General features: G+C 34.7%; 4 protein-coding genes and 1 long non-coding RNA gene across 19 annotated transcripts; 2 read left to right on the top strand and 3 right to left on the bottom strand.

The window, feature by feature from the left end:
• Positions 1-35,746: 35,746 nt before the first annotated feature.
• Positions 35,747-40,353, bottom strand: LOC105214741 (serine palmitoyltransferase 2). The gene is made up of 4 exons (XM_011188324.3): positions 40,106-40,353; positions 37,208-38,308; positions 36,868-37,130; positions 35,747-36,793 (listed from the first exon to the last, which is right to left on the bottom strand). Exons 1-4 carry the CDS (start codon positions 40,313-40,315, stop codon positions 36,577-36,579), a joined length of 1,791 nt encoding a protein of 596 aa, XP_011186626.2. The 5' UTR covers positions 40,316-40,353; the 3' UTR covers positions 35,747-36,576.
• A 594-nt stretch (positions 40,354-40,947) lies between these two features.
• On the top strand, positions 40,948-74,324 carry LOC105214743 (reticulon-1-A). Of its 12 annotated transcripts, none has more exons than XM_011188325.3 (6): positions 40,948-42,941; positions 48,367-48,402; positions 73,061-73,268; positions 73,681-73,889; positions 73,958-74,063; positions 74,136-74,324. In XM_011188325.3, exons 1-6 carry the CDS (start codon positions 41,648-41,650, stop codon positions 74,197-74,199), a joined length of 1,917 nt encoding a protein of 638 aa, XP_011186627.2. In that variant the 5' UTR covers positions 40,948-41,647; the 3' UTR covers positions 74,200-74,324. The 12 variants fall into 12 exon arrangements, with proteins under 12 accessions (XP_011186627.2, XP_011186629.2, XP_011186630.1 ...); XM_011188328.3 differs by lacking the exon at positions 40,948-42,941 and adding an exon at positions 47,070-47,585; XM_011188333.3 differs by lacking the exons at positions 40,948-42,941; positions 48,367-48,402 and adding exons at positions 58,503-58,652; positions 59,867-60,040.
• LOC128920273 (uncharacterized) lies at positions 68,897-71,767 on the bottom strand. The gene is made up of 2 exons (XR_008470375.1): positions 70,929-71,767; positions 68,897-70,846 (listed from the first exon to the last, which is right to left on the bottom strand). It is a non-coding gene; the product is annotated as an uncharacterized LOC128920273 (long non-coding RNA).
• A 3,568-nt stretch (positions 74,325-77,892) lies between the features above and the next one.
• Positions 77,893-93,291, top strand: LOC105214744 (glycogen phosphorylase). Of its 2 annotated transcripts, XM_054227296.1 has the most exons (5): positions 77,894-78,041; positions 78,104-78,399; positions 90,237-90,765; positions 90,829-92,435; positions 92,505-93,291. In XM_054227296.1, exons 2-5 carry the CDS (start codon positions 78,157-78,159, stop codon positions 92,661-92,663), a joined length of 2,538 nt encoding a protein of 845 aa, XP_054083271.1. In that variant the 5' UTR covers positions 77,894-78,041; positions 78,104-78,156; the 3' UTR covers positions 92,664-93,291. The 2 variants fall into 2 exon arrangements, with proteins under 2 accessions (XP_011186637.1, XP_054083271.1); XM_011188335.3 differs by having other exon boundaries at positions 77,893-78,399.
• A 5,518-nt stretch (positions 93,292-98,809) lies between these two features.
• On the bottom strand, positions 98,810-140,642 carry LOC105214746 (serine-rich adhesin for platelets). 3 transcript variants are annotated; one of them, XR_003752516.2, is made up of 4 exons: positions 139,418-140,642; positions 104,827-111,817; positions 104,652-104,773; positions 98,810-99,519 (listed from the first exon to the last, which is right to left on the bottom strand). XR_003752516.2 is itself a non-coding variant. In XM_011188340.3 (3 exons), the coding sequence occupies exons 2-3, from the start codon at positions 111,742-111,744 to the stop codon at positions 104,759-104,761; spliced, it is 6,933 nt and encodes a 2,310-aa protein (XP_011186642.1). In that variant the 5' UTR covers positions 111,745-111,817; positions 139,418-140,642; the 3' UTR covers positions 103,929-104,758. The 3 variants fall into 3 exon arrangements, 1 of the variants encoding a protein (XP_011186642.1); XR_003752514.2 differs by lacking the exon at positions 98,810-99,519 and adding an exon at positions 103,929-104,006; XM_011188340.3 differs by lacking the exon at positions 98,810-99,519 and having other exon boundaries at positions 103,929-104,773.
• Positions 140,643-144,179: the final 3,537 nt, after the last annotated feature.

The following is a 144,179-nucleotide window of genomic DNA, read 5'->3' as shown; positions in this document are numbered from 1 at the left end:
AACGCCTCCGACGCCTCGAGCGTGGCATCAAACACCGCCAACGACGAGCTACCCGAAATTTCAGGACAACTCGTTGCTTGAATTTATTGCATTGTCAGCGAGTGCCGTCAAGCGCATCACTGAGACGACATACTCGCTACATGAGCGCGGCTTTGCCAATGCGAAGTGCCAGCAATGACTGCAAGAATGAATGTGTGCCATAAAAAAGGATTTCAACGCTTCTTTTGGGCCAAGAAATTTGCTCAAATAATTCGCCAAACAATTGTCGAATGTCCTTTGATTCTATTCCTTTACTTCTATTTCGGACACAAACTCACGAAATTTAGTGTATTTGGTGTGTCAAAGTGCCATACACTCACCTCCTACGGCAGCGCTTATATCACATCTACATGTGAAACTATGCACGGAGAGGCAAGAAGTCAGTTTACTCCTAGATGTATGTAGGTACAGTGTTAGCTTTTAGATAGATCTTAAGGGAAACTATTCAGAAAGAAAGTGAGATCTATATCTTGCATTCTCTCTGTATTATACGTGTTTTAGGAAAGTTTTCTTACAAGTACTCGTAACGGAGCTATAAGCATGACATTTCCAGGGCAGCCCGATAGCTTTATTTTTGAATGAAATTTCTGACATTAGAACTCTCCCTCTTATTAGTAGAAATTTAAGAAACTGGATCGAAAATCCAATAAATATGTTCCAAATTATACTTAATTTTTGATATAAATTTCTTTAAATTAGACCATGGTAACCTTTTCGGTTTCTGTCAAAAGTTCCTTTTTATGTTTTCATAGTTCATTGTTTATGAATTGTTTGTAATGTGGCAGTGTAACTATATGGCTATATTCCTGGACACTCCGAAATCATCGAATGCATTGACTCTATTCTGATACTAATGGGCTCTCCAGTGCCCTCATACCTCCGATGTAGAGGATTCTAAAGAGTGATCTATTTCGAGATAGCTTACCTTTTTAAAGAAAAAACACAGAAAATTGAAATTTAGTGGGGAATGTTCATTATCATTCGAAAGAACATTCCTTGGCATAAATTTTTAACGATTTCGGTGACTCGTTCGAGCATTTCGACTGATAACTTGCGAATGACATGCTTCATGTTTTGCTTCAAGGTCTGAATCGAAGTCGGATTGTCTTTAGACTTTCAATATACCTACCGGAAAAAGACTAACGGTGCGATCGTGGGATAGATCTTGGTTGCCAATCGACCGGCCTAAAATGTGAAATTAAATCCATCCGAAGTGTTCTCTCAATATCTTTTCTTCACTGCGTGCTGGACGTGGTCTACTCGGTAGAATACTATCCAATAATGAATGCTGGGTCTCAAGATTGGTGACGTACTCTACTTGGATGACCCGTTGGCTCGTCATCGACTCTAATTTCATAAATTGTCACTGGCTACTAGTAAAGTCAATGAGCTTAAAGTGTTAGTGAGTGAGACCGTATGGACAGAATTTAAAGAAGTCGGAGATCCACTCTCGTCTTGTGATTTACTATTGGATGGAATTTGGTCACGTACTCTCCACGAGCGTTAGTTAACATTGTGCAGTTCCAAGCTCTCTGTTATAGTAAATATGGAAGAAAAATATTGTACTCGGTAGTGTCTACATATAATAACAATCATAAGCTCTAATATTAATATTTGGCTCTACCAAATATCGTGCGGCCTTATTTCTTATTCGCTTCTTCCTTGATACCCTACCGAGCAATAACGAACTCGGTAGAACGGTTTCTGCTTAGTGATGAACATGCCATATATTCATGTTCACATACATCTACATCGAGCTTTCATGCCTCACGTGCTGGGACCGTAACGATACTCCTTTTAATGCCAGAAATTGAATAATTAATTTTGTGCCTTTTCATTGTGCTCTCACAGCTTCAAAATTATACCCCAAGGCTGCCACTTCAACCGGCGGTCATTATCTTGAAAAATAAGTAAGAAGAATACGAAAATCGGAGGACCCGTTTATTTTATTGCATTTTAATTGTCATTTAATTTGAGTGTTTCACACTGTTGGTATTTTAAATTTATGCGCACACACACACATGTAGGTAAGTTTGTGCGAAAATGTTGGATGTGTAGATATGTACACACTTTGAATTTCTCAGCCCAAAATAAAAATAAACTGTGAAGACAACGGCAAAGTTGAAGTTGAGTTTGGAGTCGAGCGCATTTTTTGGCAACGAAAATTGTGGATGCTGCACAAAAATGTCAGACAGTAAATGCCTCGTTGGCGCTATTTTATGGCATAATTAAATGCTGAATTTATGCATGGAATAAAATACGATTCTCGCTCGAGAGAGGAGTAAACGGTCAGCGCTGACGATTGCCACATATCAATGTCAAAAGCAGCGTGTAGATATGTAAATGTGTCTTACTAGCGGCACTTGAGACCGTGTGGCAAGTGCGGCTGTAGATGGCGATAACGCCGAAATGGGCAATAACGAATTTATGGCCAATAGCAGTAGGATTAAAATGTACAGCAGTCATGTCGTAGATGAGTAAGCGCCGAAAGAACTACTCATTCGAGCCTGTTTTTATATCCCAATTAGGCATATATCGTTTCTCTTAATTACTTTTCAAATATTTACATAGCAATCCTTTTAATTATTCAAAATCTTCTCGTTCGTTTGCCATTATACCATTTCGCATGCTTTAAGCCTCGGCCATTATACGCTCACAGCTAAGCTGAATTGCTAGTATTTATTGCAAAAATGTTTACGTTTTTCATAACAAATTTTCAATTGCCATTTATGTATTTACTTTTTGTGCTGCAAATGCATGTAAAAAAAAAACAAAAATATTTATGAATGAATGCATAGCGAGCATAATGGGTGGTCAGTAAATTACGATCACTAAAAAGTACTACTTGAAAAATATTGCTTGATAATGATGAAAGTAATTTATCACTTTTTTACTTCTTCATCTAACGTCTAACGGAGGTATTGGATAGACTATTATACAAAAATAAGGTTATTGCAGATATGTTAGACTCAGCAACTAACAGAAGAGAAAGTTTGAAAAGCCTACATTTTTATACAGAAAGGAAAACAATATAGTAATTATATAAAAATGTATTGAATAAATACAAAAGGGCACAAAGGGAACCACATGATTGTCAACGGTAAGATCTCTACAATACACAATTATTCTGCGCAAAATACTGCAATAATTTCTCAATAGTCAATTTCTAAGATATAGGAATTCGAAGTCAAGCTATCCAAAATACCTCTGAACACCTTATTAAATTCTCAGACCACAAAAAGTGGAGGAGATCTCACGTGATGCCGCAAACTCCTCAAAATGGTTGCCCGGCACCCACACGTGACGACAAAGCGCTTAGAGGATTTTACGAATTTTGTTGAGGCAACTAATTTGTATTTGGGACAGTTCAACTTGTCTTGGGGTTTTAGGTAAAAAGACAATGTTCCATTATTTTATTTACAAATTGAAGTCTAATCTTCTTATATTTTGGGGCATAACATTTTAAATCTCTTCATGCGTCACGTTTATATCTCTATGGATACTCAAGAGAGTCATTCCGTTCAGGCGCGTTTCTCCAGTTTTATTTCTTAAATATGGTTTAAGCCTGCGAAGTGAGGAAAATGAGCGTTCACTTGAAGCGACAGATATAGGGATTGTTGCTCCAATCTTTAAAAAACGATGCACTGTTTTGAAAATTTTCATTTGAAAAACAAATAATAAGTAAAGTTGTGTATCTAATTCAAACCAGTTTTTTCTGGTTGTTTTTATTAAAAATATAGACATTTTAGTTAAGGCAATCAAGTATTTTTTTGCAATTAGCACAATTTTTTTTAATTTAAATTTATTTCACAACAGTTTGCTCATGGAACGAAAACTGAAAGTCATAATAAATGAGTTTTTATTTTTCCTGTATTATGATTAACAATAAACTCTAAAAAAAATAATAGAAACCTTATTGGTGACTTTTCAGTTCAGAACTAATTTTCAAAAGAAGTCCATTTTCGACACACAATTCCCCTTAAATCTAAAAAAATCCAGTTCAGCAGCCACAGAGTTATAAGGCAAACTCATTACTTTGAAGCAAATTAAAAAAATGTTTCTGTCCAGTTTATATTTTTCTGGGTTTTTTAATTGGCCTACATTCCCACAACTTTTTAATACTATCCAGATACAATAGGTTTGTTTTTAGTTTAACATTTTCATAGTTTCAAAAAATTAAATTCTATCAGCAGAAAAGTATCAAAATAGGCCGTTTGTGAACAAAAAAATTATCAAATCACAAAATTTAGAAAAAAAAGTATCAAAAAAGATACAAATCAAATCAAATGTATCAAAACGACAACGCTGTTAGTAACTAATGTATTCATTTATTTTACATATTCATACATCGTCGGCAGAAAGATTGCTTTGAAAACAACAAATTACAATTTTTCAAATGACTATGTAGAATTAAATTCTATTATTTAAAAATTCAATTTCTTTGGGGGGGGGGGGGGGTTTAACACCCCTGTCCTGTCAAGATGTTTTAGCCACAATTTAGCGAAAGCTGGTCAATGAAGGAAAAAGTGTCTCGATATCTCAATTTTAACTTCTGCTATGCAACTTTGCTACTTTACACGAGAGTATATTTAGGCTCGCGGCATGTGCCCCCGTCGAACAGTGCCATAGCTCAATAGATCTCCTGCGATGAATGATCTCGTAATCGCACAGTTCTTGTAGTCTACAGTTCGTTGTCCAACGCCTACCATTCGCTCATTCGACGACTACTGAAACGACGACGCGAACGCGAATATGCAGGAAAATAGTGGTACACCAAAAGATAAGTACCAATGATATTCCCGTGATCAAATGTTCCGAATAGCATTGTTGTTATCTGTGATTTTTTTATGAGATTTCTTTACATCTCACTTATGTTGCTTCCAAGGGTACTGATAAACAACCAAAGATGTCCAGATTTTATTACATGCGGGCCAAATTAATATCCCAACAATACACTTTTTCTCAAGATCATTTAGCAGGGATAACGCTTTGGAAAATAAAGAATCTTTTTAATGAATATTGTTAACAAATTATATACATTAATGATATATCGACCTGCAATTCAAGACATTGGTCTACTACGCGAGCTTTCCCTATCAGTAAAGAATACTGGATAGTGACGATGCTGTTAAATTGGAACTAAAAATCTTTACAAGCATTTTAAAAATAATAATGTCTAAAGGATATTTAACTTCAACAATTTTCATATCGATGTTGTTAACGGATCAGACGTTTAAAGGATCAGGGAATAAAATCTGAAATGTTTCCGATTTGCACAGTACACAGAATACCAACAATCCTATGTGTTTCATTAGGCGTGGAGGTACTCAGTTGTTTTTTCCGACCAGTTTACCTTAAGAAGCTACCAGGCTATCCAATGAGTTGTTATATTTCAAGTGCAAATATTAGATGATTTGTCTATAGCTTTAAGTTTAAAAAACACTGGCTCTTTATTTGACAACAACAAAATATTTACCGCCAAACCAAATAACTCTATTTTCATTTCTAAGTAGACAGCAGAGAACTTCCTCAACATGAATTTTTCTAAAAAAGATATGCAAAATCTTTCATGACAGCGGTGAAAATAGTAATAACTTAAACTAAAGACATTTAGGCATAATAAATTACACAAGTCTTGAGCATGTTCTATCAAATAGTTACGATTCTCCTGCAAAAAAGTGTATAAGAGACTCTAGACAGAGTGTCCAAGGCTATCACCAAAAAACCAAGTGAAACCTAAGTCTGAGAATTTTTAGTTAAATATAGTTGAATGGCTTCAGTGTAATCAAAAGATTGTCACATTTAATTACTCATAATTTTAAAACAAATATAAGCAAACCTTGTGCAAAACCCTATATAAAAATAGCATAATATAATCAAATGTGAAATTCAAAAGCGACATTTGCAATCTGAGTGCCGCCCGAGGCCAATGTATTATATCAGCTATTGATGCTGGACTCCAATGGCTGCCAATTTGCTGATTTAAATATTTTGTTTTTACAAGCACACACACAAACACACATACATATGTATATACTCGTACATAGATTACTAAATACTTACTTGTATTCGAACATATATTTTCTATTGCTGGCAAATATAATTCTTTATACTCGTGTAAAAACATAGTGCATTTATCAACATTATGTGTGTGTGTTGTTTTTAATATCTTTATTTTGCTTTAAAAACAAAATGAATATCAAGCAAAACAAATGCAAACACAAATAGCATTATTTTAACTAAATGCTGAACAAAACTACTCAGCAGAATAAAGCGAGTTAAATAAATTTTCCATTGAGGTGAAGCGAATGGCGTATAAAATTGATTTAAATTCCGAATAAAAATAAGAAATTATTTTAGCAAAATGCGGTCATGCTTATTGCACGTATACAAATTTACAAGTTGTCAAACATACATAATTACAAATGTAAATATGTTGACAGGCTGTGACGGGCATTTTATTTTGGCGCTCTCTCATTCCGTGCGGTATGTAATGGTTTCGACTCCGATCGATTACTTTCCTTGACGGATTCAATAGAAGGTTTAGTGGTACAGAAAATTTAAATTCTTGAGTCTGCTGTCCTAACGAACTTAACTAGCATTTGTGAGGAAACTAGCTCACTTAGACTCCATCGCTCATCTTAGATATCGATCTATAAAATCCTTATAAAACATGCTTGCATATTTATGACAAAACCACAATGATTAAGTTGTTGCCATCAATCTTCACAGCCTCAGAATTATGGATGAATCATGGCAAGTTTCAAGCAGAGAAAATAAATAAAAGAAGGAGTTTACAGTGGGTTAAAAATCAATAGTTGAAATAAGCTGAATTATCTTTTCTTCAGATGTGGTCTAAATCACAAATTTATTAGGTCTACAACTTTGATTCCGCCGTTTTCCAATAGATGTCTCTAGGGTCAGGCACTGGTCGATTAAATCGATTTTTTTTATATCGATCTTGGACATTTGTGTTAACCGAATTCTCGACATTTGCGGGAAATTTTGCTTTTCTTTTTTAATTCCAAGAAAAGTGCGGCTGAGGCTCATCGATATTTGTCACCGTTTTTATACAAAAAAAAAACTTAAATTAAAAAAAAAAAAGTTGTAGACCTAATACCTCGTTAAAAGTTCAGTAAAATTTCCAAAAGTAGTATAACTGTAGCTCATCATTCAAAATAATCAGCCTTTATATATATTTAGGGAGTTAATTAAACAATTATCCACTTTACAGTTGAGATTTTACTCTTCTAGTTGACCTAAAATACCAATTTAACAATTTTATATACTCGAGTATCACATAAGTCTAATTGAAAACATTTCCACAATCCTGGGTTCAATCATTGTCATTCAATTTAAATCTCCCATATGTGTGGATTTGTGTTTACAAATTTACAAAAAATCGTTGAAAGTGCACTTTTGTGGCCATTTGATGACAACACATAACAAATATATGTATGTTCATGTATCACAAATCCTATTAGCAAATAAATAAAAGGCATTTATTCGGAAAAATTTAGAAAGGTGTACGTCATCACCATCCCAGCTGAAAATTGCGTTAGATGCAATCGATAATTTGATATAAAGGGAAATAGATTTTGCTTGGAAGAGAGACTGTGGGTCAAATAGCTAGGAACGTTTCGAGAGAAATGCCATATCAGAATTTACTAAATTGTGCTTAGGGTAGTTTTTGGTACATCTTTTAAGCTAACTCAACGATCTAAAATGTTTTTTTAATGAGTATGAAAGTGTCGAGAATTCGAAGTGGCGGAGGAGGAAGTTTTTTAAAAATATTTAAGACGAATCAAACAACGTTTTAAGACTGCGATCAACTTAGGGCTTATTAGTTAACACATGTCTCTTTCGAATATTGTGGAAATAAATATCGGTGAAACCATGGAAAATTTAGCCTCCATGATGACTTCGCCGGGGCCCGAAATATGGTCGTCTGTAGTACTAGCTTCCAACATAAGAAAATACTACTTACTTGGCTGTCCCCAGATCGAATCACGCGCAACCACATCGATCATGTTGTGATAGATGGACGACATGTCTCCAGTGTTTTTGATGTGCGTACGCCCCGTGATCCTAACATCGACTCGGACCACTATCTTGTAGCAGCCAAGATACGCACCCGCCTCTGTGCAGCAAAGGGTGCACGTCCACAAACACATCCAGAAGCTGCAATCACATCCGACTGCCGAACGATTTTCAATTCGATTTTCTTGCACTCCTGCTCTCTAAGAGCACTCATCAGCAACTCGGTATAAGGGACATGCCTGACGATTGGAATCTCAGTGTACTCTGCCCAATACACAAAAAGGGAGACCCCACAATTTGCGCCAATTACCGTGGGATAAGCCTCCTCAACATCGCGTATAAGGTTCTGTCGAGCGTATTGTGTGAAAGACTAAAGCCCACCGTCAACAAACTGATTGGACCTTACAGTGTGGCTTTAGACCTGGAAAATCCACAACCGACCAGATATTCACCATGCGCCAAATCTTGGAAAAGACCCGTGAAAAGAGGATCGAAACACACCATCTTTTTAAAGCTGCCTTCGACAGCACGAAAAGGAGTTGCCTCTATGCCGCGATGTCCGAATTTGGTATCCCTATAAAACCTACGTTGAGCAATACCCCTCAGAATCGGGAAGGACCTCTCCGAGCCCTTCGTTACTAAACGAGGATAAGGTGACTCACTATGGTGTGACTTCTTTAACCTGATTCTGGAATAAATAATACGAAATAGAGAAGGTACAATCTTCGACAAGAGTGTACAGCTGCTGGCGTATGCGGCTGATATCGATATCATTGGAAACAACATCCTCATAGTTCAGCGAATAAAAAGACAGCAGTTACGGTGGCTATGCCATGTTGTGCGAATGGACGAAAGTGTTCGATGCAGTACCCGCTGATGGAAGCCGAGGAAGAGGAAGACCTCCACTCCTTTGGCCGTCCAAAGGTGGAGAAGGACCTGACTTCACTTGGTATTGGCGCCAAACTGCGCGAGTGGCGCGCTGTTGTGGACTCGGCAATAACCGCGTTAGTGCTGCCTACAAAAGGTCTCCTTAAAGGTTTCCAGACTTGACAAATACAAATATTCGTACAAACATTGATCGTTTGGAAAGGAGCTTTATATCAGAAAACAATGTTGTTCTCCATCTCGCTGATAGCTTGACGACGAACGGTGATGATATCAGATTCAAGAGAGTTACTAAATGATGATGATGCTGAAAGACAATGGTCCTAAACACAAAATAAGATAAGCTCAATGCCAAAGAAAGTGAAATATTGACCGGTAGTCAATTGAGCTAGAGTTTACTAAACTCAGTATAAATTCTGAACGAACATTCTCTAGTACATTATTTGAGTGGTAAGACTTTTCATAATGATTTCCTCAAAAAACTTTTAAAATTCAATATGAAATAGAGTTTCTTTGTTGAAAGAAAGCTTCCTTTAAATAATATTGAAGCGCAACGGCATCCTGCCATTTTAAATTTAATTATTTTCATATTTCCTTAAATTTCAACAAATCTTCAAGTTTGCTTTCAAATAATAGCAAAAAACATAGAAAATAATAATGAAATGTCCGACTGCGAAAAAAAACCGCTCGGCCTAAAAAAGGGTCTTACAACAACAAATCTGTACATACACAGCGATCATCTTATTGTTTTTGCTGATTATCTTGACTGTTGTTGTAGTTGTGCGCATCAAAAAGGATTTATGCGAATCAAAAAGGAATAGACGCAAAAGAAAGAAATCAAATATGCTCATATTCCAACACACAACGCTTCTTATAGCATTTATCCTTTCTTAAGTATTTTATGCTTTTTTTGTCGCAGCACTAGCTGTAGGTGTTTTTAATGCTAACTGGTGCTGGCTAGAATGCGGAGTATACTTGTAGAGCAAAGCATTGGTGGCAAACTTTTGCTTTGATTACCAAAACGAAGAGGAAGTGGAAAAAATTAATGTGGAAAATGGTGTTGGAAGGACAACAAGTTGCAATGCGATGATAAGATAAAATGAAAACCTAAAATGCGACACCACAAGGACATCCATAACAGGAATTCCGCTAGTATAACAAGAGGATAACAATTATTTTTACAGAATCCACTTTCCAACATTGCTGATACCTACCAACCGCCCACCAACGTCGGGCGCATTGTCTTTTCTTCACGGCTACTTGGCACACACAGTTTTTTTTTCTGATTTGCTTTAATTTTTCTATATTTTTTTTGTTTTTATTTTTCTCATTTTTGTGATTTTGCCATTTCATTTTTCACATTTTTTCGCCTTCTTCCCGTCCACTTCTCCATAACTTTTTTCTCGCACGTCATCGCCGGCGCCCAAGCAAGCTGTGGCAAAAATATTCGTAATTTCGTATAATCATCTTCGTTTGCGATGACAGTGAGAAAATGTTCAAATGCGAAAGTGACAGCCTGAATTAGGATGTTGCAATGCGAAAGTATGTGCAGCAAAAACAACAAATAAGCGAAATAATTAAAAATCCCATTCAACAACTCATTACTTAACTCATTATTTATATGCAGTCGCTTTGGAGGTTGTGTGTGTCTGCATTTGGTTCATTTAATTTTCCATTTGCCGCTTAACTGTTGCATTGACACGCGTGTGGCAACTCTCCCGCTCATGCTCAAATGTATTTATACAAATTATAGTGTGATTATCCACTGCTCCAACGTTTAATTACGATTGCCAGGTGCCTAACAGCAAGTACACGCAGCCATGAGGCAAGTAAATTGTCGTAAGTGTATTTAAAATTTGTGTCATTTCGGTAATTTTATCTGCAATTCAAGTTTAGCCATGTTTTTCGTATTCTTTTCACATCTTTCTTTACTTTTACTTGGGAATTATTTTTTTCTGCAGTTTGCCTTCAAAGAACGCGCACTAATTTCGTGAAAGTCTCTAATTTTTCGTTTTATTTCTGAACTTTTCGGTAGATCCCCAACTCGTAATTACACCCTGCAGCGCTTCCGCTACACTTTAATTTCACACATTTCCTTGTTCTCAACTCTTTCGCTTATTCTTTTATAGTATCGTTTTTGTCAAAAGAAAATATATACTTATTTATAAAGTTTTGGCTGCGAAAAGTCAGAGTTTTATACCAGAGAGCAATATTTTGAGTGTGTGTTCTTCAGCTGTGCTAAAATAATGGTTTCTCATAAGAGCGGAAAGAAATCGAATTATTTAGGCTGTGAAGTTAATCGAATTTCTCCGAATGTTCAGAAATTTAAAGAATTTTACCCTTTACGAAATAACAAATTTTAGTCCTCACACTAACATGAAAGTTGAGAATGCCAAAGGTCAGTCTATTCGTTGTGAAATTATTTATTTTTATAAGATAACAATTCACTTTTATGCCCTAGTTTGGAAACAATTCAGTGAACTACAGCCAAATTTATGTCTAATTTTAACCCTCATTCCAGAACATTTGTCATATCTGATTCGCTTCACAATTTTGATAGAACGAAATCAGATGTCTAAAATTATAGGTTTCAAAATCATCTCTTGATTACTTTAAACCACTTATTTATCTATTAAACTGTCATAAATAAGCATAAAATATTCGATTGCTCTCGAATCAAAGTTTCCTTACATGTTTTAAAGATATTCCAATTTTTTGCTATTTCATATTTCACTTTCATTAATGTTGAGCTTCGTTTCTTCCGTTCTTTTCATCTTTTCATTCTGAATTTGAGGTCATTAACTTTAATCATCGAAATTTGCTGCTTCTTAGATTTTTCTTTTTGTACAGTAAGTACAATATCGTTGATTTTAAGACTTTAATATAGATATAATAGTATAGCATCGGTGATCTTTAAGGAATGGTATTTCGGTGTAATACTGAACATAATTTATCTCCTTTGTAACCGATATAACTTCTAAACTCTTCGAATTTACTATCTATTATTTAAACTTCTGATCTATAAAATAACTCTATCGGAAGAAACATCGAGTACTGTAATAAAATTTCTCACAAGATATTTCTTTGGCTAGAAGAAATAAAGCTGATTAGTCTCAATCAGTTATATTTTAAAACGAAACCAATAATTACTAGGATATGACCTACAGTAAGAACGACGAATCGAAGATCACATGAATTATATCCTGGGTATAAAAAAGCTATCGACGCGATGGAAGTCGACTCTTTTTAGCTTCCACTAGTTCTAGTAGACTCAATGTAATGAGATTCGATCGTTGGATTGACTTCATACCGCACAAATCGACCACTTAAGGACGTGCAACTAAAAAGTAAAATCCTCCACTTCTCTGGAAAGACCAGTGGGGGAAGGACCTGGTTACACTTGGTATCACAAATTGGCGCCAAACAGCGAAAAGATAAAACGATAACTTGGATATAAATCGTATATCGGAAAAAAAACAAATTCTCAGAAACAAAAAATGAAAAGGTTATTGATAATGAGACTAATAGTAAATAAAATGCCAGCTGAAACGGCTCAATTTACAATCGCACATATGTATTTTCCCTTGCGCGCATTCACATATAGATCTTAATCCAACGACCACTTCATGCTCACAGTCACAATGCCACGCAATGCGATTTATGTTAATTAGGTTAAGAGTTATTACGCTCGATTTGGCCACCATTGCCGGCAAATATATGTGCGACAAGTACATCAACATGCGAGTTTACGAGATATTTGCGCATACATGTGCGCTGTAACTCTTCCTGCTGCTCACTGGTGTGTAATTGTTGGCAGCAATGACAAGTTGGCGAACACACTAGCAGCTCAATTACTCCACTCTCTGCCTGCCGCTACAGAGATCACCACCGCCAGCAGTCGTGCTGAAATTGCCTAGTATACTAGGCAACTGCATGTACGACTGTTCGGCAATGGGAAAGATGCACATAAATTACCAATAATTACTCCCGTTGGATAATTCGGTCCATTGCAGTAATTTGCATATGAAAGGTGCTGGCAGCACAAACCTTCTTCTTGCGCTGTGGGGGCCGAAGTATTACGCCCACCGTCGCAACTCCCCCGAAACAAGCAATGAATGGTCGAAAGTACACTAAATTTTCGCTTCCTATCAGACCCCTTTCGCTGTTGTTGTGGTCGACGACGTCGTCGTCATCGTCATCGCCGTTGTTGAAATTTATTCATTCACCCATATAACCATTCATAAATCGTTGTCGGCAGTTTGGACTTAATGTCAGGTTGCCCAGTAAGCAGAGGTTGAGTGTTTAAGTTCCAATGAACCACAATTGTGGATTTCGAAGAGGTTATCACTTCAGTAGATCTACATTTAAGTCGACTTGGTACTCTTCAAAGTACCAGCTAGCCCTGAAGTGTGATATCACTGATGTAATTTAAAATAATATCAATTCATTTTCGGGTAGGTAAGATAATCCAGAAGTAAGGATCGATTTCAATCCACATAACTAACAATTTGTTAATCTCTCATTATCACTGTACAAACAAAATGTTTTGAAGTGAAAACGATGTCAGATTCTATGTGGGGATCCGTTCTCAAGATAGTCGAGTCTACTTAAACGAAACGGAATTTTATTTTTATTCGACCAAAAACTGCTTACTCGGCAGTACTTCTCGAAATTAAGTTTTTACGGTTACGTTCTCACCGGCATCATTTTTGAAGAAATATCGACCGATGATTCCACTACAAACCACACCAAACTGTTGTTTTTTCTGGATGAAATGTCGAATATTATCCAGTAATGAATACTAGGTCTCAAGATGGGTGATGCTGTTGCAAATAGTACACTCAGTAGGCCGATTATGTTGACCAAAAGTTGAGCGAAGCGCGCGAAACATATTCTTAACAGAATGTGAGTTTACGTTGTTCAGGCGTAAATATTTCCATGACGAAATGTCAAGGCCATGTAGGGCCCATAGACGTCCATAAAAGTCTTTTGAATAGTTCACACGGTGAACTTACTACCAATAAAGACTTAATTACCGAGACTGAGATCTAATTTGGTTGAAAAGTTGGAAAATCGATATAATAGGTGTGTCCTCCTCGATGGAAAACTGAATATTGTGAAAATTTTTTTTCAAAATTCAGATTATAGTTTTTCTACATATCAACACAAATCGCTCACTGGGTACTCAAGCTAGTATTTTAAATGGCTTGAATGATAAATGTGACTGAGCTTTTGTAGACAGTCCGCCGTTGATTGAGACTTCGGCAATTGTGGAGCGAGTTACCGCTTGGTCCTCCCTGAAAATACTCGCCATTATGGAGCGCTCGCCATAATAAGCTCTTCAACTGTCACAGTTAGCCACAAACAAGGCCACATAAAGTAGATTGGAGAATGACGAGCTGCTGTTAAATCTGAGAAATATAAAATTTCTTTATGAGTGAGTAGTAAATATCGAATGTGCTCAATTGTGGTCGTCAAGCAGTAGATATGAGTGCGAGTTAGTGCCATAAAACGGATTTCAACTGTCTATTCTAATAGAGCAAAGCCGTTTAACTTTTATCAATGCAATTGCGATAAATCGAATTTACGCTGGTCACACGCATGCTGGAATGGCACATCATTTGTGCGCTGCGTTTTTTCGCTATTGAATAGCGTTTTGGTGAATCTTTTCGAATGGGGTTTATCAAGATGTACTTAAGAAATTAACCCAACGTCAGCGGCAGTAAACGATGTGCACAGCAAATGCAATCAAGCGCAGAAGGACAAGCAGCGTTCAGCTACAGGCCAACCCTGCGAGCAAGCGTCCAACCAACCCAAACGCCCAAAAGAGCGCCACAATGCACTGCCACATTATAGTTGGTTGGTTTTTACGCCCGCAAGCTAACGTGACACGGCGACCTCGCATTACTAAAGCTTGTGCTTGTGCTTGTGAAGGGTTCAAAGCGATTTTTTACAACAATAAAAACAGAGCAGCACACAGTCCATTAAGATTTGTCGTACCTGACTGTGTAGATAATTGAGCTAGCATACCGCAACGTGCTGTGGCGCCACAAACACACACCCACACATACTCACCCACATATACAGTATATATACAGTTATAGTTTCCGCAGCATTTACAGCTACATTTATTGCTGGATACTTGTTTCTATTTGTATAAGCGCATTCTTCACATTGTGGTGCGCATTTACCGTTTAACCGCGATAGCATCCTTGCAATTTGTAATAAAATAGTCGACGACCGCGTGGTCAGCCGGCAACTGGCAGCAGGCATGCATGCACGGCCACACACACACATCCATCCATAATAAAATGCTTAAAACTGCCAAACCGCTTGTTCTTCTGCTTCGCTCGTTCATCGTTCGATTTTTTCTCACTTCCAATTTTCAATGGTTTTAAGTTTTCACTTCTTGTTTCCTTTCTTTCTTCAGCATGCTTCCGCCGGTTGTTTGTACGGTTAGACGGAAGTATCGCAATTTGATGACTCTTCGTAATCTCTGGCTGAGCTTCGAGCAATGCTAACGGTGCAGTCGTCGTGAATCTATTGAGTTGCCAGTTGAAGTTGAAAAAATGATTTACGCTTGAAACATACGGTCCAAGGTCAAAACGACCACTTTCAAAATAATTTCGTGATTTAAGGTTAGGAAAGTTGTTTCTGTTATAGTGGCAGTAAACACTACGCCAATAATTTAATGGAAAGTTGGCGATCAAACCCTATCCGATGACTGTCTTAAATACCATATCTAGGAAGACAAATTAGTCATCTATATGTTAATTATGTAAACAGTAAATATCAATTATAAAAGGAATTTCCTGAACAAGCAAGCTATTTGAAAACATTTCACCTCCAAACCCATCGAATGCGTCATATGATTCCTTTTAGCAGGTCTACATCTTCTTCTTCTTAACTGGCGTAGAAACCGCTTACGCGGTTATAGCCGAGTCCACAACAGTGCGCAACGCATCTCTCCTTTTGGCGGTTTGGCGCCAATTGGTAATACCAAGTGAAGACAGGTCCTTCTCCACCTGATCCTTCCACCGGAGTGGAGGTCTCCCTCTTCCTCGGCTTCCACCAGCGGGTACTGCATCGAAAACTTTCAGAGCTGGGGCACTTTCATCCATTCGAACAACATGACCCAGCCAGCGTAGCCGCTGTCTTTTTATTCGCTGGACTATGTCTATGTCGTCGAACAACACATACAGCTCATCATTCCATCTTCTGCGGTATTCGCCGTTGCCAATGTTTAAGGGACCGTAAATCTTCCGCAAAACCTTTCTCTCGAAAACTCCTAGTGCCGTCTCATCGGATGTTGACACCGTCCACGCTTCTGCACCATAAAGTAGGACGGGAATGATGAGGGACTTGTAGAGTTTAGTTTTTGTTCGTCGAGAGAGGACTTTACTTTTCAATTGCCTACTCAGTCCATAGTAGCACCTGTTGGCAAGAGTGATTCTGCGTTGGATTTCAAGGCTGACATTATTATCGGTGTTAATGTTGGTTCCTAGGTATACGAAATTATCTACAACTTCAAAGTTATGACTGTCAACAGTGACGTGGGAGCCAAGACGCGAATGCGCTGACTGTTTGTTTGATGACAGGAGATATTTCGTCTTGTCCTCGTTCACCACCAAACCCATTCGCTTCGCTTCCTTATCCAGGCGGGAAAAAGCAGACCTAACGGCGCGGGTGTTGTTTCCGATGATATCAATATCATCGGCGTACGCCAGGAGCTGTACACTCTTGTAGAAGATTGTACCTTCTCTATTTAGCTCTGCAGCTCTTATAATTTTCTCCAGCATCAAGTTAAAGAAGTCGCACGATAGCGAGTCACCTTGCCTGAAACCTCGTTTGGTATCGAACGGCTCGGAGAGGTCCTTCCCGATCCTGACGGAGCTTTTGGTGTTGCTCAACGTCAACTTACACAGCCGTATTAGTTTTGCGGGGATACCAAATTCAGACATCGCGGCATAAAGGCAGCTCCTTTTCGTGCTGTCGAAAGCAGCTTTAAAGTCGACAAATAGATGGTGTGTGTCGATCCTTTTTTCACGGGTCTTCTCCAAGATTTGGCGCATAGTGAATATCTGGTCAGTTGTTGATTTTCCAGGTCTAAAGCCACACTGATAAGGTCCAATCAGTTTGTTGACGGTGGGCTTTAGTCTTTCACACAGTACGCTCGATAGAACCTTATAAGCGATGTTAAGGAGGCTTATCCCACGATAGTTGGCGCAGATTGTGGGGTCTCCCTTTTTGTGGATTGGGCAGAGTACACTGAGATTCCAATCGTCGGGCATGCTTTCTTCCGACCATATTTCGCAAAGAAGCTGATGCATGCACCTTATCAGCTCTTCGCCGCCGTATTTGAATAGCTCGGCCGGCAATCCATCGGCCCCCGCCGCCTTGTTGTTCTTCAAGCGGGTAATTGCTATTCTAATTTCTTCACGGTCGGGCAATGGAACATCTGTTCCATCGTCGTCGATTGGGGAATCGGGTTCGCCATCTCCTGGTGTTGTACTTTCACTGCCATTCAGCAGGCTGGAGAAGTGTTCCCTCCACAAACACAGTATACTCTGGTCATCAACCACTAGATCACCGCTGGGGGTCCTACAGGAGTGTGCTCCGGTCTTGAAACCTTCAGTTAGTCGCCGGATCTTTTCGTAAAATTTTCGAGCATTACCCCTGTCGGCCAGCTTGTCAAGCTCTTCATACTCACGCATTTCTGCCTCTTTCTTTCTTTTTCTGCAAATGCGTCTCGCTTCCCTCTTCAGCTCTCGGTATCTTTCCCATCCCGCTCGTGTTGCGGTCGATCGCAACATTGCGAGGTAGGCAGTCTGTTTTCTCTCCACTGCGAGACGACAATCCTCATCATACCAGCTGTTTTTTTGGCTTTTCCGAAAGCCAATGGTTTCGGTTGCAGCTGTACGTAAGGAGTTTGATATGCCGTCCCACAGCTCCCTTATACCGAGATGCTGATGAGTGCTCTCAGAGAGCAGGAGTGCAAGTCGAGTAGAAAATCGTTCGGCTGTCGGTTGTGATTGCAGCTTCTCGATGTCGAACCTTCCTTGTGTTTGTTGACGTGTGCGCTTTTCTACACAGAGGCGGGTGCGTATCTTAGCTGCTACAAGATAGTCGTCTGAGTCGATGTTGGGACCACGAAGCGTACGCACATCAAAAACACTGGAGACATGTCGTCCATCTATCACAACATGATCGATCTGGTTGCGAGTGATTCGATCCGGGGACAGCCAAGTAGCTTGATGGATTTTCTTATGCTGGAATCTAGTACTACAGACGACCATATTTCGGGCCCCGGCGAAGTCGATCAGCCTCAGACCGTGTGGTGATGTTTCGTCATGGAGGCTGAATTTTCCGACTGTTGTGCCAAAGACACCTTCTTTACCCACCCTAGCGTTGAAATCGCCAAGCACGATTTTGACATCGTGGCGGGGGCAGCGCTCATAGGTACGTTCTAGGCGCTCATAGAAGGTATCTTTGATCACTTCGTCCTTCTCTTCCGTCGGGGCGTGGGCGCAAATCAGCGATATGTTGAAGAACCTCGCTTTGATGCGGATTGTGGCTAGACGTTCATCCACCGGAGTGAATGCCAGGACTCGACGACGGAGTCTCTCTCCCACCACGAATCCCACACCGAATTTGCGCTCCTTTATATGGCCGCTGTAGTAGATGTCACAAGGACCCACCTTCTTCCGTCCTTGTCCCGTCCATCGCATTTCTTGGATTGCGGTGATGTCAGCCTTTACTCTTACGAGGACATCAACCAGCTGGGCAGAGGCACCTTCCCAATTAAGGGTCCGGACATTCCAGGTGCATGCCCTTAAATCATAGTCCTTTATACGTTTGCCGTGGTCGTCATCAAAAGGGGGGTTTCTCATCCGAGGCCTGTGTTTCTTATTCACTGGTTATTCGTTTTTATGTGGTGGGTCCCAAGCCCTACGCACAACCGCATAAGCGGGATTCGCCTTCTCACTTTAGCTCGCTTCCAGACGGATGTCTGTTGGCTACCCAGAGGATACTTGGTCTAAGACCGGAAGTTGTGAGCTGCTTGAGCCACATGTAAAAGAATCGTTCCTGGCCACTCCCAAGTGAATGGCAGTCAGAAACTTTCCTCACTTACGTGAACTTCTACATATGACTCCATCCTCCTAGCAGGTCTACATAAGTTGTGGTATATACATGTACATGCTCATTGATGCCATTGTAGTCTGTGAAGGTATAACGAGTAACAAAGTAGTTTTGAATGCTGAATACCAGAATGAGCAAAACTCGATTGCGAAAAGCGATAAGGGACATATCTGCGTCCACAATTGTAGTTATTTGGTCACTTCACATTTGGTCACTTCACAATTAATTGGACAGTATCGGATAAATATTTGATTCTTATTTTCACCTTTTAAAGCACAGTTTGATTCACGTTTGACTAAACTAATCATGACTCAAGATAATGATAATCATCTAAAGTCTAAAGATGTTATTATTGTTGTTCGGAGAAACTCCTTCCAAAGTAGAACGAACTAGTTGTTTAAGTAATTTTAAGTAAATTTATATTTACATATGTGCCACACTCTGTGGTGAAAAACTGTTCCAAATCATTATTAATAATTGTTATCTGGTCTTTCTAATTTACTCGCATTAATACCTAAGCTTAACGACACTTATTATTGCACTTTATCATTACCCTTTGTCCTTTATTCGTTAACAAATACAGACATATCGACATTGAGCTCTAGCTTAGTTTTAAGCACATTTTTTAACATTCGCGACCTGCAGACGTACCAGATCGCAAATAAATCACCAGCCACGCCGGCGTAACTTTCAATTCGTTGTCTATACTAATATTATAAAGATTATTTTTTGTTTGTTTTATTATCTATAATTAATCCTTTCATGCCCAATGTTGCCTTGCAACAATGTACTTTCCGGCTTCTAATTTTAGTTATTTACATTTTTTAACCAGCGATTTTTTCAATTCAATTTCAATGTTGTGCAAGTTTTCAGTTACATTTTCTGTTATGAGCTGTGCACGTGTTCATTCAGTAGGCGTTCTCCGCAGGGTGGAATTGGCAAAATTCGTTTCGCGAAAAAAGTTATATAAAAGTTGTTATATAAAAAGTGTTCAAAAACATTAAAATAATTGTTTTATTTTAAAACAAAGTGAACTATATAAATACATAAAGGTAGGATAGTTATTTAAAAAATAATAATCACGAGAAAACAAATAATCAAGACGGTATGGTCATATGGTGCGCAACTATGGGGATGTTATACAACGTTTTCAAAACAAGGTGCTAAGAGGCATTGTAAATGCTCCTTGGTATTGCAGAAATGCTGATATTCATCGAGACCTAAGGCGAGGGTTAATAATAAATAACGATTCAGGCAGAAGCCCACTACAAAAGGCTTAATGAAAATGTGAACCAGGAGGCGAGAAATCTCCTCTTAGATGTGAGCCTTTCTACTCGATTATGTCGAAAAAAAACCATATAATTTTGTTGGAAGCTAAAATAAAAGGAATTAATTACATAATTATTAATTTCCATGTAATTTGTTTGTAAGATACTCAAATCAAACTGCTCGTTAGTTTTAAAACTAGTTGTAGTGATATCAAGCGTTGTTATAGTTTAAAAAATGTTTGTAATAAGTTTAGTTTATTTATAATAATTTAATTTGTGCCTATAAGCAACATCCTATAACTAATGAACCAGGATACATAGGACTTTGAAATTTTTATCACTTCATATTTGAGTTAAGATAATATATATCTGTTCTCAAAAAAATGTTAACTCTTCCCACTTTAATTCGGGCATGGAAGGTATACTAAATAATTATTTAATATATTCGTTATTTTAATTTTCGCGATTTATAGCTATCAAAAAAACTTGGTAGCTCAACAGTTGCATTAAATTGAAGGTTTTATAGCTAGAAAATCTAATTTAGAATGATTTAATTAATGTCAAATATGCATAGTTTTATTCATCAATTTGAACAAGATATTGAAGATAATTTCATAATGATACTCTTATAGAAACCATCGTTGCTCTCAGCAAAGTGGGACAGTCGTTTTTTATACTCTCGCAACAAAAGTTGCTAAGAGAGTATTATAGTAGTATAGAGTTATACATAAATAATATATCAAAATGATCAGGACGAGATGAGATCCGGATGTCTGTCTGTCCGTCTATCTTGACAAAACTTGGTACACATGTTCCTCGCAATAGGCAGGGGCATATTTGGATGTAATTTTGTTGGGAAAGTGGGCGTGGCTCCGCCTCCAAATAAGTTTTTTGTATAATTCTCGCGAGTCATTAAAGCTTTATAAACCAAACTTTCCATTACGTACCCCACCACACACCATGGAAATAGTTGAAATCTGATAATAACCACGCCCACCTCACATACCAAGGTTTTATTGAAAATTACTAAAAGTGCATAAACTCACTAACGAAAAACATTAGAAAGACTCAATTTTACAGAAAAATTATCAAAAGGAAACTGCACTCAGACTTTTTGACATAATATAAAATGGGCGTGGCACTCACTTATGGCAACCACTTAAGGCCAACCTCAGGAACTACTCGACGGATTTCAATGAAATTCGGTATAAAATAATGGGCGAAATCGTTTCAAAACCACGACTACTTCCCATACAACTCAATTTTGAATTCCATCTTATTCCTTCTCTTTATAATATATACATTAGGAAGCAATGAGCATTGCGGAATAAAACTTTGCACAAATATCTATAAATATTATAAATTCCTAAAGTATTCAACACTACAAACTTGTATTTTATTTTTTATATTGAGCCCATCAGTCTGAAGTTTTGGCATTAGCTTTTTGAATAAAACATTTTTCTGACTGAACATTTCAAAAAAATATATAAATTTTATAAATATAAAACGTCGACAAATGTAACATTTTTTAAATGACGGATATTTGAGAGGTTTTGAAAGTTCAGTAGCTAATAGCTACTAGCTATGTATTATCAGAGACCAAATGTCGTTAACTTCCTTAAGTTAAGTTTTAAGTTTTTTGGTCCACCATTTTACCAGAGATTTATAAAAGTTTTGTTCACCTAATGGTTGTTTATTACACCTAAGACTAAACGAATTAGACATAGAGCTGATACACCAAAATGTTCAGAATGACGAGGCGAAATAAAACTATACACAAACATGTAAGTTCGGGTGCAACCGAACATTTTATACTCTCGCAATTTTTTGAATGACGAAAATCGTCATATATAGCTATGAGGGCTAGAGACTATACGCTTAATTCTGATAAGATATCTCACATATTAACCAATACATATATGCGTAATAAACACCACCGTATTTTTGAAAAACATATAATTAGGTATATGGAGCTGTTATGACCCGATTTTAATAATTTTTGGAACAGAGACACACTATTAGAAGAAACCAATTTCCTCATATTTTTTCGGTTAAAATTTACCCTTAGGCGCTGAGTTCAACTTGTTCGATATCTGGGACCTTGAAAAGTTATAGTCCGTTTTCGACAATTTTTTCACAAGTGAAGCCAGAGATGATATGTACCATTTGTGTAAAGCTTGGAAGATATTATTACCCGAATTTCATTGAAATTGGTCGAGTAGTTTAGGAGATATAGTTTTTGACCCATAAGTGGGCTATGTACAAAAAACTTATTAGAGGGCGGGGCCACGCCCACTTCCCCCAAAAAATTACATCCACATATGCCGCTTCATATTGCGATCCTTCATACCAAATTTTACTTCAATAGCTTATTTTATATGTTTTCGGTTATTGCCATTTTGTGGGCGTGACAGTGGTCAGGTTACGGCCATCTTCGAACTTAACCTTCTTATGGTGCCAAGAAATATGTCTTCCACGTTTCATCAAGATATCTCAATTTTTACTCAAGTTACAGCTTGCACACAAGGACAGACAGACATCCGGATTTGAACTTTACTCGTCACCCTGTTCATTTTGATATATATAACCCTATATCTAACTCGTTTAGTTTTAGGACTTACAACCAATATGTTATGTGAACAAAACTATAATACTCTCTTAGCAACTTTTGTTGCGAGAGTATAAAAATTGCTCTATACATCTACATAAATATTGAAAACAATAAGGAGTTGTGATATTTTAATTAGATGTTACAGAATATCTAAAATCATGATTAGTTTATGGAACCTGTGGTTTATCGACACACAAGCTTACACCGGTATTTAATGATGTGTTGAGTTATAACCCGATTTCAATGTAAATTATAATATCTGGCATATGTAATTTTCCTCTCCGTCTCTGCTTAATGCTTTAAAGTTTTCACATCTTTATTTGACTGGTGTCTCGTAAAAACGTATTAAACATAAATTTAAATTTCTCTTCAAAAAACACATACAAACACATTAACATTTTTGAAATATGTCGCCAGTTGAACTATTCAACTTTTGATTATTTGACTGGTGAATACATAATTAAGCGCCACCACGTCGTCATATATACCGTTATATCTACATAAATGTGTTTGTATGTACAATGTATATAAGGCACAAGGGAAAGATTCCGCAAACTTCTGCAGCTCTAAGTGTTACAGTGAGAATTCATCATTTTGCGCTTACCTTTTTATGCTTGACTCTGTAAATTTCAATTAAAAATTTATGTTATTTAATTTGGTAGGACACGTCCGAAAATTCAAAGTGGGATGTTATAAATTGTGAAACTGCGCCTTGGCATTTCGGCCATTGGAGGTGACACGGAGATTGGCTATGAATTATTAATGCAGACAAAACGACTCGGAAAATTGATTTAGTACAGCAGAGGAGTGCCTCACTAAATTACCAAGTAAGATAAATAGCGCGAGCACTGCGCTTCCCCACTTTTCACCTCTCTGCCACCGCTGCTGCTGCTGCCGAAGAGAGCGGTTCGTTTTAATTGCAACACTAAGCTGTGAAGTCTTACAACCAACGTATAATTGTTGTATGTATTTAAGTGGTTGTTGGTATGTGTATATGTGTGTGCGTTTGTGTATTTGCAATATTTATGAGCAGTGCAATACGTTGGCATTTTCATGGCATGCGATGAGAGCACAGGAAGCGGCGATTGCCATCTGCATTGCATGCCGACAAATTTATTAATCAAGATTTTGGAAATCACAGTTGTTATTCATTTATAATTCAATTATATCTCCTATAAGGATCAAAAATCATTTGTGCATTAAATTGAAGTTAGTGAAAGAGATAATTGAATTATAATCATCGCTGTGAGAGTATATTTACCTTAAGCATAACTTATTATAATGTGTTGCTTAAATATGAATGTTTATTTAGTAAATATAAATATATGTATGATTGTAGCAAATGGCATAACCTCACTTAAAAATTAAATCATTTAAATAACAACACACTTCGGCTTTTATAAATTTCTTAATCCATCAGTTTGATAAAATGTATATAAATATTTGTATGAATTAAAATATTTCGTGTCAATATGTAAGAATGGGCTTAGTTCAGATGTAACTGAATTTTTTTATTAATATATAATTCAAAAAGTAATGATTTTATTTTAACTGTTTTTGCCACCAATTCACATTTTTATCAGTTCTCCAAATTTCAATAAAAAATCTCACAGATTGAGCGATATGTTCTGTAGTTGGTGTCTTGAGAAACTACAGTTCTTTTTCGACTATTTTGGGACGTACTATATCTTGGTTGAGAGAGTATTATAGTTTTGTTCACATAACGGTTATTTGAGGCACCCAGAAATAAAGGAGTTAGATATGGGGTTACATATGTATATATAAATGATCAGAATGACGAGTGGAGTCTGTCAGTCTGTCAGTCCATCTGTCCGTGCAAGCGATAACTTGAGTAAAAATTGAGATACGAAACTTGGAACCTTGCACCCTGAGGAGGTTGCTTTCGAAAATGGGCAAAATCGGACCATTGCCACGCCCACAAAATGGCGAAAAGGATCGCACTAGGAAGAAACAAACAGATTTCAATGAAATTCGGTACATAATATTCTCTTAATTTCTTGACAATTTTCTTGATAAAAACGACGACTACTTTCCTTATAATTCAAGTTTGAATTCCATAAGATTCCTTCACTTTATAATGTATACATAAGGAATTAACGAAGATAGCGGATATGATATGTTATGAAAATAGTCCAAATCGGTTTACAATCACACCTACTTCCTATATACCAGAACTTTGTAGTCGATCTGAATCGTTTCCTTTACAATATATAATGTAAGCACTAGTGAAGATATCGGAACAGAACTTTGCCAAAATACTGTATTTAAAGAGTGGCATCGCCCTTCTAAAAAAAAGATCCTATATATCGAATAAGAGGACCTCAGTGCTTCTCACATATTTTTTACCGAAAATATAGGTAAGCCTCTCAGATAGTTTTAAGAAATTCAGAGGGAATTTGTTTTTTTTTTTTTCAAGTAATATGTGTCCATGCCAAACATGAGTGAAATCGGGACATAACTTCCCATATACTTAATATTAGGGTTTCCAACTTTCAATGGACCATATATATGCCGAATATGTGAGTCAAATTGTTTGTTATATTAATAAAATTAAAAAAAAAATTGCGAGAGTATAAAATGTTCGATGACACCCGCCTTTACTTGTTATAATTTAATATGTAAGGGAGCGGACTCACTTCGTTTTCCGCCAGGTGTTTTGGTGGTATTTATGTATGTACGCTCTCTGTTTTGCTCTCTCTCTATCGTTTTGTTCCTTGTTGCTTGTTGTGTGTCCCACTTATTATGGTTTTTGTAACTTTTAGTCTCTTTTATAGGTTATAACAGGTTATTTTTTCAATGTTATAAACGCGGATAGTACTTTAGAATTGTGTAACGATTGGTAGCGAGCGTTCTGGTTCACGAATGGAATCGAATGAGACAGATCCCGTTGGGATCTATCCCTTTTAATGATTTTGGTGGTGAATACCGGACTCGACTCGTTGATCGTTGATGTGGTTGTTGTGTTGTACGATGAGCGGTGTTAGATCCTGTGTATGATGCTTGCGTGTGTAGTGGTGTGGGTTGTGACCTGTTGTATTGAGTTGTGTCGTGATGAAATGTGATGTGATGAGGTGTGGTGTGTGATGTCGAATGTGAGATGTTGTTGCATGTTAATAAGTCATGTAAACACTATCCCCAACTGAATCAGATATTGATGTTTGATTGATATGGAAAACATTTTTCACATAATTTTGAAGATTTTTGAAAAACTTGCCGTATAAAAATTGGGTTTCATTCTGATAACGTGGACACCGACTGTCATGACAGTGGATTGTGATTTCGTGATAACGCTTCAACTCAAAGAACTTTCACGGCGATGGGTAAATATAATCGATTTTCTAGCACCAAATATTGGAAAGATTTAGAAAATATTATAAAAAACATTTCTGTACTATGTACTCTATACTATTTATATAACTATAAAATCATAAAACGACAATAATAAGTTCAACCAACTGTCATATAAACCCTTTCAGAGCGAAACTATATTTTCGATGTGTCACTTATTCAATCTCTGCGAATTTTCACGAGCCATCAACAAATGCATAAACAAATGTGCTTATTTTTACATAACGCAGTATTTTCACATATGGCAGATTTACAGATTTCTATAAAATTAGAAATGTTTCCGAATTCCCACTCCCACCGCCATTTTTACCGCTAAATGTTGAAAGCTATTTAAGGCTTCTAAAATCCAAATTTGTCAACGTCAAGTTGGAAAATTTATGTTTATAGCTTTTCACTGTGCGTCTTATTTGTGTACAAAAACAAAAATAACAAACTTGGCGCGAAGTTAGGAGAGATGCAAAAGACCCGCTAAAGTAGTAAAAATGACAAATTATTATGAGAGACATAAAAATGTTGCCACAAAAAGCAGATCAACATGTGTGTAAACGCAGCCGATGTGCATATTTATTTACATACATTCATGCATATATACTAGTGTGTTTCGGCGTGCTGGCGTAGAAACTCGCAGTTTTTGTGAATTTACGTTAAATTCATTTTCATATGGAAAATGCGTGAAATGTGAGCACCATGAGTGTGTGTGTGTGTGTGTGTGTGTGTTTATAAATACACATGTGTGTGATTGGCTTCAAAATTTGACTGACTGCTTCTGTCTTACGCATACGCGGGAAGCTATGCATTTATAAAGTCATAATACAATTTTACGATATCCACTTTGTAGCATACTTTTCGGCGTTACTTAAGCTTAGAAGTGCGCTCGCAAAGCAATTTGCATACATTTTCCCTGCCATGAACACATACATATATATATATATATATTTATCTATTTTGCTACCACTTTTCCAACTGGTTTTTACAACAACACCACTGTCGACTCATTTCGATAGCTGCTCAGCACTGCTGGGGCGTATGAGTAATATTCATATCGCACGCATATGGGCAAATCGTATGGCATATATGTATATAATATCTTAAAGCGCTGCCGCAGTTTTTATAATATTTTGAATACAAATTGAAAATTTCGCGCTTGCTGCCTGCCACACATACATATTATACATACACATATAATCGCTGTATGTATGTGTGTGTGTTGAAAGCTATGGCATAAGCGCTGTCATCACAGTCATCACCAATTGCTTTTATGGCAATGCCTTTGTGGTTTTTCATATTAGGCGGACAATAAAATGGCAATAAAAGATTATGTTAGCGGAAATTGATATTTTCAAATGGCACATTAAGTGTAGTTTGTCATTTTGTATACCAAGAAGTCGGTTTGCCAACCAGTTACAGCTGAATGTTTGAGAGGATTGAGGGGAGGGAGGCATCAATTTTAAGTCATTTTTGAAGTGTCGTAAAAAAGCAATCAATATTTTTCTATAACTTATTAATTAACATTAACATACCCACGATTCCAACCCTCTAACAATCTGAACCAACAAAAAATATTATTCTAGAGCAATGTCGCTTTGGTTGGAACTACGGCTAACAAAAAAATGACAACTGCCACTGAACACCTTTTTTGAGATTTTCGAATGTTATTCTTATCCTTAATAAAATCTTTATTATAGACATAAGACAATTTCTTGATAGTAATAACTTTGCATTCTCAAAAAGTTAAATACTGTCTACGTAACCGGAACATACCCAGATTAATTTTCGGCCGAGAACTGTCATCTCGAAGACGTTCCCGAGAATTATTTATTTTACCTCTACCACAACGGCTTTGCTGTAAACAAAATCTATCTGCAACTATAAAACCAAGAATATTGCTAATAAGCTACTGCTGTGTGGTTTTTGCTTTGTGTGCTGGAGCAGAATCTTGCTGGAAGATCCAATGCTCTCCATCGAAGAGAGTATCGCTTAACTGCCTTACCACGTCTTCAAAAATATAATTTTTTTCAATGCTACTTTATTTTTAAGCCTAACAATAAGTTATAAAATCTTAAATCTATTTAAAAACAAGTAAGGGAGGGCTCAGTTCGGTTGTGACCGAACATTTTATACTCTCGCAATTTATTTATTTAATTTTATTAATATTATATAATACACAATTTGACCCACATATTCGTCATATATATGGTATAACGTCCTTTGAAAGTTGGAAACTCTTATATTAGGTTAGAAGCATCGAAGTCCTCATGTACGATATATGTCCTCATGTACGACAGATCGACTTCAAAGTTCTGGTATATTGTAAGTAGGCGTGGTTGTGAACCGATTTGGACTATTTTCACAACATATCATTGGAATCATTGGCAAGGGAAATATTACAACCCAAATTTCATTGATATTGGTCGAGTAGTTTCGGAGATATGGTTTTTGACCCATAAGAGGGCGGGGCCACACCTCTTAAAAATGTTGTATACCAATTTGGTTTAGCCCTCCAGGAAATTTCCTTTCCTTTCATACCAAATTTTATTTTCATATTTATGGCTTAGTTATGGCTTAGTTATGGCACATTATGTGTTTTTGGTTTTCGCCATTTTGTGGGCGTGGCAGTGGTCTGATTTTGCCCATCTTCGAAAGCAACCTTCCAATGGTTCCAAGAAACAAGTGTGACAAGTCATCAAGATATCTTAATTTTTATTCAAGTTACAGCTTGCACAGACGGACGGAGAGACAGACATCCTGATTAAAACTCCACTCTTCACCCTGATAACTTTGGTATAACTCTATAACTCGTTTAGTTTTATGACTTACAAACCACCGTTATGTGAACAAAACTATAATGCTCTCTTAACAACTTTGTTGCGAGAGTATAACTAGACAAGCTGAAACAAGTGATAGAGCTGTTTTGGTGAAACGTTACTCTTTAGTAGAAGGCATATATCTTCTTTTTAGACGTGTTTGATAGCAGGAATGTACTAAAGCATTAGCCAATGTATTTGGGTGATCACGGAGTTCAGATCCAAGACCTTAATGGGTATTTTCATTACGTGAGCGTGGTGAGCACATGATTGTTCCAAGCATTTTTGATTGGAGCCTTTGTATTATATCAATATTAGTTGCACAAGTCATCATAGCTGAACAGTACTCTCTGTGCTCAAATGCTTTTCTTATTTCGTGTTATTCTATTTACTTGCTCCATCGTGCTATGTTTTGCACGAAACCCGGCTGGTATTACATTATTTTCGTGGAGGAAAAGAGACAAATATTTTAGAAAGGCAGGGTAGAAGATTGATGGGACTCATTTGCTGTGTTAGGTAAGATTGACAACTTAAAATTGTTCTTTGGGCAATTAGATTGAAATACCTTTTCTAGGTGATTTGCAAACCAATTAGCCTTTTCCTCATAATTTTGAGCCCAATTTCCACCCAAGTCTCGTAAAGTCATGTTGGATTCGACTTGTGGCTTCATGGACTTTTGGGCTAATTTACGTACAGCAGATTTCAATTGAAGCTAAGGGAAAAGGGAGCGACTTAGGTACGTAGAGGTAGCTCTTCAAATACTTTTTCAGACCAACGTTTCCTCAAATATCTCCGGTTCCCAACCGCTTAAAGTATTTAATGCCAAATAAGACATATTTAGTGGCAACTCTATTTAAATAATGTTTTTATTATTAGTACTTGATAATCACCCAAACTTTCAGCAATTACTATATAAAATATGGTCTTCCGAATCATACACCCAAATTTAAAATTCAGCTTCCTCAACTACAATTTAGCTGGAATGCCATGTAGATATACATACATATATTCACAGAATAACATCCTCATTTAATTACGTTTAAGCCTTTTTATTTCGCAAGCAATCGAAAGTCTGCCGTTGCAAAGTATATGAAGTACATATATTTCACTTTAATAAGAGAAGAAACCGAAAATAATGGCCTCTTTTTCTCAATACTTGAATGAAGGACTTAAAATGTACTCACCTACACTGATACACTGAAAACGTGGAAATGTGAAGACGGATAGCAAACAAGTTAATTACCGTGAGAAGATAAAACAACTATTCGAGGAAAAAGGCAAGCTGTTTTCTGGCTGCTAAAGACCACAGAAACGTAAACAAGCCGCAGGACAATTCACGTCAAAAGGTGCACAGTGGGTCCATTGTGCATAACTATTTATAAAATTTAATTATAAAAAAATGTATTTATAAAAATAAAACTGGACTGAAGGGAGATATTTTTCTATTAGTTTCTTCACTAATTGATTTCAATTTATTGTTATTATACAATTATAAAATGAAACAATTAACTAATTGCCCAATTAGTATTTAATAAACAATAATTTACGCAAAAAAGGGTTGTAGCCTGTGAAAAGTTAGGCAATTAGAGGAATAAAGAAAACAACAATTTTGTGAGAATTTTTAGGGTTTCGATTGACCTTAGAATAAAGATTATCAGAATATCAGTTATTTAGTCCGATAAGTTACATTATGTTCAAAAACATCTGTATTAGAACAGATTCGACTAGGTTAAATCTTTCCCCGCCCACAAGTTTTTAAAACTTTTAAATTTTCCATCACTTTAAAATAATAGAGCTATACTTCTGAATAAAACTTCAAAATAGATCGATGTGTGGATCGTTTAAGGTTATAGATTTTATTTCTCTTATCATAGAATAAGTTTATAATTATACAAATAATATCCTCAACTATATTATATTATTCATATGTCTGGACTCCCTTCGAGAGTAGGGTATGACCGAGCTCCATTCATCGAGTAAAAAGTTGGTAATAATTTACGCCATTCTTACATAGAAGCGAAACACAGTGCATAAACCGGGCGTTAAGGCCAAATGCCAAGTGCCCGAAAAGGACACTCAGAAGAGCACTGTAAAGGATGGTCTGCGGAATGTGGTCGATACAGCAAAAGGGTAGCAATATGTCCTTGTAACAGTTTTTGTCAGGTTTACTTGTTTCTTGTGTTTATTTTCTCACAGTGAATTTTGTTTCATTTTTCACGTTCACATTCATTGAAGAAGATTTCGTAAAAATAGCAACAAGAAGCTGAAGTTGTTCAAGAAAAAGGTAACGAGCAGAAGGAAACTTTAATGCCAATCGCTGTGAGCATTGTTGTTATTTTCGTACACTTTTGCACTTGTTATTTATTCTTCAACAAACTGACACCGCTATACCATTCCTCACTTCGACCGCACTCAGCTCTCGAAGGTTCTCTGACCATTGTGTGCTGTATTTTTGCACGAGAATAACAAGTTGCTTTGGGTATTACACTTTTGTTGAATTTGATTTGATTTTGCCTCTTTTATCTCTCCCTCCGTCTGTCTAGAGATTCTTACGCTTAGGTATAAATTAAGATGTGTTAATAAAACTTGGTTCAAATAGTTACAGAGGATTATGGAACCAATCAACAAGTGTCTTGAAAAGTATATCGATATTCGCCAATTGGAAGTTTTGGTTAATTGGGGGTTTGGGATCGAATTCCAGTGATAAAAATCGCGGGACACGACTTGGATCACTTCCAAAGCTCCTAAGATCATTGGAGCATTTTTGATTGGAGCCTTTGTATTATATCAATATTAGTTGCACAGGTCATCATAGCTGAACAGTACTCTCTGTGCTCAAATGCTTTTCTTATTTCGTGTTATTCTATTTACTTGATCCATGCTATGTTTTGCACGAAACCCGAATATGTGGGCTGGTATTACATTATTTTCGTGTAGGAAAAGAGACAAATATTTTAGAAAGGCAGGGTAGAAGATTGATTGGACTCATTTACTGTGTCAGGTAAGATTGACAACTTAAAATTGTTCTTTGAGCAATTAGATTGAAATACCTTTTCTAGGTGATTTGCAAACCAATTAGCCTTTTCCTCATAATTTCGAGCCCATTGGAGTGGGCTTATATTGATTTCGATTAGTTCCACCGATTCACTGAAGATATAATATTCAGGATAGGTAAGCCTTAGTCTAGAGGAAGCTGAGTAGTGTAGGATAAAATCTACAAATGTTTGTCTCTCACCTTTCTCCAAACAACGTTAACAATTGCCATGGGTACGGTCTTCAGTTAAAACATCTAATCCAAAAAGATCTTACAAAGAGAACAGCAAAACTTCGAGTATTTCAAGTCTATTGATATTAGGACGAGTACATCCTTTAATTAATTATAACGCTACATACTCCTTGGCTAGTTTTGAGCTTAGAATTCTCCTAACCAACATCCTTTCTTAATTTTTCTCGTCAATATCGAAAATTAAGTGCGACAAAGCTAAATCAAACCAGATATGTAAGTTGTCCTTAGTGTAAGAGCCTTACATTTGTCTGAATAAAAACGAATATTTTTGCTGGATCTTGAAAATGACAGTTCCGTTTGATTAGTCGATGTTTAACTCATAGCTTTCAGATAATAAGATTAGTGACGATATGATACACTTAGAAGTAGGGTTCAACCGAAGCCTGAGCTTCCTTATTTTTTACACTTTTGATTCGTAAAAGTTTTCTATTTCTTTTCTAGTTTCCCCGAGATAATTTTAAAGTGTGTTAGATTTGGTGAACTGCACAAAAGTATCTGTAGAATAGCATCTAATTCGAATAGAAGCATTTGTAGAGTGCTCTTGAAAAACAAAATCAGATGAGGTGCAAGTGTAGAAATATTTTTGCGCTCAGGGTTTTTTTCGCATCCATTGCATTGTATCTTATTTTATTTATTACGCTTGTTATCTATTTGGGTAGGATTTTTGAGGCAGCTTTATTGCTTTCTAAGCCTATTATGACGACAATGGGCGGTCGCACCGCTTGACGCTAGGTTGGTTTGCGATTCCAACGCTCCGTTGCTGTAGCTCCGTAGTAGTAGCTGCTGTAATTTAAACCAAAACAATGGCATCGGTTGTGGCGTGAAATTGAGAAACAATGCGGAAAAGGAAAAAGGCGCGTCCTTAACAACTACTTTAGTACACGAAGGGAACAAGGTAAAAAGGGCTACAAGTTTACTTACAAGCACTCGTAGGGCTCTCCGTAGCCGCGCTGTTGTTGTTTTGGTATTAAGTAAGTAAATGTTTGATTTTGTCCTTATTTTTAATGTCCCGCTTGAAATTTAATTACGTAATTTGTTTGTGCGGAAAATTAACGCTTCAAGCAATGGCGGACACACTAAAAAAATGTCCATATTTACGCGAATTTGAAGCATTTTAGTTAAAATAGTATTAGTTTGAATGCCTTTTGTCTTGTATATATGTTTTTTTATCACAAACAAAAATTAAAACCGAATCGTTTTTTTTTTTTAAGGAATAGGCTACTTTGGTTGATTATAGTCCAATTTTGTTTTTTTTTTTTGAGTTTAATGCTAGATCACCTTTTGGCACTGGTCCTCCTACACGATGAGTGATAGACGAGTCTGCATTGTAAAGGTCGGACCCTGGGAGGTTTTCCTAAATTCCACTCTCCTTAATTTTTTTTTGCGCTCTAAAATCGGTTCCAAGGTCTGTTAAACACGAGATATGAAGTGTGAGATTCTTGTGCTCATCACGGTATGCAGGTCTGACTGGGCTTGCTATATTAGTTCCATGTGCTAAGGCAAAAACAATGCAACTTAACTATCATAGTGGTCATAACATTGTAAAATCATCTTAGCATTTCTTTCTCTACGTTTCCGGTTTTGGGAGATAAAGCTTAGAGTACCTTGGTTCTCACTTTTTAGTAATGCAATTCTAAAGAACTGGTATAGGATTAAATCGACGGATGAGTTCAAGTCAATGTATTAGAACTTACTTTCTGCTGTTAAGGATTTTTGGAGATCATAAAATACACTAACAATCCACATACAATTTCCGAACAGAAAGCAAAACCTTCAAACCTAGCACCAAACTTATCTCGAAAGTGAAGCTCAAGTTTATTTTGGTCTTTAAAAACACTAAAAAGTTAGATAACAAGACAGATATGAAGCTATATTTCGATTTTTTCAACTTCAAATAGACATTTCATCCATATGATGTGTATCTCTGTCGTGGTGGAGGAATGTTTTTCTGGTAAAGCTTTGTAAGCATTTAAGATACAATTATTTTAGGTAGCTGTCAGTTTTACTCGAGGTACCAGAGCTTTTTTTCAACATAATCAAAAAAATCCAAATCCACAAATCTGACCTCTAAACACATCGCCTTTCTACATATGTATCTACTAAAAGTTTCCAATGCATGGACAATTATTAGTTTTACATATAAACTTTCAAACATTGGTACGAGAAACTGGCTACGATATTTTATAATTTCGGACGTTCGGGTGACTCATCAACGGATTTTCTACAAAATAGCAAAAAAAAAGATCAAGCCTGCAATAGAAATTCCCGAAACGACTCGAGCTCTGTGTCTGCAATGGTTGGTTAATTGATTCCTATTATCTTAGACGCATTCAGTGAAGTAGTTAATAGCTCCTCTATGAATGGCGTCCAATGCTTGTCTAAAGTGAGTCCTGTCCGAAATCTGGTCGATATAGTACTGAAGGTCGACGACATAGTTCAGGAATATACTCTTGATGTCTTTAAGAGGTGGCGCGGCTTTCAGCCAATCATATTTCCTTTTGCTCCTAGACAGGAAGCTTTCAGACCTCAATATGTTAGTGTTCTACCGGTGGTATTCTGCATGTCAGAAGCTTCTTCATCCGCTGCCTTCAAAATCCTGGGGGCATAGTAGAAGTTGCATAATCTGGTACGATAATCAAGATCAATTATTTATTATTTTACACTATGTTAATTTCAAAACGCTTCCTCACAGTGGGTAGGATTATTTTTGAGAACTGAGTGTAGTCTCACATTAAAACTTCTAAAGATAAAAGCCAAATCGACACTCCACGTCAGGATGGAACAAAAAGATCACAGGAAATTTTACAAGAGCCAATAACATATTAATGATTTTCAGATCTCACAAACTACTTGTCAATTTAATCCAAATTTTGCTTGTGTAGTTGTATTTTACTCGCAAAGATGATTTGTTCTTTTTGGTTCGTAAAGGGACCTTTTAAACTATATTCAATTGCTCTAATATCAAGGTATGATTCGATTTTCTCGAGTAACTAAATACAAACATTTTCCAATGCTACAAAAAATTTAACATTTTCCAAAATTATCTAAATTTTTCGCCTATAAAATGGAGAGAAGAAATGACAGGCGGAAACCCATACAATACAAAGACCATACTACTACATCAATTATCTGCTTAGTTGACTTTTTAGAGTTTATAAAACACTAAGAAACGGGAGTAAACTTTGTTGAAATATTAACGACGAATCCATCTTTACAGGTCTGTATTTGAGGCAATTCGGCAATTTGTATTTAAACCAATAGAAACTCAATTGTTAGGCACATTATTGATACATATGTACGTATATTATTTCAGTTGAGGAAATTTTGTTGATTGTTCGACTTTATTATAATTATCTCATTATAAGTAGTTTAATTAAGAGTAAACTAAAAATACAAATGAAATAAAATACATCAATAATCATGCAATACTATACACATAACGGCATTAGTTGATAAAAATAGCACAAAATACTTGCAATATAAAATGGCAATAATAAACTTTGCCACTGTAGCATTACTAATAGCGTGGTTCAATGTATTTATTGTAATGTTGGCGACAGCAACAGCAACAGCAGTGGACTGGACCAGAATTTGTACGCGTAAATAAATATTTATTGTTAAACATAAATAAATAAATGCTAACGTTACAGTGTTATCAAGTAACCATACATAAATAGAAGAGTTTTAGCGAAAAAGTTTCATACTCCACAATCCAATCACCAAACACAAACGTTGCCACCCAATTTGTTTATTTAGCATTTCCACTTTTGAACCGGATCGGCAGTACATCATACGAACAAAATTCGTTCGTATTTGCGCATTCAGTATTTAAACAGTGATCAATTGCAATTAACTGTAAAACTGTTAACTGTGATTTATTTTCTATTTATATTACGAGTAATGCAATGTTTGCATGTTGAAAATGTTTTTATGTAAATTTAACATTTAGTGCAGATATTCAGCTTGTAGGCAGCAAAAGCTACTAAACACAACTACATATACTTTTTAGCTTAACTGTTAGGGAAAACTCAAAGTGGTTGCATTATTATTGACACATTATTTAATTTAAATGTCAAAACACACACACACATGCACTAAGTTTGCGAGTTTCTTTTAGCGGGGGGTTGTGCTTATTCAATACTCAATTGGATTGGGTTCGCGAGGTTTCCGCGAGTACTTTAAGCCTAGTGTATCACTGATCTCGTCGATGACATCTAGTGCATAGTCTAATTGTTCTTTGGTATGTGCTGCCGATAGGCAGTAACGTATACGCCCCTCCATAATGGGCGTCGCCGGGAAACCAACACCCACAACAGCGATGTGGCGTGTTGTCAATGTGCGCACAACGGCACTGTAATCACAAAAATCACAAATTATAATTAATTATAGTAATGCACACGCACGCAAAATGTCGCAGAAACTCACCCGATTTTAGAAAACAAGTACACCAACATGGGCACTACCGGCGAGTCCTCATGTCCGTAGGTGATTACGCCCATTTGTGCTAAGCGTCGACGGAAATAGCGTGTATTACGCGCCAGCTGATTGATCTTCTGACGACCGGTTTCGGTGCCATCCTCTCCCATTATCATGCTCATCGAAGTGTAGATCTGCTGTGCTATAGGCGGCGACATGCTACTAGCATAGCAATGTGCATGACTGTTTGTGCGCAAAAAGTCGATTAAACGCTGTAAAAACAATAACGCAAACAACGCGAGCTTAGCAAACACGTAACACTTTGAATGGCACACACAGGTGTGCTTACCTTAGAACCGGCAATATAGCCACCAGCACTACCGAAACTCTTCGTGAAGGTACCCATCAGTATGTCGACATCTTTGGGATCTACGCCAAAATAATCCACGGCACCACCACCATTCGGACCCATGGCGCCAATGCTGTGCGCTTCATCCAAATACAAGTAAGCCTTGTACTTTTTCTTTAAAGCAATAATCTCAGGTAAACGCACAATGGAGCCCTCCATACTGAAGACACCCTCCACCAGAATCATGATCTTCTTCCATGGTTTACCACCGGCTTTCGGATTGCCATTTACCACATTGTAGCGCAAGACACGTTCCAAATCGCGCATATTGTTATGCTTAAATACTTTTGTGGTAGCGCCCGACAGCCGTAGACCTAAAATAATCGATGCGTGATTCTTTTCATCGCTCAACACAAGACAACCCGGCGAAATGAGTGATGGTAAATTGAGCGCATTCGTTGCGAAACCCATGCCAAATACGATCGCGTCTTCTACACCCAAATAGCGTGCGGTCAAACGTTCCAAATCCAAATGCAGTTGTGTTGTGCCCAACTCTACACGTGTCGAAGTCATAGCCAGACCCATTTCGCGAGCGGTCTGTTCCGATTGCTCTGCACAGGGTCCTTTGGCATCGGCAAAACCCAAATAGTTATATGAACCCAAATTCAAACAACGTGTCTCAGTGCCAGTAAACTGAAAACTCCAGCCATAATCATTAGTTACGCGATCCTTGAGTGTGACCTCCTCACCAGGTACACTGCAAATAGGTCGATTCCAACAATCGCGCACACGTCGATACACATAACGCGAGTAGAAACTCTCAAAGGCATCATAGAGTGTTACATAGCCATCACGGTTCTCCTCTTTTGCAACTTTCGGCACGAAAAGCAACTGGTTTATATAGCCGAGTATCATAAGCAAGTAGAAGCCTAGATATGTGAGGCAGGCAGTATGGAGTGGTACTTCCTCGAATGACGTCTTTCTGGTATGCTCCGCAGCCCAATCTTTGAGTTTTTTCGCTGGCGTAAGCAGCGCTTGACGGCTGTTTGGGCATACTTTGCCTTTCGCTTGATGACAGGTCGTGGAGTTAGTGGAACAATTCTGTAAAGCATGAGAAATAAGTTGTGATTATTTTGCTGGAAAATAGTTTGTCAATATTTTCTCTATGTAATGTTCAATATCACAAACTAAAAATCAGGTTATCTACATAATTAACATTGATATCTAGACTTAATAAGGTCATAAATAATGTTGAACATTTCTGTGGGAATGTGTATGGGAATATGCATGTTTGTATGCACATATATTCAGGCAAATTGTATTTATCGATTTCGATAATTTGTGCGATAATATCACAATGAAACTATAACAGCAGCAAATAATGATTACATGCAATCATTCGTTCATATATAGAAGAAAAATGTAAATTACTATTTTATGCGTATGGTCTTGTTACAAAGCTATCCAAAATGTTTAGTGCAGTCTATATTCTAGTCTATTATTTAGTTGAGATTTTTTTCCGGCAAAGTTCCAAGGTAGTATTGCCATTTTTTATCAACTATTATTCTGCTTATTAGTGCAGAAATAACCGTCATATTTTAATGTATCAATAACACCAGCGAAATATGAGTAGCATGTCCAATAACTATTGTGTGTATTTGTCCGTGAGCAATTTATTAAATTAATGTGGTTCACAAGGTGATAGTAGTACAATAAGTTTTGTGGTTATTTCTGTTAAAAAAAAAGCATTACTATACTTAAGAACTCTATAACGTCCGTGTGTGTCTACGACATACATAAATTTGAATATGAGCCCTTGGCTATTTAATATTTAGATACAACAAAAATTATATTTAAATGAATCAAATTATAGTTTCACCGTATAAAAAAACGGTAAAATCGCCGGCATTTGTGGTATGTTTTCTGGCGCTAAAAAACAATGTTGAGAACATAAAAGCTAAAAATAAAATATAAAAAAAAAAACCCCAATCACGTTGCAGCTACTAATTGCATGAGTCATGGTAGTCAAATCCCAAGTAAAAAAGAGAATTGATTACTCAACAACTTTAATTATCGCGAAAACGCCAATCTACTGATAACAGCACAATTCAAAGATAAACACTACAAAATGTAAAAGTATAAAATTTCTTATCTCTAATCAAGCCGTTTAAAATGATATGCGATGTTTCAGACCGGTTTCTATAATATGCAAACGATTTTAAAACAACAAGCACATTTCAAAATATTCAAAATATTGCTATTTCCTTTTCAAGCAGCAAATAAAAAGCAAGACAAAACGACAAATGGAAAATGTCAAAACATATGCATTCCGTTTCCACTGGAAAGCGGCAAACAACAAAAAAACAATAAGGCAAAAAATCGTGCATTTTTTGAATTCATAAAAAAACTGTTTGTACAAAATTCACAAAAACACATTTTTAACATAAATTACGATGTTTAATTAACACTTTTAATTATTTTTATCACTACTATGCCTCTCACATTTTTGACTTCACAGTTGCAACGAAGGGCGTGACATACAAACAGCGGTATGTGCAAACATACAAGGCAACCTCACGTCATTATTCCAGCACATGCAAAAGCGCGCATATTCACACATAATTTTTGACCAACAAAATTCCAGCTATATCCAAAGCATTATTTTATCGCTACGCAAATGGTCATAGAAATCAACGCGTTGTATATAGCACATCACACAATCACACACTTAAATAAATTACTGCTCACATGGACGTTATAATCTGCACTAATACTTTAACTCAATGTATGAATTTTACTTTTTCCGATTTCTACGATATCAATGCCATAATAAGCCCAATTATGAATTGAAATCTAGTTTTAAATTTGTATAAAAACACATTTACTTTTGTACTCTACCTTTAAGCAACCATTAGCAGGTGCGGCCTCCGTCTCATTAGCCTTGAATCCATTTTTACGTGCACGTAAATCTCCTGTGGATGTGCCACTACCACAGTTAGGCGTATCCGCCACTAATGTTGCTTGCATTTTATTGCAATATTTATCGAAATCAGTATTTTGCTGGTGTTCTTGATCAACTCCACCGTTGTCACCGTATAAGTTACCCATTCTGCCTTCTGCTTAACACTAATTCTAATTTATTCCAATAATTTACTGTCTACTTTCCATTATTGCATCTCCGCATTTTCGTTTCGCATACAAAGGAAGCAACGATTCTGGCAATGAGTGGGAATGCGAAAACTATATGCACAAAAACATCACGCCATCAGTGCTGCCAAATCTGAAATTATAGGGAGGAGCATTTGAAGGGAGCACGACATGAATTTAATACACATCATTTCGATTCAAGTAAAGCTATGAAACCTTTAAGATTTACAACCACAAAAATTAGAAAACTTAAAAAAGAACGGATAATATAGTTTTAAAAGCGATCAACCCCAAGAAAAATGTTTTGAAATTTCAAATAGAATTGTGGATATAATTTTTGAAGGCTAGGATATAAAGTTTATTTAGATGCATTACGTCTTAATTAATAAGATCTTATTTGTCAAGGTCTTCAATTAGGGCTTTTCTGTTTGAATTTAAAGATTGAGATTGCTAGTGCACCATTGGAATTAGAACACTTTCAACCAGAAACACATTTTACAACACTGATTTCCAAACAGCTGAGCACAACTATTTCCATGAATTTGGGAAACATAAAAGAAACGCAAGAAAAAAGCTTTTGGTCTCACAAAAAAGTTTTGGAAATGTTTAAAATATTTTGCAAACGAGCATTAGCAGTTTTGTTTAAATAAACAATATTTAACATTTAAGAAGCATAGAGTTCCAAACTTGAGCGCTTTATACTTCACCTGCATAGAAGGTAAATATACTATTTTCAGTATTGAAAATACAAATTCATTCCAATTGACCGACTGAGCTACTGGAGAGGAAGACGCAAACTCTTTGGATACACGAGTTAAAGCGAGAAGGCAACAGAGAGTGTCATCGCAAGTGGGCAGTAAAGAGCACCCCGGTTGCAAGAAATCTTATGTACTTCCTCTACACTTGCGTTTCATTTGCAGTTTGTTCTTGAAATTGCAACAACGTTGGGGCGAGTGAGCTGGAGAAAAATTTATGCCGTGAGTTGAGAAAAAATTAAAAATTGATTTGCAGTGAAAATATAAAAAACTGATTAAAGTGGCACGCATAGAATTGTCTCAGAGTGTCAAAAACAAAACAAATGAAGTAAAATTGTGATAACTACGAACAATTCTGGAACGCAAAAGTCTGACTAATACGAAGGTAAAAAACTTTCCATTGCGGAAAAGTCGAATATCTACGTAGCGAATTAAACGATTTGAGATTAAAATTGAATTGACTATTTAAAATCAAATAGTTAACGACAAGCAGTTAGTGTTTTAAATTGAAATCAGTCCAAATTTTATTGAAAACAAAATGGATTTTAATTTTGCCGATTTGAAGAAGGAAGCAGCTGCTACTGCAGAGGATGTGTTCTCTCACACCGCAGATGCAGCTAAGCAAGCAACAAATGCAACATATGATTTATTAAGTGGAGGTGGGGGCCGTGCTTCGACGGGAGCACAAGATGACAACTCACACACAGAGCATTACTTCGCCAACGAGCAAAAGGACATTGATTTTGAACATGTTGACCCACAAGCATTCGTGCAGCGTATGTCTGCCGGTGCAAAGGAGGCGCAAGAAGAATTGGACGCCAAGTTCGCACAACGCACAAATGATTTCGATGATTTTTTGACCAATGCATCCAAGGACTTACACTCCTTTGGATCACAAATTCAGCATGATGCCAAGCAGGGCGTTCATGATTTTATGAACGCTGAACGTGGCATATTTAGTGGCGCCGGTGATATCAACAAACAAGCCGACGTATCAGCACCCACAGCTGTGCCGGTTGCACCTAACAAACCTGCTGAACCCGCTGTTAAAGAGGCCGATTTGCTAAATTTCAGTGTTGGGGATGTAGCTGAAAAACATGCGCCATTGCAACCATTCGAAGAAGATTTTGGCACACACTTTGCACCAACTGCACCTGCAGCTCCGGCAGCTCCGGCAGCTCCTGCAACCACAACAACTACGCTATATGATGATGACCTTGTGCTTGGCAAAGCTTCAAATTCTGCATCAGCCTCCAACAAAAATTCCGACACTGATTCTCCATCTTTGTCATGTAATCCATCGCCGGCAAAGAAGAATCCAGTAACTGCTGCATTGAAAGAACAGGATAATGACAAATTTATATCGTCTGAAGATTTGCTTGGCGATTTCAAAGATGAGCGCACTTCAACACCTGATTTCCAAGCTAAACCAGAAGTCACTAAACCGACTGCTGAAGCTAAACCGGCACCGGTATCAGTGCCCGTCACTGATTTAGATGCCGAAGAGGAAGCTTCTTCTCTATTCTCACAAACGAAACCCTCACAAATCGAAGAAGTTAAAGATGCTGATAACTCTAATAAGACAACGTCATCAGTAACTTTGCCGGTAGCCAGTGCTACAGCTGCAGCTGCACCTAAGCCAGCCGCAGTTAGTGAGCCCATCGCTGCTAAGCCACTCCCACCCACTACAACAAACAACAAAGATACAACTGAAGTTGTCAAACCTAAAACTGCGCCGCCAGTCCCTCCAAAGGAAAGCAAACCAGCTCACCAACAGTTGGATCAACCAAAGATTGTCTCCGTCGAAGAAATATTCTACAAATACGGATTGGGTGAGTAATAATAGTAATACATTTCTTATTAGAAAGTTTGTTTAGTTTGTGTTCCTAAATGGAGACTTAAATTTATTTCGTTCTTTTAATAACAATTTTGTGAATCACTCATTTTTAATGATTGCGTACGCAAAAGTATTTCTGTGAAGTGATTTGTTTTTTATACACATGTGTACCAATATTCCCGTGTCAATTCATACATATTTGTTTGTTAAATTAACTTAAAATTAGTTGGTTATTTTGCGTTGATTTTGTACGGTTAAGTGTACGCAGTTTCAGCCACGTTTGCCACAACACACACACACATTCTATTCATCCTATCTAGCGTGCGTAGTGTTAACTCATTTGCGAAAATGATGTCATATGTTTCTAACCAGTTGTATGCGCACTTATCCCACCGGTATTAACAAATACCATTATGGAAGAACCAGATAAGCAAAGAAATTGCAATTTCTTTTGCCAACATTTTCTTTGCATTGACATACTTTTCTGCACACATACGTTGCAGCAAGGTTAAAGTCATGTGCCGACCGGCAAACGCGGAAAAATAAAACATTAATTGCATTTGGCACTGTGCATGTGTGTATGCATTAATTATATATTTTTTACATATTATATTATTTTATCACCCACTCTATGCCGCATGCTAGTCATTGTACAAGTTTGATTGTCATTTGCATAGCAATGCCAATACAACAAAACGCTCGCCGGCATATGACTCACTTATTATTTTATATTTTATTTTAATTTTTTTTTTCGTTTTATTATATGTTCGTTTGTTTTTTTCTTTCATTTTTTATCGCTTATTACGTTGCTTTGCTCAGTCAGTTGGCTGGCAGTGCCTTTCACAAGCAATCGTGAGCGGGCTTAAAGGCAGCCGGCTAAATGTGGGCTGTCTGCACGGCAACACGCACAAGCATGCCATTCATGCGGTCCAGTTGGTTTCACTGCGAGATTTTCATATTACAATGTTTTCTGCACCTACATACATACATACATATATATATGTTAGTAACTAATCAGTGGATATTCATTGAATTCATCATGCTATTTAATATCAGACAAGTGCATTTTTTTCTACAAAAGTGTAACTGCATATAAATCCTTCTATTCATTGCCAGCAAATGATTGTGTGTAAGATGTACGCAGCTAAAAGCTATAGATGAATCAGTTAAGTGAAATATATGTAGGTGCTTATATGTGCACTGAATATATACATATACGTATGGAAGCCAAAGCATATTAGCAATACAGTTGGACGCACCTAAGTGTGCTTGCACGTTCGTATCGCTGGGTATGGGTTAGATCTAGAACTCGTTGCTAACTAGTGCTGTATGAAAAATTAGAAGAGTAGTTCGGCCTAAACCTGCAGAGCGCTTGTTACATAGCATACTTATATACATATACATATGTACAGGTGCCTCTAATTGTAGTTTGCATTGCTGTCTATTATACTAGAAATGATGTTACACAAAATATGGTATACAATCAAAATTTATATTCTACGTGTGTTATAATCATGCTTTTATGCCAGCTACGCTTACTGCCCATGGAATATATGTACGTAGATTTTGTAGTATAGCGCACAAAAGGTACATCATAACCGTATATAGACAACAACGTGTCTATATAGTTAGTGGTGTACTCATATTTTAGAATTTCATACATTCCGGCAATGCGACGACGATGACTTGGGGGGAAACTTGTTAGTTATTATGTGTTATATGCGCACTATGTATTAACCGATGTGTTGCTTTCCTTTCAATTGTCTGACTAATGAATATATTTCTGTTGTACGAGTATACTATAACCGAAAAGTCAGCGGTAAACGTTTAAGTTTGCGAAATTTTAGTGGCCAACAAAATGTTTAAAAGGTAGAAGGGAAATTGCAAAGCGCTGAAAAATCATTTGTTTCGCTTTTTTCTTCTTTCGTGTATTTCGCCGGCACAAAGTTTATTGGTCTTTTATATTTGCTAATGATGATTCTAAGTTGTATACAGGGTGTGTTTGCTGAAGTTATTCCTTATTCACCAAGCATGTTACCAAGCAACTGTGTTTCATTATAGACATGCCTGAGTATGATGGTATACATGTATTAAAAATTAAAAAAAAAAAAATTGAAAACTAACTCATAATTACAGATGTTTATAGTTCGAAGAATATCTTCATAATTCTTAAGGTATTAGTAAAATGAATTATCTTGAACTTGATATAGCTTCCTTATAACCAAAGTCTCGACATTGTTAGCCATCACTTGAGTTCTTAAAATAAACCGCAGCGTCAGTCTGAAGAATGTATGTGTCTTTTCTCGTTTTTTTTTATTTTTTTGTATATGGTATTATTTTTAAAGTACGGGAATTTTCTTTGTCTGCCAGAAAATGCATTTAGTTCGTTGCCACTTGGTATGTAAAAGATCGCGTTGGGCTCGCAATCGATTTTTGGTCAAACACTTTGGGCGGAAATTGGAAAGAAATATTCCCTGACTAAAATTAGCTTTACCACAAAGCAGCGCAAGGTCAATGTAATGCATGCTATGTTGACAATGTTGAGAAAAATATTGAATTAAATGAAAGTGATTTATTAAACTAAAGGAAAACTTAATATTTAAAATGATATTCATAAGTAAAAGTTGAAAATGTTTAAAAAATTAAAATAATGAAATTAAATTAACAAGCAAATTAACTACAATAAAAAATATGAAAAAGAATAAAAAAGAATAAAAAATTAATAAATAAAATTACATAAAATAAAATAAAAATGAAAATAAAAAAATAAAAGAAAATAAATAGTTAAATAAAAAAATTATAATTTTAATAAGAAAAAATATTAAATAAAACAGCTTTATATATAAATATAAATATATATATATATAAATAAGCTAAATAAATAAATAATTAGAATAAAAAACTTGATAAAGTTAAAAATTCATAATTCATAAAATAAAAAAGTATTAAATAAGAACATATTTGTAATACAGCATCAAAATAAAAAATATTTACTGAAAAAAAAAGAATTTAACAAAAACAAAATATCTACTTAAAACAAATATGCTGCTATTTATAGTTAAAAATATTTAAGAAAAACGATTTTTTTTTGGATTTTTGTCGAATTTACTGTCAAAAATTGTCAAGTTAAAATTATTTAATACTAAATATCTAGTACCAAATTTTCTATATAAAATTTAAAAATTATTTGCATTATGTTTTCATCATGCTAATGCTAAATAAATATATTACTGTCAAATTTTTATGAAGTAGGCTGTCGCCAGGCCACAATATACATAGTTGGCACGGTTGCTGACTAGTCATTTGTAGTTGGGGAATATTCGATGAGGGTGTGGCGCCGGAAATTTTCTGTACTAAGAAATCCTATAAATACTTAATTTAGTCATGCATATACTCGAAGTAAACTCAACCAACACGATAATCCAGAAAACACTATTCTGGCTCAATGAATGAATAAATATACATATTTTCCATTAAACTCCGGTTTTTATTACTACACGAATTTTGCTATTTTCCAAACACTGAGCATGTGCCAAATATCGCACACTATGCGCATAATCCACCTCATGAGCAGCGCCAACAACTGTTCACCACACTGCACAGCACTGAGCAAATCATATTTGTGAGCTTGTAACCATCATAACAGAAATGCACTTGCAGAAAAGCAATAAGAGCGTAAACTCTACATACCCTTGTTGAAAATCGATAATGTAGACAAAACAGAGGCAAATCGTCTGTCTGTCATAAACTGTACGAGCAGCCAATCAAGCGAACTAAAATACAACAAAACAACTAATGAACCGGAAGCTTTTTCACATCCCTGCTGTCTACTTTTTATGAGTTCAAGTACCCTGTCTTTTAGTGGTTAGTCGTGGTATTAACTGAAGCAGACACCGGGTCTTGAAATAGAATTGCAAGAAAATAGTAAAAATTCGCCGTGAACTGGAAAGTCTCCACAGCAAATGGCATACGTTATTGACGCACAGGCAATGCGCAGGCCTTTCCTGGGCCCATTGTTGTTGTTGTTCTAAGTAGCAGGTAGTGGTAACATTTTGGCAGGACAAAGGCGACGACAAATTCAGTTACTTGAGTGCTGGCAGCTCAGCTCAGAGTGAGGTAGTTTGCAAGACGATTTGGTGCAGCGAAAACAAATTGCGGATATTTTGTTATTTTTTTTCGATGACGTTCGAAAATCAGCTCAGAAAAAAGTAGTAGCAAAAATACAACCAAAAAGTGCATAATTCCAATATTTATCACTTGGAAATTTGACAAAGTCAAAATTTATGTAAATCAAAAGTAGAAGAAACACGTCGAAAAAAATTCGAAAACGCAGACGTAATACGATTTTGTTTTGCTATTATTGACAGTCGTCGTGGAAATTTTCTACTTTTTATTCGTGCCTGTACAAATGCGTTTTTGTACTACTTTTTAGCGTGTTCATGTTTTTTTATATAATTGTGTAATACAAATTCTATTTTAATATAAAAATAACCCAAAAAAAACAGATACACGTAACTCAATAGTTTAAACTGTCGAAATTGTAATAAACGCGTCGGCTGAAAAATGGATTCGAATGGAGAAATTGCACAGAACGGCGTTTACAAGCAACGTCCATTGATTTGCTCGCTTTTAGATCCCAGTAAGTGAAAATATGCATACAAAACTACATACACACATACACTTAGATTAATACATATCTAAAATACCTGTACATTATATGCTTGGCGTACGGTTGTGCTCTTTCACACGCCGCGGCGCTGTACTTCCATAACTACTTATATACATATATACGCTTGTACATACATACATACATACATTCAGTGATATATATGTGCCCACCTTTCCCTGTACCTAACCTACATTAAATAGTATGGTCTGTGGTGTAACAACAATTAGTGCACATACTAATGCCTACTTTAGCGAGTAATGCTAGAGGTTTTTTCCTTCATTTTTATTGTTAACCCATTCTTCATTTATTATTCTTTATGTTTCTACCGTCCACTTGGTGAAAGGTCTATAACTGTGTGCTTCCCAGCGTAATTTCTATTTAATTTTAAATCTCAATTGCAACAACAATAATTGGAGTCTATAAATTTAAGCAGCTTAAGCAACTACAGACTTTTCCCAGAAAATTAGTTTAAAAATTAAATGAAATTACGCTGTTGTAAAGTGTAGCATTTATTAATAAATATGATGCTGCAATTTGATTGTAAATATATATATAATGTACATATCTACATACTATATATAAACGCATTTCTTTATTACTTTTGTTGTTTAGTTCTACTTTCTTTTTACCTTTTTTATTACTTATTATCTTGCGCTTAATGACTTAAATTAATTGTTTCCAATACACACACATACTTACCTACTAACTTTAGTCAGTATAAGTAAAACAAAAATCAATATATATATTTCAGATGCCTGGTTCAAGCCGGAACGCTTACATCCACGTGGTAAGTATTTTTTTGCGGCATAAGAAAAGTGCGGTGACTAAGCAACAAATCGAAGAGAATTTTATACAAATTTCGAAATATTATATGTGTCTCCTTCTATTGCAATATAAATATCTTATATGCAGCTAGCTTCTGTATGAGCTGCTAGTGAGAGTACATATAAATTTACTATATCGAATTGTTAATGTTTTTGTTGCGGCAGAAAGCAATCTGGAAATAATTTTCAGAATTGCCGAGTTACAGTCCTTAGACAGATAGATAAACGGTTCCATTCCGGTTACGTACGAGCCTTTGGGTATTTTTAGCCAAACACTGATTAAAAAATCTATTATTTTTTTGCTAACAAATCGCTTTAGGATCTTTTTAATAATGTTCAATTCGGTCTCAAAAATATAATTCCAAAAATTGGACCCCTAGACGTAATTTTATTTCAAAATCTTTATATATAATATATAAAATTCTTCTGTACGTGTGCATGTCACTGAACTTGTTGTTGTTGTTATATCGATTATCTATCCCTGCCGGAAGCATAAATCTAGTTGTCGTCGAGGTCATCTAACGGGAGGACCAGGAAACATGCTGTTTCGACGGGGTCGAACCAAAGGGAAAGGGGTGTTAGATGAGTAGGGTTCGTTGGGCATGCAAAAAGATGGTTAGTGTCATTCGGGCACTCGTTGCATGCAAGACATGTATTTTGTATGTCGGGGTTCAGTCTGGATAAGTAGCAGTTTAACCTGCTAAAATATCCAGATCGAAGTAGCGCAAGGGTCACTCTGGTTTCACACGGCAACTCGAGCTCTTCGTCTGCTAAAGGTGGTGGTTTGGTTACAAGGACGCCATTCACTGGAAGGGAGTCAAGGAAGGTGTTAATAGCTCCACTGTAAATGGCGTTTAGAGCGTGTCTGAAACTGTTTGCGTCTGCAGTCTGGTCGGTTTATTGTTCAAGATCGAACTCCTAAACGGCTGGACCGATTTCAATGAAATTTTTTGTGTGTCTTAAGCTGTATTCGAGAATGGTTTGTATTTCGGTCCAATTTAAATAGTGCATTTAATAAATTTTAAATTTGTAAATTTTTTGGATGTTTTATATTGGCTAAAAATAGATGCCGCACTTGCTACTGTATAGAAACCGCGTAAATGTACATATATAAAATTGTTTTGGAAAATGTTTTACAATTGGAGTTCGCTGCTATCGGTGTACCAAATCTTCAATCCAATTGTATATTAATTTCAGTTTGTCCCAACAACAAATATCCTAATATCCTTTCCTTAATATCCTAATAGCTTTAAATATCATGCAAGACAACATCTGTCGCGTCCGTTAGTGTCAATATACATCTAACACATGCACCCTAAAACATATTAAATAAAGCCCGAAAGACAAAAATTCTTTTATTTTTTCTCAATTGTTTTTTGAGTGATCGAGATTGGCCTAACCCTGAAAATTAAGATTTGTGTGACTCAGCGATACATTTAAACCACTAAGTTTGTACATATATGTATGTAAATATTTTTGTAATGAAATTTAATTTCCTGGGAATCTCATATTTTCTAATACCAATTTTCAATTCCTCCTTTATCCTTCTTGGCTCTTTGGACTAAGACTCTTTACTACCTGCAATTCAAATGTTTAAAATAGTTTCATAACCCCGCTTATTGGTAAACGCCTAAAAGTAGATATGTCTATACTGCTTTGTCTATCAAACTCATTGAATTTCGCAACCAATTTTGCCTATTTCGTTAGGTTTGTTGTATATTTATGTAAAAAGTAATGGTTATATATAAGTATATAGTGCTTAACTATGTATTCACATAGAGAAGATTTGCTGAAACTAATTCATATATACAAACAAAGAAGGGCTTTCTCTTGCTCTTGCAAAATCCTTGCAGTGGCTGCAAAAATAAAAAATCCACCTATTGAGTTCTTTCAACCTACAACGTATGGAGGGCTTCTATTTTTTATTTTTATATTTTTGATTCTTTATTTAAATTTTTTTTATTATTCAGCTACACTTTCGGATATCCATTGGTTGAGTGCTTGTTAGGCGCTTGTCGTATATTGCTATTTGCAGTTAGTGTAGCGCAGGCAATGAGGCTTTTTGCAAGCTCATCCTTTTCGTATTTTCAATTGGCACTTTAAAGAGCACAATCGTTTTGAATTGCTTAGGTCATTCGATGACTATCATTGTAATGTGGTACTTGCTTTCTATTTAGCCTGGTTGCTTCAAGGTGATATGTATTAAGCTAACAGAAGATTAAAAATAGTGAAATAGCTTTTTTTAGCTTTTTTCCATTTTTAATTTTACGTTTTATTTAATTTAATTTTTTTTTTAAGAATTTTATTTTTTTTTTTTTTAATATTTTCATTTCGTTATCTCTATTATTTTTCAACGCATTGTAAACTTTAATGAAGCTAATATATATCAACAATAACTATATAAATTTACATACATCTGTATATTGGGTTCAATGAACCGCAATTGCAACCACGAAACCGCCAGGCTTGTCCTTTTACTAAGTCTATTTGTTATTTTGCATGTAAATCGCTTCCGTTGGCGCCACCTTAGCTAAAAGGCGGTGGTGCTATCCTGCCTACAGGAATGTATGAATCTTTTATTAAGCTTTAAATTTCTACCGCCATCTAAATGGGGTCGTAGCGTATTCGATGTCTGTCCAAACAAAAATAACATGAAGGAAGTGCTTTATTACTAGACAACGTCCATTGGCTTTGTATATAGTAAACTAACTCTTTTACATACGAATGAATTTACATAAAGATTAACAACTAAAACTTTAAGTTGAAGCCTATAACAACAGGGTGATTCATTGTTGTTGTAATGATAACATATTCCCCCTCAAATTTATAGAAGTTTTTTCGAAGTGACAGTGCTTGGTCGAATACGATTAGGATTCAGTGGCAAAGCCTACAAAATATTTTTATAAAATAATTTGTATTGAAGAATTTCCTAAAATTCTATAGAACCAGAATTTCAGTAAAGTCACCCTGTATATTCGAATATCCTCTACACTTTGTTATAATTAGTAAAATGCCTGTAAACATATTTTTATTACACTTCTTGTTTTAATTACTGAGTACTATAACAACAGGGTGATTCATTGTTGTTGTAATGATAATATATTCCCCCTCAAATTTATAGAAGTTTTTTCGAAGTGACAGTGCTTATTCGAATACGATTACTATTCCGTGGCAAAGCCTACAAAATATTTTTATAAAATAATTTGTATTGAAGAATTTCCTAAAATTCTATAGAACCAGAATTTCAGTAAAGTCACCCTGTATATTCGAATATCCTCTACACTTTGTTATAATTAGTAAAATGCATGTAAACATATTTTTATTACACTTCTTGTTTTAATTACTGAGTAAACAGCGGAACGAAATGTCCATAAACTTACAGACATATATTTATATAGATTAGTATACTAGAAGAGCTATTTCTCATCAATTTGCTGGTAAATAGCGCAGCTCCAACGTTTGACAAGACCAACATAGCCCAGTGGTAGGGCTATGGGGATATATTGTGAAATAGTCATCTCTATTTTATAGCTTACTAGAGTACATATGTACTTAATATATGTAAATATATATACATCTATTTTATAAGGTAAACTGCATTGCCTCGTTATGCCTGTAAACTACTCGTCGTATACCTTTATTTATTTAATTTTACAATTATACCTTTATGCCAACGACTGGCTTTCTAGCGTTGCACAAACATTTACTTTTTTGCTCGCTCAATTGTCTCATTTTCGCTTTTGTCCAATTCGCGGCCGATGACGTCGGTTGCATCTTAGAATGGCGGTGTAAATGCAGAGTAGTTACACGCTTGAGATTTTAGTATTTATTTTACGAAAGTTATCCATATGGAACTTGTGAACTGCTCTTAATATTACATACAGACAGAATGAAATTAAGCTGATTAAATTTAATGCGAAAATTTTTAATTTATTATTCATAAATATTATTTTTAGAGCCAATTGGCGAATATACATCTTGAGTCACTATCTCTACTCTAGTTGACTACTTTACAAAAGACTCTAAATTTCAAAACTATTGCTTTTTAACCGCAAGTGTATGTTAATCTGCATACACCTTCTTCCAACAAGCTTTCCACCCAAACACATCTCCCTGTCTCTGAATGTCTGAATTTATTCTTTCTTTATTGGAAGCTGACACGAATAGACAGTTATGTAGATTCCTATATATTTCGAAACCCATTTATGGGCATCGCATAATTTGAGTTGTTCACCCATTGAGCACACAAGTGCTTTTATTTATGCTTGAATGATTTGTTCTTCAACAATCTGTCCTATATTGTAACAGGTTATTATTTTGTTTCTGCTACCCACGCCAAATACCACAAGTGTACCAACCAAGTGGAGATCAAATAATGATGGAAAATATTAGTAGATAATATAAAAAAATCATGATTTGTTTTAAAATCTCTCTTCAGTATAAATTAAAGATTATAAAAATTGTGCTTTTTTGGTTTAATTAGAAACTAATCTAACTAGTTCTTTAACCATTTTATTTTCAAATGCCTTATCTTATATTTTCTTATGTTCAGACTCGCTCCATGTGTACAACAACAAAACTATGTTATTACAAGTTCAATTTGAAGACAAAGCGCCATGACTCAATTATCAATTATTCTACATCACTCATAGTTGGGTGGGGCATAACTGGTTAACATTTGGTTTTTTGAATAAAAAGGTGTTGCTCCTCCTTTATAGATTACGTCAATCAAAGTTGATGCTTCTTTGAAATTAAGTGAAATTATGATCCCATCTCCAATGCGATATTTTCCTAGAATATAACACCAATAACTTAAATCATTCAATTTAATTTATTAAGCAAGATACAGAGGCCTCTACATGTGTGGAGTAAGTCAGCAGTAAGTCTTAAATTCATCTTGACACAACTCTCGCGTGATCTGTCAAAAGAAGGATATTGAAAAAAGTAACTGTACTTGGATCACCATATACGACAATAAAATATATACAAATTTTTAAAGTTAGGTTAATCGGTTTTCAATTGTATCTTAATTTGTATCGGATTCAATTCGGCGGATTCAATTTGTATCTTATCTATATTGGTCAATATGTGAGTTCTCTTTATAAAGTTAGTGCCAAAAAAGTATTGTGTATCGTTTCATACTTCCCTTAGCCCCAATATAAGGTATTCAATGTACGAATGCTCCCTCCGGAACTTAACCCTTCCTTAATTGTTTAAATTTTGTTTCGAATTTAAACTATTTTTGGTCTTATCACTTATAAACATGGATATACATTTCTCCAGCGGTTAATTTACCACAACTCTAGTTGGCATACACGATCACCAATCGTATGTAGTGTATAACCCTTTAATAATTTGTATTAATTTTGCACCTTTTCTTTATTATTTTTTTGCGAAAATATTCTAATTAACATATAATTAAATTCTCATACGTATGTATTAAAATTCTGAGACGCAAAAATATTCCCAATCAAACTATGCACCTTCACAGGCACAAATCGAGTCACTGGCGGGATGAGATCATTTTTTGTTTGCCGAGTTTGTATGTAATTGAATTAATTTGCACTTATTTACGAGAACGGCAGCGGAGAATATTAACGAATTTGTTTACTGTACCATTTTTGTGCATGAGTATGAGTACAGCGATAAAAAGTGAAAAGCAGTAAAAATACATTTGCGGGAATGAGGGATTTAGATAAGCGAAAATGTTAAAAATAAATATCGATATGCACTTTCTCACCCACCACAGGCGGCTCTTATCGTTTATTTGTGGCGTTTTGGCATACAAATTAATTGTGTTTCAGTTATGCATGTATCCGAAAGAGCGCTTTTAAAATCATCTAGAATATAATGTATTACTAATACTAATGTATTAAATTGTGCACCATTTTGCGTTCAATTTAAAGCATTTATCGTTATGTAAACAAAACCAAAGTTCAAAACTTATAATTATTGACGTATATTTGCAGAGCAATGCATAATAGATAAGGCAATTGAAGTACACAAATCGTTAATACTAATTGAGTTGTGATAAGTTACAAAACAACCTCTTTCATATATATATAAATGAGAATTATAACTCACTAAGGAAAAATAGTAATTAGTGATAACTTGAGTAAAAATTAAGATATCTTAATGGAACTTGGAACACATATTCCTTGGCACTCTGAGGAGGTTGCTTTCGAAAATGGGCAAAATCGGTCCATTGCCACGCCCACAAAATGGCGAAAACTTATGACCTATACAGTGTCATAACTAAGCCATAAATAAAGTTATGAAAATAAAATTTGGAACATAGGATCGCATTAGGGAAGGGCACATTTGGATGTAATTTTTTTTTTTTAACCACCTCCCATACAAAGGTTAGGTTGAAAATTACTAAAAGTACGTTAACTCACTAACGACAAACGTCAGAAACACTAAATTTTACAGAAGAAATATCAGAAAGAAACTGCACTCAGATTTTTTTTACAAAATGGAAAATGGGCGTGGTGTTGCTCACTTATGGGTCAAACACCATATCTCAAGAACTACTCGATCGATTTCGGAAATTCGGTATATAACACTTTCTTGACACCCTGATGAATATGGGCGAAATCGGTTCACAACCACGACTACTTCCCATATAACGCAATTTTGAATTTTTCTGATTCGTTCACTTTATAATACATACATTAAGAACCAATGAATATAGGGAAATAATACTTTACACAAATACTGTATTTGAGCTGTGACATCACTTCAAATCGATTGAAATCGGTTCAGGAATTACCTCAGTCCCCATATACTATTTATGATGATTTTCGTTATTCTATTGAATTTTATACAGAATATATGGGTCGAATTGTGTTATCTTTATAAATTTACATCAATAAATTGCACCCGAACTTAGCCTTTCCTTACTTGTTATTATTATATTTATATTAATCTCCGAAATTAGAAAAAATTAGTTTACCCAATTAATGATCAATTTTATCAATTCAAAAAAAAAATATCTAAATGAGCCTGATCTAATGAATATGAGATACGATTTTTTGTCCGTTTTAAATGAAGGGACAGACTCACAATAACCAACTCATCTTTCTGATATCAACTTTACATAAGACTTTATTAGCACTCCTATCAACTTACAAGAACGGATTCTCTCTTCAAATATTTAAGAAAAATATATTCTATCGAATTTCAAAATATACTATACTGATCAATACTTTACCAACGTAATTAATCCAAAAACAATCTGGCATCACTGCCATCGAACCTTTTAGCGCTCAGAACTTGTTCGTTGCTGCATTTCAGATCTAACAAGTTACCTGCGAGCAATTTCTCATAAATAAATGAGCTCTATCAAAATTTTCAAAACTCTTTGTTTAGTTTTCTAGAGAGGTGACTCTCATTTCTTAATTCATTCATTAAATGTTGCTTGGCTCTCTTATTCTACCATAGTTTGTTCTTAAACATTTTCATATAAATTCTATTTGTTTAATTTGCTAAAATACAGCGCCGCAGTCAGGTACACACACTGGCATTATATTTTAGTTTGTATGTTAATTTTTAGCCATTTTGCTTCTACGTACTTTCGTCTAATTATAGCATTTCAGGCATTTTCGTTTTTTCGCACGCGGTCCAATCGGTCTAACAAGCGTGACATTTAGTTTTTCTATTTTGTTTTGCGAAATACCGAATCCCAGTAGCTTTTTGCTCATTAAGGCACCTGGTGTATAAATCATACATGCATACGTTTTTTGTGACGGAAAGGGTGATTATATGGGCAGTGGTTAGAATTAAGCGGAACATGAATGCTCAGTGACATTGTAACGACTGTGACAGGATTTCACTTTATTTGATACGTACACATGTAAAGTGTTTTTTAGAGTTACAGAAATATTTTTTTTTATTTCAAATAAAATTAATGAAATTGTCAATAATATGGATTTTTTATGTAATTTATGGTCTATACTGTGTCGTAGAAAGATTCCTTCTAATTTAAATTGAAATTTCCATAATTTTTTTGTCAAAACGACCATTGATTTGAAAAAAAAATATCCTAACTTTTAATGTTCCAGTGGGAGTCTTTGTACGGTAATTGGGTTTGACAGCTATCCTTCTAGGCCTTTCAATATCTCTAAAAATACCAATTTATTATTTCATCAATTGATTCATGGCTATAATTTATTATAACTAAATATAGGATAGGGTGGAAGTTTTCTATGATCAATTTAAATAAATCATGCGTGCATTTTCATTACACTTACGTATATTTCTAAATTCGAACTCATTCTTAGTTTTGACAATAATAAAGAATCATTTGATTAATTTTCAACAGTTTCAAAAGCTAAGATTTTCACCGAGGTATTTTATGATTATCACCGAATTAATCCCGATACCACAAATTAAGTTGTGTTTTGACTGTTTTCAGCGTTAATTTCTATCAAAAGAGTAATGATCCTCTTCGTTATCTTTTTTTGTAAAAAAACTGAGAAATTGCTGTCTGACAACTGTCAGTACGAGTTATAGAATATTAACATTAAAGCATTTGATTTATTTACTTAAGACAAGGAACTAGTGCGCGTAATTAACTGTGAAGGGTGATAATGACCATAGTATTATGGGATCTCAAAGAATCCTGAGAAACTATATTATGTTATAAATATTCACTGACTCTTATAGTGATTCATATTGGTAAAAATGTAATGATGTCGAAAATATAAAATCTAGCATACCGAGAATCAGAATTTAGTTCATCTTCTCTCTAAAAAAAAGTAGAAAGATTACATACAACTTCTTGTAAAGAATCTATACATTCTCATATATCTACTGTCGTTGCAATATTTATTATTATATCGTTTGTAAATTTGAATATTATCTTTTAAGTTATGCCCTTCAAAGAAAAAATATTAAAATTTCACACTCTCATTATTGCTTTTAATAATTCTGGTTATATATGTAAACAGATAACTAAAAGTGGAAAAATTCCAGCCAAAAACACAAGGGACTATCAGAAAAAACAACAGCTGTTGATAAGATGGCGATAATATTTGGACTTTTGTCTAATACTCGTCCCAAATGTTTCTAATTTTCTTTTACTAATCATCTTTGCATACCTGCTATTTAAGAATTATTGGGAAGAAGGATGAGTAGTCAAAAGAGTTCGTGTAAATTACGATATTCGAAGGAACCCAACACATTCCATTGGCAATTATTGACTACCTGTGCTCGAAACTCACAGAATATCTACATTTTTCCTATCGTAGGGTGTGCTGTGTATGTGTAATGCCGAATGCATTTGCATTTGTTGTTGTATCCCTACGAATGCATTTATGATATTGCAACTCTGCTTACCCAGCTAGCTGACTTTTCGCTGTCGCTTTTCAGACGCAGTGAGCGAGTGAGTGCTCTCTGATTTTTGTTGTGACTCTTGGCGCTCAGCGATGCCACAGTCAGCTGCTGCACATGTGTTTCTCCACTGTGCTGTTGTTGCGCTCCCTACAAATGTGCATAGATACGTGAGTGAAAACCGGCCTGCACGGTTGGCTTCCCTCTGGTTATCTTGTCTGTATGATTGACTGCCTGCCTGCCTGCCTAACATCGTTGCATATACATTTTAACATGCTTACTTACTTACTTCTAAGTAAATGCATCGGTAGTGTTTACATTTGCCATTACAACTAACCTCTTTATTTACACAAGGGTACCCATATATTAGAAAAAAAATAGTACAACAATGGCGTAGTTTTGTTGCTATTACTGTGCTGTGAGTTAAATGGCGATCTTTTATAGTAGTGATCGTGCACGGTTTGAATATATTATATTGCTTTATGCCCTTATATTCAACTTACTTGACTTTGCTCACACTGTCGCCTGCTGATCATTATTTGGTACACTAACACATTCGGAAAAAATATTTTAAATCAATTCTGTAGTGCCGAACAGAATTACAATTCGTGGCGTACGCCCAAAAGTTGTCATCACATCGCTCAGCGGCGCGGCATGTACGTAGTGCACCTACCTCCCTGTACTAGGCACACCGTGCCGTTGTCGTATTGCAGTCATTGTTGTTGTTGTTTTTTGCTTTTCAAGCAGCTCCTCAATTCTGTAACCAACCCCTGTCGAGTATATTTGTTGTTTGCTTTGTTGTTGCACACGAGTTGCTAGTGTGTGTCGATCGTTGTCTGGCTAAGGTTCGTGTTCTAGTCGTCAGCTGTGCGTGCTTCATGTAAGATTAATTTTTCGTATCTCCGAAATTTAAAGCAATTGTGATTTCAATGATTTCCAGTGATTAGATGAAATTATTTTGGAAGAATTATTGATTAAAAACATAAACAAATAATTTTCTTGAAAATTGTGAGGAATAATGTGTGTAGTGTTTCAAAGTGGGTTGGACGTTGAGCGATATGTATGAGGCGTATATTGCGGAAAGAAAATAATGAGCTGTAATTAAAAAAAAATCTTTTTTCCTTAAAAACGTCTCGTGAAAGATTACAATGAGTTGCAATTTTTTTTTTTAATTTCGTTTTCCATTAATTTTTTATTTTTTTTTTTTTAAATACACCGAAAAGCCAGCATTTTTGACGTGTTTCTACGCTGACATTTTGTCAAAATTCGCTTGAGTCTATTTTAGAAAAACACGCATTTGTTGTTGGCATAATTTATGCGATTCCCTCTGCGTATTGTACATTTCATATTACGCTTGTAGTATTGTTTGCCTCATGAGCGGAAAATTCTGTGTGCGAGCTGTTTTTAATATAGATCGAGCCAAGCGCATCCGCTCGCAGCCCTTCAGTCTGCCACAAAACGAAACGAAGGTGTACGCACACACATAATTCGCGCGACAAATCCCGTGCTACGGAAACGAATATTTAAGTAAAAACGAATTTTATTAATTTTTTTTTATTAAATATCGCACTCGGAATTTGTAATTTATTTCATAATTAATTTTGTCTATTTGTAATCAAATTTTTTCCACATCACTGTAGTTCAGTTTTGCTCACGCATTTCGTTGAGAGTCAGCCCTTCCGCGCTCCTTAAATTATGCCTCACTATTAATTATATAATACGCGTGCATTTCTGGCCGTCCAACCCAACTGTAAATCATAGGCGATCGTTTGAAACCCCGCCTGTGACGTCTGTTGGCGTCACTTGTGTAAAACTGATAACCTTTGTTTTTGTAACAAATAGCATTGCCATTGTGTTTGTTGTCTACAATCCAGACATCGTCGGTCTTTATCTTTCCGCCCAAATGGATAGTTGATAATGATATGCGTTCGGGTAGCTGTCGTAGCCGTCGCGTGCATTCAAATCGCCGCTTTCCTACAACGGACTAATTGAATTTTACTTTCAGTTTTTCAAATACTCTCAACGCCCGCAGTTGCGTTTCGTATACGTTTAAGATTTTAAAAATTTACGATTTCTTCGGCGTTTTATTTTCAGTATTTAGCTCTAACGACATAAAACCAAATTCGAAATATCAAACTAAGTTACAGTAAAGTAAAAAGTTTGTTAAGTGTCATTTTTAAACAAATATTGAAACTGCCATGGAACACGTGCAAGGTTTAGTGCAAACTCTCTCCGAATTGAAGGATTTACCGCTCAATCGCGAGTCTTGTAAGTATTTCTGTTTGAAATGAAAATTTTATTTTTCTTTGAAAATTAGTTTTTGTATATGCATCCAAATATTCAAAGCGCAGCATGCAACTCCACAAAGTACCGTTCAAATGCTGCGTACCTATACGCGCCGTATACATTTTAAGGGCAGGTGCATACGATTTTTTAATTGGGTTTCCATCAGCTTTGTTGTTGTTTTGTTGCCCTTTCGCTGCTTCAGTTTGTCTTAATTGTGTTTCTCTTAATTTATTTTGTTGCTATCGTACATAAGTGCTCTCTTACGCGGCATGTTAGCAAGAGATACTCATAATGTGAACATACTGTCTGCATTTTAGTACACTAATGAGCAAAATAAGATAAATTAATTTTTATAGAATTATTGGAATCAATTGATTGATTATTGATTATTTTTGATATTTTTATTTTTTATTGTTTACATTTCAATTGGAGTATTTTCTATGTATTTGGATATCTTTCTAAATTATACAGTTGAACTTTTATAACTCGAAAATATCCATAACTCGAACTCTTAAATTCACAATAGAAATCAAATTTCATAGAAATTTCTTTCCATATATCGAATTTGTCGTCCAGGCCATAATATACAATTTATAATTTTACTACCGAGGCAAGTCCCTATATTGTATTGATATTTTACAGCTTTTTGAAAAATTGTATGTGTTAATGAAAACTTTTATAACAGAAAGTCAGCCTCTCTAATTCGAACTATTTTTGTGGACTATGGTGATTCGAGTTAGGGAAGTTCAATTGTATTTTTAAATTAATCCGATATTTGAGTAATCAATTTGCTCTCTTGGGCATTACAAAACTACAAAGCAGAGCTCACCAAAATCGGTGTAGTCGTCCTTGGGTTGAATTATAAATGGTTTAACTAACCCGATAATATGAATTGTTTAAAAACCTCGTGATAATGTTAATACAAAGAGGGATTTATTTTATTAGAAAGTTTTAGTCCTCAAATTAATTTTTTTCATCATAATCTGATCAACATTTTATTTCTCTCTACTGTAATTAAAAAAAAAAAATTATAATAACATTATTTAAATTAAAATTTTATGTACACCCATCCATATTTGTGTGTATTTGGCAAAAAGTCAAATTATGTCATCAAACAGTAGAATGCCAAATGCGGAACGTAAGCATAAATACACTGCCTAGTGTCATTAACAGTGCAAAGAAATAATTAAATATTGACGTTTGTATATGATATTTGTATAGCTAAAGTGAACTCTAGTAAATTAAAGGTTAAATAAATGGTTCTTCGAGCGTTGCCAGAAATTTTTATTTATAATTTATTTAAAATTATATTTGCATATTGGTTAATCATAAGAAGTTTCTCAAGTTCAAGGGTTAAATATAAAAAATGTTTATGTAACTATGTACTCCGAATATGTCCGTAACCAGTTTTTCGAAATTGTAAAAACAATATTTCAATACGTTTGGAAACTATTATGACGGTTCTTTTTATACTCTCGCAACCTGCTGCACAGAGTATCATAGTTTTGTTCACATAACGGTTGTTTGTGTCACCAAGAAATATAAGAGTTAGATATGGGGTTATATATACATAAATAATCAGGATGACGAGTGGATTTGAAATCCGGATGTCTGTCCGTCCGTCCGTCCGTCTGTCTGTCCGTGCAAGCGATAACTTGAGTAAAAATTAAGATATCTTATTGAAACTTGGAACACATGTTCCTTGGCACCCTGAGGAGGTTGCTTTCGAAAATGGTCCACTGCCACGCCCACAAAATGGTGGAAACCGAAAACCTATGCTGTGTCATAACTAAGCCATAAATAAAGTTATGAAAATGAAATTTGGAACATAGGATCCCATTAGGGAGGGGCACATTTGGATGTAATTTTTTTGGAAAAGTGGGCGTGACCCCGCCCCCAAATAGTTTTTTGTATATAACTCGCAAACCAATAAAGCTATATAAACCAAACTTTCTGCAGTCGTTTATTTTAGCCATTTCCTTATACAGTCCAAAAATGAAAGAAATCGGATAATAACCACGCCCACCTCCCATACAAAGGTTAGGTTGAAAATTACTAAAAGTGGGTTATCTCACTAACGAGAAACATCAGAAACACCAAATTTTACATAAGGAATGGCAGAAGGAAGCTGCACTGAGATTTTTTTACAAGATGGAAAATGGGCGTGGCGTCGCCCACTTATGGGTCAAAAACCATATCTCAGGAACTACTCGACCGATTTCAATGAAACTTGGTTTGTAATAGTTTCCTTACATCCCAATGATATGTTGTGAAAATTGGCCAAATCGCTTCACAACCACGCCTACTTCCTATATACCAGAACTTAGAAGATGATCTGAATCGTTTACTTTACAATATATAAAGTAAGCACTAGTGAAGATATCGGTGCAAACCTTTGCACAAATACTGTATTTATAGTGTGGCAGCCCATTTCTAAAAATCGCCGAAATCGGACCATAGGTTTTCAAGGCCCCATATATCGAACATGAGGACCTCGGTGCTTCTAACCTAATATTAGGGTTTCCAACTTTCAATGGACTTTATGCAATATTTATGACGAATATGTAGGTCAAATTGTGTATTATATAATATTAAATAAATAAATTGCGAGAGTATAAAATGTTCGGTTGCACCCGAACTTAGCCCTTCCTTACTTGTTATTCGTGCATTTATTTTCAAAACTAAAAAACTAAAGCAACTTCATGTACAATTAAAAAAAAAAAAAAACAATTAAAATTCTGTAAATTAAAAAAAAAAATAAACCAATCATGCCTTTATAATTATGAAATTATACTTCAGACGTCATCGAGTCGCCATTTCTGTACTCGCTATTGTTGGGCACTACTGTTAGTCGAGATTGTACTTGCAATAATTCAGTTAGCGAATTAAATTCGTCATTACAGTGGTATACCCGCTTACCACAGTGCTACCAAATTTTGTTTTAGAAGTTGTAGAAAAGTTTTGCTATTGTGAATACCTCAAATGTCAAAATGACCAAAATAACAAGTGAATGAGAGTTTTAAATTTTCGAGGAAAGAAAAAAAATTAAAAACATGTTTTTATGAAGTATCCCTATTCTTATGACGCTAACTGTACTACGTGCTATTTGTACTACATGTATTAGTGAAATATGCGCATATGCATGTTAGCCACTACAAACTAAGCTACGTTAGCAATGTGAAACCACCCCAGAAATTTATCCAGGCCATACAGTCAACGTTTGCTTGGTCATGATGTCATCATTATGTGAAATTATAAGGCTACAAACCAAAGTAAAATGCAAAACGCAGTTAAACTAACAATACGACATTCCAACATTTCAAATAATTCGACGCAAATCGAATATGCCAAGAGAGTTCTAACGGCAGTCAAGTGCATATGTCGCTGTATTCTATAATACAATTGTACAGAGTAAATCACACTCGCATTATTTAAATTAATATAATAATTACGCCGCAATTTTCACTACGAAATGCATTTATTCACATACATACATAGGTATAATAGCGAGTTCTGCGAGTACGAGTCAATGCTAAAAATGAAAACCTATACAAAAACTGTAGTCTAGTATATACTCCATGCAAACATCAATAAATTACAACCAGATAAGTGCTGGCATTAACCTCCCCATTGCAAGCTTGCACCTAGCCGTTGTTGCATTCGCCGCCGCTGCAGTAATCATTACATCGATTGTAGCGCTCACATTTGCTGCTGGTTCTATATGCATACGTTCAATGACCGCGCTGTTGTGGTCAGCTTTTGTACCTATTTTTATGTGCATATGTTTGTCAATTGTCTGTTTCTACATGGCGAAAATTGTGGCCTAGCGAAAAGCTAACGGTGAACAAGCTCAAAGTTAAAGAAACTTTTAATAGAAACAGAGAAGGGTAATAATCGTCATTCAATTCTTAGTATTCTCTAATGGATGGTTGGGTAAACTCGTATTAGGAAGGCTGAACAGTATCGTATCTATGAGAGGGGTATTCACCAGACTTTACATTTAAAAGGTGTTGGATGATTTTGGAAGAATGGATTCCAGAATGGCGCATGTAGTGAATGAGTCGATGCGCTCCTCAAATGGGTTGATAAGTCCCAATATTCTGTATATCTGGTGTAGGGGAGTTTCAGTCTCCATGTCACGGAAGCGATGAGATGAGATCATGCTCAGATTGTATAGATGCTACCAGAGATTCTGTGACCTGTATACATACAGTATTTTTATTACTTCTTGTGAGGTTTATTATACACTTGGATCTTTTGGTGTTGTAACCTCCCTATAGGCGTTTTGCTTGGTGTAGACCAGCTGTCTGCCGCCACTTGTCCTCTCTGTCTCTCTTTTTCTTCTTCCGTAACATCTCCCTGTTTGTGTTCTCCCGCTAAAAAGGGTTCTGGACCCAACAGTTTAGTTGTTGCTGTCGATCGAGCTAATTCGTCGGCAACTTCATTCTCTGCTATCTCATTGTGTTCCGGCACCCAGATTAAATGTACGCTTTTATCTAATACTTCCATAGATTGTTAATTTTCTGACGCGTAACACTACGACTTCGCATGTGACTTATCGTTACTCTTGTAACACGGCTGTCTTTATATATCGATCCCGTCGAAACAGTTTGTTTCCTATCTTTAGATATGACAAGTAACTTACCTAGAAATTGAGGCTTAGATAACCATTAGATTAACCATTGGTTCGGGCGGATGGATAAAATGCAAATTGAAATTGATAGCAAAAATGCTTCGGTTTGCTCTAACCTCAGGAGAATATTCAATGTGAAATTGAATCGAATTTTGTAAAAATAAATTTCAAATTGTTATTTTACCAAAATTGGTTTAAAATTTTCCACAATTATCGTACACACTTATGTATTTATTTATATTAATTTTTCGTTTAATTTAATTTTTTTATTGAGCCTGTACACAAAAAATATACTAATTTTGTTTACTGTATTTGATTATTTAGCAAACTATTTACGTTTGCGTATCGATCAAAGCTTACGCGCTGAATCCCAACTGGGAAGGTCATTTATTATGATCTCATTACTCTACTCTCAACGGCCTCGCCGTCCGTTTGCTCGCTGTTTAACTGAATGTTGTCATTTATCAAACCCTGCTTACTCATAAACTGCTCCATGCCGGTCTCAGTATGACGCACAGTCGCAAAATCGAGCGCACTTTCCAAAAAAACATTTGCGCGCACTTTAATTCTTTAATTTGTTTTCCCACCTTTTTTGCGAATTTCACAAATGCTCTCCTGCTCTTGGCGAGCACAAATGAATCACACGCATTGAAGCTCCGAGCCCCACCCACCACTTTGTAGACATTGTTTTCAAGAGCTAACGATTGCATGTATCTTTTTCTGTTTTTTTTTCCTCCTGTTACTCTCTACATATGGCCAACAGCTCTAATTTGCGATGACCATACGTGTAGAGCCGAAGTCGGCAGTGACCACGCGGCTAAAGTGGTATCGCTGTGACACGTCGCAATGCGGTGATTCGGCTTTTTTTATTCTTCTATATACACTCGTATGTAGGCGCTGCTTATGAGTTCATATGCTTACGTCTTACTAACTCTAAATTTAATGAGCGCACAAAAGTAGATACGAGAGCGCACTTGCACTGAGGTAAGCTTATTTGATAGCGACGCATAAAATAATCTTGAGCAGACATTTGTTAGATACTTTCCACTCAATAGCTGAGATTTTTATGAGCACGTAACTCAAGCAAAATTCAATACCTATTTGTACCACTTATTAAGAAGATAATAGAGGGGAAAGTTTTTTTCCACATTGTTTGAATATTGTTTATTAATAATTAAATTTAAAGTGTCGATGTTTACTCTTGGCTTGCTTTTTGGTAATCTGCTTTGCGCTCATATATGTGCCAAGATAATGTGCACTGTGGGTCAAGCTTATCAAAAAATGAAAATTTTACTCGCTCAAAAATTATTTAGAAATTCCAATAAAAAATAAAGTTTTTTTTTAATAAATAGATACGTCTTTATCAATAGTTTCATTTCGATTTTTCCATAATTTCCACAAACTGTCAATCAAAACAGGGTTCAAAATTACTCATACTTATAAATTTGAGAGCTTCAAATTCAAGAGACAAGATTGTGTCAATAATTTTTTTTATATTAAGAAGGGCATCCCATGTGATGGGCTCAAGAAATCATTTTTTTATTTTCATAAATTGCTTTCATAACATGTCTAGATTTTTAAAAAATTGAAGTCGTTTCAAAGCTACAGCAGTTAGAAGAAAGAGCTATTCGAAGCTATGTGTTGGCAGCTCGGAACTTTCAACGCTTTTTTTCTCAAAACTGTGTTTTTCAAACTTTCCTCCATCGTTTCTCAAAAACGCATTGACCGAATGACTTGAAATTTTAGGATATATTCAACACATGTAAGCGCTTGAAATGAATCAAAAATTTCCAAAATTTTGATTTTTTTATAGCAAAAATAAAAAAAAAACGCAAAATTCGTAATTTTTTCAAATGTCTACCAAAAGTCCAATTTTTGATATATTAATTTAGTAATAGTCCATTCCATACACTTAAGCTTACAAATCAAAACGCCGCTAATGTTTTTGTTTCCGATATGTAAATCAGTGGGTCAGCCAATCGTGGACGAAGTGCGAGATCAAATTTTCGATGTTTTGGTTTTCAAAACGCTGTAAACTTAAAGCTTCCAGAAAGTCCCTAAACATGGGATGGCCGCCTTTAGAAAAGAGAATTTATATTCAAATTTTCAAGTCCAATATGAGATCATAATCATAAGGTATTTCGAAATTAATAACCTTTAAAAATATGACTAAGTTTCACCAAAATTATAATATAATGGATTTTCAAATATTAACTGGAATATAAAGAATTTCGGAAGTCAAGAATATTGATCGTAAAAAATAAATTAATTTATCCATTGAGGACTTAATAGCTCTCCCATACTAACTACAGTAGTTACTTCAGAAATAGGAAAATAATTATGCAAAATAATTCTTAATTTTCTTCAAGAATTTTTCATTCCCTTTAACTGAGTAAAGCCCACTGTAACTACAGAGGCAAGTACCATCCTACTCAAAACAAATAATTATTTACACTCGCTCATACTCCCGCTGTGCCGCAGTGGCGAGTACGAAAAAATCGACCAGGAAACTCGTTTTCTAGGGGCACACAAAAACAAAAAGTGAACACAGAGTGAAGAGTGAGAAGTGTGTCATTGAGCAACGTTATTTCGAACTCAAAACTCGTTTCAGCATTTGTTGGGCCATCAACAACATGTTGCAGTTTTGACGACGACGACGACGACGAAATGAAGATAAAAGCGGAACAGCCGGTTAAGCCACGAAAAGGGCACAAAGAAAGGGAGTTAGGGAGGAGCAATGCAACTTCGTGCCCACAGCCGCATATTATAACGCGCTTACGAATTCCAAACAAGCAGGCAAGCAAAGCTGGTTGACAGCGTAAGCAGCAAGTTTTTTTCTCCTTTAGCTTTCATTTGAGTTCAGTCTCGAATTTCTTCAGCGTTCCGTATTCCGCTGTTTGTGGGCTGCTCGCTGCCGTTCGTTGTCTGCCATTCACTGTTTGGTTTAGTCTACAAGTGTACGTCGGTGTAGAAAAAACCGTCTGGCGGTCTGCAGAATCGCCACGTTAGTTCGCGTATTAATTACAAGTTCAGCAAAAGCAAAAAGTTTATAAATAATATTAAACAAAAAAGTTCATTAGAGGTGTGCTTTATTAGAGTTTAACACGCAATTTCCTGGCTACTGGCGCCCACATTAGTGCAACAAAAACCGGAATCGCTCACCCGTAACAAGGCATACAAGTGTATCCCGTCACTCAACTACCCCACGTCCTTCGCATCCCTTCGTAAATAAACAAAAACAACAGCACAAACAATGGCTGGTGGTAATAAGCGCTACTCACGCACCAACTCCAATGGCAATATCACAAAACTGCCCGAACGCGGACCAGGTAATACAACGCTTAACAACTTTAGTTAAAATTACATACAAAAAGTAGAACTTAAATAACAGCAAAATCTATGAATTATTGAAAACGCCACACTTGTTCTTTAATACAACAGCAAAACAGCAGAAATGTGCATTATTGTGCCTTCAAACGTGTGCCTTTACGTCGTGTTAGACGTAACGCGTTGTTGTTGTGCTGCAGCAATGTGTTCAATTTGTCAACGTGGCCCCCCAAACACCGTCGTTCGCTTTCATATCTGCATACTACACGCTGAAACGTAGCGCAAAACCACGTTCACTTGGCTTCAAGTGTAGCGCTGTGATTGCGTTTGTTGTTGTTGTCTCTTTACGTATACGTACTTACGTACGCGCTCGTATCTGTTAACCATCAATTTCGTTATCGTTTCCGTTAACAATTGTTGTTTTTTGTTGTTGTTAGTGTATTGCTTATACCAGTTTTTTGTCGTTTTTTATGAAATACTTTCGAATTGGTTTAATTTGATTTGCTTTTGGGATTTTACTTGCCACGCATGCACGCATATATAATGTCAATATGTATGCAGGTGAGTGTGAATGTGTGTGTGTGTGTGTGGCTAAAGGTGTACACGATGTCGTCGTCGACGTCATCAGCGTCATATCACCCCGCCTGCTGCTGCCACTTGGCAACAGATAGTAAGAGTGCAGAGCAGACAGAGGTCCTACATACACATATTCACTTAAATATGTATGTGTACGTGTGATTTCGTTAGTAAAAAAGCGATCAAATAAATTTGAGGTGTCTAAAAGATTGCTTATCATTTGCACAGATGTTTGCTAATTCTTAAAATAATTTTTAGTATTTTTTGGACATATAAAATTGTATTTTTATATTAAGTTTAAGTTTTTTTTATTATAATTAATACACATATTTAATAATATTTCTTTTTGTCAATTTGTTGCTTTCACGACTGTGAGAGACGTTAGAAATATAAATAGCAGATCGAAATTTCAAACACAATTAGGCATAACTTGGTCATAAGTAGGGCACTGGGGCTTTCTTTCTAAACGGCCATCTATTCCTATTAACCTATTTATGCCTACTTATCAGTATACAGGGCAGCTTGGTAATAACAATAAGCTGTTAAGAATGTGAAGAATAAGTTAATTTTTTTGTTTAAGAAAAGTTCACAATCACATCTACCTCTTTGTCAATTCATTCATGATTTAAGTCAAATTCAATCTTCTGAATTATTTGCTTAAGGCTTTAAAATTGTTTTTGTTTCCAAGACTAAAATTTCACAATTACTTTGTTGCAAATACAAAAAGGTTTTGAGTCAGTTATCAGCAAGTAATTTGGAAAGTTTAAACCTTACTTGAGTTCACAAATAAATTTGTAGGTTCGTACATGCAGTGAATGCTAACAACCGGGAATTAGAAAGAAGGCATTAACCTAAATAAGACTTTGACAACATGAATATTTGAAAACGATTTATGTGGAAATTGATTGAATGATGAATTTGCTGGAGATGTTTTCGTTAATACTAATGGAATAAAATAATGATAATATTGAAAACCAATAAATCTAGATTTTATGATAGATATGTATGAATAATGTTTAAAATTAAAAAATCCGTTTAATCTCAACGGGCAATTGCTTATAAAGTAATGACGTTAACTTCCTGTACGATTTTTGTGGGTTGGTAAGAATACTTGTTTTAGCCTTTAAGATTAAATGCCTTGAATGAAGCACTTAAAAATATTAAAGAACTAATAAATAAAAAGCTACTCATTTTATATGTTTAGTGTTAAGATATTAAAAAATGGAAAGCAATATTATTATTATTTTTTTTTTGAGTGAACCAGACTTGTTAGCATACATTTTTGAAAACCATAAATTTTTCGATAGAAACTTGTTTAAACTTTCAAATCTAATTTTAACAATTCGCTGCTTTTTTCAGCTGCTACAACTATCTTTATCAAATACATGTCAGAGAAATGATTTATGCAAGGCCTTAGCTACATAGACTGAAAATCATGAATTATGCATTAATCTCCAATTAGTTGAAATCACTTTATATTCCAGTTTTTCTCAAATATACAATATGGAAATGTATGCAAAAGCTTTCTAATAGCATTTTTAATTTGGAATAAAAATAAATAAATAAAATTAGTGTGAAACCTGTAACTGATACCAGAAATCCCAGCGAATTCCTTTAAACTAGCAGACAGTAAAAGCTTTGTTTTATTAATTTTAGAAGTAACACGTTCTAGTTTAATTTTAGCTCGGCTTTTGTGCACAACTCTTTAGCATTGTGCATATATTTGAAGCAAAAAAAGTACACGCGGCTTATATGTTGAGAGATTTGTATACATGAAGCCGTACCGGCATAAATACAAGAGTATCTCATTACTGCGATATACATATGTACATATGTGTGTTAGTTTGCATAGCTTTGTTATTGCGGTCATCATTAAATATATCTTCATATTGTTCTTGAATTCAAAATCAACATAAAATCTCTATATGTATATATTTTTCATTATTTATTTAATAAACAATTGCATACTTTTGTTTATTGATCAACTATAATATACTTTGCTGAGATATTTATACTTTATTTTAATGATGCACAAGTAAGCATTAATTTTATTTGTTATTTTGTAAGTTTATTGATTTTTTTATTTTTTACTTTATTGTAAAGTGGCGTAGAAAACCATTGCTGCGGAGTCATTTTACTCTATTCATCAGATAAAAAGACTTATTTATTGGTTTCGACACTATAAATGCTCGCTTATAATTCCCCTTATTTTATCCGGAAGCCACGATTTTGGTCATTGGATCATTATTTTGCTAAAATATTCAAGTCAAATATTTAAATATATATTAATTATAATATATTCAAAGTCAAATATTCAAGTCCTCAGCGTGTTACCAATTTGATCTCCTCTCAAAATGTCCTAACACATAACACCTGGCATCTTATCTTAGATTTTGACTATCCAAAAAACTCCTGTCAAGAGAAATATTTTTCATTTAATGAGATTTTTCAACTTTTGGTGTTACAAATGTCCTTTACACATAAAAATTACAAATACGAATTACTTGATACAAAAATAACTATTTCCTCAAGGGTTGCTAAGTTATTATGACTTACAATTTTATTACTCGGAACTTGATTGCATCATATTGCGAACATTGCTACTTACAAATGTAATATACAAATATTCTATATATTTTTTCTTACTCAGTTAATAATCGTCATCTGTTTTTCTCCTGATATTTGTTAATATAACATTGTAACTGACACAAAATACAAAAATAATAAGCTTTGAGTGTTAAACGTCATTTCTTCTCCTACTACATTTCATCTTCTATACTTTATCCCAACATTCTACATTCTTTGTTGCTCTCTTAATTACTTTTTACCAAAATAATTCGTTTGTTACACGACTGCTTGTTGGCCAAACAGATTAATAATGCTCAATGTGGCTGGATGTACAAATATTTGTGGTTTGGTATCGACCGCCCACCGCCGCTGTCGCCGCCTACACTTTTGCTTTCAACAACCATTTGTCTGCCGTACACACCCTCCAACCCCTTGCGAAACGGCGAACGCTTCGAAGTTAAGTTATTTATTTTAATAATAAAATATTGCCGCAGCACAAAAGTATAGCGGCTGCCTGCGAATTCTTTTCACTTTTACCACTTCCTCTCTTTCGCTGTGTGAGCAGCACATTGCTGCTATACAATGCACCGCCACCCACCATTTTTTACTTACTGCCAAAAACAATTGCCTAGATACGTTCAGCTATTTTATTTGTACGAAAATGAGTGAAAATACTCTAGATGCTCTCTTATATATTTAGAGTATGAAAAAAGCCTTCAGCGCCAAGTGACCAGTAAAGCGCTTTGCTTCATTTCCGCCACACATTTATTGCCGCACAAAATTTCGTATAATTTGTTTGCTTAGTGCTTTACTTAGTATCGGCGCGTTTTCAGCTCTTGCACACGCTCTCTATTCGTTCTTTATTTTTTGCTACTAAAATAAAGAATTCAAATAGTTTTATCGAACGAACCTGAAGGTGCACCCTCCGGTATACGAAGCGTATTAGAAACGTCAAAATGTCCAAACGTAATTACAATTAAAATAAATTATTTTCATTCTTGTTGCAGTCATTTATTGTTTGCTCCTTCTATGTCCGTTTTTCGCTAGTGAACTTATATATAATTCGCTTTTTTTTGTTTTTGTGATTGTCTCGATGTGCTAGTGCTTATCTCGGCCCGGTTGCCAATGCAATAAAGTGCAAGTGCAATTAGCTGAAACAAGTGTAATGTGAAATATACGTTATTTGAGTGAAATTATGCGAAAATCTTATTGCATAATTACTCGCATAAGATATTTTTATACGAAGATTTCTTCTGCTGCTGCTGCTGTTGCTTGGGGCACACAGCATGCGTGTACCTACATACTTATGTACATCTCTAGTACATATATGCATGTGATTTTTTACTCGAGACCCAACCGAACTCGAAACATATGCAGACGTCAATATATTCAAACATACATACGTAGCTACAAATGTTTATTTTGGCAACGCAGAGTGTGGCGATTATAATTTTTCGAAATTTTTTCATAGAGTTTCTTTAATTATAAATTCTTTATTGTTTATACATACGGGCATACATATACACATGTGTAGAAGAAGTGTATGATTTGTTCCAACTTATTAAGAATTTGTGAAAATAAACTAGTGAAATAAGCTTTTTATCTGATTATTTTGAAAAAACATATTTGAAATACATATGAACACAGATATTTGAGTACATTGTTAAGCTTTTAATTGAAAACTGCAATTATTATAAAAATTATCGGTCTGTTGATTGAGCTATTAGTTGAATTCTAGAAAATCGTGAAGAACCAAGAAATATTATGGAGCAAAAAGCAAGAGTACAAACATTTCACTTTCACTCATATTTTTTTATTTGTAAATTTTTTAATTAAATAATTTTTTTTTATTAAACAACTTCTATAATTTTGCAATCTCCTTTTTTTTCTATTTACAGTGGAGTCTCTGATCTACTGGCGAGATGTTAAGAAATCTGGCATTACCTTCGGTGCTGGTCTTGTCACCCTGCTCGCTATCTCATGCTTCTCCGTCATTAGCGTTTTCGCTTACCTGTCATTGCTGACATTAGCTGGCACAGTGGCGTTCAGGATTTACAAATCAGTTCTCCAGGCCATACAGAAGACACCCGAGGGACATCCCTTCAAGTAAGTAAAAATAATTAATTGAAAATTGATGGAAACGAAGGTTCCTAGATCATAAAACTCGCTTGAAATTAGTTAAGGAAATGCTTAGCATGCTATACTGCTTCTTGGTAAGACCAATAAGAAGTGCTTGATCACAGCGGAATTTGCAGAACATTGTAAAGCTGTTAAGCGTCTAGTCGTACCGGTATCTTGTGGTTAACTATTGATTGGCCATGAATTGTCAATTCGTCCAACGGATATAAATCCGCTAACTTTTCAGTTAAGCAGACCCGATTTTGTGGACTGAACTAGAATCATTAATTTAAATTTTGTTGGTTTCGAGGATCATGTTACAAAGTCCGATTATAACAGAAATTATGAGCTATATTTTATCAAAAAAATTAAAACTTTATTTTCAATATTCTTTTTACAGAGAATACCTCGACATCGATTTGACTCTGTCGCAAGAGAAGGTCCAAAATATTGCCGGCGTTGCTGTTGCACATGTGAATGGTTTTGTCGCTGAATTGCGACGATTGTTCCTCGTGGAGGATTTGGTTGACTCAATTAAATTCGGTGTTATTCTGTGGGTTTTGACTTACATTGGCGGTTGGTTCAACGGCATGACTCTGGTCATCTTAGGTAAATATACAATTATAATGCAACAATTGCTTTCATATAATAATGATTTTATTTCATTCATCAAACAGCCTTCGTCTCGCTCTTCACCTTGCCTAAGGTGTACGAAAACAACAAACAATCAATTGACACATACTTGGATTTGGTACGAAGCAAATTGACAGAAATCACAGACAAGTAAGTTTACAAAATTAATCAGCTTTTTGACACAAGAGAACTAATGGCTCCAACTTTACCACGACTTTACAGAATCAAGGCCGCCATTCCAATTGGCAAGAAACCAATTGCTGCTGAAACAGACAAGGACAAGTAAAGCGCGTAAATTCGCGTAATATTAGCAGCAACAATTTAAATATTGTCATTGCAATTACTAAAACTTAAGAGAAAACAACTTAAGAACTTTAAAATAGATGGCGCGGCGCACACACACAATATATATAGACAGGCGAAACAACAACAGCAACAACAAAACTCATTATGAAAATTTTTCAAACAGAAAAAAAGCAGAAAAGCCGTGTGAACGCCGAGAAAGTAGAGAATAATTAAAATTAATGCATTCACAGTCTATAACAACAATAACAAAAAAATATGATAAAATTAAAATAAATACACAACAACACAAATAATAATGAAAAACGAAAATCTTAAAGCAGAAAACGATAAAAATTCACATTTCAGTTGATATAAAAACAAAAACAAATCAAAAAATCCCAGAATATATAATACAAAAACAAAAAAAAGATACGATAAATTGTATGCATTGAAGACGCGCAGCTTTGTGCTCGCCATTTTTCAATGGGAAATTATTCATTTTATTTGTACTGAATTACATTGATTGCAATGCGTAAAATTTCGTTTTTATTTGCTACCGATTTATTATTATTATGTATTATGTAATAACTACTACACAATTGTAACTAGCTCCACAACAATATATTCGGGAACATCTTGTTATATATCTTCAATAGGTTTTTTATAATCATGATTATATTTTTTGATTGTATGTAAATGGATTTTAAAATGATATATTTTATAAAAACTGTTAAATGCAAGAAAAACAAAAACAACAACAAATATTGATCATTAATGCCTATTAATTTAACTATTATGTTTACGGACTGTTTACGTTTAAACGAACGAACGTAGTTATAGCGGAGAAAGGGTATTTATATTTCTCATGTCCTTGATTACAAGTTAAGATTTAATCGAACAATTCACATAATAAAAAAATGTGAACGAAATTCTGCTAGTGTGTAAAGTAAACGCGGACACAAAGCGTTTGTTTGCTTATTTTAGACATGAATGAACAAAACTTTAAGTCAAGCAGTTGATTAGCATACACTTTACGTTTAAAATAACAAAAATAACAACTTAGCATTAAACGAATTCAAATGAGTATAAAATAAAAAACAAATATTTCGAGTGTCCAAGTGTCATTTCGTTTTTATTTCAGCAATTCTTTGGATAAATAACGGTAAATCTTTTACATGTAACAAATAATCATCATTATAAAGTATTAAACACGCACCCATACAGTATGCACCAAATGGCAAGGGCAAATGAAAGAACAATTTCTAAACATAAAGCAAAAATTGCAAAACAAAAAAATATAACCACAACAAATAATATTTGAACGCTTTGCGTCCGTCAGTCATCAACACTTAATATATTAATGATTAATCACATTGAACAAAAACAAAAATTAAGAGAAATAATAAAAAGAACAAAACTAAAGCGTGTTTTCTTTGAAATTATTTAAATTAAAAAAGAAATACTTATAATGCATAGTACTCAAATATAAAATTAGTAGATATGTATTTTGCCTTTTAAATGTAAATGTGTGAGCACACTTGTATAGTGTAATGCCTTTTTTAATGAGAATTATTTGAGTAATAAACATATTTGTATTGCTGGCCAGAAATTAGTACTTTGCAAAACCAATATTACTATTACTGTAGATAGTGGTACGTTTCTATATGACCGCTTTTCAATAACTATATATACATACTACATACCTAAATGCATAGTTACATACTGTGTCTGCGTATTATTGACTTAATTTAATGGAAGCGCAGTCTTACTAATTTGTTGCAATTGTCTTGTTTTGCATATGTAAAATTTTTAAATAAAATTCATACTTTAAAATTATTTACGAATTCCATTTATGTTTCATTGATTTACGTTTGGGAATATACACGGCGTGCTATCCGTCCTTCTAGTGGAAAATGGTATCCTTTTTACAGTGTTGGAGCAAGAAATAATGATTACTGTTACTAACAGTTATAAACTACACAATACACCGGTCATTCAAAAAACACCTATCGCAATTGAAAAGTTTTATCTGCCCTCCGAAGCAATATAAATCTTTTCGCTACTGTGTTTTGGATTATAATAGCTTGAATTCTTATATAGCTTGCTATATTCCATAAAAACCTGGCTATCCTATACTTTAATTCAATCACCACTCTCTGTATGAACTGTAAGGTCCGACCGACCGACGAATAAGAATATTAGATCGACAGCTTCCTCTCTTTCCCGGGGTATAGCCGTGGTCTGTCATATGATATACAAGGTTTATAGTAAACGAAATTAGCCAAACCACCATAACTTCTGCCAAAATGAAAAGGACACCGTTTCGCTTAGCATCCAGTTCACCGAAAATAGTACATGCATATATAAAACACACGAAGAACTTATATCCTTCATATGGATCCTCCTTCTCCAACAAAGATGAACCTTTCTCCGAACGAGTAAAATTGACAGCACTGACTCTTTTCGGAATGACTGGAAACAGGATGATACTAGCCAAGTCATAACTAAACCAGGCTTCTTTTGTTGTAGCGGCATAAAGGATTGCTCAAAGTGGTAGTTTTTTGACTTGATACTTGATCGGATATAAATTCGAGTGCGTTCTGGTAACGTTATCCTGGTTGTTATAAAAGGCAAGACAGGCTACTTGTCTGCTGGTAAAAATATAAAAAGATAAAGAGTATACGCAAAGGCGCATATTGAAACTCACGGATGCAGTCTAAATGATCTTTGAAGATTGTATAATCGTTTTATAAAGAATAATTATCAATAAAATATCAAACCGATTTATATCAACCGGAAAAGTCGAAATAAGTATAGATGTTCATTGAAAATTACGTGATCGCAGTGTAGGGGTGAAGGAAGGGTATGAATTCAAATGTACTTCTCGAAAAATTGTCAACAAATGTTGTAATACTACACGAGTGCCATCTAGCGATGCTGCTGCAAGCTGTATTACAGCTGTTTTTGACAATTCGAGCATATCAACAATGCCAACAGAGAGCGCGCTTTATATTTAACAATCGAGACATATCCAACTCAGCCATGGCCCAAAAGACAGCAAACTATAACCATAAAACCGAAAGTGTTTGCAATTGAAAATGCTTTCGCTTTTCATGGAGAAATGCGTTATCCAAATCATGAGACGGGAGCACCTGTTCGGTGCTCTTTTTCTAACGAATGAGAAGTTCACTTTGTGTGTATGTATGTAAATGTGTATATGTTTAGGAATGCTCGCTGCTTGCTGCGCGTCAAACTGTATACGCATGTATGACCTTCGGACAAGGTGACCGATGAAATTTTTGGGTTCGAAGAGAGTTTGACAACTGCATACCAATGTAAAGTTGATTTCAGGGCGGGTGAAGGAATCACCAGCATTAACTGCCTGGTTCAAAAGGTTATCATTAGTTGTAGTGACTGTGTTATGGAAATTAGGTTCCAGATTTTTGCAATTGTCTATTTAATCCATAAGCATTTGTTCAGTTTTAATCGGTTATCAGTTGACGAACTTTAGTAATTGTGTTGAAAGAGATTGAGCGCAAGAGTGTACGACAGAGTGTCGGTTAAATAGGGGAGTGCAAATAAGAGAGTGAATATATTAGAGCAGAGTGCAGCGGCAAGGAAACGAAATCAAATTTTGAGGGCGAGCGTGTTGTCGCCAAAGCAAAAGATTTTACGCTGAGAAGTACTCCAGAGCTCGTTGCAAACGGTTGTCGTTCGTTGTCATCTGTGGTCGTCCAACAAAAAATTTATAAACGTCGTTGCCTTTCAACTACTGCGGTGCGGTACGGTGTGCTGCTGATCTAGGATCAGATTTTTTCGGTTAAGTAACAAGTATATGCAAAAGTAAATAGGAAACTCAAGTGCGTTCCACGGTTGGCGTAAAAGTTAAATACAAAAATATTCAGTATTTCAGTTAATAAATAAGTGCAGTTGAAAAGAGAAAGCAAATTTTGCAATCATGTCGAGGCCACCAACAGATGAGGAGCGCCGCAAGCAAATCAGTGTGCGCGGTATTGCCGAGGTCGGTAACGTCACGCTGGTCAAGAAGAATTTCAATCGCCATCTGCATTACACGTTAGTAAAGGATCGTAATGTGGCTACAATGCGCGATTATTACTTTGCACTGGCCAACGCTGTGCGCGACAACATGGTCGGCAGGTGGATCCGCACCCAGCAGATGTACTATGAAAAGGACCCCAAAGTAAGTTTGACTTCTGCAGTAATTCTGCACACACACTTTTATTACAATAAATAGAATAAGAATGTAAATTGCGAAGTGAGTGCGTATGGCTGTACATATGTAGGTCATACAGTCATTTAATGTGCTGGCACACAGCATCCATTAGTCCAGCCAGTAGTGCTGAATGGCGCTAATTATGTGTGGTGTCCTATTGCGGGTATCTACCCAAGTGGCTGCGCTAGCTTTTATAAAGGTTAATTGTAGGGAGACTGAAATTTTAGATGTTAATGTGGTTGCCTAAGTTGTCGTGGCGGTATTATAGACTGTGTGTACTTTTTAGTGTAAATATATAAAAAACTGCATACATACAAATTGGTTAGAAGTATTTACATGTATTGTTATTGTCAAGTTATTAAAAACTATGAAATTAATAGATAAAGAGTAAGAGGAAATATAGGCATATAGTATGTAAGTATGTATATAAAACAGTTAGGAGACTGTGTGCTTTACATAATACCTGCCACAAAAACAAAATAATGCGTATCTACACTTTGGAAACACATGAATATACACATACAGACATACGCACGTGAAATTATCGATTTTTATTAGTATTTTATTATGGATAAAGATACAAACAGAAAAGAATCTTACAGGACCTTGTTACCTTGCTAACTTGCCACATAAATATACATATGTATAATGCAATATACATATGTATATGTAGATTTATGTGGTTGTGCACGTTTCCTTATTTACTATGTGTTGTGTATCCCTTGGAACTTTTGTATTCGTGAAGGTCAAGTATCAAATGAAGTTCGAAAATTAGAAAGCAAGAGGATTAGATAAAAGGAGACAAAGAAGAAAAAATAATAAAAGCAGAATGTATTTGAAATAAAAATAAATAAAAGTTAATAAGAAATAAATCAAAACCTAATAAAATAAATAAAAAAATAAAATTAAGTTAAATAAAATATAATATAAAAAAATAAAATTAATTAAAAAAATAATATAAATATAAATATAAATAATAATATGAAATAGTAATATGAATGGAAATTATTTAAAAACGCATTAAATTAAGATAATGGAAAATAGTTAATATTTTGCAATGCAACTGAAAACATTTTAAAAGAATTTATAAATTAATGAAATTACTTTCTCGTTCTTCATAATTAATATTATTTAATTTGAACGAAATGGTGAATTTTAAAATTGGCTTTTTGTATTTGCAAATAAACTGCAAGACAATCCATAACTCTCATAACTTAGGAAATTTTTAATAAGGATATAATCCTAATCTGGATGTGTTTTTAGAACTCATAAGAACTTTTAGGGGAAAAAATACTTGCTAAACAAGATCTCTACTTATTAAAGTAAGTTTAATGAACTCATTATTTATAAAAATTATATTTAATTCAGACTATGACTTTAAGTAAGAGTTGAATTAAAGAATTATAGAACTTGAGTCAATGGGAATTTCGGTTCCAAAATTAATACTAAATATTAAAGCATTTTTACCTTTTTGCTTAATAAGTCTCTAATTTTCATTCCTTTAAATTGAGTTAATTTATTTAGAAAATTAATTAAAATTATGCTAAATTAATTGGACCACCTTTTAAAATCCAAAATATTTTCCATATGCACAAAATTAATAAAGAAAAGCAATTCTTATTTCACAAAAACGCACAATATTGATGCTGTAATACTTTTTCATTTGTTTTACTCTTTGCTTTATTTGAAATTAACCTCAAATCGGTACAGCACTAATTAAAATTCATTGCTAATTACAAGCTTTTGTTTTTCTTAAAAAAGCTTTCTTCTCTCTGTATGTGCTCTTTGTTTACATAAGGAAAGAAAACTAAAACGAAGTAAATTGATCAACAAGTATTTTAGAGAAACTAGTGGAAATACAATAAATAAAGAGTGGAAAATGAAATAGTTGACTCTTCTATATTCTAATGAATGTGTATAATATATACCAAAAACTATCGCAACCAATGCAAAATTGTCGAAGTGCATGTGCAGTCGGCTTTTTGCCAAAACGCAAGAGACACAGAATAGCAAGAGAATTGTAAATAAGTTTATTATACGCTGCCTTCTAGCGACCAATTTGATGATAGAAATATTCAATTATATTAATCGTTAATTTATTAATATAGGTTATATATATTAAAGTCTAAATTTAGAAGTTTCTAAGTTGAATTCAGAGTGATGACGACGTACATGCTACTTCCAGCGGTCTGGCTTTTTATAATAAGACTTTTTAATATATTTAGTCTGTTTCGGATGACTCGCTTGGACAGTGGTCACGCTTTCTACGCACCCAATTATCGTGATTGGCAATATTTTTATAAGCAATCTTTTATTAAATGATAATACAAATGTCAACAAAAATAATATTCCATGTATTCATTGATAACGTGTTATAAATATATATGTACACACATGCAAATCTAGGTACTTGCTGGCTGAATCTTTTTTGCTTAGTCCCACATCTTTATCCAAATACCAAAATTAAGGGACGATGAATCAGAAAGTTAGATTAAGAATTACTTATGCAAATATTTATGTATGTATATGCATATATTTGCTCAGATACATATACAAACATACAAACATATGTATTCGTATTTGCAAATCTTCCTAATTTTCCCAATCATCGAACAGTTTCTTTGACAACTAAATCTTCGCCTCTTTCAAGTATATGCATAGTACTTAATATGTATAACACATGTAGTATAATTACTACATATGTATCTAGCTGTACACCTACAAATTACAGACTGTGCCAAGATATCTGTTTATATGCTTATATATACATACATATATAAGATACATATATATCTTTAAAAAAAATATATAAATTTATATGCACATTTCTATTTATTATTAGTGACTTATCTACGCTTGAAAACAATTTCTCTTTATTTTATTTTGTATTGTAAATAAATAAATACACAAAATGCATGCATATATATATATTTTTGAAGTGGTATGTATCTCTGTAGATGCCTTTGCTGAACTCTGCAGCTTATGTGTGCCACGTTTTCAAGGTTGGTCGCGTTCCTAACCAGACATGCTTAGATTTTTTACGGTGCATTGTTCGATAGGAAATGTAAACAAACATCTGTAAGCCAGCAAAAAGTTGTCTTGTGCGTTTAATTTTGCGAACCATTACACAATAGCCATGTAATATACGGCATGTGTAACATATGTAGACTTATATACTCGTATTATACAATTGGAAGCTTTTGAATCTAATATAATCCTCGAGACAATCCAAAACTATCAGCTGGATGTTTAAGGAAATAATAGGAATTATATCTGGGTGAACCTCTAAGAAGTTTTATGAACGAAAAATACTCTTACTAGACTTACTAGAGTAAAATTAAAACCGCAAATGAGGTTTATAAAAAATGTTATAGATAATTTAGACTATTGTTTTAAGGAACAGTTAAGTTAAATAAATAAAGGAACTTAAGTCAATCGGTTCCAAAATCAAGACTAATTATTATAACGCTTTTGCCTTTTTGCTGTGACATTTGTTTAATTTCTTGCTTTATTGAATCCTTTGTGAAAAGTCACCTTATATGCAATGAAAATTCATATAATTACTAGTAGCGAACTATGGCGAAGTACTTTAAATTTCAGTGACTCAATATTTTTAGTTTTGATCTCCTGGTCTCCGATTATCCCTTGTCTCACTCCAAGATCTGTCTCATAAAAATATATGATTATATATAAATGTATGTACAGTGGAACTTCTCTAACTTGAATCACCATATTCCCCAAAAAAACTTCGAGTTAGAGAGACTTCGAGTTATAGAAATTTTTAATAAAACATACATTTTTTTAAAAAGCTGTAAAAATATACGTTTTCCCACAGTTTTAGTTATTTTCTTCGCAAAAAGTTTTATTGTTCATGTGTTCTGTAATTTTGTTTGATGCACTTTGCTATTGTTTGGCCCTTGACATATGTTTCCCATGCCTTTGTTAAACGATTTATGAAATCTATAAGTGTAATATATTTTTTGTTCGCCTCCATACGAAGATAGGGACTCCTTTAAAATTGTTCCTTGATAGCAAAATTTTAAATTTTATATTATGCCTTGGTCGAAAAGTTCGATTTATGGAAGGAAATTTTTATGAAATTTGACTTCTATTGCCAATTTAAGAGTTCGAGTTATGGAGAACTCCGAGTTATAGAAGTTTGAGTTATGGAAACAAATTAGTATGAAATTTGATTCCTAAACGCTATTGTCAATACAAAAGTTCGAGTTATGGAGATTTTCGACTTATAGATGTTCGAGTTATGGAGATCTTCGACATTTTCCGATATTTAATATATTTTATTTAAAATATCCCTTTTATTTCTAGTTTCATGCTGAAATATTACATTGCAAGTGACTTTATTATTATTTAAAACTAACAAAAATTAGATTAAGAAAAAAATATTTAATTTAAAAATGGTAGGAAGAAATAAAAATAATATTGTTTTTTGAAGAACCAAGTAAGTGTGAATTAAAAGTACTTCTAAACAAAAAATGCACCTGTAGAGCGAAAATATAAAGATCTTTAATTAAATTTCATTATCATAAACCGAACAATTTGTTAAACACTCCAGCAAATAAGTAATCCAATCTCTTTATAAAAATAAGACATTTTTTGTTCAACACTTCTCTTAATCATCCATATTTAAACATTAATGTACAATCTTTCTTTATCCCTTATATCATGACCTTTATTTGATCTAATCCGTCACATTTTCCAATTTGACTTCAATCCTAATCATTTGCTTACATGTTTACATATGTACATACACACATACATATATTATCTACAATTGTATGCCAGCACGTGATTTCACGGCCGACGAAAAAGGCAAAAAATGGTCTATTCAATGTTACTAAAAAGCGAAAGTTTCATACAATCCTATATTATGTGTATACCTCGATACAATTCGGCTATGTATCTATAAATGCACCAAACGCTCGTACAAAAAATGTATGTGGGCACAGCACAGTACTCGTCCACGAAATAGAATCGATATTAATAAGTGTGTTTAAAATTTTGAAGACAATATGAATGGAATAGGTTGAAATATTTAATATTTATAATTATTTTCAAATGTTTTTTTTTTTCAATTCTTACTAATATAAAACGAACTCATCCAATAATATATTATTATAACATAATAATCATAGATATTTTATTATAATAGGTATTTACTAACGAAGATTATAGTATATTTTATAGTGATGGTAGTGTTTTTGATGATGATATTTTTGGGTTCGCTAAACCTTACAAGACGATATAAATTACAGGAAATTACATATTATTTTTTACTCAAAGCAGAAATTATTAATTATTTTAGTTTGACAAATATATAATTATAATTTATTAGTAAAAACAAAATCAACTATTTATAAATTAAGTATTTTATAATGTTAAATTTAATATAGTTAATCTTATATTTTACACTTTTTATCCAAAATTAATCAATCAAAAGAATTATGTAATTATAATATATATAATATTTTCATCAAACACCGTAACTAAGTATATGTCAAGGGCTGTATATTTCCAATTCGAACAAATATTTAGGTCGTTTTTCACATAGCAAGTGTGTATACTCATAGATATTCTATAGATTTGTCCTTAGTGAATGTCAAAGCAAACGCGCCCGCTTTTCGCTCATTTTATGATTCTATTCAACATTCATACAAACATTCAACCAATTTAAGTTTCCACACACACACACATACGCGTCATACTCCCAACAGGCACTTTAATAATTTAGTAGAGAAAAATGTAGGCAAATTTAAGAGAAAGATTTCCACGTTCTACTTGCAGCATACACACACACACACATACATACAATACATAAATATGTAAGCACATGCCACACACGATTTTCCCACAGCCTAACATCTATAATATTTTATTTAAATATTTGGCACTCGTACAAGTTTTTGTATACTTAATAAGCTTATTTTGCCTTATAAATTCTAGACTTTGCACCAACAATAACTAGATCTGACAAATATATAAGTAGCGAAATGCTAGTAAGAATTGATCACTATTTTCTCACTCGAATTGAGTTCTCAAGCATGTGTTGAAAATTAATAGGCCTTTATTGCAATTAAATGAAAATTTGAACTTATCAATTGTCCTTTTGGACCATGTGTGATCTTCATTTATTTGGCTATAAAAGCGATACATACATATGTACATACATACGCGTATATATATGTATATGTATATGTATTTATATGTTCATTTGTAGGTCGGTTAATATTCAAATTCGATTTCATTTGCCTTATTGTTGTTGTTTGGTGCCGCCAAGGTCATTGAAAGGATTCAAGCGAATACAAAAAAAAAATATGAGTATGAGTTAACGTCGAAAAATGTCTGGGAGCACGTAGTTATTGCGAATTATGTAAATCTTATTCACTGACAAATATCTATGGAAATAAAATCCGGATTTTGTCAACGCTTTTAAATATGTATCTGTTAAAAATGCATTTAGAAGTATGTAAGGGTGTAAATACATATGCAAATTTGGATATTCACTTCCAATATGAATTTTAACGGTTTAGAAACTGGGGAAATTTTCAAAATTTTGAATTTTACTCTCAAAATATGCAATACTTGTTAAGTTCATATTCTAAAATATGAATTTTGGACACCAAATCCTATCAAATCTATAATCAAAGTAGACAAGGTAATTAATAATATAATTTCATCAGCGATTTTATTGCTCAATATGAATGATTTGAATAGAAGAAATGTATTTGATCTCAAAAATTAAATATAATATTTAGAAGATATGTATTTGATCTCAAAAATTAAATATAATATTTAAAGCAGTTAATTTGCATTTAAAATGTTTTACAAGTTTTAGAAAAATTCGATATTTTTCAAAAATTAAAAAATAAATCCCTAAAAAATTTTCGAATTAAAAAAAAATTCGACACTTTTTTTCAAATATTTATAATTATTAATTTTATAATCCTAAATTAAAATACACCGAACATCAGTGATCTTATGAAATATGTTAACTTACTTCGTGTGAATACTCTTAATATTTTTTGGCCTAAAAAGTCACAAATTGTTTTTGTTTTTTCGACTTGGAGATTATTGAACTAAAATCAATAGCACCGTTATCATTAATTTGACCTTTAGAATTTCACGTGAATGACTTTGTAATCACAAGACTGTTCAGTGATTCTTCGCAATTTGTTTGTTACACATAACTGTTTGGGTCAAATCAAACGCGGAAATGAAAATCGGTGTTACTGATAAGCTGCGCTAATCGCTAAGTTACAAATGTTACAACATACGAAGCGGCGGCTCATCAAACCGCAAAGGTGCATTCGAGCGTTAATGATCAAAATAGTGAGATAATAACACCTACGTCAAATATTATGTAGACTTGTGCCGCTAATAGACATATAAATGTACCTCTGATGAGCTATATCGCGTTTATTTTGTTTTTTGATTGCGATTTTTTCTATTTTTGTTTTATATATTTTAATATGGGCCACAGATAATACAAAACTGATAAGCTAATGGGGTCATTGTGAACTCGAGTGATAAGCAAGAAAGTCAAAATCTATGTTTAGATTTTGTTATTTTTGCAAACGCCAGATAGGATTACCTAAGATCGCTTATATACTTGCAATTATGTAAATGTAACAAAAAAGAAACTATGTATATAGAAAACTGTTTCTATGCTCTGAAATAGGAACTAATTTTTAATGAAACATTGGTTTTTATTTTGGTGAAGAAATATAATTCAATCTTAAATTTTATAAGAATTTAAAGAATGTATCTGAGGATAGGTCATGATGTCCTTACCTACCGGAAAATATCTTCTTTTGAGTCCCTGCTCAAAACAAACTTCTAATAATATTTTTATAATATACTATTTTTTTAAAGCGTTATAAATCTTGACTCCATAACTGGTCTATGAGTGGCTTGCTGACCTACCAGACTATCATAACCTAAATCTGAAAGTCATTAGATTAAATCTTTATTTCTCTTTTATTAGATCATCCAATATTTAATATTCGACTTAAGTGATTTCTTTCATTTAAACACCGATTTATAAATATTGAATGAAAGTTGTTTTATATAAAAACTTAATTCACTAAATTTCTAATAAAAAATTATTTATATTTTTTTTTTATAAATACATATATACATCTTTATGTACAAACAAAATAATTAAAATTAATAACATACCGGCGAATTCTTATCTTGAGCATGCAAATATTTTTGTATTTATACCCGTTGAGCACGCTACTTGCAAGTGCCTATGCCGATTAAAATCTAAAATTACTCAGGAAATCTAAGTGCGCTGATAAATGTGTGTATAAACAAAATTATATGTACATACATACATATGTATGTACTGTTTATAATTGGTACAATATTGAAATTTACAAGCAAATATTTATACTTGTGTATGTGCGTATAGGCAGTGTTAAGCACTCGAATTTAATTGATTTTTTTGTTGTCCTGAATATGTTATTTATTATTTCTCCAAATAAGCGTAGAATGGACCTGGTGGTTATCATAATCTTTTGAGAAAATTCATATTTTTTTAATGGTATACGCATTTCTTAATAAAAAAAAATGGATTGCCGAAAAAGAAATATTTGCAGTGATTCATTAGCTTTCTACGGAGCTTAAGCGTATTGAATGGTTATTGTATGAATATGGAGACAGTTTTTAACCTTTGTAGAGACACGAGGATAGATGATTTTCTCTTCATTATCACTGAGAATTCTCTTGAGTTGTGATGAAAAGAAAATCTTGCTGGGGACCAGATCTGGAAATTACAATGGCAGCGGAAACATTCAAATCCCAAATTCATGAAATTCGTCTTATTGTTTCCCTTGATTTATGACCCCAATCTTAATCTCGATTATGTGTGCGTGACCTTTTCACCTCATACAGAACTTTGAAAACTTATATATTTATATACGACATTTCTTTGATATCTTTCGTATATCCGCCATATATACATATGTATTGAGAAACTTAATTCGGTCATTTGAAATCGTTCCGTGAATTTTTTTGATCCGCAACAACATTTTTGAGCAATCGAAGGATTTTACTCCGTTGAATTACTTTTTTGTGCTTAATAATTTCAGCTGATAAGTCAGAACCACTCACCAGTTTGAAACCAACATTCGGGGCATTCTTGTTGAAAACCCCTCAGCTTTACTAGAAACAGTGATTCAAGATTAACTGATAGATGTCATATGCCGAAGTTCTCTGCAAACATTAAATCTCATAAATTTCCAAAAATGTTAAACTTTAAATTTTAGATACTGTTTCAACAAATATTAAAAAAATTTGGTGGAGATCTTTTATCACATTTGCCCCTTGAAGCTAATCTACCGCGAACCATAACCCAGGCAATTTCCTAGTGGAAAATTATGAATGCTCTTATCAATTTTCAGCTGATTGGGTAGATTTTTATTGCACTTCTACAAACACCAATAAACATACATACATACATACATAAATATTTATTTGTACACCGGCTACAGAGCGGTGACTAACACTGATAAGTGCTTGTTCGAAATCAAGTATTTATAAAACTGACAGCTAGTAACTGCTCTTATGCATTAAACGCCTAATTAGCGAGTATAATTAGCGATAATAATTTATTGCAATTTATTTATAAATATTTATTTGTTGTTGTATATGCATGTCATCTAATCTAATTCAGCAGTAATCTATTATCAGCACTTTCGTAGACAAATCGCATCTTCAAGCGCCCAACTATTTGCCAACAAAAGTGAGCTGAGCTAATTAGGTCACCGGTTTTTCTAAGTTTGTATATTTCTTTGTGTTTTCAAACGCTCCAAAGTTGCTCAGTTATTCAGTGTTAACAAATATTGTGGAGCGCAGGGGCGAAATCAAGAGCACACAGTTTGAAAGAGAAAATTTAAACGCTGTTATGGCGCTTAAAGAGCGAAAATAACGCATAAATTGTTATCAACGCCACGCTCCAGTCGCGAGTTTGATTCGATTTCTTAAATAAAATAATTAATTTGTTGCTAACTTTCGTTATTAATAGAAGGAACGCTTTTTAATTACTTGTTTTTTTTACGTTTTATTGTATATTACTCACTGGAATTAGGTGGCGAAAGAGAGCGGTTATCACCACCATGTTGCGTGATCGTGTCTAGTTGTTTGGAGAAAGCTCACATACATACTTACTAACTAACTTCGAATATACAAATTGGCTTACATAGTCAAACTTCGTTATATTTGCGAATTTTGTTTATATTTTTTATGCTTGTGGAGAGTATACATATGTAGTATATACCTATAAATATGTTTAGATATATTCATCTACATAAGTTTCTTATACATATGCATTTCATATATATACATATGTGTACCATAAGTCCCCTATTGAAATTTTCATTACCAACTTCAAATCAATTTTAACTGCACTTGAACTGCACTCGCTCCGAACGTGCCCGAAGTGTTATCGCCTAGCCGTGAATTAGTATTGACTACCTTGCAGCAGGCTGTTCAGCATGCCGAGCTTAGTGCTCACCAAGTGTGCACGTGATATTACAGTTGTTCAAATATTGCTACACACCATACTTACAGACATATGTACATATGTACATATTATACACTAAAATACATTGTATAATAGTTACTGCGCCCGATTCTTTTTTTATATGGATTCCACTTGACACAATTTCAGTGTTTCAACTCTTGAATATGAATAATTCCAAAAAACTTATTTTATTTACCTTGACGAACAAGTGATTTCGATGTCTGCACTATATAAATTTCGAAACACTGAAAGTGCATAATTTTTATCCAATTAAAAAGACGAGAGACTTAACAAAAAATCAAAAAAGTAGGTGCTAATCATTATTAGTTGGACTTCACTCATCAGAGGAAACTATGATCAAGTTCAAATTTAAATTCTTAATTTGGTTTAAAGAGATAGAGACAGATCAGAGTCATTAATAAATTAATGTTTTACACAAAGAAAAGATTAAAAATTAAATCAATAATTCGATTTTTTATACTAAAGCTTCAAGTTTGTCTTCAAAAGGGTGATCCATTTCGAGGTTCCCTACATTTTTAAAGAAAAAAGGAAAGAAGAATTATTATTATAATTCGAAAGAACAGTATTCGAGATTTATTTTATAAGGATTCTATCTTTCAAATGTTGGCCGCGCCTAAAGGTCTATCCGTTGAGTTCAATTTTCGATGACTCGTTCGAGCATTTCAACTGGAGACTATCGGATGGCACGCGTGATGTTTTGATCCATGGCCTGAATCGAAGTTTTGTCCCCAATGACTTTAGACTTTACATATTCTCATAGGAAAAAGTCAACGGGGTGATATCACACCATCTTGGTGGCCAATCGACTCTCAATAAATCCCTTCCGTGATGCGATGTGTGGGATGTGGTGCCATCTTGTTGAAACCAAATGTCGCCGAGATCACGAGCTTCAATTTCAGGCATCAAATATTCAGTTGTCATTGCCGGTTATGTTCTCACCGGCATCGTTTTTGATGAAATATGGACCGATGATTCCACCGACCCACAAACCACACCAAGCCGTTGTTTTTTCTGATATTGTTCATTATTGTAAAATATTTTGAAAATTCTAAAAAAAAATAAGAGTATACAGGGGTTCACAGCGGTGATCCAGCCACTTTGTTTGAAATATGTACCTCCCCCGATTTCTTAGTCTTTTCTTCTGCTTAAACCATACAATTTAACCGACTATAATAAATAACTTGAAAATATTCGAGAAACAACAACTAATTTATTAATTTTATTTTCTTTATGCTTTTAGCGCGTCTACTATTTGTCTCTGGAATACTACATGGGTCGTTCACTACAAAACACCATGATCAATCTTGGCATTCAAAGCGAATGCGAGGAGGCCATGTATCAATTGGGTTTGGACATTGAGAATCTCGAAGATATCGAGGAAGACGCTGGTTTGGGTAATGGTGGTTTGGGTCGTTTGGCTGCTTGCTTCTTGGACTCTATGGCCACACTCGGTTTGGCCGCCTATGGTTATGGTATTCGTTATGAATACGGTATTTTCGCACAGAAGATCTTAAATGGTGAGCAACAAGAGGAACCCGATGATTGGTTGCGTTATGGTAATCCATGGGAGAAGGCACGTCCCGAATTCATGAAGCCTGTACACTTCTATGGACGCGTCATTGATACACCCGAAGGCAAGAAGTGGGTCGACACACAGGTTGTGTACGCTATGCCATATGACAACCCCATTCCCGGTTATGGCAACAATCACGTCAATACATTGCGTTTGTGGTCGGCTAAGAGCCCCGTAGATTTCAACTTGAAGTTCTGTAAGTAGTATTTAAGCACTTATATTGTCTACTTAAATCTATAATTGCCTGTTATTATTTTAGTTAACGATGGTGACTATATCCAGGCTGTATTGGATCGTAACTTGGCTGAGAACATCTCGCGTGTGTTGTACCCCAACGACAACTTCTTCGAGGGCAAGGAATTGCGTCTGAAGCAAGAATACTTTATGGTCGCAGCCACTTTGCATGACATTGTACGTCGCTACAAGGCCTCGAAATTCGGCTCACGCGAAAGCGTACGTCAACACTTCGATCACTTCCCCGATAAGGTTGCCATCCAATTGAACGATACCCATCCATCGTTGGCTATTCCCGAATTGATGCGTATCCTCATCGATGAGGAGAACTTGGACTGGGAGAAGGCCTGGGATATTACTACACGTACCTGCGCTTACACCAACCACACCGTTTTGCCCGAAGCTTTGGAACGCTGGCCCGTCTCAATGCTGGAGTCCATTCTGCCTAGACATTTGCAGATCATCTACCACATCAACTTCCTATTCATGGAGAAAGTGGCCAAGCAATATCCTGGTGATTTTGATCGCATGCGTCGCATGTCGTTGGTGGAGGAAGATGGCGAAAAGCGCATCAACATGGCGCACGTGTCCATTGTGGGCTCACATGCTGTCAACGGTGTAGCCGCCATCCATTCGGAAATCTTGAAGAAGGATCTCTTCCGTGATTTCTATGAACTGGAACCACATAAGTTCCAGAACAAGACCAACGGTATTACACCACGTCGCTGGTTGTTGCTCTGCAATCCCGGTTTGTCCGACTTGATTGCCGAGAAGATCGGCGATGAGTGGCCAGTGCACTTGGAACAATTGGTTGCGCTCAAGAAATGGGCCAAGGACCCCAACTTCCAACGCAACGTTGCACGTGTGAAACAAGAGAACAAATTGAAGTTGGCACAAATCTTGGAGAAAGACTATGGCATTAAAGTCAACCCTGCCTCCATGTTCGATATCCAGGTGAAACGTATCCACGAATACAAACGTCAATTGTTGAACTGCTTGCACATTATCACTCTGTATAACCGCATTAAGAAGGATCCCACCGCCAACTTCACACCACGCACCATTATGATCGGTGGCAAGGCCGCGCCTGGTTACTATGTAGCCAAACAGATCATCAAATTGATCTGCGCTGTCGGCAATGTGGTCAACAACGATCCAATTGTGGGTGACAAGTTGAAGGTAATCTTTTTGGAAAATTACCGTGTAACCTTGGCCGAGAAGATCATGCCCGCCGCCGATCTTTCGGAGCAAATCTCCACTGCCGGCACTGAAGCATCCGGCACAGGCAACATGAAGTTCATGTTGAACGGCGCACTCACCATTGGTACCTTGGACGGCGCCAACGTTGAAATGGCCGAAGAAATGGGCAACGACAACATTTTCATTTTCGGCATGACCGTAGAGGAAGTTGAGGCGCTCAAGAAACGTGGCTACAACGCTTACGACTACTACAACAGGAACCCTGAGATCAGACAATGCATCGACCAAATACAAGGTGGTTTCTTCAGTCCAAGCAATCCAAATGAATTCAAGAATATTGCCGATATCTTGCTGAAGTACGATCACTACTACTTGTTGGCCGATTACGAGGCTTACATTAAGGCACAAGAGTTGGTTTCGAAGACCTACCAGGTGAGGAGAATAGCGGCATTTGCTTTTGTTATTATTATCTAAACACAATTTTTCCTACTTTTGTTTTAGAACCAAGCTAAATGGTTGGAGATGTCCATCCACAACATCGCTTCCAGTGGTAAATTCTCTTCGGATCGCACCATTTGCGAGTACGCCAGAGATATTTGGGGTGTTGAGCCCTCCTGGGAGAAACTGCCCGCACCTGAGGATGCCCCAGCAGCAAAATAAATTAATTTTGATATTACTGATATACATAATTCTCTTGAGATTTAATTTAATTTTTATTAAAGTCCATTTAGTCGGAACTATTATTTAATTGAAAGCCCCAAAATGCAATCTTCATTTATCCAAACACATTTGTTATAACTCATTTTAGGCAAATTAAAATCACAAAATTGTTAGTGTTTAGCTATGAAAATGAATTTGTTGTCCACAAAAAAGAATTGAATTTGAAACGGCCAAAGAACAAACATTAACAAACGTATGATACCCAAATATCCTATGAATATACCATTTATAACAACGCAAAACTACGATTGCAACAAAAGCCTACCGCAACAGCTCAGGAATGCAATGCAATGAATTGCAAGACACCAGCATAAATATGAACAACGTTTAAATTTACAAACAAACAAACAAACATACATACATTTTAGGATATTTGAATTGATGTTTTTATTAAATATTATTAAACAAGTAAGTCTTTTAACGAATTGTTAAACAAAATCCATGCAATTTTGCAATTCAAAAACCACAAATGGCACACGCGTCACATGCGACTAAGGAATTGTAAAACATTTTAATGTAAAATTGCTTAGAGATCGTTAATAAATTTGATGCTCAAATGGTAAAACAATGCATTGTGATCTTATTAATTTTTGTGATGGATTGTAAATTAAGTTTTTTGGTTATTTTTTATTTTAACTATTAGTCAAAAAGAATGAAGGCAAACGCGCGCTTCCATAAGGGAGCGGTCAATGGCTATTGTCTAGGCAGTACCCCTCAATCATATTTATGGAATATTTTCTGTCTTACAACAACAACAGTAAAGGCAAAATTTCGCGGCACTTATATTTTCTATAATCAGCAAGTGTATACGTCCTTTTCGAATTCATTATTGTAAATATATCAGCTCATCATTATTTTAAGGTGACAAACAGAACTTGTCTCCTTCTACGCTACAGAAATAAAAAATATTCTACATTCATGGCTCGATCATAGTTGACCGGCAGATCACATATTTAAATGATCCTTAAGTTCAGCAGTGAAATATAACAGATGTAACTTTAACCGGCTGAATTACATAAATATATAATAGTTAAGTCGGAAGGTTGTATCTCAGATTCTCCTATTTCTAAAACATAGTGGTTGAAATAGTTGAGGATGAAAATACATACATATATGACATTTCAGGTGCCTAATAATAGGTGAAATTCTGTTAATCTCGTTTTATTATCGTTTGAAAAGTAAAGCGACTTTTGGTCCACCCTATATTTTAGAGTAGCCAATCGAATAAAGTGTACAACCATTATCGAACTAAATAGTTTCATATATTTGGTTTCTAACCACACCTACCTTCTATATAACGAAAGTGCTAAATCATGTACCTCAATACTTTGACAACGAATGTGTTGAACAAACAGCAACACTATATTTAAAAGAAATTTTGTCTTGTTTATGGGTTCTTTAGAATATACCGTCATTTTATGAAAACAACAGAATCAAATTTTTCCTAAAACAATTCTTAACTTATGCCATATAAATTCTGAACTAAATATTTTAGGAACTTTTCTCGATGTCGACCTTCCAAACTAATAAAAGTATGAAATTTCGAAAACTATTGCTATATTTTGCAACCTCATCTGTCATCTGTAACAACCTCGTCAATGAAATATTTATTGCGATAATGATTTTATTGAAAATATGCCGATAAGATAACAATTCCAAACACCAACATTGGCAATCGTTTCACGCTTTGAAAGACAGGAAAATTGTTTTAAAATTACAGAAGCCATAATTACATATTGACAGTCGTTCATGGTATTGTTCGGCTCAATCACCTATGGAAGAAGTGGTAAATTAATAATGAAATAATAATTTGTCATATTTAAATCAATTCATTTCCAACTAGAGCATAAAACATGGAAAACTACATATAAGAAGCAAAATGCTGAAATGAGAAAAACGGCATTTTGATTTAAAACATTTTTTAATGGATTTAAACAACTATATTTTATTGTCTGATATTTTGACTTATTGAAAAAATCTTTTATGGGTTTTTATAAGAGTTTCTTTAAATTTCAATTAAAAAACACTATGAAATTAAAGTTGTCACATGAAAGTGTTCGTAATTGATGAGTTGATAGATATAATATTTACCGATCATTTCGTTGACTTGCAACGAAATTAAATATAACACAATTGTTAGTCCATTCGGTTCGCCATGTGAATGGCTCTACAAAGATAGTTGTATGGTTTGAGGCAGGATCTTGTTATCGCGTCCCCTCGCGGTTATAAGACGTTAAGTCGAAACTTTAAACGCGTTTTTCTCGAAATGACATTTTTCAAAATTGCTGACATCATAACTCAAGGGGAAACTGACTGATCGACTTAAAATTGAAACTGAGTATTCTTGAATATATTTACAATACAATGACCCACGATCTTTTTGGTCAAATTGTCAATTTTGCATTAAAAACGGATTTTGTTCAAATTACGCCATTTTATTAATTTTTGATATTTTTCAAAGGTTATTGTATAGGAAATATCTTCAACATTAATAACCTTTATGATTTTTTTGTTTCAACTACTCATTCGTGTAGAATCATGTCAGCAGTTGGGGAACTTTCTTTTTTGCACCTCCAAAGACAGCACATAACTCCGTTATTTTTCAAAATTTTGTAAAAGACATCTTAAAATATAGCTGAAAATATACCTTATTATGTCCAAAAAACTTCGAAAGGTTCGATCAAGTACTTTTTTTTTAATTCACGAAAATCGCCTTTTATAGCTCCTTAAGAGGTTACGCCACCCTGAAATTTTCCAAAAATTAAATTTTTGTTTGCTTAATTTCAAAGTCTATATTCTAATTTGAGTATTTTGAGATGTCTCAATAATTACGAAAGTTAATATCATTAGAAGTCAGCGCGGTGTGAACACGCTAGAATATATTTTTTCTTCTTTTGCATTTTTCTCAAAACCACATTTTTCGACACGTTGTACACGATAACTCAAAAACTATTCAACCGATTGACTTGAAAATTAAAATACATCTTCCTTACAAAAATTTCCACAGAGTGACGTGGAATTTTTTTGATAGGTTAGGTTAGGTTAATCTGGTAGGCCAGAAAGCCACGCATAGACCAGTTTTGGTCCTTTGCGATATCAGATGGATTGCCATTGAATTGATAATGCAAGACAATCACACAAGAGATGCTCCATTGTTTCTCTGGTATCAGTCGCATCTTGTAGGCGTGCGCCGAGACAAAACAGTGGCCAGTGTGTATGACGTCAATGTTCCTACTTTTCCTTCTATCGAGCGTCAGTAGAAATCTCATGTACTTCTCTTCTTCTACTTCTTATCTACCGCTTTACACATAAGTTTTGCATTGCTGCATCCCGGTAGATTCTTCCAGCGCGCTTTGACCTTTTTTTCCAAGTTTCTTTCTAGATCATCATATAGGCAGAATATAGGTTTATCTACGTTGATCATGTTTTCAGATGACAGTCTTACGCCTCTTTTCTCGTCCACTACCGTCCACTACCTTGTTACCCTCTATGCTCTTGTGGCCAGACACCCAGTTGAATTGAAGTCGCCTGTTTATGGCGACATTCTCCACTACCGTCCTTCCACACAGGACACTTTTGGCCGATATGCAGAAGGAGGGTATTGCCTTGATTGCCGCCTGACTGTCTACGTCTATGTTGACTTGGTGTTGGTGCGCTTAAGGATAGCTCAGAGGCTTTCCCAATTGCAAATACCTCCGCTTGAAATATACTGCAGTGTTCCGGTAGTTTGAAAGGCTGCCTTACACCTAACTCCGGACAGTATATCCCCGCGCCTACTCCGTCCTCCATTTTCGAAACAATCCGTAAATATGTTTAATGTGCTGCGTGCAGGTTCCATACCCTTACATCACCCATCTTTTTCTTAATTTACTTTGAATCTTCTTTCCCATTTGAAAAGTGGAGCCAGGTAGTTTATAAAGCTTTATGTATTAAATAAACAATAAATGTAAAGAAGTCCTAACTCAAATAATTTTGTCAAGTGATAAAGACAGGATATTTCCTGGGAGATGCCTTAGGGGATCTGATGAACCTGTTGATCTGCAGCTCAATGCTCACTCCCACACCCAATTTCAGTAATAAAACACCAATGCTTGTTCACATTCAAAACAAAAGTACATTTATTATATAATATTCCAAACCAAGTATGTATGTCTTCAACATTGGCTACACAAACACTCATACACAGTTTTTATTGCAAAATTTTATATTTAACAGGCGTACTTTATGTAAATTTATGTAAATATATGTATGTAGATAAAAGAAAAAAAAACATTTTATTTATTATATGTATTTAAACAATATCCCTTGAATATGTTTGCAATATTTCATATTTATATAATAACAAAGGCATTTTTTGTTGTTGTTATTATTCTTTACTACATGATTACACATTACTGTTGCTGTTTTTTTGTTGTCTTTTACATGTCTAGCACTAATTGTTTACAAATAAATATCTTTAGAGTATAAGAACATTTAAAAAAAATATTATTTTTTGCTGCTTGCATATACATATATACAGTTATTCGATTTTGTTTTTAATTTTATTTTTATTTTATGCAAAAATGCGTTTTCCAAAATTTTCACGAATTCTCGAATACATATAAAATTTAAAAGTGTATAAGTATGAGTATGCTAAGAATTTTGCTGACGAATTACTCCATATTGTTTGTTATAAATTTATAAATATGTATAGATTTTGATTTTTTATGCGCAAAAATATGCCAAATTTTTATTTTATTTTAGTTCTATTTATGCCTTTAGCTTCTGTTATCCTTATACAAAACTGTTATTTACTTGTAAGCCGTTCCTTAGTTTCAAACAAATTTTTACAATTTCACTTAGACACACACATATTTATTTTTTATATATTTATATACTATATAGCGCATATAATTTTTTCCATGACTTGCCATGAAATTATAATTTTTAGGTACATCGAATTTTTTAAAAATATTTTTTTTTTATTTTTTTAAATAATTTTATTTTATTTTATTTTTTATATAACCTGTATCAGCTATGTGCATGTATGCATATATGTATGTATATTTATTTGTAAATTGCAGCTAGACATTTGTTGCAGTTAAAGCAGCCTACAGCTTACAATAAACATTCGTTTTTGTTTTTTCCAGACATTCTAAACGGTTCATTAAGAAATAGTTTTCATTTTGCTGTTTTACTTTTATTACATTTTTTCTAAATTATTACTAATTATGTCTTTCTTTGAAATGTGTAAGTCGAAAATACGCACATAAAATATTTTTTGTTTAATATTTTATATTTTCTAAATATTCAATATTTTTTTACAATAATTTTCACTTATTTCGCAATATTAAATTTAATTTTATTTTGCAAATTTTTGGTTTTGTACTAAAAGTAAGCGTATAATATTTAAAATACATAAATCGAAATAAAAATTTTATCAAATTTATATTACACCAATTTTTCGCAAAATTTATTTTTTTTTTTATTAAAAATGTTTTTTAACACTAAAATATGTATTTTTGTTAAAATTTATTTACTGTACTATATATATGTATAATTATATTTATTTATTATTATTTAATTTAACTTTATTTTTACATTAAATATTTAACATTTCGCTAGTTCTAAAAATATTGGTACTTTGGAATGCGTTACGAGCAGGGTTACAACTACAATGAGAGTCTTCGAAATAAATTAAAATGTTTATATGTTATAAATATGACGAGGAAATACATATAGTTGATGTTTGAAAAGATTGGCAATTACTAAAATTAATAGTTTCAAATTAACGCTAGTCTTTTTGCTTTTTATAATAATTTTTTTCTTTCTTCAAGTTTAAGCTCAAAAATTTATTATTTTTATTTAGTAATTTTGTTTTTTTTTTTGTTTTTGGTATACATTTATAGGTAAAATGTGTTGTTATTATATAATATATGTATATGTATGTAAGTAGACAGTGTCAGTTGCACTTAATTGCATGCATGTACATATGTATAACGGTGTTGAGGGACTGTCTGTGAGGCAAGAAGTGGTTTTTGATATATTTGTTTTAATATAAATATGTATTGTTGAATATGTTAACATTTGCTTGGTTTTGTCTCTCATTTTTGTTTTTTGGTATACATATAAGCATATATACACATATATTTATATAGTATATATATTACAATTATATTTTTTAAATATGCGTACATTTATTTTAATTTTTTTTTTTAATTTTTAAATAAATATTCGCTTTTCCGCAACCACAAATACACTTGCGCCGCAATTACATGTAGACTTCCATTTTAATAATAAAATCTTTATTTATTTTCATAAACATCTTTACGCTTTTAATATTATATTGTATATATGTATGTAAGTATTTTATTGTTGCACATAAATATATTTTACGGCTTGGTTGGTCTCTTGTATATTTTTATTTATTATTTTATTTCTCTTGCATTTATTATGAAGTATAAATTTTTGCATTATTTGTATACCTCTCAGCCACACATATAGTAATTTTTTTTATTTTATTATTTATATGTATTTAGTCTCTAAATATGTCTTTTTCACAGTACATTAAAAGCTCGCAATATATTTATTTATTTTATTTTTAGTTTTCAAAACATTCAAAATTTTCTCTATAAAGTTTTGCATATATATGTATGTATGTATATTTAATATGTCATTTGGTTTGATTTTTTGTTTTTGTAAATATTGTTTTTTTTGCTAACCGTAAACTGTCTATTTGTTGTAATACAACTAAAGCAAAGCTTAGCGTGATTTTTATTGAAGAAATAATTTTTTGATTACTTTAGCTACAGTGATGCTGCAAAAAAAAAAAAATTATATTTATAATATAAAAATTTGAAAGAAAAAAATAAAAATAATTTCAAAATAATATTTACATTTAACTTTTATTTGAATTCTTTGCAAAGATTTTGTATTTGAATAACATTTTATGCGACTTTTGTTTAACAAATCAATTCAAGGAAACATTGATGGAGTTGAAAGTAGGTTTCCGAGCCAAATAAAATAAATAAAAAAAACTTAAAAAACATGATTTATTTTTTTTTAACTTAAATAGTATACAGCCAGTCTAAATCTATTTATTTAAAAAATTTTATTTTGAAATATTTTAAAATTAAAATCCAAATCCATCAAAATATTTAAAATTTTATTTTAACTCTTATTTTTTGTTTACACAGATCAGTTTAAAATAAATAATAAAGTAACTCCAAGTATTTTGTTTTTATTAAATTATCTGTTCTTATCTCAAGTCTTTTCCGACACGTGCTGCTCTTTATCATATGTATATATTTATGTTGCAGAGTAAATAAAAGGGGATTCTCCAAGTCTAAAAAATGAGTGCAAATCTACTCAACATAAATTAGAAAGATAACAGTTTCCGCATAGCAGCACAGAGGCGCTTTATTTTTTTATTTTTTTAGAATTCAAAGGTAGTTAATATATTACTTATAGGTTGGGGTGTAGAATTTTTCTACTTCTCTTCTTCTTCTTGACTGGCGTAGACAAATTTTTCTAAGTATTAATTATTTCCTATCTGATAGTTATTGGAATCGGAATTCAAACCGATAAAAAATTCTATTAGACAACAAAAGTTCTGATATTATTGGTTTGATGTTCGAATCAGAATTGTATTGATTTGCGGTGTCAGCGAAATAAGAAAGAAACCAAGACACTCAAGACAGATTTGAAATATTGCCATTAAATTCAAATATGTACATTTCCCTTGAATATAAAACAATTTACAGTGATTATGTGAATAAAATTCAAAAAAAAAAATTCTTTTAATTTTGACCCATGAATAAATAGTGGCACAGCTGATTCGAATATTGGATTAGCTTATAATCAAAATGATGAAAATCCAATCAGTTCTGTGACACCATCGACAACCCGATTTGTTTTGTAATTCTGACAATTAAGAAAATCTGCCTGGATTTTACAACAACCCTGATTGAAAATTTTAAATTGTCCACACAAATTGCTCTCTATATTTACCCCGTTATATATTTTATAATATTTGCTTCCTTGGGGTTCAAAACTTCTATATATACGCTTTACGGAAAACCTAATTTAGGTAAGAATCGTCATTTCGTTATCATTTTCATAAATTTATTTCACAACTAACGTAAAAAAGTCATTGATAACTGCTAGGGGCCTGATTCATCGTCAAGTACATTCATGTATGTATGTATGTATCCATATCGTTTCATTTGCAATCGGGTAGCTTTTAATCAATAAATTTTGAAATCATAATAAGCTGTTGAATTTTGGAAATCATTTAGAAATGATTTATTTAAATATTTACTGGCTTAGCAACAACAGATTTAAATGGACCCACCATGAATTTTCATTTTAACAAATAACAGCCGGTTTCATTTGGCCAATTCAATTTTGTGTCGATAACAACTAATTGCCTAGGGAATATAAATTTGTAGTGTAATGTTAAATAATGGTATAAGTTCACGTAAGAACGATGAAGTATATACTCATTTTGTTGACAGTTAAATTTCCAAGTAAGTTCATTTATTTTAACTATATTCCACTTTCAAACACACAGATGGTCTATACCGTTCGAAGCTACTGAAAGTTACTGAATTCTACAGGCCTAATAATAACATTCTTAGTACAGTAGTTTTCCGAAATAACGAATATTCGTTTTAACGAAAACCGCTTACAGTTTTTCATTTTTTAACAAATAATTAATAAAACAATTTCTTAAACTGCAATTTACGGATATTTAACTAATTTTTATTGAAAAACAGTGGTATGTTTTGAGAGAGTACTCGAATTAACAAAAACTTAATTCTTTATTTACTGAATGATATTATAACCTCATAAGAGAGTACGGGTTTTCTTTAAATATAATCCAAGAGCAATAATTGTCAGTAGTAAACTGTCAAAATCGATTTTTTTGAAAACACGCGCTATTGTGACGTCAGTGCTAACAGCTGATTGCGTCAAATGCACTGACAACCATCTATAGGAATCACAAAGTTCGTATACTATTAGCTATGACTGTATGATATGCACTTTTGTCCGATGCTTTGTTATTGAAGTGGCTAAAATAATGATAAAAGAATACAATGTGTTGACGAATGGTTCTTCGTTCTGCGAAATATGCGTCACGCTAACGAAGACATTGTATTGGTGAACTGTCAAACAAAACTTTCGCTTTCCATATGCTTTTGAGAACTAACTGATAGTATGACGTAATCAACACAAATAGTACTCAAAGATAGTAAGTGACGAAAAAGTATATGCTTTAAAGAAATGCACTGTGAAACGGTTAGCTTAAGAAATGTCATTTGATTGAATGAAATCCGAAAACTAAAGTAATATGCTTTTATTTTGGCATATCATTGCTGAAAATGTCAAACTCTGTTGAGTGCTTGAAGCTTTTGTTCAATCATTAATCGAATCATCTGCATACCTGCAGTTCAAGTCATAATTAGCCTTCTTCACGTATCGTAAATATCAAATTTAGAAAATCAAAAAGCCAATTTGGAAATGAGATATTGTTTTCGCTTGAAGTATATATGGTATAAATTTCACTTCTAGTATGATATGTAGAACTAAGATTACTATAAGAAACCTCATAACTGAAACGAACTGCCAAACTTGACTATCGAAGCCTTCCGAAGGTTTCTTCTGTTTAGACGTCACTAACTAATGCAATTTTCTGTCAAATGCACTTCAAAAGAGTAACGCTACTCTATTTCTAACGCTCTTCCTGCATTCTCTATACACAGAACAATTTCTCATCTCAGGAAGATCGTGATGAAAATGTTTTTCTAATAGAATTTCATTTGCAAATGTTATTTTAACTTGTTGTATGCATTGTTTTGCATTCAAAGAAACAGTTATTACTCGAGTGTGTTATCGTTACAAGTGTGAAATGGCGAAAAAGTCTTGGTTCGTAACAAATTATTCGTAGCAAATATGAAATGTGTGAAAAACTAATTAGGTTTTCCGTAATTGGCGATTAGTGAAGCATACATTTGTCGTGCCTGGCGTGAGCACATACAAACACACTAATAATATAGAGTCACAAATAACTTGTAGACTGTAATGGGAATCATTTTCAATTATTTTGCCATGCCGTGGCAAGAGACCGGGTATAAATCTGCTCGAAAACATAACTTGGTTATTTATCACAATTTCACTGGCGCAATATTGTTGTAGAAATTTTTATTTTATTTTTTTTTTTATTTTTCAAATTATTAAACAACTGAGATAAAGAGAAGTACAAGCATTTGAAAATTGGTTATTGCATGCAACACATAATTTAGATTTTTTTTTTAAATTTTTTTTTCAAAAAGTGTACTCTTATTTGATTTATTTGCGTAGTTAATAAAGCTAAAATACATTGTAGTTAATTGAATTATTACAAATTATTAAAAAGTATTATTTTTTAATTACCAATTTTTTTTATTAAAAAAATTTCACTTTTTTATAAAAAAATATATTTTTTTTAATAAAAAACATGTCACAATGCTTATTGTATTGATTTAAAAAATAAATAAGAAATTAAAATATATTTTTATGAACCTTGAACCTTGATACTATTCAACCGCTATTTACCTATAGTAGTATATATTTATATACACTAAGCGCTAATATTATAATAACGAAAGCACAAATTTCCACGCTATTGCTTATCCTAAATGTTGCTATACAATTACTACATAAATTATTAAAAATTATTTAAATTGTGGTTCAATAAGAACTAATGGAGAGTGTCATTTTTAAAACCATTGCCATTTGCCTAAAACGCAAAGCCCGATTCCCTAGACGATAATACACGCAGTTAAATTGCCATTACAATTACGGTTAAATAAAATTACGGTTATATATTATGTATGTACATACTTTGAAAAAGAAAAATATGAATTGTATATAAATATAAGCGAACAGTCGAAGAGCTGCGCTATTTTTGCACGCATTCAAGCGCACAAAACAGTCGATTTTATCTTTTGTTTTGGCTTTAGAGGAAATTAAAAAATATTTATAAACATAATGTGGCTTGCATACAAAAACAAAAACACACATAATTTTTTCCTTAAATTAAATATTAAAACAATGAAAAATTTTGCACTTAAATATACAGAATTATTTTAAGAGTAACAGTTAAAACAACAAAGTGCGGTAGTACCGAAAAAAATCGCTACATTTACATTTACATATTTCCAGATGACTTTTACTGTTATGAGATTCTTCGTACAATACATGATTTCCAATGGCAAACAAAATATATGGTAATCTACAACTGTTGCATTGTGTCTTTTTAGGCTAAATAATAGGAAAGGAATTATTGAAAATGTGTCAGCACGTGGCCTTTATAACTGTATATAATTATTTTCATAGTGAAACTTAAAAAAAAAAACTTAAAGAGGTTAGGTCAGTCTAGGATTTTTTAAAAATTTATATTATTTTTGGTTTAAGCTACAATTTAGCATGCTAGAAGCATTACTAAGTGGTAGAATGGTGGAAAAAAATTATTAAAGCGTACGACAAACGAAGTAATTGCGAAGTTTGACGCAGTAGCCGCCATTTTGTCTCAATATATAAAAAATAACATATAATAATAAAGCTTTAAATAAAGAGTTTTTAAAGCTTTTTCTTTACTACCGACATAAATTGTTAAAGTTAGTTCTTTAGTTTTTTTAAGGCCACTAGACTAACCTAACCTAACTAAATGCAGTAGTGTCTGTTTATAACCCCACACAAAGATGTAAGTTAGGCGCTTATAGCTGCTGAAACATGAATTTTTTTATCGCCATCAGCAAGAAAAGCCAAATTTTTTACGCGCGTCTCTTAGACACTCTATGTTAAACACAAATTCCCCGTTAAGTTAGCATACCCAAAACCGTTAGTATTTCAATTTTGCAAGTCCTTCAGTATTTCAATATGGTACAATCGCTTTTGTTTGCTCACCTCACTACTCTTCGACATACATGTGGGCCTTCTTCAATTCACGCTCCCTGAAACGCGCTATCAGGCATTGCAATATCCAACGGTGTATGTATTTTTTGAGTACACGATTACCATGGTGGGGCCTAAAATGTACTCGTTTCAACACATATTTCTCACGCAAACTATTGTATAATACCTGTCGTTTGAGCCGCTTGTAATCGTGCGAGACGATTTCTTCGTGATGTATGGCGGGGAAATCGAATTGTGTATTGAGTAAGTCATAGTTTGTGAGCCTCAACTCATCCTCAACGTACTCTACTGTGTGTGGGGGTGTAATGTAAGGGGTTAATGGTATTGTTGTTGGGGAATTAGCTACGTCATCGTGTGTGTGCACAAATGGCCCAAGAAAATCGGTTTGCATATTATCATCAGTCACTATCACCTCTGCTTGTGGACTTTCTAAGCCCAACAACATATCCTCTGCAGGCATTTCAGCATTTACAGTTCTCTCAATATCTTCTATACTCTCGTCGACTTGCATGGGCATATCGGGCGCATGCGCATGCGCCACAACGCTGAGCACATTTTCATTCATATCACATTGTAAAACATATAAATCACTATCGTTAACTAAAATTTCTTCTAAATTAATTAGTACTACATCTTGAGCTTCTCTCTCCTCAGCATCGCCATCTTCGGGATCGGATGGGACACCGGCTTGTCGATACATTTCGGCTAAAGCTTCTTCAACGCTCAATTCACGCTCTAGTGTTTCGGGCGAGTTTTGGTTTGTGTTGTTGCTGTTGTTGTTGTCGGCGCTAATTTCAAAGGAACTACTTAAGGCATTTTTACAAAGGTCACTTAGCTTTGGTATTTTACTATTTAACGCATCCTCAGTTCGATTACTTAATGTATGATCTTCATTGGAAGTTACTTTCTCCAAATAGTCTATTGATATTTTCTTTAAACTCGGCACCCCGCTGCCATCATCATCCACATTTATTGCGGCGCAAAACAAAGTTTCATTCTGCGTTTGGTTTTCCTCCACTGCCAGCTCATGCGCCAAACCTTCGACATCGCACGTCTTATCACGACGCTCTACGCACTCTTCCAACACCTCTGTATCCACACAGTCACGCTCTGCCATAGGCATTGTCACGTTTGATACACCGTTACTTGCATTGCTGTCTTCGTTTTGCACTTGTTTATTATCTTCCGCATTATCATTTGCTGTATCGGCGTGTTGCTCTTTCAAAACGCTTGTTTTTCTGTCGACACATATTTCTTCATCTTCGAATGAATCGTCTTTAACTTCTCCAAGGTTTGCTCTTATCTCTTCATGTCCATCACTATCGCTTTCTAATATTTTTTTCAAGGTTTTAATATCATTTTCCGTTATTGTTTTCGAGGAATTGATATATACTCCATCGCTACTGTTATCGCCAATATAGGTCGCTGCCGCAGTCTTTTCGTCGTTTTCAAACTCATTAGCCTGATGTTGTGAGAGTTCTCTTTCCAACTCCTTCATCTCATTGAAATCGCTTTGCACCGTTGATATGCTACTTTGAGTATTCTCGTCAGAGGATGAACTGGAGCTAGACGACGAGGATGTGCTTGATCTGCGACCAGACGACGATGAGGATGAATCGGAACTGCTCGATGAGTTACTGTCCGTAGAATTTTCGTCAAAATCCCCAGTCTTGTCGAAGTAATTTTTCGACGTTGCGGTGAAATATTCTGCACTCCTTCTCGCTCCAAACATATCAAGACTATTTTCCAAATCCGATAAATCTACATCTCCACTGAAACACTGCGGTTGCTCAGTTGCTTGCTCTTTTAAGTCAAAAGCTTTTAACATTGTTATGTCAGTGCCATTACTGATTTCGCTCTTCATGTGTACCGGTGAAGTCGAATGGAGCTCCTTAAACGGACTTTCAGCAACTTCCGCTGCCATAACGGATGAATGACTATCATCATTTCTAGTTGAATATGCAGCATCCCTAGATGCGCCTTCGAGTACTGCACTATTGCATGCTTCTGAGAATTCAGTAAGCCGCGTATCATCATGAGTTCTTGAGAATACAAATTCATTTAGTTCTGTTTTTGGATTTTGTATAGAATCCTCCTCAACTGTTGTAGGCCACGTCAGATCGATTGCTTCAAGCTCTTCCTCTTCCACTTTCTCGTCAGATAAATCACTCGCCGCCGTTTGTTTTTGGGTAATTTGTACATCATCAGTGAGCTGATTCACAAGATCTTCCGTTGGGTTTTCTTCATTTACAACTTCTTTGGTTAAAGGAACCAGGTTCTCTAAATCAGTAGCCCTATATTCAACACTTTCATTGTCATTAAATTGACTCTCCAAAATATCCATCAAATTTACGCTTGTATTTAGTTCGGAAAGAGTTTCGGGAATATCGGTTGATAAAGATTTCATCGTTTCAGTTTCATCATCAGCTGATATATCAGCGTCATATGCTTCAGCTTCAATAACTTTATTGTCCACTCTATCACCATCATCATGTTTATCATCAGTCACTTGTTCTGTACTAGCCTCAACACCATCATCCCTTGGTTCCGTAGTGTAGTCAGCTCTCTCGACTTCTTCAGAGTCACCAGTTTCAATATTATTGAACTCATTTTTCGAATCCTTTACATCCAAAGAAGTAGGTAATGTCATATCTACCTCAGTATGATTCTTCGAATCGACACTGTTTTGCGTAGCCTCAATGGACTCGAAGCTCAATTCAGTTATTTGAGGTTGCTCAGCTGGCTGTTTTGCAGATTCTATCTCAACAATTTCCGAAGTTTCATTTGAATGTTCTTTTTGCATGTTCTCTTCAAAAGCGTTGCTCATGTTGACATCAATATTATTTTCTGCAGTTAATATTTTCAAGGTAACTGGAGATGATATCTCATTGTAGATCTGGTTATCAATATTGTCTGTCGTTTGGAGAGATACATCATCATTTTGCTCTTTCTCCAATACGTCATTTAAGCTAACACTTTTGATTTCTTCATTTGTATTAATATCTGTGCTCGAAATTATTTCTTTTTCTGTCTTCGCACCCTTTAAGAGTTTGTTTCGGAACGCTTCAGAGTTTATGAAGGCTACACTCAGGCATTTCAGTGTTTTCGGATTGAAATATTGTTCGAATTCGTTTTCGTCCACATTCGAATATTGCGTAATACTTAAGCGGGCGGTTAATGGTAAGATTTTCTCTGACATTTCGACCATTTCTTCCTTTAACAATGCGGTAATGTCCAATCGTTTGCTAATCTTAACCCAGTAACGACGTAATGCGCGTAAACTACGTTGATAGTAGGATGTAGCTTTGTTTTTCCGTCTATGTATATATTTCAAGCGAATGTTATCAAGGCGTTCATTAGACTTTCTTTTTCCGCAACGTTTAACGGACGTCTCGGTAATATTTGTTTCCTTGTTTTGTTCCGGTTCGAGCAATTCATGCGATTGTTTCAGCATCTTAGTCACATTTTTGCCTTTGCTCGTTTCTGAAGATTTTCGTTTTCGCTTATAGAACTTGGAAAAACTTTTGATTTTCTGTGCTATCTCCATATCGTTTACGACACTTTGTTTGACCGTTGTGTTACTTATCACAATTGGTGACACTTCCGGGTCTAATTTGGCAATATCGGTATTGATTTCGGATTGAGCTGATTTATCGTTCACACCTAAAGCAAAATTGTTCTCGTTGTTACCACTAACTTTGTAATCAAACTCACTTCCGATTTTATTAATAAAGGTTTCGTATTCCTTCTCAAATGTGGAACCATTGGAACTAGTGGTATTTTCACATTCCATACTTCTATCGTAGGCGCTCTCGGTCTTTGTTTGGACGGTTGATAAGGCATTATCTGTTCTATGTTCTGCGAAAAGAAAGTCTTTTTCTATATTCTCCGGTATTATTGGTATAGCAGCAGTATGTACAGTTTTAATATTCTCAATGGTTTCAAGATTTTCGGATTCGACCGTTGCATTGGGCGAAACCACACCGAGCGCTTCGGTGGCCGCTTTCATTATAACACTACCGTTGCGTATGGGCATCGTGTCAGCACTCAATTTTGGTATCTTCACCTTCTTTGTTTTCAGTTCATCGAGTTCTTTCTCTACATCGAAACAATCATAGCCTGCATTCCTGACGCTTGATTTAGCGGCAACATTGGTCGTGTTTGTCTTTGGTATGCTTGTTATATTTGGTGTAACGCCGGCAGGCTTCTCGATATCAATTACGATGTCAGGTAAATTTATATTTGCACACTGATTTTCCTCCATATTAATGGTGCTAACAGACCCGTGCCTGGCTTGTGCTTTCGGTTGCGAGTTATACGCTTCCTTTAAGTGCCAGTTATTTACTACCAACGGCAGAGGTCCGTAGGACGCTGGTGTATTTGCTTCGTTGGCGAGTTCTTGCAAGCTCGACATTTTATTTATTACTTCAGCACTCTTAGTATTGTGCTCTGTATGCATGACTTGTTCAATCGCTTGTGGTGCGTGCTCTACAAATTGTAGATCATCGGTACCACCGTAATCCTCTTCATCCTCATTCCAAGTGCTAAGGAAATCCCGTAAGCTGGAGTATGTTTTAGTAGTGGGTGTCGTTGGTGTTGTGGGCGTCGAGTCGCTAGGCTTCACGGTACCCTCACGCATTGTTGTTTTATGATACATAGCTGCTGCGTTTGTACGCAATTCACCGGTCATACTATAGCTGTTATCGTATTGGCTCTGGCTCATATTAGTAGCCATGTGCTCGTCTAAGTTGGTGAGCGTTGGCTCCGCAATGAAACTGTCATCATTTGGCGTTACGGCAGGTTTTCGGTAGTCGATTAGCGAATTCTTCGTAGAGTTCGTCGATTGTGTGTATGTAGGTGGCAGATTGGGTAGATGATCAACTCTTTGGACCAAGCTTTCACGTCGTTCTCCAACTAACGCTGTTGGTTGTATAGGTCCCAGATAGTTGTCGTAGCTGCTGTGCATATTGAGATCATTGTAATAAACAGACGCAATGTCACTGTGTGAACCCGGCGTTATGTTGCGATTGAGCGGCGGATGTCCAACAGTAGGTCCCGTAGCGTTCGCATATTGCGGACTAGGCGCCATACCGGCCGGATGGGAATGATAATTCATATTCGACGCTTCATAGGCGGGCATTGTAGCATAGACATCATTTGTATTCAACTTAGATTTGCTGATAGGGCCATAATCCAACAGGTTATACTTTACAACCGAGCTGTTATTGCTGCCGACTGCGGTACCGGTAGCGCCGTACGGTGACGTTTGGCCGTGTGGATTATATCCGTTCGACGGCAGGTGAAGATGATTTGTCGTACGTGGGTTGTAGCAGTTTTGTTGTTGAAATGGTTGTGAGCAACAATTTTGGCGCGCAGCGGCTGTGGCTGCCGTAGGTGTATAAGGATGATGATATGCGAGGGAGGGATGTGCAGACGGGGCCAATGTGTTTGGCACGCCGCTCGTCGGTAATGGTGCATGGTGTGGATAAGGATGTGACAAACGTTCGGCTAGTGCGGGTGGTACATGGTGTGCTGAGGCGTGCGGCGAATTCGACCAGGCGCTACGCCCAGTCGCATTCGACGTCATATACTGTTGGTGTGGATTATAATATGCATTGTACTTATCATATTTGTTGTTATACTTCTCAGTAGTATAGTATATATCACGATTGGTGGCGGCGGCTGTGGCGTTACTTGGTACATAACTGGCATTCGTCGGCGGTATGGCGGCAGTCGGTATGCCGTTGTGCGGCGGCGGTAGCGAACGACAATTACCGTTGTTATATTCCATGCTCCAGTGCCAAGACGATGCGGCCGATGACTTGCGGTAGGCGTCGTTGGGCATTTCAGCAGCATATTGCGGTGGGACTGTGGTGGTGGCAGGCGACGCGGTGGCATACGGTACCGCGCTGTACGGCATTGCTGAGAGGTTGGCGGGTGGTGTGGTTGTATAATACGATGACTGTGCTACGGTGGTCACTGCGGTATATAAATATTTATCATACTTATCGATATAAATGCTGCTGTTGTTATTATTGCTATTGCTGTTATTTGACGCACTGCCGATAGGTAAGCCCACAGGCATAGCTGCATTGCCGTAATGCATGCCCAGACGTTGTTGTGGCAAGCGTGCATTCGGCATTGCGTTGTAGGCTTTCACCTGCGTCCCAGCCGCACCATATGGTACGTCATGCAAAGGTTTTCCTGCGTGATGCTGTGGAAAATTTTGCGTATAATTCATGGTGTTGCTAATATCTAATGGTTGATTTCCGTAATTCATATAATCGCCGAGTGTTGGCAATTTGGGCGCCGTGGACATTCTATATTTGATCGGCTCGCCATAAGTGCTCGAACTGCCCGTTTGCGCTGAATGCGCATAGAAAGGCGTTGCGGCGGCTTGTGGTTTAGCGGGCGTGTTCGACTCACCACCAATACGTTTCGAAGTGTGCAACGGCGTTTCGCTATTGCTGTTATTGTAAATTTTGTTGTTGTTGTTGTTGGCAGTATTACTAGCCATCTGCGTGTGCTGCTTACTTGGCTTTTCCAAGGTTGTGTAATACGTTGTAGTATGCCGCATGCCCAATAAATTCCGTTCACCACCACCAGCACCACTAACGGACTGCTGATAGCCTTCGCCACCACTTAAGTAAGCGTACGCATCGTAGGCGTTATCATATTGCGAGGATGTTGGCAACTGCTCGGGTAATTGATATGAATGCGTTTGGTGTTGGTATTGCGGATGTGGCGGATGATGAAGTTGGGGTTGATGCTGCTGGTGCTGATGCTGTTGTTGTTGCTGTTGCTGTTGCTGAAAAGTCTCATTGTAGTACGGCGTTACGGCTGCTATCGTGGCCACAGGTGTCGGCTCGACCAAGCCTACAGGTGTGCTGGAATGCGAGTCCGAATATTGACTGTGACTGCTGCTGCTGCCGGCCGAGGCAGGATTAGTGGGGGTGGTGGCGCTCGCATAACCACTGCTATTGCTGCTGCTGCTGCTGCTGCCGCAACTCATATTGGTGTTGCTGTTGGTGGCGGCTGCGCCCAGCGGCATGGCGATTATAGATTCAACAGTTGTAGCATCCATGTGGAGCGTATGTTATTGTAGTCTACGGCCTTGTGTTCACGTAAAGACCAACTTCCGGAAAATGTTGTTGTAACTGTAAATAAAAATGTATGCGGCTTTCAGTGTGTGTTATTGAATTTGGCTGTGGAAATTGCTAAAATTATTAAAATCTACTTAAATTAGAAGTAATTGCGTTTATGCAGCGCGTATATGCGTAGAAGGCACTCACGTCTAATAAACCTTAAAAATATCAATTAGATTTAAGTACACATTTATAGATGGTGATTCTTTTTTTTTTCATCGAAAACTGCGCTTGTTATTTGGTTGTGTTCTCTTTGGGTTTTCCAACGCAAATGTGCGTCCACTTTCATGGTGAACCTTAAATAAATATTGGAAAATACAAAAACGAAATGAAAAGTGCCGTGCGCGGAATTGGGGCTTTTATAGTTACCTACCAATGACCCAGCCATATATGTGTACGTGTGTATGTGTGTAGATAATCTACCGTCATTTACTAAAATGTTCATTAAATATTAACGATTAACTGTCATTTTTGTTGGTCAACTTTGCGGCGGACCAGCCCACAATGCGAGTACGCTGAAGAGGAGTGCGTACGTATGTCTGTCTATCAATATATAATAATGTGATACAAATGTATATACAGGCTTATATATATACATATTCACATATATTTAAACATTTTTATCTACCCATATGTTTGTATGTATATAAGCGTGTTAAGTGCATTTTATGCAGGTGTTCAACAGCGTTATGGTTTCTATTGGCTTCTAGCAGCACATAACCTCGCATGCTTTTTGAAGCCACTACTGTGGGCCACCAAGTCACTTTCTGCGCCTTTTGTTGTGGCAACCACGTGCTTCAAAACAAACCCTTTATTGTTAGCTGGAAAATAGCGATTTCTAACATTGACCAACAAAACTTATCAAAGCACTACAGTGACGTTGGTTATTAGAATCTCACGTTTGCTACTCAGTTGGTTTAGCCTTCAAAGCGCATAACTCAAAATTAGTGAAGTTACCTTTTTTAAAGAGTTAAATATATAAATATTGCGTTATGATCAAGATCGCTACGTTACTGTGTATGGGAATCGCTACCGCTCAATGATAACCGAATATTTTGGCTCGAATTTGATAACAGCGCCACAATTGGTCGCCTTGGTCGTGGTCTATGCCAACAAGCCAGCGACGATTGATGAACTTCGTACGAATATCGAACGTGAAAATGCAGAAGTATCAGTCGATTTTTGCTTAAAAACCGTCGAAAATTGAGTTCAGCGTCTGGACTTCTGTAAGCGTACCTGTGGTGGCCATGAAAAAAGTCGAGTCAATGGTATTTCACAGGAATAAATAATTTTATTAATATCCAAAACAATTTTTGTTTTATTAAAAAAAAACTAACTTTTGCAACGCTCTTATTTAAAACCCCTTTATATATCAAACTTGATGTTGTAAATTCTTTATAACTTTATTTAAGTATTTTAAGTATATTGTGTCCATTAGTGAAATATCAATTAAATCAACATCTATTTCATGAATCAAGACTAAGGAGGCCCTAAAACGGATTATTTATTGCGGAACTGTAGGATTTTGGAGATCCAACATGTTTGAATGCTATCAATATATCTGTCTCACATTCCTAGAATTTTATATTTTCTACTAAAACTGTAAGTGTTTATTTCAAAGTCTACAATGTAGGAAACATGAAGTTTGATGGACTGTCATCATTGAGTGCTATATAAATATCTTGGATGGAAGTACAATTTTCTAACATTATAGTGCTCATTGTAGTCCAATTCTAGTCACTTTGTCGAAGGAAGTAAATTCCATCAGTCTATTGCGTTAAATGAAGAAATTCGACTTTCTGCTACGTGAGAAAATCGCTCCAAAACTTTATTTCAGCCATTAGCGTAGTGTTCGGAGTATGAGTTACGACTCGATAACACAGCCACACAAAAAAATGTTGGTTCTGACCTGGGGGTCATACTATATGTACCTAAAGTTTTAGGTTGCTGAATCCGAATATAAAGTGCATTTAACCCCATCAATAGTTTTGACATAACCAAAAAAAAAAAAACAAATATGACGGACAGTTTTTGTAATAATTCAGCAGATTCGCTTGAAACTTGCTACTCAGGGGTTTTCGGGTCACGGATTACGAATCAGGTCTCGGTTTCACAAAAATCAAAATGGTTTATCCAATATGGCCCAGATTTTTTAAAGAATTCCTCGTAGTCGCTGATTACGAATTTGACGTTACATTGTAATTTTCAACAAAACACTCCGAAATGCTTTTATCGCTTGATACATTTTCTGATATTACCACAATGAATATCATGTATATAACCTATATTTCTACTATTAATACGACAATTAAAAAAGGTGGACACATGTTATTACAATATATCAATAATGTTATATTTTATATTTTTTATTAAAAAAGTCGAACTCTTTTTCCTAAAAAATACTTTTCTGATAGACATAACATGTGCCATAATTAAGCATGTACATATGTATGTACCCACATAGTATATTGATGGTCATCGCTGTACTTACAAAGTATTTGTGGACTTATGAATGTATTTGGAAAAAATTAACCGCTGATCTAACCATAAACATACATACAAATATGTTTGGATCACTTTACTACTAAAGAAACAATTTTATTAAGCATAAACATCCAGAAGCTCAGCAAACAGTCGAAAAAACAGTATCAATAAAGCACTTCAATAGTCATAACAAAGCATTATGTGTTGAACACATAGAAGACGACAAGCGACGAGCGACATCTGTCAAATATTAAAATACACGCGTTCTTATGGACACAGATTTTTTGACAACAGCACGACTACGCGTCGTTGTCGTTGTCGCCAAATTAGAAATGTTTCTAATTTTGCCGACGACAATGGCCGCTGTAGAGCTGCCACTAACATGTGAAATCTAAAATTATTCAAAGTTCTCCCAAGTATGACGTCATTTTGCCAGTAGAAATGTAAAATAGCTTTGATATATCATTTATAATAACAATCGATTATTTAAAACAAATAAATCGCCAATGTTTACATTTTTTGAGTAAATAATTTCACTTTAAACTAAATATGTAAATTTTATTGAAATGAAAGATGTTAGTACGGCAACAATGAAATTGCTGTTTGATATGTCGCTGCCGTCTTCAAAATGTTCAAGACGCTGGCTTCAAAGCGACATTTGTGATCAGCCGTCGCTACGTCGTGTCGTGTCGTCGTCTTTGTGTTCAGCACTTTAATGCTGAGGCTGCAATACTCGCCGGCAGTGGCACAAACAAATCTCGTGCGACTTGCAAAACTGGATTTTAAGAATTAAGTAAATTTGAAAATAATAAAGAGAGAGATTGCGAGAGATAAAAAATATATCAGCAAAGTGTAGATTTGACATTTGATAACGAATAATGTTTATTTAAATGCATAAGGAGAGTGTGTGCATAACGGATCATTTTATTGGGTTATTTTTACACGAGCGTGTTAAGTGATGAGCGTGAAGCCGTTGAGAGTATAAATATTATTGAACAAACAGTGTGCCATGAAAGATAAGCTAATTAATTAGTTTAACAAGTTGACAAGTTCTGTTGTTGTTTGCAATTAGATTAGAATAGAAATAAAATCGATTTAACTTTTTTAGTTTTTTTCTTTGTACTTTACTGTTTTTTCTAAAAATAGTTATAAAATAACGAATTATTTTTGACGAAATATACAAGAATTTAGGAGAATTATGTCGAATATGAGACAATTGCCTGAAGCGAATTGTTTCGTCCGTACGCGATGGGCCACTCCAAACGGGAAATTGCCAATAATGAACGACATATTTTCTTATGTTTGAACACACCCTAACAACTTCCAATTTGATTGCAACATTACCCTGTTTAAAACTCTCATCTGTGAAACTAATAAGGAATGTGTACACTTTTCTTTGAAACAAATTTTTGATTTTTATATTGGAGAGAGAAAATAGACAGACGCCTGGCATCTACAGCAATCTGTTTTAGAATAAAGCGAATAAGACATTTTCGAAAATCACCTTCTTAAACAATGCTCCCGTTTCAAAACAACTAATGAGTAGCTGTCAAACGGCCAAAATGACAGTTCATGGCTAAGCAGTCATTGGCAATATACGAATTTGAAATTTTCTTGACATAAATTGTCAGCTTCAGTAAATTTGATTTGATGTGGGGTGTTAAATTTAGGCAAGAACTTCAGGTGCCGGAACATTTGAGTAATTTTGTGGGAATTATGAAAATAAAAGTGTTGTAACTAAGTGGCGTTAATTATTATTGTGAATAGAATAGATAATAGAATAGAAAATATATTCTAAAATTTTAATATATACTTGCCCTAGATGATTCTTAGATTGTTTGAAACCCATTTTAAGTTTTGAAATGTTTCAATGATATTTACTTTTATAAATATTTCTTTACATAACTTAGCACGACTTTTCACTGAAAAAAACTAAAATTTAAACTACTGTCGAGAGTAGTCGAGAATGAGGAGTTTAGCAATATATTTTTAATTTGGTTCAACAATTTGTTATACAGTGTGTTAAGAAGTATTAAATTGTCACAATTTTTTCTATGGTGAATAACTACACATTTCGATGATATCTAAAATTAAAAAAAAAAATATCAAAAAAAAGTGCAAATTATTTCAAAGTTAATAATAGTAGATCTACATTTATGGATACAAACTTTCATTAGATAAATATTATGGATCCTTTTGAAAAAAATAAATACAAAAAAAATGTATTTTATATATCCTGTATTATAAAGTCTTAAGACTATGCGGACAATCCCGCTTCGATTCAGGCCTTGGAGTAAAACATGACGCGTGTTATTCGCTAGTTACCAGTCGAAATGCTCGAACCAGCCATCGAAAATAGGACTCAAGGAATGGACCCTCTGAGATGTAGCCACTGCCAATATTTGAAAGAGATATATGTTTACTATGCAATGATCTACGATCTGTTTGATTTGTTGAAAATGGTCAATTTTACCTAAAAAAACGAAATTTATTTCAGAACTACGCCATTTTGTAAATTTTTGATATTATTCATTATATCTTATTTGTCCAAAAAACTTCGAAATATTCTAGCGAGTACTTTCTTAAAAAAAAATCACGAAAATCGAATAATTTATCATTGTTTACACTGGTATAGCCCATTAAAAAAGTAAGGAATCTCGAAATGGATCACCCTTTATATGTACATATCTACAACAAATTGGTAAATATACATAATACGGCGCCAATGGATTGAAATAAATTTGTTTTTATCTCGATGAAGTGCTTAATGCCGTTTCGCACGCAAATTTTGAAACAGACTCAGGAGCGCGATGCATGAAATCCAGCATTTATATTAAACATTTAAATACAACGCGTGGACATAATGACAATGGACAAGGCCGACTAATATGTTTTTCCTGCAGTAATTTCACATTAATCTCACAATAAAATTTTAATTTTTTTAAGGTGATTTAAATCAATAGCAAACATTCGAGTGAAATTCTAGTATAAAACCGCTTTCTATGAAGTCCATGAAGACTTTGAGTCTGGTTTACATGCTAAGAATGTGAAAAAGGAAAACCGGAAACACCAATCACATACAGTTATACATATTTATATTATATATTTTCCCTCACTGACGAATCATTTTGGCTGTCACTTTACGTTGAAAATTGTGTCAATCGCTGCTCCGATCCCTTTCGAGCGTACTCTCACTTTTCACCACCAACGCATAGCATGAAAATAGCAGACCATCACCACTTCATTTTATCATAATTCAGTTCCACTTTACCCCGTTGTAGGTCAACCACTTAATTATGGTTTCACACATGCAAACATACATAAGTACATTACAAATACAACCACACGCACACGTGTGCATATGAAAGTACAATTTCACTTCAAATTATTTATCACTTTGCTATTTGCTTAGGGAAGTCCTGTCTGCATGTGCATTTCCGTTGTGCTTGCGGTAAACAATTTCACATTTGTCCGAAGGCGAGACCGCAACTTACGACTCACGAGTCGATTAATGCAACCGATGGCAATTACAATGACTTTTCCCACATTTCATGTGTGCAATTGACTGTACTAGATGAACTTATATTTATGTTTGTATGTATAAATGGTTCTTTAAGTAAATATGTGTGCGTACTTTTACTTTCTTTCCTATTTCGTAGGAAAATGTTCATATAAAATATTTATATGAACCTTCAAGCGTTTAAATTCGCTATGGTTAAGTTAAATTGGGTATATATAATGTGAATTTTTATATTCTCATATTAACTTTGAATGAAAGTTCTAGAAGGAAACAGAAACCTTCAAATATTTTAATGATTTCCATTATGATTTTATTATATCCTTCTTTCTAACTGCTTGAAAGTAAAGTGGTCGTAGTTTTTTGAAAAATTGAAGAGAATTTTGTACAGAAATGTGCTTTGATTTCAAGCGTTTTAGAACGCTACTATCGTCTTAGGACATCAACAACAAAAAGTTATGAGTTGAATTTTATTCAATGGATACCTCATAAAAGTGGTGCAATCTTATTCTATTCGATCTCTATTTGATGAAGCCAGTTACTTGTTCGATTTGCCACTCTCCAAAACCCTATGCCTTTCATTTGGGTTTCTATTATTGCGATAACTCCCATTACACTTTTATCCTTGATTAAATTACGATACTGCTCAGAATGTTTTCCACTAAAGTTGTTGTAGCATTCTTCAATTAGAACTATCAAGACCATTTGTCTGAGATTTTAGCTAAGTGGTTAATTCAACTTATGGAAAAAATGTTATAAAGGAGGTTCATAGGTAAAGTACAGAAAATATACCAACTTCTACAGAAATCGTTGAAACAAAAGCTTTTAAGGTTAGTAATAAATGGTTTTCGCCAAAAGCAATTCACAAAGAAAATCTTTTAAATAAGACAAAACTGATGGAACAAATTTTGACTAAATTCAAAAGTCAAATGAAGGAAGTTGGATACTAAAATCGGCTGAAATTATATTATATTTTAAGTAATTCTTCCTCAAAAAGCAATCTCGAAATATTTTATTTTTAAATAAAAAAGGTAACATTTCACCTTATAAAGTAAACAAAGTCAAGCCTAACCGAATAGTTTTATACACCATTAAATTAAGAGGAAAATGTAGACTATAGTTACAATATCCTGTAATTAATAATCATAATTTAAAAAAAAAGCCCTTTTTCGACCTTCGAAAGCAAACACTTCGATTTTGGAGGTTAATTTCGAAAACCATGGAATATACCTTTTTGCTTAGGTCTCATTTTGAAAAGAAGGAAAAAGTAGGAATACTATTTATACGCACTGTAATATAATCATAACAAATACTTATTTTTATTTTTAGTTCCAATAAATGTTATTAGGAACATTAAGAAGAAGAAATAAGATTCCACTATAAAGTCCCTTTAATCAACATTTATTGGATTCGAGTTAAGCCTGATCCGCCTCTGGATCTAGATGTTTGAATTTGCTTATAAAATTTTCGTTCAATTTTTGCGACGAGAATCCAATGTTTAGACGTCTACACCAGCAGGGCAAAAAACAACAACAAAAACATTAAATGGTGTCGTTGGCCTGCTTTTAAATTATTTAAGTTGATTCAGCTGGAAATCCAAAGGTAGAAATCCTTTTTTTCGATTGATACCAGTTCTGCAATAGCGCGAAGTATTTGCTTATCAAGTGTTATACGCGTTCTAATAAGCATACAAACATATAGTTCAATATACATATGTACATATGTAGGTAGGTATGTATGTATGTAGAAAGGAATATTTTTATTATCGCTATGCTAAATTTGTTTCGGACTTCTAATTATATTTGATTGTAAACAAATAGTTTTGTATGTGGAAATGTGCGAATGTTTTTTCGAAATAATTTGTAATACACCTTTTATTAGTAATAAAAGTTTCTTGGAGATAATTAAATATACATTAAATATTATGTACAGTATCGAAGGACTATAAAGGAATTTATGATTATGCGTTTATTATATTTTAGTTAATCGATAAATAGTCCATAGTGTTATGTATATCAAAAGTCGATCACACTATCGATATAATATCATTATTGTGTGGAAGTGTTTTGCTAATCGTTCTTCCTCCTCTATAAAAAATGGTATCTAACAAGCATCGTTGAAATCATACCAGTATTAAATAAAAACAAGTACGGAAGGGCTAAGTTCGGGTGTAAGTGGGTGTTTTATACTCTCGCAATTTATTTATTTAACTTTATTTATATTATATAATACAAAATTTTACCCACATATTCGTCATATATATTTTATAAAGCCCATTGAAAGTTGGAAACCATAATATTAGGTTAGAAGCACCGAGGTCCTCGTGTTCGATATATGGGGCCTTAAAAAGCTATGGTCCGATTTCGGCGATTTTTAGAATGGGGCTGCCACACTATTAACTTAGTATTTGTGCAAAGTTCTGCACCGATATCTTCACTAGTACTTACTTTATATATTGTAAAGTAAACGATTCAGATTGTCTTCAAAGTTCTGGTATATAGGAAGTAGGCGTGGTTGTGAAGCGATTTGGCCTATTTTCACAATATATCATTGGGATGTAAGGAAACTATTACAAACCAAGTTTCATTGAAATCGGTCGAGTAGTTCCTGAGATATGGTTTTTGACCCATAAGTGGGCGACGCCACGCCCATTTTCCATTTTGTAAAAAAATCTGAGTGCAGCTTCCATCTGCCATTTCTCATGTGAAATTTAGTGTTTCTGACGTTTTTCGTTAGTGAGTTAACGCACTTTTAGTAATTTTCAACCTAACTTTTGTATGGGAGGTGGGCGTGGTTATGATCCGATTTCTTTCATTTTTGGACTGTATTAGAAAGTGGTTAAAACAAACGACTGCAGAAAGTTAGGTTTATATAGCTCTATTGGTTTGCGAGATATGTACAAAAAACTTGGTAGGGGGCGGGGCCACGCCCACTTCCCAAAAAGAATTACATCCAAATATGCCCCTTAATAGTACGATCCTTCATACCAAATTTTATTTTCATAGCTTTATTTATGGCTTAGTTATGGCACTTTATGTGTTTTCGGTTTTCGCCATTTTGTGGACGTGGCAGTGGTCCGATTTTGCTGATTTTCGAAAGCAACCTTCCTAAGGTGCCAAGAAATAAGTGTGCCAAGTTTCATCAAGATATCTTAATTTTTACTCAAATTACAGCTTACACAGACGGACGGACGGACGGTTCAGACAGACATTCGGATTTGAACTCTACTCTTCACCCTGATCACTTTGGTATATATAACCCTATATCTAACTCGTTTAGTTCTGGGTGTTACAAACCACCGTTATGTGAACAAAACTATAATACTCTCTTTAGCAACATTTGTTGCGAGAGATCAGAGATTGTCAGTCTATCAGAATCGACTATATAAAGAGTTTTTGCCAAATTCATTGCGAATTATGTAAACATTTAGGATCAGGATCGTCTAGATTGGATCGTAAATGACTTTCCTAGCAAACGAAAATTTCTATAGTAAGTATATAGAGACTAGGCAATATACTAAATATATTTCATCTATTCTTTGTACTAAATGCCTAATGCTTTATAATTTAATTTCATTAACTGATTTTCTTACATTCGGTATCTATTGCTTGAAAAGCTATAGTACGATTTCATCCATTTGCGATTACTCTTGTGTTTATTAAACATCTTGAGAGAATAAAAAAATAACCTCAAAGAGGAAGTACGACTTTTAGCCAACCCTTTGTAATTCTTGATGTATTTCATTTATTTCATTGAATAATTCAGTCTATTCACTTTCATCAAATCAAAAAAAAAAAAATGTATATCCGCTAAAACTTTGAGTAGAGTGACTGCGCATTGCCAAACTAATTAATTTAGTTTTTCAATTTAAGGTCTTACGTGACACCTACCTTCCAAAGCCCTCCCACAACAAAACTGCTTGATGACAATTTAATTTTTTCATTTTTATATACGAGTATAACAATTTTTTTTATTTCCCTTAATTTCGTCCCCATTCTTAGCTTAAAACAATTAGCTCTATATAAATACATACATATGTATATATCTTATTTCTCAGACAACCAAATCAATAAACACTTGTTACAGTTCGAAGTTTAAACATTTGAAGTATTAGCGCTCGAAGTGAAATTCGAATAGACAAAATTGCTTTAATAAAAAACCAAACCAAATGCCTTTATTTAGATAAATGAGGTCACTTCGCTTGCATGACTCTGGAGTATTGAACCATAAATATCGATTGATGTTCGATAGTTGCTTGGACATTGGACATAGGTTGGCAGAGGTCATTTAAGTCAATTAAAAAATGCAATGAAATTGTTTTATATTTTCATGTGCGACATTTGAACAGGACAGTTGAACCAGAAATTTTTGTAAAATTTAAACACAGAAAGATAAATAATGATAAATTGGCGAGTATTTAAGGTTGGGGTATTATATGAATTTTAGGTTAGAAAAAAAGAAGAGGTAAAAGTTAAATTAACATGAAATATTTAAAACAACTTTGTGTAAGCGGTCTGAATGATTATGAAGCAAACGTTACGTTTTGTAAAATTCAATTGTTTTATTGGAAATTTGAACGTTGAAATAATTGTTGATTGAGTGCATAGACTTGGAGGCATAACATTAAACAAAATTCTCTCCGAAATACAACTATTGGAACTCTCCTATTTTTTATTATCATTAGAAGAAGCTATTGAACACCGTAAATATTTACATTTTTTAAACAACATTACATTACTATCAAATTATCATTATCATATAACACACATGATACTTGATACTGAGTACCACACGTGCTAAAGTATATAATTAACAAAGGAATTGATGCTTCAGGCCTCTTTTATTAGTATTGATATCTGAATTATTTTCAATTAAACTCAATTTATAAAAAATTAATTAACGTTGATATTTAAGTCTTAATAAATATGGCAAGCCACTTATTATTACTTTTTTTTTAACATGAACAGTGAGAGAATTCTATATGATTCGTTCACATTGCAATATATAAACCATGATCAAATGCAGATACACCAATACAAAATTGTACAAATACTGTATTGTAGGTGTGACATTGCTCATCCTAAAATTGTCGAAATTTGATTATAAAATCCAAGACCTCAGATATCGAACGTGAAGTCTTCAGGGTCTGGGTCTAATTTGTTACCGAAAATATCGGTAAATCTATCAGATGATATTTAGAGGGAATATTTTTATTTTAATAACTTCCCCTTTTTAATAAATATACCTACCTAATATTAGGTTTTTCAAACACAATGTGAGTTTTACGGTTATCGGATAAGATATCTTAAGATAATTTAAGTGAACAGATTATCTTGGATAAAATATAACTTGGTGGCGTAAATGAGTGAAATCGGTACAAGAAGTACCCATACCCTTTTTTCAGAAAACGGTTTCCTAATGCTTACTAGTACAGCACTATCTGTAACAGTAGGTGAATGATGTTGAGTAGTATACTCACTTACTACTTGGGTATACCACTATACTACAGAGTCGCATGGAAAAGTGCACAGTCGCCAACTAGACATAATATCACTGACGCACTACTATGAATTCCCTATAACAAATCAACACATTATTAAGAAACAATAACAATAACAACATAAATTAATGACTTCGTAACTTCGTTGTGTAGAAAAACTTCAAGTTTCAAATGTCAATGACACTATGACCCACAGAAGAGAATAGTACATAATAGAAACAGCGATTTCTCTGACTACGTCTGCTTTTCAGAGTATGTGTGTGTGTATGTGTGTAGATATGTATAATTGCACAGTCGTACTATGTAAATTTGCATAAATTAAAATTGTGTAGAGTTGAATAAGAAGAAAACGCTGTCAATTTATGTAAATAGAGATGATTGTTGACACATGAACACGATTTGAAAAACATAACAACACAAAATGCGATGTGGCGCTTAAACGCACACAAAACCAATACGTTGGGACGTCACCAATTTGCCTGTGTCAACCGCCCGCAGCCAGCAGCCAGAAGGCAGTCAGGCAGCGTCTGCTTCATTAAACACTGATAAATAAGGTACACAATTAATATATGCAGACAGCCGAAGCATTGGGTGGTTCTCACCGCAGCGCCAGAGTAAATGTCAACAGCGTAAATTTATGCACACACGTATGCGAGTGAGAGTGTGTGTGTCAGTTTATGCTAGGAAGTGCACGGTTGATTCTTTAATATGTTAAACCACTCCCACTCAAATGAGAATGGAGAAAATCAGCACAGCTGACTCAAACACACTTACATACACATATAAGTAGTTCAGCAATTTATTCCAATATATGTAAATATGCATGCTAATCGCATTGGCATGTCTGCCACTCTGATTTCTGATTTCTTCCAAACTTACCTGATTTGTTTTTTAACTTATTTGTTGCATGCAAATCGCGGAAATTTATATCAAAATTACCTAGTTTTGCAATGACAGGCAATTTATAAACATTTGGCAAATGTTTTCGTTCTGTCTGTCCGTACCATATGTTCAAATGCGCGCAGAGTTCATAGTCGCATAGCGTGCCTAGGCAGGCAATCAACAATTTGCTACACAGAATAATGCGACAGCAAAGCAAAAAAGAAATTGCATACATAAACACACACACACACAGAGACACGCACGCACCGTTGTGTCTGCCAGCGCCCAATGGGCGATTTTCACTCAACTATATTGTACAATATGGCAGGCAATATGTTTCCGGTGAGTTGCACGACGAATGTGCCACCGCGCTCGTACTACTGCTGTAGTTCGACTAGTTGTACGACAAAAACGTAATTGGAATTTTAATTGGAATTTACATATCTATATATCTATCGTCCTTTTTGCTCGCTACGCCAGCCTTTGCGTGTGTATTGTAAACACATTCATATTTTGTACAAATATTCACGTTCACTTTTCACTTTTTCGATTTTCACTCTCTCTGCGATTGACAGGCGAAGCACAAGTGCCGCCGAATCCGTCCTAACAAAAGCGCGCTCACGAAAGGACTAAAAGCCTACAATGTCACATTGAAAGGACAGTGGAAAACGGGAAGTACGTAGAGCGCATGGCGCACAGTATTTGAACAGTGGGCGGAATATTTGGAAATATGAATAATAAAATATCGTAAATAAAATAAGAAATATAAATTTTTTTTTTTATATATTTGGAAATTGAAGGTGATATTATGTAACTAGACAGAAAGGAGATTAACACAAAACCAATATAAAATATAAATATAATAAAAATATACATACAAGTATATTTATTTTTTAGATGATTAATAATAAAATTTAGCTGGGAATTTTTACACTTAGAGATGTGAGAAAGTAATATTAACCAAACTTAAGTTTTTTTTATGTACTTTGTATTACTTCCTTTATAATTGCTATGTAGACATTTGTATGGTTCTGCCTCTCAACTCTTTCCAACTGTAGATTTTAATTGAAAATTAGTTTTCCTCGAGAACGTTACATATTTTCATGACTTAATTGAAAAGAAAGGAATTTTTTTTAAATCTCTTTGTAAGTCGATTTTTATACCCTGAACAGACAGGGTATATTAAGTTTGTCACGATGTTTGAAACACCCATAACCTTAATGTTTCTAGCAAACAACCCGGCTAAAAAGTAGGAGTAAAATGTTTTATTTTTTTTACTTACTTTTTCTTACGTCTTTAGATTTGCTTAAACACATAGTTACTAAAAGAAATGTACCTGTGAAGGGTATAATAGCTTCGGTACAGCCGAAGTTAACGTTTTTTCTTGTTTTAACTAAGAATAAACCTGACTTTTAACTTTATTTGCTAAAATCACAAAATTTTATTAACCTATTATTAGTGTTTTTTTATATACGTAATCTATATATATACATATAAAGGGTTTTTCATAAGGGACGCTACAAAAGTAGAACGATAGCGATGGCAAATGACGCCGTATTTTTTCCCGCTCTTTTGACATTTCTATTCAGTAAGGTTTGCTATTTCATCATGGAGAGATACACGATAAAATACCCGAAATTCGTAGTCAGTTGCCTCGACTTTAGGAGCGCCGACGTAGCTGATTTTTTGATGAATTGTTTCGTTTGGTGCGGTTTATGAGCCGGCGGCGTCATTGGGCCGTTCTTTTTCCGTGATAATCATTAATCAAAACAATCAAGACCGGCACTGTTAATGGGAATCGCTACCGCTCAATGATAACCGAATATTTTTGGCCCGAATTGGATAATATGGACTTGAACAATATGTGGTTCCAACAATTGTGTAATATCACGAAATGAACCAGACAATTGGTCGTCTCGGTCGTGCGATTTGTTAGACCGTTAGACTATTTCTGTGGGACTACATCAAGTCTATGTTCTATGGCAACAAGTCAGCGACGTGATGAACTTAGTACGAATATCGAAAGTGAAACAACAGCAGTGTAGGCCCATTTATGCTTGAAAACCGTCGAACATTGGGTTCAGCGCTCTTTTTTAGCGCTCTTCTGAAAATTACTTCATTACTTCTTGATATTCTAACAGTTTTGATTAATATTGGCCTGATAATGAAATTAATTCTACGCCAGATCACTCTTTTAATTACAATTAACTCAATAAAAATCCTAAAATATTGGTTATTTGTTGAACAATACAAATTAATCCAATATGGGCCACAACCGGAGGAAATCTTACTTCATCGAAGGTTTCCTGATCACACCTTTCCTTTTTTTGTTTAGTTCGAATAGACATTTAGTAATTCTCTAGAACAAATTTTTAAAACAATTTATTAAGACTACTAAATACCTCTCTTTTTTAATTCTTCATATTTGTTAATATTAATTCCAATTGTTTAAATTATGTTTACTTTTATAATTATTTCGATTAAAGCGCCATCTATTGGATCCATTTTATGTTAATGTATTTTTAATCATTAGAGATCAACCGCTTTTGAACTGGGTCAAAATCGGTACACAAATACCAATATTTTGCTTCACTTTAGCGTAATCTATAGAGTGTTCCCTTCATATTTTATGTCACTGCTAACAACGAAGAATACATTAATGCCATTTAGATATTATGCTGAATAAATTAATGTCATTTAGACATACGAGTATCTATTTCGACATACAAATTTCATTCTAAGCAATTGATTGATTTGTAGATTTCTAATTTCTTGTGTGTGACAGTCATCATCGAAGATCATGCAAATGACAATAGGTTGAATTTTAATTTATCAAAATCACTACGGAACCCAGCGATCAGTTCGATAAATATCCCAATGCATTATACAACAGTTACGGAGTTACTTAATTCTATTACATAAATACAACAGAAGCAACTCTAGAAAAAATAAATCATTCGACCTAAAAAACTAAAAAACTGTCAGGCTAGTATATATGCCCGAAATAATGCAATTGAAGTGCGTCAAATGCTTTAGAGCATGTTTCCTGAATAGATTATTATCGAAGATATATTGTTTTGTAATTTTAATTACAATCGGAAAGATTGCTTAAGGCTGTGTATGAAACATAGATCCTTCCTAGGACTATACCAAAATTGCATATGTTTCAAAGAAACACATAAAATGATCTATATACCACAATATGTATAAGGGCGCAATTATTTTTTTCATGCAATAGAATTCAAATCGATCTAAGACCTGTACTGGCATTGCTTTTGTTAGCAAAATCGGACACATTTGTCGAAATATGTTTTCATTCATGAGAAATTAAGTTAAATAAATTGTTTTCAGAGTAAAGTGTCGACGAAAAATCGGAAAAAGAAACAATTTTGTGCTTCAACAAAAACTGAACTAATGTTAATATTATATTATATTTACATTTTTTCAACTTGAATCTAGATGATAATGAATAAATAAGTGCTAGTAATCAATGGTCGAAAGAATGCACAATTAAGTGGAATTTCCTTAGTTGTCTTTAACAAACGCTAGTGACAACTCGATCATCTTACACTTTTTGGGGGTCTGAGTGACTTTGGTTGCATTTAAGACGTTTATGATATTACCAACCTCAATGAACTTGGGAAAATTAGCAAAGCTTTCACCGCTACACACATCATAATTTGGACCATGGAAAATCATTATATTGGCTTTTTGGGGTCTAGGCGAAATACTAAACTGGTTTTGGATAAGATTTTGAGCACTAGGTTCATTTGGTTTTCAGGAAAAGTTGTCCACTTTATTTCGTTATGTCATCTGTCATATTGACTTTGCTATAAAATCACTCATTTGCAAAGAATATGCAAGAGCATATTCGATATAAGGGGCCTTGAATATTTATATCTTATTGCTATTTTTTTTTTTTAATTTAACCAAAAAACCTATTCCTACTCATTTATAAGAGTAAGTGACATTATTATTATGATTGCATGTGTAGGTCGTGTTAAAAAAAAATTAGAAAATCAACAAAATACGCAACTGTCAATGGGTTAAGTCATGCATAAATATTCAAATCAAACAAAATAATTGGAATAACTTGAAATTATTATTGATGTATATACATATGTAAGTATATTCATAGTGATTTTTGATGTGCCTATTTATTAAGCCTATATACAGATGTTTACATCGTATATACTTATGTAAATACTGTTCTATGTAAATGCAGCTTTTATTTAGTGGGTAAACAATTTTTTGGAGCTTAGCAACTTTTGCAGTGACTTTCAGTGATGTCGCTGTTGATATTTTGATATTGTAAATGCAATACAAATTATATACAAACATACATACACACAGAAGACCTCAGAACGTACTTAAAGTATAAAGTAGATTGCTTAAGTGTAATCTTATTTAGTAATCTGTAAAAGCTTTAAGTATGATTTGCAAAAATTACTTGACTGAAAAATAAACAAGCGTGTAGGTATTTATATTATATATAAACAAGAATATAACTGCAGATTATACATATGTACATATGTATATGGAAGCACTATCTTCTCACTGATGAAACGGTGATGCACTAATTAGCCTCCACCATGCACCAGTTGTGCTGTGAAATATTTTGAATGAATTTACTGAGCATTTGCTTTCTTGACCCATTTTTTGCTATAGTGATAATGAATATACGCTGAGCGACATAACTGCTTATAAATATATATATTATTTATATGATGGCAGCGCTTAGATGAATACCGGAAACTTTGATGAAGATCATTGGCATGCACTGCACCGGGAGCTACGCGTAATAACGTTTACTAAATTATAGCTTATAAATGCTTCGCAAAAATGCGAAATAAACAATAATAATACTTACAGCTATAGAACACAAATAAACGGCACGTTTTTCACGTGCTTCTCTGGAGTCGTGCATTTTAATTACACATAATTAAGTGTGGTCGGCGTATTATCGCATGCTCAATGATAGAAAGGTGTAAATCAATATTTGATTTTTCGAGATTTTATGACATATTGCAAGTAAGGGGTAAATGGCTTATTATCTGTCTTACAGTGTGTTCATTGAGATGGATATTAGTAATGCCATCAACAATTAAATGAAAACAATGAAGTGAAATGAACATGACTTTTTAGACTTGTGGTTTTCAAGAAGAAATAAAAGGCATATTATTTAATGTTATGGCGAAGAATTTAGCTTTATTATAAAGATAAAGTTTGTTTTAAAGTGATTTTAGTAAAGTGATCGCCCCGACTGGCTCGAATAAATTACAGCCGACAGGCCCAATTTTCGAGCAATTTTTGCAACAATTGTGGCCGGATATAATTGCAATGAACGTCGTTCTGGAGTAAATCTGATCATTATGAAATTGCAAACCAAAGTGAGTATAAATCAAATAACACATGTCAAAGACATCAACTACGAAAAGAGTTTTGCCTCATTTCTAAAAAAACAACCGCTAATATAATTGTCATTAGTATCAAATATTCAATAATTTATTTTTCTGCATATTTATTAAATTTTTCACTCTCGCAACAGAGTTGCTAACAGAGTATTATAGTTTTGTTCACATAACGGTTGTTTGTAACACCTAAAACTAAAAGAGTTAGATATAGAGTCATATATACCAAGTGATCAGGATGACGAGTAGGGCAATATTAGGAAGTAAGTTTTTTTGGGAAGTAGGCGTGGCCCCGCCCCCAAATAGGTTTTTTCTAAACCAAACTTTCTGCAGTCAGTTCACTTACGTACGCCACCACACACCATGAAATCAATAATAACCACCAGAGTTTTTTACAAAATGGAAAATGGGCGTAGCATCGCCCACTTATGGGTCAAATACCAGGAAAATGGGAAAATCTCAGGAACTACTCGACAGATTTCAATGAAATTCGGTATATAATATTTTCTTGACACCCTGATGAAATGGGCGAAATCGGTTCACAACAAAGACAACTTCCCATGTAACTCAATTTTGAATTCCATCTTAACCTTTAACTACTGAGGTGGTGGTAAATTTTACACCTCGTAGTTTGTTTTTTAGTACTAGAAAAGTGGCTATGAAATAAAGTCCTTGTTTTGTTAAACTAGAAGTTCGATTTCTTTAAATTTATTATTTTATTCATTTAAAAATATGTTTTATTATTACAATTAAAAACAAATAAATTAAAAAAAATTTTCGTTGACAAAAATTATTTATAGATTATAAAGGGGTAAAATTTACCCCACCTCAGTAACTACGCCCAAATATTTCACCTCAGTAGTTAAAGGTTAATCCTTCACTTTATAATATATACATAAGGAACCAATGAGGATAGCGAAATAAAACAAATACTCTAACGCCCATAGAGTATATGATATGACATAATCGGGTCATAACCTTCCCTGGCCTAATATTAGGGGTTTCAAACTTTCAATGGACTTTATACTATATATGTATATAAATAAATAAATTGCGAGAGTATAAAATGTTCGGTTGCACCCGAACTTAGCCTTTCCTTACTTGTTCTATTTGATCTTTTGAATGTTTGTTTTAAAATGAAGTCTCTTGATTTTAAATTCATTGTCATTGTATCCTCCTCCTCCGCTCTTGTATCTCCTAATGTAAATTATCTCAGTCTCAGTCTTGTTAACAATGAACAAACGGAAATACGACATTGTCGATCTACGATGACCTAGCGAAACCAAATTTATATTTTCTAACCCTTCAACTGAGTACGCGATCACTAGATGAAACTCACATAAATTTGTTAGGAAGGAATAAGCCTGATTTGAAGCATTTTTAGATATATTTTTTTTAACCCTAGAAGGTCATCGCCATTTTTATAACGTAGAGGTCATCCCTCGTCGATTCGACGACGGCATTACTCAAAGTCCTCAATATATTATCCTACCTATCAAAACCTACTAAAATCAATATCTTCACATTAAGTGGTTTATATATCTTCTAAATAAAACAATATCAAACAGTTTTTCTTAAATCTTTTATTAAATAAATAAAATTTCAGCTCTGATTCATTTGGCTTTTGTACAAAATAAGCACTCGCGTCGTCGAAACGAAGAGGAATGACTTTCCAGGGTTAAATACAAATGAGATGCGCCTACATATATACTATTCGAAGTGAAATATATATGTATTCTTTTGGATTGATGTGATAAATCTATTACTACCTTGAGGCAAAGGTGCTGCATGCCACAGGTCATGGTGACTCCATGTGCCGCCGGAAACTGCGCACGCACTACTTTCGCTTAATAATTTGAGATTTTTGCGTGTGAATGCCGCTAAAAACACCCATTATCCACGAGGCAGAACCATAAATAACAACATGTTAGACACATTATGGGAACAACATAATTCTGTATTTGCTTGTATGTACGATGCAATGCCAACACGCAACCCAGAGCGCTATGTACACATAATGGCAAACGTTTAATGATGAAGAAAAAACGAAAAAAAGTCAACCACGAGCAAAGCACCAAAGCACCCAAGAACAGCTGAACAGCTGTAGACATTGGTAATTGACGTGAGTAAGTCAGTAAGCAAGTAGGACAACAGAGCGTTGCTATTTTAATGCCGCATGGCGAGGGGCGAACACACTGTGCCACTGTGCACTTAAGCGGTGCACAACAATACAACAACACAGCTTGTTTTGTTTGAGAAAACAAGTGGTTGCCGTGGCGTTGCTGGGGTGGGTGTGCGCAAGCTCACGCTGTGGGCTGACAACACTGTAATGGAATTTCCGTCTAACGCAACGGAAGTGGGATGCGACGGGGTGGATGGGTGAGCGACTCGGACAGCACACGGAGCGGTTGTGGTAGTGCCAACAAATGCACCCAGTGTGGATGGTATGGGATGACGCGTCTAATGGACACAAGCAAAAGGACATGAAAAGAAATAGAAGCAGCCACAAAGTGGAATGTATAAGTGGAGAAAAAAAATAAAAGCAAAATGACAATGTTGAAAGCAAAAGCGAAACACGCATGTCCGAAGACGATGCAAATGACAAAAGTGCTGCTAAATAAGTATGCGCATACATACATATATGTACATATGTATTTTCAAAGAATAAAAGTGAAAAGATAGTAAGTAAGTAGAAGTAAGTAGAAAAAATGAATAATGGAAAAATTGCGCACGAGAAGGCGCTAGCTGCAATGCACAAGCCATTTAAGTATGCGCATATTTACATAGATACAAGCAGAGATATACATACATATACATATATATATATAAAATTACATATTTACATACTTATATACCCAGTAGATCGAAGTTCTATATATACATATTGAATATACGCTATTGTATACGAAATTCTTGTGGACAAGGGGGCATAGGCCAGCGGAAATGAATTTAAATTAAGTGATCGTTGTATAACCAATTCTCACACTGTTTATCAACAAAACACACAACAACACCAACAACAAAAAGTGGCAGCAATTTAAAAGACAATTACGATATACAACCGCGCTGATAACGCGCATTAGCTGGCATTTAGGTAGAGAATAAGAAGGCAAATCGCAAAATCACACATACACACGCTCACTCAATGCCATAAAGCTGTAACTAAAGCGAAAAAAAAATCGAAAATGTTGCGCCGCCAAAGCAACAACAACAAAAACGTTAATAGTAAAAGCGACAACGTATCACTGACTGACAGAGCGCATTTGATGCAATCGCATGTGTGTAAGCACGTATGTGTGTATGTATGTACATAGGTGACGGGTTGAGGTTAGGGCAATGCGGTGTGGTGCACAATGTCACAAAAAACGACGGCTGATAAAAACAATAGACACACTGCGACAACAACAACATTAACAATTGAAAGTACGCAGAGAATGTTAAAACGATTGGCGTCGCAGACGCAGCGCATTGTAGTGGGAGAGCAATATGTAAAGCGGGCGATTATATTGCCGACAAACCAACCAACCAACCGACAGACCGCTTGACTGAGCCACGTAACAGCGAAAGGGGCACACAATTTACATGCGAAACGGTACGGAAAAAATCAGAGAATTTAAATGAAAATTGTGAAATGAAGGCGACAGCAGCGTTTACGCGACAATGACAAGCGCGCTCCAACTACACACGTACGAGGCGGCACAAAAAAAAAGAAAAAAAAAATAGAAAAAAAATTAAAAAAAAAGCAACGCAAAGCACGCTCATCACTGCATTACGCCGAAACAGCGAGCAAATCAGTCAAAGTACAGAAATTGACGAACAGCGACAAAAACAATAATAATAATAACAGCAATAATAACAGCAACAATGCATGCTACAATCCGCGGTAGAAACACAGCAATAATGGCAGTAGAGACAGCAAAAAATAGAAGAAAAAAGAACAACAACAATACAACAAAAGAGTCAGCAAAAAAGACAAAAGATGCGTTTAAGTAACATGGAAATGTTATAACACGAGTCAACGGAGGGGAAAATGTGGAGCACGTAGCAGTGTGGCGGCGCCGCAGTAGCCACGAACGCGCCGCTCGGCGCATATCGAACGGTGTGTGGTGCGAACGGCGTGCAGCGAGTAGGCAATCAAACACCCAACGAGCATTGCACCATTTCAGCACGTCAGCGTTTAAAACGCCGTTGTGGCGTGCTAGCTGGAAACTTAAGCAAAAAAAAAAATTAGAAAACAAAACAAATTAAGGTAGATATAAAAGCAGACACACTTATGCACCTGCATACATATGTACATAAATATGTCCATATATGCATATATGTATGTATTTCGATATGCATTCAAATGCTGTAGTGTAGACTCGCTAATTTGTTGTTACGCACGACGTTTACTACGGCATGATAAACCGTTTTTTAATCAAATAGTGGAATTGTGTCATTGTTTTAACAGCTCAATCAAATTTCTTTTAACATAATTAATGCTAATTATTTAAAATGTAACAAAAACAAATACACACCTCGAATACAATATGTCAAAATACATGCATATATGTAAATATATACATTTGTTTATTTTAGTAACAATAAACCCACATGATGTGCTTATATCGTATATACTGATCATGATTATTTGCCAATAGAATTGACCATTTGCGTACTTTTCTCAGAAGAAATAACTACAACACAACAAAATCTAGAAAAATTTGCTGTTAATTATATGACTTCTAAAAGACTTGATAGGTAGCTCATCCTTAATATCTAAACTAAGTTGGTGGCTACAACTAAGACACATTTACTACCAGTCATTCAGGGTTTATTTGTTTTTTTTTATGAAAATATGACTTTATTCTTCGACATAACCTTACTCTAGCGGGATACATGTATGGTTATTCAACATTTTCATACCGATTTGATAGCTTCAAGGAGCTCCTTATTTGAGTGGAACCTTTTTGTGAGGATATAATCGCCGTAGGCCAAATTTTTGAGAATTAATCACCGATGTCTAGTTTAAAACGGAATGCTTTCAATTTACCAGTAGTATCAGAGTTTTACAAAAACTAAGCACTCGTCGTGTTTAATATTTTATCAAAACACGAAAATCAATTTTTTCTATGGTAAACTGAGTCAATATTTTGAGAACGAACGGTTAAGGTTAGTACTCTAAGATAAGTCGGGATATTTTATTATTTATGACATGCTCTCGGTTAGGACCAAAACTTTTTAGTCCATTTAGTACAAACATACATACATACATATGTATTTGTAATTAGTAATTATAATTAGAACGAGTTAACTAAGTAAAAAGAGTTAAGTTTTGAAATGAATTTTGAAATAACAAGTAAGGAAATGCTAAGTTCGGGTGCAACCGAATATTTTATACTCTCGCAATTTATTGAAGAAATTTTATTAAGATAACACCCAAATTTACCTATAAATTCGGCACAAAGTTTAATAGAATAACGAATATCGTCCTATATAGTGTATGAGGGCTGAGGAAATTCCTGAACCGATTTCATTCATTTTCACCAGCAAGGTACACTATATTCAAGACTATACACTCACTTAATTTCGCTAAGATATCTCACATATTAATCAATACATATATGCAGATTAAAGCCCACCATATTTTTTAAAGGCCTATAATTAGGTATATGGGAGCTAGGAGATGTTATTATCCGATTTTAATAATTTTTGGAACCGAGACACACTATTAGAATAAACAATTTCCTCTGAATTACATTAAATTATCAGAGAGATTTATCCATATTTTCGGTTAAAATTTACCCTTAGGCGAGGAGTTCAACATGTTCGATAACAGGGGCCTTGAAAAGTTATAGTCCTTTTTCGACAATTTTTTTCTAAAGAGAAGCCAGAGATGATATGTACTATTTGTGTAAAGTTTTATTCCGCTATATTCATTGGTTCCTTATGTATACATTATAAAGTGAAGGAATCAGATGGAATTCAAAATTGAGTTATATGGGAAGTTGTCGTGGTTATGAACCGATTTCATCCATTTTTCACATGTGTCATCAGGGTGTCAAGAAAGTATTATATACCGAATTTCATTGAAATCGGTCGAGTAGTTCCTGAGATATGGTTTTTGACCCATAAGTGGGAGATGCCACGCCCATTTTTCATTTTGTAAAAATCTGAGTGCAGCTTTCTTCTGCTATTTCTTCTGTAAAATTTAGTGGTTCTGACGTTTCTCGTTAGTGAGTTAACCTACTTTTAGTCATTTTCAACCTAACCTTTGTATGGGAGGTGGGCGTGGTTATTATCCGATTTCTTTCATTTTTGGACTGTATTAGAAAGTGGTTAAAACAAACGACTGCAGAAAGTTAGGTTTATATAGCTCTATTGGTTTGCAAGTTATATACAAAAAACCTATTTGAGGGCGGGGTCACGCCCACTTTTCCAAAAAAATTACATCCAAATATGCCCCTCCCTAATACGATCCTATGTTCCAAATTTTATTTTCATAACTTTATTTATGGCTTAGTTATGACACTTTATAAGTTTTTGGTTTTCGCCAGGCGGATTTTGACTCGTCTCGTCATCCTGATCATTTTGATATATATAACCCTATATCTAACTCGTTTAGTTTGATGACTTACAAACAACCGTTAGGTGAACAAAACTATAATACTCTCTTAGCAACTTTTGTTGCGAGAGTATAAAAATGTTTTAAACAATGTTAAGTTAACTTTTCTATTCAATAAGATAAAGTTTCGTTGAGAAAATATATTTTTCTTTTTAAAAATATTTTTTTCTGTAGTCTATATACGCTAGTTATTTTATAGTTATATGTATTACTCATATAGACAATTTTTTATAATAAACAGGCAAATAAATTTTTTAGATTATAATTGAGAAACCAGTTTTTGGTAAATTCCATCAGCTGATTGCATTTTTATCAATAAACACAGCCAAATTTACAGCGTAGACAACAACCCGTAGAGCTGCATTCTAGTTTCAACTCGATTTGTATTCGATTAAAAATTAATGGTAAAATAAGCTTTTTCTTTCTTTTGTATAGTAAATCGATCTAAATCAGCACTTTGATCGAGCAATGACCGGTTGATTGAACAATTAACTACTGTGCGAAGAGACTGTTAGGCACTGTTAATGTCGGTTATAAATGGTGAATTGGCATAATTCCTAAAATTTCCAAAAATAAATAATGATATAAAAGCAATTTATTCAATATTAAATAATACAGAATGATCTACATGAGAATAACAGTTAAACTGTGCCGAAAAGGAAAGAAAACCTTTCCTTGTTTTTCAGTTGTGGATATCAAGTTAGTGTCAGTCCCACAAATAGGATTCCTCTTTTAATACAAACAGAATTTCAGCAATCAGTTCGGCAAATACTTTTTATGGTTTTGAATAAAAACTATATAAAAATGTCAAAAAATGAATTATATTTCAAAAACTCAAGTAAAAAGTGTCCATTATGGGGTTAGACTAATCCGAGTAATATTATCTAGTAAACTATATACATTTTTTTTTGTTATTTTTAAAACTTATCTGATTAGTTTTTGGTCACTGATTGAACCTTTTTTACAAGTACACTATTTTGTGAGGAATGAATGTAAGCCGATAAAACTGATATGGGCAATTAATATATATTAAGAACCCATTTCGTATTTTGTTTCATCAAGAACAGGTTCCAAGTATTCCAATCGGCCATAGATGGCGGTATTAAAATGACAATATTCAATTTTGTTTACACTCAAATACATTTTTATTAAAGCCTAAAAGAGAGAAATTCGATTTATTTAACTTCAGAATAACTAGCCAAATTAAGTACGTTTTTGTGCTATAGACGTTTAGGTTTCAAGCAAACTAACTATCTACGGTGGTGCTGGAGTACCAGTTAAATGGAAATTTCCCTACTGTCTAAAAATTGACAGTAAACAAAAAATAACTTTTACGCCTCCGTGTATATACTATAACCTATATTTGCGACTATATATCTAACTTTTCATTAACGAAATTAAAAAACAAAATTCCAAACATTTCGCAATTTGTATGTCTACCATTTTTTTGGGTTCTTATCACAAAAGCACTACTTTGTTATAACGTATGTACATACTATATATACCTATAAACATATATACTTACAAATATACATTTGTTTGTTATTTGAGAAATAGTCAGCTAGTTTAGAGTTCAGAAGTCTGCGTTATTGTTACCTTTGTACAGAAACATAATGCTTTGGATATATATATACATATATATATATTTGTATATATGTATGTTGACATAAATGTATCTAAAACCAGCACGTTTTAATGAAACACAATATTCTTTTTAAAAACTTTGCCGCCGGCTAGCAATAACAAGCCACTGATGATTCAAGTGATTCGCAGCAGCTTAAACTACATATATACATATATATAGTTGTAATTCCATAATTCGAAGTTCTCCATACATTGAACTCTTGAATTGGCAATAGAAATTAATTTTCATACAAATTTTACCTTTCATAACTCTCTAACTCGAAGTTTTTTTTTGGATTATGGTGTTTCGAGTTAGTGAAGTTCAGCTGTATAAAGTTTATCAACAAATTATGAAGCCGGGAAATTAAGTAGCGTTTCGCATGTTCACTTAGTAGTGGTGTAAACAATAATTAATAAATTATAATTAAAATTTTCAATAAGAAGTAATTATATGTCATTTGAAATATTTATATCGCAAATTTATCTACATATATACATGTATATACGCTAGTATGTATGCAGCTAGTTACAATTTCCTATCTATGTAAAGCTTTTCAAACACTTACATGAAGTCCATCAAGGTGGAAGTTCACACACACACACACATACACGTTTACATATTTCACATAACTAATAATAACAACTGTGTCAATTATCTGTTATGTACTGGTTTATCGCTTTGTTTACAGGCCATTAAATTAAAGCGTGTCACTTCCTTTTTGTTTCGAAAGGGTGAGGTGTAAGACGTCTTTGATAAAGTTATTCTGCCGCTCGAAAACAGTTACAACGCAACGCACCCACAAAAAAAGTATGTGCTGCTGTACTGTGCAACGGTATTGATAATGTGAAGGTCAATGTTAGCAAATACTTGGCCTATAATAATTCTATAAGTGCTGCTCTTTAATTTTTATTTAACATTAAACAGAATAATGTTGTGGCCCGCATTTTATACGCATATTAACCACTTTGTTAATTATTTTGACACACTGTATGCCAGCGTCAACGCTACGATAGTGGCGCTGATACCCATGGCAGCGTTCGATACACACACACATATCCACATACATAGGTGGCAACGGTGAAAAGAGCAACGAATGCACGAAAACAAAAAATAAAAGCGAAATCAGCAAAAGGTAAAAAAAAAGTATACAAAAAATAAAAAAACAATAATAACAACAAATGAAAGAAAGATAGGTTGGTAAAGTCGACGACAATAAATTACCACAAGCCACGGCAGCACCGAAACCACTCATTTACATGTTTACACACAAACATATTCATATACAGACATATGTATGTGTGTAGATATATGCATAGTAAATAAATATATAAAGCAAAGCAGGGCAGCGCCGTTGTGCCGACGCTGTTGGCGGTCGATAGCTACGAATATTGTCAATTTACACATGAATAAATATGTAGGTATGTAAATGTGTTTGACTACCGCTGCCACTGCCACTGCTGTTGTTATTGTTATTGCTGGGCAGTCAGCACTGCCAGTGGCTGCCTAATCAAGCGTACAGCAGCGCTGCTCAATGCTGAACAGCCGTTGTAGTTGGGGGAAATTGTTGCCCAATTTACATTTGTTACTTACCTATTTGCTTGCGGTTTCGCCCCAAAATGCCGCTCGTCCACCACCCCGACGCGCCTTCGACGAAATATTGATGGCGTCCAGTGTTGTTGTTGCCGCTACTATCACCGCAGTGCAAAGTGTTGCTTGTACTGTTGCTACTGTTATTTTTTAGGCACACCGTTATGTTTTTTGTTGTTATTATGATTTTTTTATTTTTTTTGCTTAAATGCAATTGCGTTGATGGCAATTGAAATTATTAAATATTCTTATGTTGTTAAAGCTATTGTTGGTTGATGATTGTTATATGTTTGCTGTTTTTGCTGCTGCTGTTGCTATTGTTGTTGTCATTTTATTTTGAAACTCAAGTTGTATTTTCAACATTGCACTTTGAGCGACAGCTCTTTTTTTGTACACTGCTCATCAACCTTACACCTTATACATGCGAGTACATATGTACATATGTAACTCCCCCCGCGGACACCACTTGGCAATCAGTTGAACGACAGCGCGTCGACAGCGACTGTTGTTGTTACTCTTGTTGTTGTTGTTGTCGGTGTTGACGTTGTGACGCAGCCAGTTGGTGTTTTCATTTTATGCGCGCGCTATTGCGTTTATATTTATGTTGCGATTCTACTTTAATATTGTTTTTCGCAAACTTTGCACTTTGCGCTTTTTTGCTCTTTGTTGCTTTTTTGCCACTTTACCTTTTCGCCTGCTCAATGCAATTTGTATCATTTTCCATTTCCACACACACACACATACATACACTTACACACAAACAACAACAAAACAGCCGAGCGTTCAAACACAATTACACGCACCACAATTTTAGTTGTTGTTATTATTATTGTTGTTGTTGCCGCTGCTATTTTTTAGTTTGAGTTTTTCTAAAATCTGCGCGTTGTCACTGATTTTTCACTGTTTTTCTGCCATCTTCACTTCAAGGCTGAGCGCCTATTTGTATTTGGCCATGTACGAGTATGTATGTATGTAGTTGAATGTGTGCATTTCGCAAGCGGCAGAAACTTAAATTGCAAATATTTCACTTAAATTCTGTTTTCTGTTTGGAGTTCTAACTGCGACACATCTCGCAACAGCATTTCCAAACGTCAGCAAATTATACGGTACAATACCAGCGCGCAAGTATGTAAAATAATAAGCGAACCCAATCGAAAGAAACGAATGAACGAACGTACGTACGAGCAAGCGAGCGTACGTTTTTGCTGCTGATGCGCCACGGCAAACGAACGAGGAGCGAATGTCGTGACAATTGTGCTGCTATCATCCAATAAGCTGGCAGCGGCAACGACAGCGTAAATTGCAATTGCCGTTGTCGCGTCGCGTCGTGGAGCGCTCGTTAACACAGGTAGCAGCAGCAGCGCCAACAACAACAACAACAGCCAATACGGTAAACGTATGCACACAGTTACGGATTTTGTGAGCGTTGAGCAGCGTAAAAAAGTACAGCAAACAAATCAATCAGCACCTAAAAGCTATAATGTACTATACAAATTGGAGAAAATGCTTGAAAAGTAATTGAAGAAAGAGTGAATCGCTGCTCTATGCCAGCAACTCGCACACAAATACATATCCGGTAAACCGTTAAGTTAAAAGGGAAATAGTAAATATGGCGCTCACTGAGTATCATGGAGTTGTTGGTGCTGTCATTTCTCTCTGTATACATTCTAGGGTTGCCAGAAGATAATACTGTAATATGTTAAATCTTTAAACAAGGAAACAAATAAAGGAAAATATATTGTGACGTACATGGATGCTAGAATAAACTAGAATCGACAATCAAAATCGATAACTTGCCAGATTTATCCAGACATCAATATTCGTAGTTGCTAGAATGTTCGAGTGGCGATATATTGCCAGCAATCGACTATATAAGGGCTGCCGGACTGGCAGCAAGACACAGTTCTAATTAGAGAGTTGCCGAGTAAAGTGCAAGAAATTAGAAGTAAGAAGTTGTAAACTTGTACAACGAGTAATAAAGTGTTAAGTTTGTTAAATTAGAAATAAAGATAAGTGTATATCCATTAAACAGTGACTTTTATTTGACAATCCAGTGATCGAACTCAAGGTAGAGTTTTAGAGTAAACGACAGATTTTGGAAATCCGTTACAATTGGTGTCAGAAGTGGGATTGACAAATAAAATTCCATAGGAAATAATGGTTAAGTTCAACGATTTAAAGATACCACAACTCAAAAAGGAGCTGGAACAACGAGGCTTAGCAACGAATGGGTTGAAAGCTGAGTTACAAGCTCGGTTAAGAGAGGCAATGGAAGAAGAAAACATCAACGTGGACGAATTTGGTTTCGAATCGCTGTTAGAGGAATCGACAACGAAAATAGAGGAAAAGGAAGACAATCCATGTTCATCAGGAGTACAGGACATGAAGATGGTTCTGTCTGCATTGTCACAGATTTCGTTGCAGTTGACGGAGATGAAAGCAGAGCACTCGCAGTTATCAACACAGATATCAGCTGAGGTGTCAGCACAGCTAAAAGAACAGGAAGCACGCATATCGACACAGGTGACCGAACAAATATCAGAATTGTCAACACAGATTTCGGAAGAGCAAGACAAGATTAAGGCTGATGTGGAAGAATTGAAAGATCGTTTCCGTGACCTGCAACTAAATCGACCAATGGTGTCAATAGGTTCTGTCAAAGTCAAATCTCCATCATTTGACGGCACAACTCCGTTCCAGATTTTCAAACTCCAATTCGAAAAAACGGCAGTTACAAATAATTGGAACGAAGAAGAGAAAGTCGCTGAGTTATTTGTCGCCCTAAAAGGGGGTGCTGCAGAAATTTTACAAACAATTCCTAATTGTGGATCAAGCAGCTACGAAACATTGATGAGTGCTGTAGAAAGACGGTATGGAAGTGAGCACCGGAGACAAATTTTCCAAATCGAACTGCAAAATCGCAAACAGAAAGCTAGTGAGTCTCTGCAAGAATTTGCTACGGAAGTGGAAAGGTTAGCTCACTTGGCTTATGCGCATAAGTCCGCAGAATATATAGAGGATATAAAAATCCACAGTTTCGTTAATGGTATACGAGACGAGAATACGCGCTATTCTGCACTAGCATGCCCAAAATTGACATTTGCAGAAACAGTGTCCTTTGCTCTTACGCACGAAACTGCCTCTTTACTTAGTAACAGAACATTTAAAGCTCATCGTGTAGAAATAGAAGAGCCTGCCTGGACGAAGAACTTTTTGGAAGAAATGCATAAAATGTTGGAGAAATCTGGAGAAACACGTAAGAAAAATGATGGTGTGGTTAAATGCTTCAACTGCGGGAAAGGCGGCCATATTGCACGTAATTGCAATATGGAATCGAATCGACCCAATTACCTATCCGGACGGAAACGCAAAGCTGAAGAAGACCAACCAACTCTGAAAAGCACCCAATCGTTAAACTAAAGCGAGCCAGACGGAAGGGGCGCGTGCTGGCTCCCTCAATTGAATGCCCTGTAATCTCTGTCTCTCAAATAAATAGAAATACGAATCGGTCGGATCTAGTTAACAAGGAAGTAAAACCACTAGCTGGTGCAAAGTTACGTACTGCAACTGGAGATGATGCTCAAGTTCTCGGGGAAGTAACGTGTGAAATTGGAATAGGAAAAATAGCCGTGTTACATAACTTTATAGTGGCAGATATCGTCGACGAAGTCATAATTGGAGTAGACTTTCTAGCCAGTAAAGGAATCAAATTAGACATGGAAAACAAAATTATGACTTATACCAATATGGAAGTGCCTCTTATGTTTGGTTATGATAACAAATGCAACGTTAGACAAGTGTTAATAACAGAAAATCAGAAGATTCCACCAAAATCAGAAGCAATTATTTGGGCAGAAATAGATGGAGACTATGGGACGGACACGTTGTGGGTTGTTGAAGGCACAAAAGAATCTATACCAAACTTACTTATAGGAAAAACCCTGGCTATGACACGACAAGACAAAAGAGTTCCAGTAAGAGTCCTTAATGAGTATAAGTCACCAGTCACAGTCTCCAAAGGAGCTATATTAGGGCAGTGTCAGGAGATTGAGACCGTAATAAATTGCGAAACAGATTTTGAGGTTAATTCCAGTTGTAAAAACGCTATTTCAAACGAGATTAATGCATGGACCAAGGAACTTGAAGTAGACCATAAAAAGAAGGCCAAAGAACTTCTTCTCAGATACTCCACCATATTCGACAAACATGAATCCAAACCAGGTAGAACCAAAATTGTGAAACATTCCATCAACACCGGAGATGCAAGACCAATCCGCCAGGCTCCTCGCAGCGTTCCATTAGCCAAACGTGAAGTTGTAAGCCAGACCATACGTGAAATGAGCGATAGCGGCATAATTGAACCATCATCGAGTCCATGGAGTTCACCTGTAGTACTTGTGAAGAAGAAAGATGGTAACATGAGGTTTTGCGTGGACTACAGAAAACTGAATGATGTCACGAAGAAAGACAGTTATCCATTACCTAGAATAGATGACACCCTAGACTCACTATCAGGCACGAATTGGTTTTCAACACTCGATTTAAAAAGTGGCTATTGGCAAGTGGAAGTAAACGAAGAAGACAAAGAAAAGACGGCTTTCAGCGTTGGAGATGGTCTATGGCAATTCACTGTAATGCCCTTTGGGTTATGTAACGCTCCTGCCACTTTTGAGAGGCTTATGGACCAAGTGTTAAAAGCATTGCACTGGAAGACATGTTTGGTGTACCTAGACGATATCATCGTGTTGGGTAAAAGCTTTGATGA

Source organism: Zeugodacus cucurbitae, chromosome 3 (genome assembly GCF_028554725.1).
Source record: "Zeugodacus cucurbitae isolate PBARC_wt_2022May chromosome 3, idZeuCucr1.2, whole genome shotgun sequence".
Lineage (NCBI taxonomy): Eukaryota > Metazoa > Arthropoda > Insecta > Diptera > Tephritidae > Zeugodacus > Zeugodacus cucurbitae.
The sequence above is the reverse complement of the archived record's forward strand: the minus strand, read 5'-3'. Positions and strand labels throughout refer to the sequence as shown.

Coding starts and splice junctions, on each gene's coding strand:
- LOC105214741 (XM_011188324.3), bottom strand. CDS start 40,315: ATGGGTAACTTATACGGTGACAACGGTGGAGTTGATCAAGAACACCAG. Junction 38,309..40,105: donor CTGCTAATGGTTGCTTAAAG/GTAGAGTACAAA, acceptor CATGCTTTACAG/AATTGTTCCACTAACTCCAC. Junction 36,794..36,867: donor TACTTGTTTTCTAAAATCGG/GTGAGTTTCTGC, acceptor TTGTGATTACAG/TGCCGTTGTGCGCACATTGA.
- LOC105214743 (XM_011188325.3), top strand. CDS start 41,648: ATGGATTTTAATTTTGCCGATTTGAAGAAGGAAGCAGCTGCTACTGCA. Junction 48,403..73,060: donor GGAACGCTTACATCCACGTG/GTAAGTATTTTT, acceptor TTCTATTTACAG/TGGAGTCTCTGATCTACTGG. Junction 73,890..73,957: donor CATGACTCTGGTCATCTTAG/GTAAATATACAA, acceptor TTCATCAAACAG/CCTTCGTCTCGCTCTTCACC.
- LOC105214744 (XM_011188335.3), top strand. CDS start 78,157: ATGTCGAGGCCACCAACAGATGAGGAGCGCCGCAAGCAAATCAGTGTG. Junction 78,400..90,236: donor ACTATGAAAAGGACCCCAAA/GTAAGTTTGACT, acceptor TTATGCTTTTAG/CGCGTCTACTATTTGTCTCT. Junction 92,436..92,504: donor TGGTTTCGAAGACCTACCAG/GTGAGGAGAATA, acceptor CTTTTGTTTTAG/AACCAAGCTAAATGGTTGGA.
- LOC105214746 (XM_011188340.3), bottom strand. CDS start 111,744: ATGGATGCTACAACTGTTGAATCTATAATCGCCATGCCGCTGGGCGCA.